The sequence below is a fragment of the Canis aureus genome, chromosome 1 (genome assembly GCF_053574225.1).
Source record: "Canis aureus isolate CA01 chromosome 1, VMU_Caureus_v.1.0, whole genome shotgun sequence".
Classification (NCBI taxonomy): Eukaryota; Metazoa; Chordata; class Mammalia; order Carnivora; family Canidae; genus Canis; species Canis aureus.
In genome coordinates this window covers 13102207-13246385 of record NC_135611.1, presented here as the reverse complement: position 1 = coordinate 13246385, position 144179 = coordinate 13102207, and the positions used below count along the sequence as shown (strand labels likewise).

General features: G+C 37.6%; 1 long non-coding RNA gene across 6 annotated transcripts; it reads right to left on the bottom strand.

Moving 5' to 3' along the window:
* Positions 1–27617: 27617 nt before the first annotated feature.
* LOC144307810 (uncharacterized) lies at positions 27618–99830 on the bottom strand. 6 transcript variants are annotated; one of them, XR_013374555.1, is made up of 7 exons: positions 99571–99819; positions 98329–98473; positions 84598–84643; positions 52017–52533; positions 51755–51935; positions 47290–47404; positions 27618–28901 (listed from the first exon to the last, which is right to left on the bottom strand). It is a non-coding gene; the product is annotated as an uncharacterized LOC144307810 (long non-coding RNA). The 6 variants fall into 6 exon arrangements; XR_013374532.1 differs by having other exon boundaries at positions 51755–52533; XR_013374570.1 differs by lacking the exon at positions 47290–47404 and having other exon boundaries at positions 51755–52533.
* Positions 99831–144179: the final 44349 nt, after the last annotated feature.

The following is a 144179-nucleotide window of genomic DNA, read 5'->3' as shown; positions in this document are numbered from 1 at the left end:
GGAGGGGAGGAGCACGATGGCGGAAGAGTAGGGTCTCCAGATCACCTGTCTCCACCAAATTACCTAGAAAACCTTCCAATCATCCTGGAAATCTATGAATTCGGCCTGAGAATTAAAGAGAGAACACCTGGAATGCAACAGTGAGAAGAGTTCGCGCTTCCATCAAGGTAGGAAGACGGGGAAAAAGAAATAAAGACACAAAGGCCTCCAAGGGGGAGGGGCCCGCGAGGAGCCGGGCTGAGGCCGGGGCGAGTGTCCCCAGGACAGGAGAGCCCCGTCCCGGAGACGCAGGAGCTGCACCGACCTTCCCGGGGGAAAGGGGCTCCAGGGAGGTGGAGCAGGACCCAGGAGGGCGGGGATGCCCTCGGGCTCCCCGGGACAGTAACAGACACCTGCGCCCCGGGAGATGCGCCGAGCTCCCTAAGGGCTGCAGCGCGCACTGCGGGACCCGGCGGGACCCGGAGCAGCTGAAAGGGCTCGGGCGGCGGCTCCGCGGAGGGGGCTGCGGGGCGGGAGCAGCTCGGGGGGGCTCGGGGGCGGCTCCGCGGAGGGGGCTGCGGGGCGGGAGCAGCTCGGAGGGGCTCGGGCAGAGGAAGAGGCTCCGTGCGGAGGGGGCTGCGCGGTTCCAGGAGCAGCTCGGAGGGGCTCGGGCGGCGGCTCCGCGGAGGGGGCTGCGCGGCCCGGGAGCGCGAATCCACCAGCGCAGGCCCCGGAGCACAGGGCGCCGGGACACAGCCCAGGATCCCGCCTCCCCCGGGACAGGCAGAGGCCGGGAGGGCCCAGGACAGCGAGGACGCTCCTGCCCCAGCTGAGCAGATCAGCGGCCCCGCCCCGGAGCCTCCAGGCCCTGCAGACGGAGTTCCTGCCGGAGCTGAATCCGGGTTTCCAGAGCTGCCCCGCCACTGGGGCTGTTCCTCCTGCGGCCTCACGGGGTAAACGACCCCCACTGAGCCCTGCACCAGGCAGGGGCACAGCAGCTCCCCCAACTGCTAACACCTGAAAATCAGCACAACAGGCCCCTCCCCCAGAACACCAGCTAGACGGACAACTTCCAGGAGAAGCCAAGGGACTTAAAGTACACAGAATCAGAAGATACTCCCCGGTGGTTCTTTTTTTTTTTTTTTTTTTTTTTTTCTTTTTGTTTTGTTTTGTTTTGCTTTTTGATTTGTTTCCTTCCCCCACCCCCCCTTTTTTTCTCCTTTCTTTTTCTTTCTCTTTTTCTTCTTTTTTTTTTCCGTTTTTTTCTTCCCTTTTTTTTCTCTTTCTCTATTATTTCCTTCTTTCTCTCCTCTCTTTTTCTCTTTTTCCCAATACAACTTGCTTTTGGCCACTCTGCACTGAGCAAAATGACTAGAAGGAAAACCTCACCTCAAAAGAAAGAACCAGAAACAGTCCTCTCTCCCACAGAGTTACAAAATCTGGATTACAATTCAATGTCAGAAAGCCAATTCAGAAGCACTATTATACAGCTACTGGTGGCTCTAGAAAAAAGTATAAAGGACTCAAGAGACTTCATGACTGCAGAATTTAGAGCTAATCAGGCAGAAATTAAAAATCAATTGAATGAGATGCAATCCAAACTAGAAGTCCTAACGATGAGGGTTAACGAGGTGGAAGAACGAGTGAGTGACATAGAAGACAAGTTGATAGCAAAGAGGGAAACTGAGGAAAAAAGAGACAAACAATTAAAAGACCATGAGGATAGATTAAGGGAAATAAACGACAGCCTGAGAAAGAAAAACCTACGTTTAATTGGGGTTCCCGAGGGCGCCGAAAGGGACAGAGGGCCAGAATATGTATTTGAACAAATTCTAGCTGAAAACTTTCCTAATCTGGGAAGGGAAACAGGCATTCAGATCCAGGAAATAGAGAGATCCCCCCCTAAAATCAATAAAAACCGTTCAACACCTCGACATTTAATAGTGAAGCTTGCAAATTCCAAAGATAAAGAGAAGATCCTTAAAGCAGCAAGAGACAAGAAATCCCTGACTTTTATGGGGAGGAGTATTAGGGTAACAGCAGACCTCTCCACAGAGACCTGGCAGGCCAGAAAGGGCTGGCAGGATATATTCAGGGTCCTAAATGAGAAGAACATGCAACCAAGAACACTTTATCCAGCAAGGCTCTCATTCAAAATGGAAGGAGAGATAAAGAGCTTCCAAGACAGGCAGCAACTAAAAGAATATGTGACCTCCAAACCAGCTCTGCAAGAAATTTTAAGGGGGCCTCTTAAAATTCCCCTTTAAGAAGAAGTTCAGTGGAACAGTCCACAAAAACAAGGACTGAATAGATATCATGATGACACTAAACTCATATCTCTCAATAGTAACTCTGAATGTGAACGGGCTTAATAACCCCATCAAAAGGCGCAGGGTTTCAGACTGGATAAAAAAGCAGGACCCATCTATTTGCTGTCTACAAGAGACTCATTTTAGACAGAAGGACACCTACAGCCTGAAAATAAAAGGTTGGAGAACCATTTACCATTCGAATGGTCCTCAAAAGAAAGCAGGGGTAGCCATCCTTATATCAGATAAACTAAAATTTACCCCAAAGACTGTAGTGAGAGATGAAGAGGGACACTATATCATACTTAAAGGATCTATTCAACAAGAGGACTTAACAATCCTCAATATATATGCCCCGAATGTGGGAGCTGCCAAATATATCAATCAATTATTAACCAAAGTGAAGAAATACTTAGATAATAATACACTTATACTTGGTGACTTCAATCTAGCTCTTTCTATACTCGTTAGGTCTTCTAAGCACAACATCTCCAAAGAAACGAGAGCTTTAAATGATACACTGGACCAGATGGATTTCACAGATATCTACAGAACTTTACATCCAAACTCAACTGAATACACATTCTTTTCAAGCGCACATGGAACTTTCTCCAGAATAGACCACATACTGGGTCACAAATCAGGTCAGAACCGATACCAAAAGATTGGGATTGTCCCCTGCATATTCTCAGACCATAATGCCTTGAAATTAGAACTAAATCACAACAAGAAGTTTGGAAGGACCTCAAACACGTGGAGGTTAAGGACCATCCTGCTAGAAGATGAAAGGGTCAACCAGGAAATTAAGGAAGAATTAAAAAGATTCATGGAAACTAATGAGAATGAAGATACAACTGTTCAAAATCTTTGGGATGCAGCAAAAGCAGTCCTAAGGGGGAAATACATCGCAATACAAGCATCCATTCAAAAACTGGAAAGAACTCAAATACAAAAGCTAACCTTACATATAAAGGAGCTAGAGAAAAAACAGCAAATAGATCCTACACCCAAGAGAAGAAGGGAGTTAAGAAAGATTCGAGCAGAACTCAACGAAATCGAGACCAGAAGAACTGTGGAACAGATCAACAAAACCAGGAGTTGGTTCTTTGAAAGAATTAATAAGATAGATAAACCATTAGCCAGCCTTATTAAAAAGAAGAGAGAGAAGACTCAAATTAATAAAATCATGAATGAGAAAGGAGAGATCACTACCAACACCAAGGAAATACAAACGATTTTAAAAACATATTATGAACAGCTATACGCCAATAAATTAGGCAATCTAGAAGAAATGGACGCATTCCTGGAAAGCCACAAACTACCAAAACTGGAACAGGAAGAAATAGAAAACCTGAACAGGCCAATAACCAGGGAGGAAATTGAAGCAGTCATCAAAAACCTCCCAAGACACAAGAGTCCAGGGCCAGATGGCTTCCCAGGGGAATTTTATCAAACGTTTAAAGAAGAAACCATACCTATTCTCCTAAAGCTGTTTGGAAAGATAGAAAGAGATGGAGTACTTCCAAATTCGTTCTATGAGGCCAGCATCACCTTAATTCCAAAACCAGACAAAGACCCCACCAAAAAGGAGAATTACAGACCAATATCCCTGATGAACATGGATGCAAAAATTCTCAACAAGATACTGGCCAATAGGATCCAACAGTACATTAAAAAAATTATTCACCATGACCAAGTAGGATTTATCCCTGGGACACAAGGCTGGTTCAACACCCGTAAAACAATCAATGTGATTCATCATATCAGCAAGAGAAAAACCAAGAACCATATGATCCTCTCATTGGATGCAGAGAAAGCATTTGACAAAATGCAGCATTCATTCCTGATCAAAACTCTTAAGAGTGTAGGGATAGAGGGAACATTCCTCGACATCTTAAAAACCATCTATGAAAAGCCCACAGCAAATATCATTCTCAATGGGGAAGCACTGGGAGCCTTTCCCCTAAGATCAGAAACAAGACAGGGATGTCCACTCTCACCACTGCTGTTCAACATAGTACTGGAAGTCCTAGCCTCAGCAATCAGACAACAAAAAGACATTAAAGGCATTCAAATTGGCAAAGAAGAAGTCAAACTCTCCCTCTTCGCCGATGACATGATACTCTACATAGAAAACCCAAAAGTCTCCATCCCAAGATTGCTAGAACTCATACAGCAATTTGGTAGCGTGGCAGGATACAAAATCAATGCCCAGAAGTCAGTGGCATTTCTATACACTAACAATGAGACTGAAGAAAGAGAAATTAAGGAGTCCATCCCATTTACAATTGCACCCAAAAGCATAAGATACCTAGGAATAAACCTAACCAAAGATGTAAAGGATCTATACCCTCAAAACTATAGAACACTTCTGAAAGAAATTGAGGAAGACACAAAGAGATGGAAAAATATTCCATGCTCATGGATTGGCAGAATTAATATTGTGAAAATGTCAATGTTACCCAGGGCAATATACACGTTTAATGCAATCCCTATCAAAATACCATGGACTTTCTTCAGAGAGTTAGAACAAATTATTTTAAGATTTGTGTGGAATCAGAAAAGACCCCGAATAGCCAGGGGAATTTTAAAAAAGAAAACCATATCTGGGGGCATCACAATGCCAGATTTCAGGTTGTACTACAAAGCTGTGGTCATCAAGACAGTGTGGTACTGGCACAAAAACAGACACATAGATCAGTGGAACAGAATAGAGAATCCAGAAGTGGACCCTGAACTTTATGGGCAACTAATATTCGATAAAGGAGGAAAGACTATCCATTGGAAGAAAGACAGTCTCTTCAATAAATGGTGCTGGGAAAATTGGACATCCACATGCAGAAGAATGAAACTAGACCACTCTCTTTCACCATACACCAAGATAAACTCAAAATGGATGAAAGATCTAAATGTGAGACAAGATTCCATCAAAATCCTAGAGAAGAACACAGGCAACACCCTTTTTGAACTCGGCCACAGTAACTTCTTGCAAGATACATCCACGAAGGCAAAAGAAACAAAAGCAAAAATGAACTATTGGGACTTCATCAAGATAAGAAGCTTTTGCACAGCAAAGGATACAGTCAACAAAACTCAAAGACAACCTACAGAATGGGAGAAGATATTTGCAAATGACATATCAGATAAAGGGCTAGTTTCCAAGATCTATAAAGAACTTATCAAACTCAACACCAAAGAAACAAACAATCGAATCATGAAATGGGCAAAAGACATGAACAGAAATCTCACAGAGGAAGACATAGACATGGCCAACATGCATATGAGAAAATGCTCTGCATCACTTGCCATCAGGGAAATACAAATCAAAACCACAATGAGATACCACCTCACACCAGTGAGAATGGGGCAAATTAACAAGGCAGGAAACAACAAATGTTGGAGAGGATGCGGAGAAAAGGGAACCCTCATATACTGTTGGTGGGAATGTGAACTGGTGCAGCCACTCTGGAAAACTGTGTGGAGGTTCCTCAGACAGTTAAATATATACCTGCCCTACGACCCAGCAATTGCACTGTTGGGCATTTACCCCAAAGATACAAATGCAATGAAACGCCGGGACACCTGCACCCCGATGTTTATAGCAGCAATGGCCACAATAGCCAAACTGTGGAAGGAGCCTCGGTGTCCAACGAAAGATGAATGGATAAAGAAGATGTGGTTTATGTATACAATGGAATATTACTCAGCTATTAGAAATGACAAATACCCACCATTTGCTTCAACGTGGATGGAACTGGAGGGTATTATGCTGAGTGAAGTAAGCCAGTCGGAGAAGGACAAACATTATATGTTCTCATTCATTTGGGGAATATAAATAATAGTGAAAGGGAATATAAGGGAAGGGGGAAGAAATGTGTGGGAAATATCAGAAAGGGAGACAGAACGTAAAGACTGCTAACTCTGGGAAACGAACTAGGGGTGGTAGAAGGGGAGGAGGGCGGGGGGTGGGAGTGAATGGGTGACGGGCACTGGATGTTATTCTGTATGTTAGTAAATTGAACACCAATAAAAAATAAATTAAAAAAAAAAAAAAGAAAGAATATAAGACCAAAAAAAAAAAAAAAAAAAAAAAAGGACACTATCTTAGGCACTACTTCATGGAAGGAGAGACATTCATTCTTTTGGGAAAGAAACTTTGATTTTCCAAAGTTACTTTCTCCCACCTTCAAACCTAATTGCACCTGTACAAACTTCTGTTTTGTTACTTATCTCAAAGTATTTAAATTATTTGCTTAGATTTCTGCCTCTCCCATTTGACCCAGGGTCTTTCAGAACGTGGATGATATTGTGGTATTGGCAGGATCTTACACAATGCCACGCCCACAGTAGATCCCTAATAGATATCTGATAAATGAATGAATAAATGGTACACTGAAAACAAGCTTTTGAGCCAGTTTTTGTTTACTTTCAGAGAAGGAATGTCATAAATATGTATCACAGAAGGAATATGGAAAACAGAATTCTAATATTTTATTTGTTGTAAATTCACAGTCACCAAGTTCTTTGAAATTAAATGATCTACATCTGTGTTAAGAAGTAGTCTGTTCTTTAGGTGAAGTAATTTGCCCTAGAGTTCACAGGAGCTTTGAGAAGGAAAATGAAATAATATATATATATAAACACCTTGAGGACTTCTGATCCCAGTTTTGACATGTATCAAGCTTGGAAGTCATCACTCTGATTCTTAAAATGAGTAAAATTAAATAAAATGAAAAGCCATGGCTTCTCTTATTCTTTCAGAGCACTGAGTTTCCAGGGCAAGAAACTACCTCACAATCTGGAGAGAAAGATGAATGCAGAAAGTCAAAGTTAAGATCTGCCTACCTGGAGTAGACGCTGCTGCAGCCATAAACTGATGGGAAAACTTAAACAGTAATTTTGACAAATTGCTAGGAGCTGAGTATGGACTCCCTTGAGGTGAGAAACCTCAAGCAGGGAGTTGGAAGTCTTGGGGCACTCACCAGTTTGATGGGTTTGCTTCTAGGAACTCCACTAGGTCCTAAAGGTGAAGATCCCCATAATCCACCCCCCCCCCCCTTGACCTGGTAGAGGAGTGGAAAATCATTGTGAAATATACCCAAAGTGCTCTCAAAACAAAGGCCTACATTCTGGGGAAGAGGACTTTCCAAAGCCCTATCCCAGCAGGGAAGGATATTGCTCCCACACTGGACTCCTCTAGCTTTCCTGCCTCACAAGGGAAAGAGCTCTACCATTAGAGAAACACTTGTGAGAGTTACAAGTCTGAGACAGAGAGAGGCCCACTGAAAACCGAAATTTAATCCTAATGTAACAGAAATCCTCCCTGCTCTCACACATTGCTGTCAAACAAATAGTGCTCAATTCCGGTAAGTGCATACTACAGCAGGAGGCAGACTGTCTCTGAGGAGGAGGAGTGCCGAGGAAAATCCAGAGTTAAGGAGATAAAGAAGATGACACTACAGGAATTTTAAACTTCTGACACACACAGCTACAGCCAACATTCAACACAGCCCGATTCTTAGCAAAAGTGATGTAGATCCTTACCCTAAAGGTCTATTTATCTCAGTTCGTATTACTCAACCTAAACTAACCAGCTTTCAACAAAAAAAAAATTACAAATCATGCTGGAAGGAGAGGAAAAATATATACTCTCAAGAGTTAAAAATAAATCTCAGAACCAGACTCAGATGGGATATAAGTATTGGAATTATCAGAGAATTTAAAATAACTATGATTGGTATGTTAAGGGCTGGACTGGAAAAAGTGTGTAACAAGAGATGTGTAATATAAGCAGAGAAACGGAAACCCTAAGAATCAAAATGAAGTGCTATAAATAAAATGTGTGCAACAAAGAATGCCTTCAGTGGGTACAGCAGTAGACTCAGTTTGACATAGGAAAGAATCAGCAAGCTTAAAAACATATAAATGGAAATGTCCCACTTGAAATCCAAAGAGAAAAATAAGTGAAGGAAAAACGGAATAGGATATTCAAAAACTGTGGGGCACATTTCAAAGGTGTAACATATGTTTAGTTAAAAATGCCAGAAGGATAAGGAAAAAAAATAGAACCGAGAAGAAAAAAAAATTTAAAGGAATGATAGCTGAGATTATTCTGAAATTAATGACAGACATCAAGCAAGAGATTCAGGAAGCTCAGAGAACATCAAGCAAGCTAATAGCTATAACTATACCTAGGAATCGTATTCAAACTGTAGAAAATGAAAGACGAAGAGAATATAGTGAAAGAAGCTAGTAAGGAAACAATAGCAAATGCCAATATGTAATTATATACAGTGTGAGATTATCTGTCCAAAGTCAAAGAGAACTAAAGACTTGTCTGAAAAAACAAAATCTGAGGGAATTCATCACCAGCAGGCCTGTCCTACAAGAAGCATTAAAAGAAAATTTTCAGGGACAAGGAAAATGATAAAGGAAGAAACTCAGATGTATAAAAAGAAAGCATCAAAGAAGAAATAAATAGCATAAATTAAAAGACATTTTATTTTTCATTCTTAATTGATGTAAAGAATAGCCATTTGAACTAACAATAGTATCAATATATTGGGTGATAAAAGCATCTGGGTGAGTGAAATGAATGACAGCAATATTGTAGGGAATAGGAGAGAAAAATCAGGAATACTTTGTTATAGGGTACCTGCACTACTCTACAAGGGGTACAGCATTATTTGAAAGTAGAGATATATTAGTTAATGTATACTGGGAATTCTAAAATGACAACTATAACATTTTTTAAGTGTAGGTGATATGCCAAAAGAACTGTTAAAATAAAAATAGATACACTTAGAAGTAATGATGGTAGTAATGTTTTATCACCCATCTGGGCATCCTTTGGCCTGGTCAAGTTGACACATACAATTAACCATCACAATCCACATCTCCTCTGGGAGCGGAGACCTGGCGAATTCCCAGAACTAAACAAAAAAATGTAAGCAGAAGTCCCTCTTTCCTGGGAGTTGAAATGGTAGTCCTTGATCCGCTGTCCTGGCATCTCTGTGAAGATTATGAATGAACATTGTGTAGAATACGTGAATAGAACACTTCACAGATCAATGTATTTTCCTTTGTGTGTAGAGGTGGCTGAAATTAATTCAGTGCATTCATTCAGAAGTGTTACTGAATTTACATAATCATACATATATTCTCAATGTGAATTAAAACTGTAATGACTAACTCGTTGGAGACCCCAAAAAGTTCAGCCATTCTCAAAACACTAGGTTCAGAGCATAATACATAGAATGAGAAATATACAAATATCACAAAGCCAATAGGTTGTCATTCAGTGAATATACTAACACCAACATGTTTGAGAACAAGTAAAGGGGTATGAGGTGTTCTGGTGTCATACAGTGAGTTTTGAAATTAATTTTTATTGTGCAACCTTTTATCCAATAACAAAATAATTTGAAGTAGTCTGGGCTGAAAACCTTTTCTGGATGCCCACACCTTGGCTTACTAGCCTTATATAATCAAGTGAATCCTTAATCCATTCTATCAGTATCCCCACTCGTTAGATGGAATAACATTACTTTCCTTATATTAATTGCTATCATATTCATATTAGGGGTAGTATAGATATTATGGGTGTCACATGCCTGCAAAATAGGCATTCATATGAATTTTTTGCTAACTTTTTTTTTGGTAAAGATTTATTTGTTTATTCATTATATATATATGTATGTGTGTGTATATATATATATATATATATATATATATATATAGAGAGAGAGAGAGAGAGAGAGAGAGAGAGGCAGAGACACAGGAGGAGGGAGAAGCAGGCTCCATGCTGGGAGCCCGAAGCGGAACTCGATCCCGGGACTCCAGGATCGCACCCTGGACCAAAGGCAGGCACCAAACTGCTGAGCCACCCAAGGATCCCCCTTGCTAACTTGTTTTAACTGATCTACTTCTTATCCTTCAATTACAAACATGTTACAAATATTTTTTAGATGTGTACTATAATAAAATATAAAGCAGGCATGATTTAGCTAAAAAGAAAAAAAAGCAGGCATGGTTTAGTTAAAATTTAGCTAAGCAATTAACATGAAGAGAGAGAAGATAAAGAATGAAGAAGATGGGAATAACCTGAATCGGGGGACACATGATTTGCTACCTCAATTTTCATTCCCCAGGTCTCCAAGGTTCATGCTACTCTATATAGAAAAGGATTTTTTTTTCTTTATGGCGTGGGGGAAGGTGGCAGGAATAAACGATCAGGCTTGCTTACTTGGAATCTAGGGGCTAATAAACTTGAATTATGGCCAGGTGTTTAATAAAAGCTTCTATTCTATTCCCTGGACAATTCTTTACTGAGTACCTACTATGTATCAAGCTCTGGAGACACTGGTAGATGAAATGGGTGAATATTTGCCTACACAGAGCTTACATTTCACTAGGAGAAGAGAGACAATAAACAAGTGAACCAAAAAGTACATAACCAAATGGTGCCATAAAGGAAAATTAAGCTGGGTAATGGAGTAGAAAATAATGGTGCAGGGGGACAGACAATTTTTAAAATAGGATAGTTATTGCTTGGTGTTCTCCACTTGAAAGGAGACCAGAATGAAGTGAGGGAAGCAGCCACCCCCGGGGGATAAGTAATTTAGGTAGCTGCAACAGGGAGTTCAGAGGTCCTGGGTAAACACCAGCTTGCTGGGTCTGAGGATCAGCAAGAAGGCAAGTGAGGCTGAAGAAGAGTGAGCACCAGGGAAGATTTATTTCAAGTGAAATAAATGGAGTTTCTAGGAACGGGAACCTATGAATGCATCTTTTAAATCATAGTAAGTATTTATTCCTATTGAGATGGGAAGCCACCGGGGATGTGAGCAAAAGAGAGTTGTAATCTGGCTTTTAGTTCTGGCTGCTGTGTGGAGTGTAGGCTGTAGGGAGGAGGACTAATGAGAGTGGAAAAATGGAAGCTCATTAGATAGTTGTTGCGATTTGGGTGGGAGATAATGGTTACTCGCGCTACCTTGTTAGTATCAGAGGGAATAGCCAATGGTTTTGTCAGGATGTATTTGGAAGGTGAGGGTAGCTGTGCTTGCTAGTGGGTAAAACCTAGGATATATAAAAGAGAGAGAGAGAGAGAAGTCAAGAATCACTCAGGGATTTTGCATATGTATTGATGTGTATTGGAATATATATCACTTTTTAGAATATCAGTAAATCTGAACATTTAATCTAATACAGCAGTGATAAATACATGGAAGACGGTACATCATGGATAATCGTAGATCACTTATTAGGGAAATGGGAATGCATCTGTAGTGTCCACCATTCCAGCCCCACATCTTAGAACATCTCTCAGGATATAGTGAGCGTTAAGGGAATTGGTTAAGAAATTAATGGAAATCAGTGATAGAAGAAGGAATTCTTAATGTCTGGGTTGAACAGCACATAACTTTCAAATTATAAGGGGTTGATTTGAAGTTTGTAGATATTCTGTGAGATACGATTTACCGATTTACTAATCAGTAGCTCCCTCCCCCCGCCCCCCCTCCCCCCCAGTCTCTGGATAATTACCATGCATTTATTAAGGTAGTGGAACAGTGTAGCTTGCTCACTGTTTTCGACTGCTAGTGACTTTAATAAATGTGATACCAGAACATGCTGTATGTGTGAAATAAGCATGAGTTAATTTTAGTTTACAATTTTGGTTTTGGAGTCTTTGCTTTATTCAGTGGGCTCAAACTAGCATAATTAACATGACATTAACTTTTCATCAGCAGAGACTTCAGTTTTATATTATTTTGATCCCAGCCTTCAAATCCCACTACATGTTCCAACTGCCTTTTTTTTTTTTTATGAACAATGACTTTTGGGGCTGCCTCTCTTTCTTCTCTCTACCCATCTTCTCTCACTCCATTTATTTGGCTTCTCATTTACCTTTTCTATGTGTTTTCCACTCCCCTTAACATAAGTTAACATATAGTCTATAGATCTAGTATTCTTTTATGGTTTCCTTTCTGTTCAAATTTTTATCCAGTCTCCCCAATATGTAATTTTACCTACATTAAGTTGTCAAACCTTTACCTGGTTCAACTGTTAGCACCCACCAATTTTATCCTGCAAGTAATTTAAGATGGAGATATATGGGATATATGTGTAGTTTCTAACTTCTTTTTTCCTCTCTCTCGATGCATGCATTATTGCCTTTATATTGATGTTTCATTTGAAATTGAGTCACTGATTCCAAGAACATAAAGAGAAAGATTCATTCTGCCCCTATAACCCAGGATAGTGGAGGCATGATGACCATGAGGATGAGTTGGCCAGAGTTCTAATGGCAGGGAGTGTGACAGAGAGCTACAGTATTAGTTAAGTTGCATGGTGGCTTTCTTCTACATACCAGGGTCCACAGTGGGACAGATAGTCACAGAGCTGGATTTGATGTCTTCCCCCACCAAGTAAATGAGAGCAGGTGGCAGGATTTAGCCACCAGAAGCTAGGAGGTCACAGTTGCCTGACAAAACAGGAAGGGTAGCCAGGGAATTTGACTTGCATGGAGTTGTGGAGATACTTCACAGATCTTGGTATTCTTAGGGATAAGACAGATAGACAGGGGGTCTTGGAGAGTGCTCCTTAATATTTATAAGACAAACAAATAAAAATCATTAGTGGAACAGCAGTAGGGTGAGCCTGGTTACCCCAATTAAAAAAATTAAAACTCTCCCTTCTTCATTCTCAGATCCAAATCAATATTCAGATCCCAAATCCATTGCCAGAGGAGGTAAGCTGAGACTCTAGGAGGAAGAACTAAGACCATAGCAAGTGAGGATTCTCCCAGTTTTGCTACAAACTCCCTACAACCATTTACTCAGTGGAGAAAGGGTAATAACCAGATATCTGGTGCACTGTATTGACTATTGGTTACAAAATATGTTAACAAGATTTGGGACCTGGAGTCCCAAAGTATCATCATGAATCAATCCCCTTCTATTAAAGTGGGGTCCTATGAATATATGATTAAAGTCCACTAACAGTAGGGCCCAGTATGTCCACCCATCAATGGCTCTTTCTCCAGTCTCTGACAATCTAATTGGAATTTATATACTTGGCATTTGGTAAAGCCACCATATTGGTTCTCTATCCTGTCAGATAAGTATTAGAATGGACAGACCAAGTGGAACATAAATCCTCCTCACCTCCCAACTCCCACCCAGCCACCCAGCCAAGATAGTAAATAAAAAAAAAAAAAAAAAAAAAAAGAACAACTATATTGTATCCATGGAGGATAGCCACCACAAGCACATAAATGATGCAGGGGTATTAGTTCCAATTATATCTTCATTTGGTCTACACTGAAACTGAATGAATCCTGGAGAATAACTGTAAGCCACTGCAGACTTAACCAAGCAGAAGGCCTGATCAAGCTGCTTTGCCAGATGCAGTATCATTACTAGAGAAGATTAAAGAGGTCTGAGATACAGTATGTGGCCATTGATTTGGTGAACATCCAAAGGTACCCAGTCTCATAGAGTGCTAAAATGGCCTTATAATGACTCAGCTGAAACATTAATGCAAAAGCAACACTTTGATAGAATTGGTGTCATCCTTCAGGATGCAGTTTATATATCAAATTCAAGATTTCAACATGTACAATGCTCCCAACAGGATCCAGGGATCATAAGGTGGAGGCAGGAGTAGCCAACTAACCATCACCCCACATTATGCTCTAAGGGACTTTGTGCTTCCAGTTACCACAACTTAGACTTCTGTAGGATTGAGGGTCCTGGCCTCCAAAAGGGGTACATTACTACTGTGTTAGTCTTCTTGTGCTGCCATAACAAAATTCCACGGACTGGGTGGCTTAAACAACAGAAATGTATTTTCTGACAGCTCTGGAGGGTAGGAGGTAGGAGTCTGAGATCAAAGTGTCATCAGGATTGGTTTCTATTGAAAACTCTCCTCTTGGCTTATAGGCAGCTGCCTTCTTGTATCCTCACATGATCTCCTCTTTGTGTATAGGGGGAGACACATCTCTCTGGTGTTTCTTCCTTTTCTTAAAGAGACATCAGTCCTAATACATCAGGGTCCCACCTTAAGGCCTCATTTAACCTTAATTACCTCCTTAATGTCCCCATCTCCAAATAGTCACATTGGAGGTTAAAGCTTCAACCTATGAATTTGGGGTGGGGGGCACAATTCTGTCCATAACATCTGCCATAAGAGACATCAAAGTTCTAACTGAACTACAAATTATGGTTGTTCCCAGTGCACTTTAGACTCATTGTGTCCAAATACCCACAAGCAAGAAGGAGTCACCCATTTCATTTGAGTAATTGATCCCAATCAACAAGAGGAGGAAGGACTTTTAATCAGTGTTAGATTCAGAATATGAGTTAAACCATGGTGCTCCACTTGGCTCCTACAATATGCCCTTGCCCCATGATGACTACAAATAGACTCCAGATGAAAAAGGGGGTGCTTATGAACATGCTTACTCGAGAAGAAAAATATCAGATGTTATGCCTGAGTATAAAACATAGAATCCTCAAATATATAAGAATGTGCATTGCAGTATTATTTTTGGTGGTAAGGAGTTGGAAACAACTTGGAATTACATCCTTGATAAGAGAAGAGAGAGGAAAATGTGTTAGATGTACACCATAGAGCAATATGCAACCCCTAGAAGCAGCAGAGGATTATGTGAACACAAAGTAAATTAGATAGACCTTAAAAATATAGTGTTTATTGAAAAAAGTAAAGAAACTAGTAAGATATTCAATATAATAGTAATGATTTAATAGTAAATAGTAATAGTAAAAGCTGAAGACATTTGTCTACCAAAAGACAATGCACATTTTGGAAGAACACATACAAATACACAAGCACACAGATACATACAAACACACAAGACATTGGTGGCCTATTGTTTATGAGGTTGGGAGGGGAACAGGTGTGTGTTTAGGGATAAAAGGAAGAAAGAAAGAAGTGAGAGAAACTGAAACAACACTCATGCCTACTGATTACATTCCAGCAGTCACATCTTTATGTATCCAACACTCCTGTCTACTCCAATAAATGCTGCTTCTAAAGCATCCTTTATTCCAACATTTGCAACATTTAAGTTCATGGTGGATTGAGCTGCCTGGCCGTGCTAGACATCTCAACACATTTTCCAGATGAATAACTGGATTTAGGCAATGACTCTCTACATCCTGCTTCACCAACTGCTTATCACCCACTTCACACGGCTTTCGTACAGACTGTTGACCTGTCCCTTGGCTTTGGTTTTGTGCTCACAACTCTTTCATTCCCTCAGTCTTTCCTGGTAAATTTTCAATTTTGCCTATTGTATAGAATGTATAATTTGTATGCAAGGCCAAAAGGAACATGCTATTTTTTAAGAGCTTTCTGATAATTGCTTCCAAACACTTGTTACCATCTAGTTTATAACAGGGAGTTAAGGTATAAGTTTTTCTAAAAAAAAAAAAACATTAAAAGAAAGTAATATTGATATTTTGCAAATAATGTAACATAAGCAATGCTGCCAGATTATGAATTTCACCAAAATATGTGTATCTTAGCCCCTATTGTAAATACTTCGAAGGACCCTGGGATTTTGCACTAGGATTCCATCATCAGGATAGGAGAGGTTTTTGTCACCAAGTATGACCTAGGAATACCATTTAAATATTGGTCAGTTAAAAAACAAAATAGGACTTCTGAAAATGCATCCTTAAGGATAAACCATCATGTTCAATTCTCAATTGTTCTCTAATTTACATTGCCCTGAGAGGCTTAACTAGACCACATTCTTCTTTTTTTTTTTTTCAATGAACATAGGAATTTTCATTCTTCTCTGAATCAAAGGTTTTCATTTGATATATTTAATAATAAAGAACACTCAAGGAATCACATAACTTTTGGACCAGGTTAGTAGGAGAAATGGAGAGCCCAAGCAAATAAAGCAAAGGGCTGCATTAGTAGGGAAAATAAAAACAGGAAAAAAGAAAATCCGACAGGAAATACTATCTCAGAATTAAATATGTTAATTAGAAGAGTCAAATAGTTCTTTCCCCTAAGTTCAAGCAACTTTTCAAGAAGGTGAATTTAGCTGTGCTTAGTGTTTTCTTTTTAAAGATTAAATTTAAAGATTTTATTTATTTATTCATGAGAGACACAGAGAGAAGGCAGAGACATAAGGAGAGGGAGAAGCAGACTCCTTGCAGGGAGCCCAGTGTGAGATTCGATCCCAGAACTCTGGGATCACACCCTGAGCCAAAGGCAAATGCTCAACCGCTGAGCCATCCAGGAATCCCTGCTTAGTGTTTTCTCTCAAAAACAAAGTTAATTTGGGCTTAGTGATATAAAAATTGAGGGTTATGGGAAAATCTCAAAGGAGTTGACCCCTTTTTATTCTGATATTATTATTTTTTTAAACTAGATTTTCACTGGATCCCAATCTGCTGAAGTTGCCTATTTTTTACAGGGTCTTTATGATATTCAGTCTATAATGAAGTTAATTCAGTAGTCAGAAAATAATGAAAAGGAGTTTTTCCTCATCTTCATTTGAAATGGCTTCACAGTAGACAGAACAGCATGGGATGATGAACAATGGATTAGCCATCAGGGACTTTTCCCTGTGAATTCAACTTTGCCCGAAATTAACAATATGTGAACTTGGTTGGGCAAGCTCCAGTTCTCTGAGCCTCAGTTCCCACATCTAGGGAATCACGTTGGCCTACCTAAGAGGTTCTTAACCTAAGGTCCAAGGACCCCAAGTTATCTGCCCATGGATCAGGCTTAGTGGTGGGCAAGAGAATGTGGTCTCAGAAAACCATAACTACTGAATTTTAATGAACTTCCAACTGAAATTGAGCATTTTTTAGGTGTTTGATATAAACTCTAAACCAAAAAGGTATTATCAGTACCTGTGATTTGATCAACAATAGAAATCATAGACTTTTTCACATTAAGATAGCATAGATTTTTCAAAACAGCATGTAAGTTCATCCCTATTTCAAAAGTTCAATGGTTATCAGACCTACTGGTATACCTAGTCATTATTCATTAGTAAAGATATATTATAATTTATTTCAGTATATTTTTAAATTCACGTATTTATGTTATGGATTTATGAACATTCTTCTGTAAAGGTGTTCATAAACTTCATACTGCAAAAAGAGGCACATGGTAGAGGAAGTAGGAAATCTCTAGACTACTTGGTGACAACAGTCGTCCCTTTGACCTCTAGCATCTCATGGCTTATTAAGTCTCATAAAAGCATACTTTGTTTCTCCAGAGATCGAGCGAAAAACAACCTAGAAATAATTAGTGTTCTATATTCTACCGATTTCTTACAGGACTTCCACAGGATCAGGTGACTAATTCTTCCCCTAATCCAGTCCTCTCTCCTGCTTTTTTTTACCAACAGAACATATATAAGAATTGGAAGTTAAATGAAAATCAAATTGAAGTCAAATATGTGAGTGGCTCAGTTAAAGACACATCTACATCCAAAACAAATCTCTCCTATACGCCTTTATTCAAAGTGTCTCAACTGGGCCTACTTCTGTTGTCTTCCCACCACACCAACCATGTGATGAATAGAGATACTGGTGGCATCTTTGCACTTACCACACCAGAATCCGGAGACCTCTGCTCTCGACCCCAGAAAGTAAAAGATAAGATCAGGTACATGTTGCACCTTAGCAGAGTCGAAAAGGCTGTTTTTGTCCTTGTGGTTAATTTTGAAACCCAATCACAATGCCCGCTGGTAATATAGCCAAACAGCAATCAGTAAGTGTTCTCATATTGAATACTTGCTATGTGCTTGGAATAGTTCCAAGTACTTTACATCTTTTGACTCAAGAAATCCTCACGACAAACCTATGAGGTGAGTACGGTGCTGAACCTTACTTTGCTGTAAAGAAAACAAAGCTAAAGAGATGTTAGATGAATTATTCAAGTTCACGAGGGAGTGAGCAGCAGAATTGGAGGTTGAACTCAGGTCTTCTGCTCTGGGCCTATGAGTCTAACTCACCTAGCCCATGCCCTCACCAATCAGACTGGCTGCTTCTGCTTCCCTGGAGTGAAGATAAAGTGGCAAGAAGAGTGCAAACACACTTTCTCAAATCTGTCGAAGTTATTCTAAATGCTTCTACCACTGTTTTTGATGGGAACGGCTGACATGTGGGCTGAGGGTTTTTCCACTTCAACATGAATAAAAAGATGGCCCCCATGAATCACAGACCTGAATATAAAACATAAACCTATAAAACTCCTGGAATAAACACAGCATAGAACTTAGATGACCTTGAGTGTGGTGATGTCTTTTTGGATATAACACCAAAGACATGATCCATAAAAGAAAAATCTGATAAGCTAGAGTTCATTAAAATTAATACTTCTACCTTGCAAAAGATGAACGTCAAGAGAATTAGCAGATATGCCAACAGACTGGGAGAAAATAATTGCAAAACACCTCTGATAATGGTGTGTTACCCAAAATATATAAAGAATGCTAAAACTCAACAATAAGAAAGCAAACAGTCCAAATAAAAAATGGACCAAAGACCTTAACAGATATCTCCCCAAGGAAGATATACAGATGGCAAATAAATATATGGAAAGATGTTCCACATTATATGTTATCAGGGAAGTGCAAACTAAAACAACAATTAGATACCTCTACATACTTGTTAGAATGGCCCAAATCCAGAACTTTGGCAGCATCAAATGTTATAGAGGATGTGGAACCCTAAGAATTCTCATTCATGGCTGGTAGGAATGCAAAATGGTACCACCACTCTGGAAGGAAGTTTGGCAGTTTCTTACAAAATTAAATATATTTATACCAAATGACCCAGAGATAATTCTCCTTGGTAGGAATTTACGTAAAGTAGTTGAAAACTTGTGTCCACACAGAAACCTGCACAGAGTTATTACAGCAGCTTTATGCATAATTTCCAAACCTTGGAAGCAACTACGATGTCCTTTAGTAGGCAACTAGATACACTATGGTATTTCCAGACAATGGAGTATCATCCAGTATTAAAAAGAAATAAATCACAAAGAGATAGAGGAAATTTACATGCACGTTAAGTGAATGAAGTCAATATGAAAAGGCTACTTACTGCATGAGTCTAACTCTATGACATTCTAGAAAAGGCAAAACCAAGGAGAGAGTAAAAGGATCAGTGACTGGCAGAAGTATGGATGGGAAGAGATGAATAGGGGGAGCACAGAGGAATTTCAGGACAGAGAAAACACTCTGTATGATTCTATGATGGTGGATGTATGTCATGATACATTTGTCCAAGCCCAGAGAATGTACAACACCAAGAATAAAACTATGGACTTTGGTGATAATGATGTGTCAGTGTAGGTCATTCCTGGTGGCAGGGGCGGGGAAGTGAGGAAGCACTATTCTGGTGGTGATGCTGATAACTGGGGAGGCTATGCATTTGTGAAGGCAAGGGAGTATACAGGAAATCTCTGTACCTTCCTCTCAATTTTGTTGTAAATGGAAAACTGCTTGGAAAAAAAAATAGTCTTAAAAAAATTAAAACAGACAGAAATGATAACCCTCCCTTCTCACCCCACCTAATTAGGAAAGAGTTTTCTGTAGCAGGATACCCAAGGAATTCTATTACTCAGTAGTTTCAGTATAAAGCAGACATCTGGAAAAGTGTGATATTTTAGACAATGGTAATTATTTTGCCAATATTGGCATTATCTGTATTAGTAGTTTAAAAAAATAAGTATAGGCACATATTGGTTGGGGTCAGATGAATAAGGAACAGAAAAACTGAGGACAAATCCCCAGTTACACAGTATCTCTGAGCCTCAGTGCCTTTATTTGTTAAAGGAGTATATTGCTGCCTACTTCGGTGCACTGTTTTTTACAATGATTAAGCCAATTAAAACATATTTAGTGATTAGCAGAGTGTTTGGATGTTAACAAAACTGTGATGTTGGCATTATTATCATTATTAGATTCCATAATAATCTTAGTGAGAGAATTATTTGGGAGTTTTTATTTTTGTTTGTTTCTACTTTTGTCTTTCCTTTTTTGAGGATATGAGAAGCACTCTATTTTAAGTCACGTCTGCTTATTTACACTAGCCAACTAACCAAGAAACAGACTTTGCTGCATCAACCGAAACCATGGAATCCTAATTTAACTCAAGTAATAGTTAGAATGGATACTATAATTTTTAGTGAAATGGTGCTATGTCCTGAGGAGGGTGGAAGACAAAATATCCAATATGTAAGAGGGACAGTTAGAATAGTAACATGCATTTTTGTAATATGACTTGTCTGTAGAGAAGATGGATGGCCAATTGTCAGCTCCTTTCTAACACCTAAGCCTGCTCCTTCTTCAGCCGGAATCCATCATCAGTGAATAGTCTCATCATTTTCAACTAATGGGGTAAGAATGAAAAGGAGCATATTTTCAAGGTTTTCTAACTGTTAAGATACAAACACTGAGATCACAGGGATTAAAATGGCTACATTTGCAAGAATGGTTTATCTGATGGATTAAACGGACTGGGAGATATTGGTCTGGAAAACGAAGCTACCGATTCTTGCAGAGGAGGCTCTTGGCAATCTGCCTTCACTCTGTTTTGCTCTGAGTTACTAATGCTTTCTGCTAACTCTCTGCTCTCTGCTGACTATCTGAGAAAAGCATAGCCTTTCCTCTAAACCCAGAGCAGAGTTCTGACCTTCAAAGTTGAAAACACTTTTTAAAAAGCAGCAAACAGCAACATGTAATAACAACCCACTTTCTCATTTGGACCAGTTAAAGTGGTTTTAAAATTCTATAATCATTTTCACCACAGCCAAAGCAGATTTTAAAAACATATATAAATTAAGCAGCATATTTAGGAGTAATGGGAGCCAGAAACTTCAGTGGTTTGTAAGACCTCTAGAAAACAAAATTTTATGTAAGAAACATGGAATATTGCTGAAGGGTTAGAAAAAAGAAACACATATTCCAAAACAAGATCATTTCACATTCTAGAATCAATGTAGGCATATTGACCTTTCTGCCATAAATGTTATTTTGAATAAATCCATCTGAATATTTCAAAATAGAGATCATTCTGGAAAACAAAACAAAAGGAAAGAAAAAAGTAAAGCATCTGATGAAAAGACCTGTGAGTGGCTTTCATGCCATGCATGCTGTGGGGCCATGTGTGTGCTCAAAAGCATGTGGCTCTATGTTTGCTGCAGACAGATTGCAACAGTCTGACTCTGAGGGCGCTTACATCACGGCCATCATTTCTGATGTAGATTGGTAATTGCCCAGCATGCTGTCTTGAATTCTGTCTCAAGCTGTTTATATTCCTTTTTACTAATTCCATCCAGTGTTTTCATATCTTCAATTGCATTAACAGTGGAAAGGCAGTTAGAATACCAAAGTATATTTTGAGTTATTAAATTAATATCTTCATTATTTCCTAACAATTATTAAGACTCGAGAGAATAAAATCCATAAATTAGGGATTGGAACGTGTTCCTGTGTCCCAAATGGATGGTTCAGAGTTGATCTCATCCTCAGATAAGTTTTGTGAGTTATGGTGTTTCTATTTAGGTTTACTTCACTTATTTATTCAACTATTCAATAAACAAACATTTGTTAGTGTTCTGTGAACCAGGCACTGGAGACTAGAGACACAAAAATGCAATAGCCGTGATCTCTCTTCTCAAGGAATCTTCAATATTCTGGGGAGATGCCCAAGCAAAACATCAAGTAGAATTCATGGTGACAAGTTCTAAAGAGAGATACATCAAAATGACTCTGGAACAAAGCATTTTATCTGATACAGTGTTCATTAGTCACTATCTTGTAATCTTGGGTCAAAATTAAGGGAGCTTGATATGTTATCAATAGTATAACTTGAGTGTTTTATCCCTGCAGCTTTAGAAAGGACACGTGAATTTCTTCTACTTGTGAGGACTTCCTCATCCCATCCCCTCCATCTTTCTGTTTTTTCACTTGGTCACTCCAGATGCCTAATTTTCTGTACAAATGTCCCCTCTTTTGTGATTGTTCTCCTGATTTCACCCTAAAGACTTGATAGCTCTCCTTCGTCATCTGTTTCAATGCACAAATGCCCCTCATAACAATTACTTTAGGGCAGTGTTTCTCCTACTAAAGTGTCCTTAGACCCCTCTAGTGTTGGTATCACATGAGGATTTGCTAGAAATTTAAATCATTGGACTCTCCCTAGATTTACTGAGTTAGAATCTCTGGGCATTGGGTTCAGCAGCCCATGGTTTTATAAACCCTAATGTGATTTGGATACAAATTAGAGTTTGAAAAACACCGAACTTCAGGTTGTATGTGTGTCTTGCTATTAAATTGTAAAGTACTTGAAAACTGAAGTGATGCCTTTCCACTTTGAAAAACGTAGCACTGAACACAATGCCTATCACCTATTAGGTGACAAGTGAATAATTTGGGGAAAATAAATTATTAAAATACCAATAGGGAGGCTTCTTTTTTTAAAGATTAGTATTCTATTTCTCTAGGATCCTCAACTAATATGCATATGTCCCAAAGAGATTTTATTTGAAGGAAAAGAAATATAACCCAAGCATGAATACCTAATGGGTTATGAGACACCATGTTTATTGGATAATTCTTAAGTCAATTAGGAATCAGATCCTGGTTCTATTACTTTACTAAGGGAAAATGAAAGAACCTCCTGAGTCTTTATGTTTCTTATCTGTAAAACATTGAGGATAACAAATAAACCACAGGATATCCATGAACATAAGAAAAATGCATGTATATAAACTCAATAATATATATTAGGTATCACAGAGTTCTGGTTACTCAGGGTAGCCCAGATTCTCTATTGGAGAATAGAAGTGAATCTCTATTTTCCATTTTCAGCTTCTTTGCCCAGGATTTCAGGAGATAAAAACTTACCAGATGCTTTGAATGGGGAACCAGATAGGATAAATTTCTGAGATAAGACAGTATAGTTGGCCCTACATAGAAGGGATTAGAGTGCAGTTCTGGGAAAACAGAATGAGGGAGTGCAACAGATCCCGCACCTTCCAGAATTATAGACAATGTAACTGAATGTATTCAGATAAATGGAAAATACAAAATGGTGTCTGGTGTAAGACCCTGAACAGTGCACACTCAGAAAGATGGATACTTACATTTGTTTAAAGGGAGGGCAAGATGTGTGTGTGTGTGTGTGTGTGTGTGTGTGTGTGTGGTGTATGAAATCTGTGTTTCTACTTCCCTATTTTAAAGCTAGTTAGGAGGAGAATAGTCTTTCTGTCAATTGGAGAATTAATGTAAAATTTTCAATAAAGTAAAAACTTCAATGATGTGTCATGATTTGGCATAATTTGCATATTAGCTACTGTACTAAGTATTATATATATCTCACTTCAGGTCTGCCTATATTTGTGGGGTGCCATGCAAAATGAAAATAAGGGCCACTTCATTTAGAAAGTAAGGAAAAGCCACCATTAAAAGCACTAAAAAAAAAACATCTCTTTCTTTCACAATCTCTTTCCCAACTCATCATGGTGCTTTGGGTTTTCATTTGCTACTTAATGGAAAATTAGTCCTCATTTCTCAAACTAAGTGCTTGCTGTTCCCAAATATGCAAGAATAACTTTGTATACCTTTTCCCTCCAACACTTCTTGATTAGCTTTGTAGAATTGAAGTTTTAAAATAAAAAAATAGTGAAAAGAATAAATAAAATAAAAATAAATAGTAAAGGAAAATTAAACTTTTAAGGGATTAGCGTGAAATTTGCTGCTCATCTTCATATAATACCAGTTCTAGTGCAAATGTAAGAACATTTGACTTGTATGCAAGTCATTTGTTAAGCATTTGTTAAGCCATTTTAAGCATTTACTATATTCTGTACCAGGACTTTATGGGCATTAACTCATTAAATCTTCACAACAATCCTATTAGATGTTAGGCTTATCCCCAACTTATAAATTAATAACCTGAAGTTCAAATAGCATAGATGTATTGTCAAAAGTTATCCAGCTTGTAAGTAGTGGAACTAGATTCAAATCCATGCAGTCAGATCCAAATCCTTTTCTTATCAGCAAGTTAATACTGCTTCTACAAGGTTGTTTACTGCAGGCAGATATGCAGGCATTCAATAAATTATTATTTAATTCAATAAAATAGGCATTCAATAAGATTATTTTTTCCTACTCATTGAATTTGTTTGCAGAAAATAAGCTTGTTAAGTAAAAGAAAGTTGAGACTGAGAAATGGCAGGAAACTTCTTATGTAGAAGATACTTCCAGGCGACAGCTGGATCATTGATGTGGATCTGTCATCAGCTCTCAGCTAGAGGAGTAGAGTAATTCATGGGGCCTGGTAGAAAAAGAGCAAGTGCAAGCTTCCACTACTTACTTATCTTGTACAAAGTAAGTCCTGCTTCTGTACTTACTCGAAGAAGTGGTATATCACACATGGTAGAGCTAGAAGTCTTAGTCTGTTTGCGTTGCTAAAAGAAATTACCATAGGCTTGGTGGCTAAAACAACAGAAATCTATTTCTATGGTTCTGGAGGCTAGGAAGTCCCAAGTCAGGGTGCCAACATAGTCAGGTTCTGGTGAGGACATTCCTTGTGGTTTGCATATGTCTGTTTTCTTGTTTCGTTGCATAGCAACATGGGGGAGCAGGAAGGAGAGAGAGAGAGAGAGAGAGAGAGAGAATGTGCCAGGGAGTGACAGCAATTTCTTTCCTATGAGGGCAGTAATTCCAATATTAAGGCTCCACCCACATGTCCTAACTACCTTTCAAAGGCTCTATGCCCAAATATTATCACACTGGGGATTAGAGTTTCAATATATGAATTTTGGGGGGATATAAACATGTAGTTTATAACAGAGTTCTTTTATAAGAAAAAAACTATGCAACTCTATTTTCCCTAGTATAGCTTGGCAAGTTCCATTATACATTGGGATCTGTTAAAAATCTCTTTGTACACAGACATTCTCAGAAGGGCTACCAGTAAATTATAGTTTTCACTTCCAAACACTAATAAACATGATTGTATCTAATTGCAGACTAACAGAAACATCCAGTAATTTTCTTCAGCAATATTGTGTTAGAGAGCCAACTAGGAAATAATCAATTGCATTATTATAAGTTATATTTATAAGAATTGACATCCACTGCAAGTCTACTAGTGTTATATTTTTCCTTCTGACTTTGCTCATTCAACTACAGAGCTGAAGTCTAAATTTTGTTAACTTAACTTCTGTATATTTAAGATGACAGTAATTTCATTTGGGAGTTTAAATCTTAATATTCCAGGAATCTTAGTATTTTTATGATTTAAATATGTCTCCATAAAATGGTAATTGGGAATGAATATATTGACTCTTATTTTTGCTGATGAATCAGCTCAATTTGCCCTACCTAGATACAAAGATCTTATTTGCTTTACATTACAGATGAGCTGGGTTGCACAATTAAGTTAAAATAAAAGGATATACATTCAGTATTTTGGTAAATGTATAAATAAATCAACTCATTGGCTAATATAAGTATTGTAACTATGTGATGTTTTTACACTATTAATATTTACCTTTAACAAAGGTTCTTTCATAATGCTATAGCTTGAATGTTTGTGTCCTTCCAAATTCATATGTTGAAATCTTAACCCCCAAAGATGATGATATTAGAAGTTGGGGACTTTGGGAGGTGCGTTAGTCATAAATGGGATTAGGGCTTTATAAAAAAAGGGTCCAGTGGTCACCAGCTCCTTCTGCCTTGTGAGGATTCATGAGAAGGTCCTAGGCCTTGGCAATAAACCAGGGAGAGGGCCTTTACTACACTGGCACTTTGACCTGGAATTTCCAGTTTCCAAAACTGGGAGAAATGAATTACTGTTGTTGCCCTGTCTGTGATGTTTGATTATGGTAGCCCAAATGGATTGAGACACATGTAAAATTAGCTGAACTTCTATCCATTAATTTTCAACAGTAAGACAATTAATGTGATTAATGTTCAATGTGTGGCTGAGTTGATTCCTATTTTCTATCTGTTCCTTACCTGCTTTAGAAACAAAGAATCAGACCGCATGAATTGTATGTCAACTTTCCTTTCTACTTTGTAACTACTGACCACAAAGTTAGCTTTATTAGGATATTATTTACATTTACTATTTTAATTTGATAAATATTATTTTAATTTGAACATCTCATGACCTCAAATTTACAATAATGGAAAGAACAAACATTCAAACTATAGCATTATGAAAGAACCTTTGTTAAAGGTAAATATTAATAGTGTAAAAACATCACATAGTTACAATACTTCTATTAGCCAGTGAGTTGATTTATTTATACATTTACCAAAATACTGAATGTATATCCTTTTATTTCAACTTAATTGTGCAACCCAGCTCATCTGTAATGTAAACTATTCCATTCCTAAACTATTTTTTTTTAAATTCTCATCTTTCCAAATTACCCATATCCATAGTTTCTAAGTGCAGCTTCTTATATTTCTAATTGTAGCTACCCTTTGTGGTTTATGTGTATATATGTATTTATATACAGACATAGATAACCTTCCTCTGTTTTTTTTTGTTTGTTTGTTTGTTTTTCTTTGTATACCTAATTTATAATGGGGTGAATTTATGGAGTTTTCTCTGTTCTTTCCTAAACCTCATAAGAGCAAAAAGAGTAGGATAGTGGTATAGAAGACATCAGTGCACAAAAGATTTTGACTTACATCTAAAACAGAGAAAGTGGACACCTGCCAAAGGATAACAAAATATAGAGACTACAACTCAGAATAGAAAGAGCCAGCAGAACTTCTCAGAGGCTTTAAGACCAAAGTCAACTGGTTCCCAAGGGCAGAAGTAGGAACCAGGAATCAAATTGGAACGACGATTAAAATAGTCTTTATAGAACAACTGTGTTGGCTGGCTTTCCACACTTTGTTACCCCTTGATTACCCCCTACCTTGATCCTTATATATATTAAATGGATAGCATTATAAAAGAAACATTGGCTACCTGGGGAGACTGACTTCCAAATACTATTTTGCTCCAAAGAAAACTAGGACTCTTTGGTGATATAATTGATACCAGTGACAGGGAGGTGAATAACAAATTGTGCCAGAAAGAAAATGCTCAAAGAAAAACAAAAAGATGAAGGTATTTCCAAAGACACAGAAACCAGACAACATGAAGAACTTCTAACTTAGTCAGAAGTGGCTTTTCTTTCAAATTCCTCTGTATTATATTTTGTTCAAGTATGTAATTTTTTTAAAAAATATGATTTATTTGTTCATTAAAAATACATTAATAAGCTCACTGCATGTTAACATAAAATATGTTATGACTAATAGCTATGTTTTCCAAAACAAAGGAATTCAGTGAAAAAAAGTGGTATTATACTATATTTTGCAAATGGGTTTTGTTTGTTTGTTTTTTGGTTTTGTTTCAAGTTTTTATTTAAATTCCAGTGAGATAACATATAGTATAATATTAGTTTGTTCAGCAGTATTGAAATATGTGCATGTAATACTTCAATAAAAACAAAATAGCCCCCAAATCCCTATTACTGGCACTGGTGTAAGGTAATGTAAACTTTCATCCACATATTTTGATTTTGAATATTTTGATACAGATGTAAGGATCATTTTCTTTTCTCTGCATTCAGTTCTTAAATGTTGAGAGTTGAATAATTTAATTCCAAGGTAAATAATTCTTGAGAAGAGTTATAATCTCTGATACTCAAATCAATAATTTGAGTGTCTTGATAATTCCTCAAGTTAAATTATGGATATATGAGAGGACATTCAGAAATCTCTGGGGATTTGTGAAAAGTAGGTAATATTTTAGTATCAGAAGAATACGACTGAGGCTTTCCTTATTTTTCTAAATAAACTAAATTACTGTAGCAATAATACAGAATTACATTTCTTTATCCCTGCCTATAAAATGTTCTGTTTTCATGTAGTCAATGAGCAACTGGAATGCTCTTCTATTATACAATAATATAGTGGGTAGAACAAGGATCTCTGCAATCTCCTCAGCCTTCCATCATTGAAAAGGGATTGATAAATTTTAATTCCAAAATAACAAATCAGTTCCATCAGAAAATTAGTCTGTGATGGGGGAAATTCAGTGAAATAGTCAATCTGATGTCATTGGGTCTCATTGCTTCAGAGATCTTACTGCTCAGTCAGTCAGAGAAAATCCTGGGCAGAACTGTGAAGTCAGTATGATTCATTTCTCTACCTTGTCATTATTATTTTCCTTCCCTTTTAAAACATCTTCCCCAAGCAAAGCTTCTCCTTCTCTATTTCTCTCTCCCCCTTAGTTTGTCCAAGTCACCCACTTCTGCTCAACCCTCATATTCTTTTTATGTGCTCAACACAGCAACCATTTATTTGCTTCAATTTTGCTATTTGGGCTCACATCAGTTCGGTGGTACATCTGTTGGTGTTCTCTAGAGTCACTCATGTGACTGTAGGCATCTGGAGCCTTGGTAGCTGGATAGTGGAAGACCGTCTCACTCACATGTCGGTTAGTTCGCTGGGACTCTTGGCTGGAGAGCTTAGTTTTCCTCTGTGTGGCCCCATGAACAGACAGACTGAACTGCTAACATGGTGGTAGGAATACTCTGGAAGGCAAGATAGAATAACAGAGCACTCATCAATCCTCTGCTTATGTCATATTTACTACTTCCCGTTGGCTAAAGAAAGCACATACTTAGCCCAGAGTTAGTACTCAAGGGACTACATGATGTGGAGGGCATGATCATTGATGGACACCAATTTCACAGCCTCCCACGCTATCCCACTACAAATAGAACCACAGCCTCCACTGCACATTTTTGATGCTGGTTCCACATACTTTTCACAGCTCATGTGAGTTCCTGACTATTTTTTTTTAAAGATTTATTTATTTATTTATTTATTTATTTATTTATTTATTTATTTTAGACACAGAGAGTGAGAGAGAGGCAGAGACACAGGCAGAGGGAGAAGCAGGCTCCATGCCGGGAGCCCGACGCGAGACTCGATCCCAGGACTCCAGGATCGCGCGCCGGGCCAAAGGCAGGCGCCAAACCGCTGAGCCACCCAGGGATCCCCAAGTTTCTGACTATTAAAGAATCCCCAATTCCTGGAAAGTTGAATGTTGAGAAGATGTATGCGGCCATGTCTGCCCCTCGCAATACAAATCAAATGCTTCATCAGTTATTCTCAATAGCTTTGAGAAAAACATCTCCCTTCCTGCTTATTCCTACCTCTGCTGTCAAAAGCTTTGATTTACATAACAAATGCTCTATGTGTGAGGCCCTGGAGATAAATCTCTAAACAAGGAAGCGAGAAGATTCAACACCCAAGAACTGGTCCAAATGTGATGCTTCCAATGAACAGGTGAGTATGACAAAGAAAGCCAGGCAGGGGTAGCCATCCTGACCTGCTGGATAAGAGAATGAAAGCTTGGAGTAGGAGTGGAAAGGGGCTAAGCCAGGAAGAGTTAGGGTGGTTGGGGGATCGCATTCTAGGTACAACAGAAGCTTTATAGTGAAGGAAATAAAAGGGCCCAGTGTACTTGTGCAGTACAAGATAAGCATAATTGGGGATGCTGAAGAGAGGAGAGCAGAAGCAAAGCTGTCGAGGGTCTTGCATACCATGTGAAGGGACTGACGCTTGTTCTGACAGAAGAATCCTATACCCTCCTGCCCAGCAAGTGTGCTTTGTCTCAGGTTTCTTCTCTACTCACTTCCAAATGCTTCAAGACTGTGCCTACATCTCATCTTTGTTTCCAATGTAGTTTTGCAGGTTTTTAAAATTTAAATAATATATTCTTCACTAGTATCCACCCCCCACCACCACCCCAGACAGGGGTAAAATACAGAAAAGCAAAGAATAGGAAGCAGTTGCATTTGTTACTCATGGATGCTAAGGGAGAGACAGATGGGATGCCAGAGGACAAGAAGCCCGAAAAAAGTCTCGATTCAAGGTTATGTACTTGTTTAGAGCACAGACCTACAGCCTGGAGGGGTCCTGGTTTGGGGTTATTTTAACTGTATGCACATAAGGTAAGGAACATGAGCTCTATTCTAGATAGCATTAAAGAAAATGATCCAAGATGAACTCTGATTAGAGATAAAAATAATAAGAAAACACTTACCAAATGTGTACAAACTTCCTCACACCGTGTAAAAATGATCATTAACAGGCATACATGGTATGCTGTTATATTCTTAATTTTTTGCACAATAAAAATGTAAGACATGGAAATAGGTTATTTTTTTAGAAGTAAACTAGTAAAATCCACTCCCAAGTGAAGAGTTTACTTGATGATGGAAATAAATAATGATATTGTGAGTATATGACTGGACTATGATATCAACCAAGTGCTATAGGCAATTTGGGTTTCATCCCAAGGATTTATGACTAAAGTTTGTTATAATCAAAAAATATCTCAGACATACATTATATGTCTGACCAAAAGACTACTGAAAGAGGAAGTTGCTCAGGATAGTAAAGGGGCTGAGAGAGAACATGTCAATATACATACATAATAGCTAACTGAAAAAAGAAAAACAAAAAAACACCACCCACAACATCTCTAAACTTGGTAAATGTGAATATTTTGGTCCCCGAAGAGGAGTTGGTTATTATTTAAAGTGGGTGAAATACTGTTTGCTCTCTCTCTCACTCTCTCTCTCCTTCTCTCTCATCTATTGAAAGACTATATGTATTGAAAGTTTGATCTGGTTAAGTTATTATGAGTGTTTATATACTGCTCCTTAATGTTTATTTTCTATTTTGAATTTCAAAAATTAAGAAGACTCATTAGTTCTGAAGTAATCTTCAGATCTTTAAAGTACTCTTGCTGGCAATAATAAAGTAAAATCTATTTTGACATAAAAGCACAGAATAAATAGTTTAGCAATGGTTGCTTGTATGTTGTCATTCTCTCACTTGGAATTAATTTTTAACATAAAAGCATCTTAGAAGTTGGCCTCAACAGTGTCCCTTCCCTGCTATTTTAGGTGGGTTCATAAAACAATGTTTTCCCCAAGTTCTACCACTGAGTGAGTCTATTTGGCTGAAATACAGGAAAATAAAGGATTTTATTTAGATATTGCCTTTGACTTCACATGCATTCTTCTGTCATCTACTGTACGTATGTTTTTTACATGTTTTTGTGTTAAAATCACTAACATGCTGGAGAAAGATTTAATAGTAGAAAAAAGAAAGGGTCACAGTATTTTAAAATTTTTGTACTGAAGTACACTAATAGAAAAGTACATAAATCATAACTGTGTTGATCAATGAATTTTCAAAAACTAACATATCCATGTAACCAGTACGTATATCAAGAAATGGAAGCCCCCACCTGCCGAGTCATTAAATCCTCCCCAAAGCAATGGTTACGCCAAGCTCTAAAATCATAAAATAGTTTTGCCTGTGTTTGAAAGTCACAGAAATGTAGTGATATATATATTGATTGGGTTTATATTTATATTGTAGTGTATGATATATATTTATACTTCTCCCAAGAGTAACTATTATTCCAACTATTAAGACTATAGATTAATTTTGTTTGCTTTTGAACTTTTATCAAAATAGAACCATGTAGTTTATATTTGTGAGTGTCTGGTTTCTTTCATATAGTTTATATTTGTGAGTGTCTGGTTTCTTTCATTAAACGTAAGCTGAGGTTTACTTTTATGAAACAGCATGTTTATGAAACTAGGTTATTCTGTACATTCATCCTCATCAATGTACCCCTTGTATGAATATGGCACAATATGTCTGTCTCATTTTATGGCTAATGGATTATATATATTATATTATATATATACACATACATTTATATTTATAGTTATGTATTTAGTTTTGATATATATTTTTAGTTTTGGTTGTTTGGCTCATTACTTAGGAATGGTTTAGGAAAATGCAAATCAAAAGTACCATGAGATACCACCTTTTACTCACTAGGATGGCTACTATCAAACATAGACACACACACACACCCACACACACCCCAAAGCAGAAAATAACATGGAAAGAATGTGGAGAAATTGAGATCCTTGTGCATTATTAGTGGGAATGTAAAATGGTGCAACAAGGGGCGAAAACAACATAGCAGTTCCTTAAAAAAATAAAAATAGAATTACCCTATGATCCAGCAATTCCACTTCTAGGTATATATCCAAAAGAACTGAAAGCAGGATGTTGAAGAAATATTTGTACATCCATGTTTACAATAGTGTCATTCACAAAAACTAGAACATGGAAGCAACTTAGTGTTTATTGATGGATGAATGGATAAACAAACTGTGGTATAACAGTTTGAAAAAAAAGGAAGAAAATTCTGATACATGGTACAGCATGGGCAAACCTTAAGGACATTATACGAAGTGAAATAAACCAGTCATAAAAAGACAACTACTATATGCTTCCACTTATATGAAGTACTTAAAGTAGTCAAAATCATAGAAACAAAAAATGGAATGGTGGTTGCTAGGGACTGTGGGGAGAAAGAATGGGGAATTACTGTTTAATGGGCTTAGAGTTTCTGTTTTACAAATTACATATGACCTAAAGTAAATAGAAACTACCTCAGTTATCATTTCCTTTTATGTGTGAAGACACAATTTCAATGCTCACAATTCAACTTTTTTTTTTAGCCATGGAGATAAATATCAGGTGATATGCAATATTACCAATGCTGTCTGGTTGGAAACTTCAGAGAAACATTTGTTAATGTTTTCAGAAAAAAATTGAATTAAAGAGAGAAAGAAAGACAGACAAACAGGCAGGCTAAAGTTTTAAGTTATTAAAGTACCATAAATCACTAACTAAAAAACTCAGTTTTTCATATTTTAACATTTCTTCTTCATTAAAATAAATCCTACAAATAGTGGCATCTCAACAATCACTGTTGTTCAGGTGGCATGGTTTACATTGACTAAGATGGGTGAAAAAATTAGCTGTTTGTTCTCTATGATTGTAGGACAAATGAAATTAACACATGATTGTAGAACAAATGATTGTAGCAATTAACAAATGTAACAAATTAACAAATGTGCTAGAAGTTCTCTGGAACTCTTCCTATAAGATCCTTTCAGAAGAGCAAAAAATACTAATGTCAGAATTTGCCAAATGTGTGTCACTGGGTTGTGATAAAATGTGAGAGACAATGGTGGAATATTGTTTTAAAGAATTCTGCATCACCCATGTTTTTGATAGTACAGTATGCTATTTTAGAGTTAAGAACAAACTTTGATGACTCTCAAAAAGAGATTCTGAAAGGTCTGACTTAGAATGAAGAGTATTTTAGAAAAACTGTAATAAATTTATTTTATTTATATTCTCATATACATTTTGGCATGATAAATAATAAACTATGTCTAAAATATGCTTCAAAAGTATAAAATAAAATAGTGATAAGATGGTATCTTGTAATAGTTTAACAAGTAATAATTTTTTTTCTTAATGGTGCACACTATACAGATATGCCTTAAGATTGACGACATCATAGATTCAATGAAATATGATAAAATACACTACTTTTTAAAATAACTTATGAGGAAATAAATATTTCTCCATTAAAATGTACAAATAATGATATATATGTATATGCATAGGCTTATAAGGAAATAATTTCTTGTTTTCAGGAAAAGTATAGAGTCATACTAATTTATCACTAAGTAAATAGTTTGATCATTATTTTAAAAAATGAGAGCCACATGAAAAATCTTGGATTGATTTTATTTTACAAGTTGGTATTCGAATACGCTATATTTAAAAAAATTCTTTATTGTCTTCAAATTGTTTTGCGTACGTATTAGAAGAGAATCCAGTCTGGAGAAAAACATAAATCTTGTAACTATGTCATTTTATGTAAACATGTTAAATATTTTATTCTGTTTTGTATCTTCTGGCAATAGATACAAGTAATATTAACAAAAGAAGAATTAAATATATCTTTTTGTCATTAGGTTAAGCCCCACAAAACTCTGAAAGAAAATATCTCTGTTTTTCATGTTTTTTATGACCCTTGTGGTGCAGTAAGATGCCTGTTTCTAAGCAGCAGTGTTAAACAGAATAAGAGTAATTATTATTGACACATAATGTAATTACCAATAATGTATTGGGTTCAAATGAAGAGAAGCATTTTAATCTTCACATGAAGCGATTGATGTGTTTAGTTCCCATTTGTGTTAATGGCAAGTATTCCCATGAATCTCCGTGTCAGCAGAAGACAAATATACTCTAAAGAATCCTCATCAGAAATTCAAGCTGTTTTATTCAGCAGAAAGAACAGAGCTCCCTGAGAACGATCTATTTTTTAAATGAAAAGAGATTTCTACTCCATAGAGCATAACCAAAGACTCCCTGCCCTTCCAAACATGTCCACTGTACTGTTTTCTCCTAAAGAGGATCCTTTCAGGCTTCCTGTTATATGAGGTGAAACTTCCCTCTGAAAAAATAAATAATTTGAGCAGAATTATTGCCAAATAAGTGCTTTTAGAAAATTCCAGAAAAATGGAATCTTTTGTGTATAAAACTGGAGATATGAAAATTATCTCTATGAGAATTATCTCTAGACAAAGAAAATAGTCTCTTTTTCCCTCTATGTTTTTTTTTTTTTCCTACTAGAAATGAAAGAGCAATTATTTTCCTGATATCAATACAAGGACATGGGAACATAGACATTTAGAATAAAAAAGCATTTTTATATCTTTACAGATATCCTCCTTGGTGTAATTTTTATGAAATCAAAATTTCACTGAAGTTATTTTCTATCTTAAGAGCAATAAAACATCAATAAGTTTCTAAAGCTATATCCAAACTGACTTAATGACTAATTCAAGCAAATATTTAAAATATAAGAGATTGATTCATTTTAAATATTTACCATAATTTGAATGATTTTCAAAATAAAAACACCAAAAAAAAAAAAAAAAAAACCCCAAATCCTAAACAAACAAACAACTGCCCTTTCTACTTTGAGATCCTTCAGGGAACCATTTTACAAATTGATTAAAATTATGTATAATGAGCATGTTGTTTCCCTGTGACTAAAACAATGCTTCTGAAATATGCCCGAAGATTGATAAAATAAGTTGTGGCATATTTAAACAACAAAATACTGAGAACATGTTATAAGAAAATTTAAAAATCTTGGGAAAACACTTATGCTTTTATTAAAGACTAGACGAGTACAAATTAAAATGTAAAATGAGATTTTAAATATGTAGCATCAAATATAATAGTATATATAATTATCTCTAACTTTGGAAAAATTGGGGAGAAATTAGAAATACACTAAACTATTAAAAGAGCCTATGGTGTTGGGAGCTCCCTTCCATCTGCTGGAAGGGATACTGCCCAAGTCATGAATTGCTGAAAAAAGAATAAAGTCAATTATATCTTATAAAAAAAAAAAAAAAAAAGGAGAGAGAGCCTATGGTGGACTGGTGGAATTACAGGTGATTTCTTTTTATGTCTGTGTGCCTTTCCATATTGTACAAACCTTATACATTTAATAGAGGCAGCTACTGTAATCATCAAAAGAATGCCTTAAAATAATCTACTGTAGGTGAAATATGTGTTTCTTTTACATATTTACATATGTAAAAGAGTTTATTAGTATAGTTTTGTTAGACATAGTCCAAAAATGAATTTTATATGTAGTAATCCCCATCTAAATGATCATATTTCAATGAATAATCCTCAATGTTGTATTATTATTATTTTCTAAAGATTTTATTTACTTATTTATGAGAAACACAGAGAGAGAGAGGCAGAGACACAGGCAGAGGGAGAAGCAGGCTCCCCAAGGAGAACCTGATCTGGACTCGATTGCAGGACCCCAGAATCATGCCCTGAGCCAAAGGCAGATGCTCAACCACTGAGCCACCAAGGTACACCTCAATGTTGTTTTTTTTTTAAAGATTTTATTTATTTATTCATGATAGTCACACACACACACACACACACACACACACACACAGAGGGAGAGAGAGAGAGAGAGAGGCAGAGACACAGGCAGAGGGAGAAGCAGGCTCCATGCAGGGAGCCCGACGTGGGATTCGATCCCGGGTCTCCAGGATCGCACCCTAGGCCAAAGGCAGGCGCCAAACCGCTGCGCCACCCAGGGATCCCTCAATGTTATATTTTTATTGCTTCCCTACTGAATTAAAAATTTCCCAGTTTATGTCAGATAACATAATTATCTTATATAACACTAGATACAATAATCCCCAAATATTTTGAGAGAAGTGTACACATAACCCTTCAAGCTATAGGAAATAGGCCATATTGTTCTGTTTTTATTAAGCAGTGCAAATGGAAGGACAGAGAATTAACTGATTTCCTCTAAGATTAGATAGTGGATTTTACTTGCAAGCATATCTTGTTTTCCTTCCATTTGATAGATGTTTCAAGCTGATTAGTGAAACTACAATATCGATATGACAGCCTCTATTGCAAAGCTTGATGAATCCTATTTTTAAACACATAAGCTATGTATCTTTATTAACTTGGCTGGTCTGTTCTGAGAGCATGATACTAGAGCCCACATAAAAATATAGTAATTAGAAAATACTTTCTGACCTTGAGCTGGCCAGAAAATTTCCTTATTTAAAATAGGGAATGTTATACTTTTGCAATAATTTGTTAAGCATTTCTTTGGAAGACACAGGGAAGCAAAACAATAAACTTACACTTGCAGTGTCTACCAGCCAGTGGCAAGTTTCCTCACCGAAGAAAAAAGAAAGGAGGATTGAGAGAGTAAATTATATCTCAATGTAATTACATGGCATCAAAGAAATGTGGAGCATAGAATTTTTAAATGGCTTTAATAATGTTATCTGAACAATAACATGTAAGTGAAATCAGTAATTTTTCTAAAGGAACAGCTGATTCTAGATCATGTGAAGGTGTGATGAGAAGAAAACTTTACACAAAGCCAAGTTCATTAATCATGATGTTAGGACAAGGGCAGAGTTGTGCAGGAAATTTCCTACAACTATGCAACAACTTATCTAAAAGACCTTCAGATTAATTTTAGATGCAATGTGATATTATGGAAAAAAAACACTGGACTAAATTGGAAGATGGACTCTTTCAGCTACTAATTAGCTAGATAGATCTGCAATTTTTGGACCTCATCTTTTTCTTACCTGTGAAATAGGATTTAGAAATCCTATTTTCCACTCAAAAATAATGTCATCATGTGAAATAATTATTGTCCTTCATTTTCCTACATATAACTCGGAAATACTTTTGCCCATACTGATGACTCTATTTAGGATATATTTTAGATTTTTCTTCCCTTGGAGATCCATCGTGACATATAATGTAAAGTAAAACTGATCTTCAGCCTAATATAAAAATGTATGATAAAACTATTTTCCATTCTTAGTGCTGTGGGATAGGGGAAGACCATGCAGTGAACCGATGAATTTCCTACAAGATAGATGTGGTGTCATATCATTTACTGAAAACAATTATTCTTTGGTGCCACAATTTCAAAAGGCCCGGAAATTAACAATTAAAAAGGGAAGAGGGCAGAGTTATAATATTCATGGCAATGGGGGGTAGTATTTTTTCATAAAAGAAAATATCCGTTAATTTTATCAAAACCACCACGAGTTCTGTTCATTTCAGGTCATGTATTGGTTACCTTTTATAGACCACACAACATGCTAGGCTTTGGAAACACAACAGTGATTTACAGTCAAGTAAAGAGGAAGACATCTGGTTATACTAGGTCCATTGACTGTGTATTTATTTATCTTTTCTCTCCATCAAAGCACCTCTAAAATGGACAAAGAAAATGTGATTGAAGTCAATTCTGGATGACAAATTTGAATACATTTTAGGTACAAGCCTGATGGAGGAGGGCTGCCTGGGTAGATCAGTTGGTTGAGCATCTGATTCTTGGTTTCAGCTCAGGTTGTGATCTTAGGGTCATGAGATCTAGCCCCATGTCGGGCTCCATGCTCAGTGGAAAGTCTGCTTGAGACTCTCTCTCTCCCTCTTCCCTTCTTTCTAAAATAGTAAAATTATTATTATTTTTTAAAAATAACTCAGATAGAGGAGATGTAACTGATTGCATACAGAAGACGATCAAAGTTCTAGATTGAGACAAATGCTAAATGACTACGTTGGACACCTGAAGCGAATACAATATTGTATGTCACCTATACCTCAAATTTTTAAAATGGAATTTTGTATGAAATGTAGTGTGTATAAAATGTGGGATTCTTAATACATACTTGTGTTTTCACAAGGGTTCAGTTAAGTGTCCTTGTATAGTTCTAAAATTAATTGCAATGGCCTTTTGCGCTGTCCCCTGGTACTGATCAAAGCAACTGAAACTCCTCTGTATTTAATTTTTAAAAAGCATTCTAAAATGTCCAAGGTCTACCCCAAGCATAGTGGAGGTCAGGGATGATCTCCAAGGATAGAAACAGGAAGATTCTGATAAAATCCATGTATTAGCAAGCCAAACTTCTCTAAGCCCTGAACCTGCTGGAATCCAGGGATTAATACTATGCACACCTACAATTATACCACAGAGAATGAAAGTATTATCCTTTGAGCTCCCCCAAGAAAGGCTTCCTGTACTGGCAACACATGTCTGATCACCTTAAGGTGAAGTCACAGCCTACAAGGTTGATCCCCACACTGAGTTTCAATCACCTTTCCAGGGGCCTTGTTCTTAAAGATGCAAAGACAGCCCCAAGCCATCAGGCTTTTGAAGAAGCTTCTATAATAAAAGAGAGAAGCAAGACCAAACAAAAAAACAAACAAGTTTTGTGGAAAAAAAGATAGCTCAGGAAACAAACCAAAATCTTTAAAAATATTTAATTAGTAACTTCAGAGAAGCAAAGATAGCCTATCCCTGAAACCAGAGTAAAAAGGAATAATTAAAGAACAAAAGGGAAATATTAGACATTTTAGAGGATAAACACTTAAAAAAAGAATTCAAGAGGTTTAACATATAAGAAAGATAGAACTCAGGGAAGTGTATGGGAGCAATATTTAACAGAGACAAATCCTCAACTACAAGAAGAGAAATCCAGGAAATACTATCTGGATTTTGTAAACAGAAAAATGTCAGCATATGCACATCGTTTAGAACAAGAAAAAGAGTTGAATACACTGCTTCTGGGTATCAGACCTCAGGATTAAGAAGAATGGAGAAGGGAACTACTATTAGTATTTTTATATGAAACATTTAGTGCTTTAAAAATATACTTGCATTATTTAACAAAAACGAACTTTCAATAAAATAAGCAAGGTTTTTTTTAATGTATTAATATATTTAGCATAAATTGATGATTCAAGAATTGCAGGAAAGACATTGAAATAAAAAAGAACAGAAGAGCATTCTAAAGATCTGGAAATTTCTGTAGTGGTAGAAGAGAAATTATTGAAAAAAGAGAGTGACGATACAATCTATGTTCTAGGTCTTATATTCCTGTTACAGTGGAAGCAGGTGTTTCTTCCATTTCCACCAATATTTCCCTCTGATGGCATCCTCCATCCAAACTTTAACATTAACCAAATGACATACCTCGTTCAGATTTCTCCTGATTTCTGCAGTTTTCCAGCCAACTGTCTACTGGACATCTTTGCTTGGATGTCACCAAGATACCTGAGAATCATCATGTTTGGAAACTGAACTCCTGATATTCACTCCCCATCACATCTTCCTCAAACATTTTTCTTCCTAATGGATGGCACCTCCACCCACACTGCAGAGCCACCCAGAAACTTGGGATCTCTCTTGGTCAGCTCATTCTCCCCTTCTCTTTGTAACCTGTCACAAAGACCAGTTGATTTTCCCTTTAAATATCTCTTCAACAGATCTATCTTCCCTATGTCTGCTAGCCCTGCCTTATCTCATACAAAACTAAGTATTTTATTTAGTGTAAAAACATTGACTAAAGTGAGGAGGGTGATTAGGAGATGTATTTTATTTAATGTAAAAATATTAACTAGGAGAAGGAGGGTGATTAGTTCATTTGGAAGTTAGAGGAAACTCGGACACACCCTTGAGGAGACTCCACCACATTTTATACTAAGTTGGAAGCAATTATGTGTTTTGGAAGCATTTCTTACATTTTTTTCATCAAACTGTTTTCAGGACCTTCTGCAATGTGTTTCTTCAACTATTGTTTCATGTTATTGAATGTTTATAATGTACTGAAAGTTATTGTTATAAAACAAGAGAATTACATAATCAGATATATAACATATTTTTGATGATGATAGTGATGATGGAAAATAGAACAGAATACCTATTTCTGAAATGCTTATATACATATATATATATATATTAAAGATTTTATTTATTTATTCATGAAAGACATAGAGCAAATGAGAGAGGCAGAGACACAGGAAGAGGGGAGAAGCAGGCTCTATGCAGGGCACCTGATGTGGGACTCGATCCCGGGTCTCCAGGATCATGTCCTGTGCTGAAGGCGGCGCTAAACCGCTGAGCCACCCGGGCTGCCTGAAATGCTTATATTTATTTAGCTCATGACTCCATGTAGAAGGAAATTAGCTTTCAAAAGTAAATCTTGTCATTCCTCAATTTTTCTTTTAAGATGGGAGACTCTTTCTCCATGAGAAATTCAATGCTCCCAGGCTGAACTGCAAAAACATCTCATTTTCATGGAAATTTTTAAGCCCCCAAAGAAAGGTTTCCAATGTAATGCAATCAGTACAATCTCAAGTATTTCTACCTGCCCAAAATTAAAATATGGCAGAACAGAAGAACAAAAGTTCTTGGGAAGCTTGTCACTTTCACTGACTATCTTTTCTTGCATGCAATCTACTCCCCAAGAACTGAAAAGCCGAATTCATAGTAGTGGCAGGATGAAAAGACAGCTCAAAGGAGGGGGAAAAAATCAATGGGAAAAAAATCAATGTGAAAGTTGTAAAAGCTATACCAATTAGCTCTCTAATATATGGCCTTTTGAAGTGCCAAAGAGCATTTTTAAGTGCTACTTTTTATTTTTATTTGAATAGACTCACTGCTAATGGTACGGAAGCAATCATGTGAAACCAAAAAGACTAAACCCTAAAAAGAGCCTTCAGAAGCTAAAGGAGTATTTATAGTCTATAGGATGGGTCCTTTATATTCACACCCAGTTTTTCTTGCTTCCTGTGAATTACCTTTCAATATATGTTGACATATGACTCTCAGAGTGTGTTTTAATCTCTTGAATAAGGCAGAAGAACAAAATAGATACCATAATTTGTAACTTTTCCTGATATGTTGGGATACATGCATATTCTCTTACTCTAACATTATCACTAAGGAGTTTAAATTCCCAAAAAGAGTGCTTTGGTACATAGAAATAATAAGAATGGATACTTCATTATTATTATTACTATTATCTAATCCCATTGGGTTCTCTGATTTCTGATGAAGACTATAATGAAAATATCGAAGGAGATAGTGTTCTTTACTCACTGTAAAACATTTATTTTCCCAATTAAGCCCTTACAAAGATGAGAATAAGATGAAAAAAATGAAAATAATTATCCTTGGGATAATAAATCATGCTCAGTTTTTAAGTAGTAACAGCATTCATTTATACAGTTCTTATCATAACCCAACACCATTCTATATGTTTGTTAGCTCATCAGTTCCCCTAATCCTCAACTACCCTAAGAAACAGGAGTATCATTATGATCCCCATTTATGGAGCAAACAGATCCACAGGAAGAGTAAATAATTTACCCAGAGTCATATGAGTAAGTGATACAGTGGCGATTTCCTCGGGCTGTTTGGTGCTATGATCTTAAACAACTGCTTTTCAGTAAAACATACTTTGGTGGCTAAAAGTTGTAAGACTTTATTTAGTGAGAGGCGGAGATCTGGCATTAAATATTTGTTGCAGAATTAATTAAATAGGGAAGCCCTGCTGGTCTATCATAAATATAATAAAGGATATCTTAGCCCCCTCCAAAATGTCTTCACTGTGTCTGAGACTCAGTAGTAGTATAACTACCTAGAAGGACCATTTATATATATACATATATAATATATATTTTTATATTTATAATTTATATATATTGTATTTTTATATAATTTTTATTTTATATACTACATATTTTTATTATATATGTATATATATATATATATATATATATATTCCTAGAAGGAAATTATATATTTCATAAAGTGGTTAGACCTAGTGAAGACTGTTAGCTAAAAGCCATGATTACAGATGATAGCCTTGTCTTTATTATTTTTTTTTCTTTTAAGGGGATATTCACTGTTTTGTTTTTGTTTTTAATTTTTATTTATTTATGATAGTCACAGAGAGAGAGAGAGAGGCAGAGACATAGGAGAAGCAGGCTCCATGCACCGGAAGCCCGACGTGGGATTCGATCCCGGGTCTCCAGGATCGCGCCCTGGGCCAAAGGCAGGCGCTAAACCACCGCGCCACCCAGGGATCCCGATATTCACTGTTTTAAAGACACTCTTTATTGTGTTAAGAAAGAAGATAACTTTTTCTTATTTATTAAAGAATTTTATTATTAAAAGATGATTCATTTTACCAACTTACCTCTCAGTAGCTATTGAAATAAATCATTTGACTCTAAATGTATTCTTGTTATGATAATACTAATAATTAATAATAATGTATTTCCAAAAGCTAAGTAATCCTTGCATTCTTAATAAACTCTTCTGTGTAAGGCATAGCCTGATGGATTCCATTTGCTAGTATTTTATTTAGGACATCTGCATCTATGGTAATATTTTTCTTCACTCGATAACAATATGAATAGCACCAGAATAATTTTTCTTTGACGATAAAACTTAATCAAGACAACTCTTGATTAGTGTACTTTGGGAGTAGCTGTTTGATCGTCATAGTTGTGGCTCTATTTCATTTTCTTAATGTCCTTGAAAAATAGTGGTAATTCATATTTTCACAGAAAATTTTCTATTTTGTCTGCATTTCAAAATATATTAGTATTTTATAGCTGTGTTCCCTTCATTTAAAAAAGTTTTTCTCCTGTTCCTTAAATATAATTCATTTTCTTTGACTTTACTTTGTATACTTTGAAGTACATTTCCTTTTTTTTTTTTTTAAAGATTTTATTTATTTATTCATGATAGTCACACAGAGAGAGACAGAGAGGCAGAGACACAGGCAGAGGGAGAAGCAGGCTCCATGCACCAGGAGCCCGACGTGGGATTCGATCCCGGGTCTCCAGGATCGTGCCCCGGGCCAAAGGCAGGCGCCAAACCGCTGCGCCACCCAGGGATCCCTGAAGTACATTTCCTGTCACGTACTTCCCTTTTATAGATTTGTTAAGGTTTTAGATTATTCTTTAAAAAGACTTTGTTTATCATCTGAGAGAGAGGGGCAGAGACAGAGAAGGTGAGAATGGGGAGGGGTAGAGGAAGAGGGAGTGAGAGAATTTCAAGCAGACTCTGCATGGAATGTGGAGCCTGAAAGGGGGCTTGATTTCAAACCCCTGAGTGTGAAATTTCTTGACCTGAACTGAAATCAAGAATTGGACACTTAATTGACCACCCACCCAGGCACCCTAGTGATTTTGTTCTTATACTCATTTTCACTCAGCCTTTGTTTCAATAGCTTTTTGAGGGGAGTGTTTTTACATTCATGCCAGGATTTTTTTTTTTTAAAGATTTGATTGATTGATTGATTGAGAGTGTGATATGGGGGAAGGACGGAAGGAGAGACAGAGAGAGAATCTCAAGCAGATTCTGAGCTGAGTACCGAGTCTGATGCAGGCCTCGAGCTCATGACCCTGAGATTATGACCTGAGCCAAAATTAAGAGTTGGACACTTAACTGACTGTGCCACCCAGGTGCTCCTAGGATTTTGGATGTTTTAATGACCATTTGAGAGCACTGGCTCTTGCTTCATTTATCAGCATTATTTCTTTATTTTCCTTTCTAATTTCTGCTCATTATCCATATCTTTTGCTTTCCTTTTTAAAAAAAATTTATTTCTTATGCTAAATGCACTGTTTAGTTTCATAAATAGTTTCATAGTTTCAGTAACAGAAGCTTTTAAAGATTGAAATTTCCCTTTGAGGACAGCTAGATAACGTCACAACTTTTGACATTTTATTATATCACATTTCACATTTTCTTAGTTTATGGTTTATTTTGACATAATAATTTTTATAAAAGAGCATATTAATTTTCTCAAGTGTTTAGATTTTAGAAATCCTTTTGTTTTTAAATTTCTACTATTGTTGAGTTGTGGTTAGAGAATGTGGCCTTCTAAATTTCTGTGTTAGAGAATGAGTTGAAGTTATACTCTGAATGTGTATCTGTATGTATGGATGTATATAGTGTATCATCATAGATTTTTATAGATTATCCACAAACAGTTAATATACTTCATTTTCTACGATACAGAGTTATCATTCTCTTTTCGTACTTCTACTGATTTGGGCTTATATACATGAATACTACATTGGGCATTGCATAAAGTCTGGTATATTGTGCCTTCTCTAGCACTAGCACCTGATGTCAATACACATTACCCTTTCATTCTGTTTAGAATTATCTTACATCCATTTTTTGTATTAGTTTTATGTTGCTCATTTTCTCTAATTTAATGAATTTGAACAGTGTTTTACTGAGTTCGTTGCAAATTTTATGTATAATCATAGTGTGCAAATTTATCTGCTCATTTCCAATATGTAGGTCTGATTTCTGTATTTTTATCTCATTGCATTGAATTATGTTTATGCAATATTAAATAGTGATGATAAAACTAGGTATCTCTTTAATTCTTCTGATTTTAATGGATTTATCTTATTATTTTCTACAAGTTTAATGGTAACTCTGGATTTATCTTATTATTTTCTACAAGTTTAATGGTAACTCTCACTTTGTAATAGGTATTCTTTATTCTGCTAAAATTATTAGTATGCATTTAGAGTACTGAATCAGCCTCTCCTATCAATTTTTCTTTACTTTCCTCTCTTTTTTTTTTAATTCTTAACTCCAATTGAGTGCATTACAATAGTTTGACTTTTTGATTTATAGAAAAAGGAGCTCTTATCTTTTTCCTCCTCTGCCTTCTTTCCTCAAATATCCAACCACCACAGCTACCAACTAGAAACAAAACCAATTCAATGCACTTCCTATCAGCAATTTCTGCCTTCCTCAATTCTACATGAATCATGGTACATCAATATATTACTCAGAAACAACACTGCCATTGACATTATTGATATTACATATGAATGAGGGAGTGATTCAATTGAGAGCATGGGGTTATGTTTGATAACCCAAAACTCTTCCTGATGCAGCACATGAGAAAACAATAGAGTCTCTGGATATTTCCCAAAAATGCTGAATAATTTTCCCTGCCTAGCAAAATAGCCTTTTGTTTACCCTGCTCTTAATAAACTCCTCTGTATGAAAGGCACATGGAGTTGCGGAAACGCACAAAGCAGATAATGAAATCTCCAGGTGTTTGAGTTTGAAGGCTGTTCTTTATGTTACTGCTTGTTTTGAATGTAGTAGTCTTATGTTTTAAATGTTTATGACAAAATTATCACTTAGAAGACTTAATTTTAAGAAAAACTAATTTCTTCAGGCATATAGTGAGGTTGTCTTTATATTGACAATGTGGAATGCGACCAGTGTCACTGTTTAAGAGTATGGCTTACATCCTTTCCCAAGAAAGGAGTAACAGCCAATATGGCATTTGTTGTAAAAGGGTAATTATTAGATGAGAAGGTTTTTGCTGGTAAAGACTTAAGGAGTATAGTTTTTTTTTTTTTATCATAATGCTTTTCATTTTGTAGAAAATCAAATTATAATTATTGACTTCTATCTCCTTTTGCTTGATACTAATGTATTCTAGGGAAAAAAACTATTTTTAGCTTATTTTAACCACTCTTTGACTTATCTTTTGGTGTTCTAGAATTTTTTGGTGTCTCTATACAGGTCAGCAACAAAATAAAAAGGAATATTGCCTTATAAATTGAAATGTTTACAGAGTTAATGTTGAGTTCATTGTTACTTAGTTACTTGAAAGCGTGTGGTATATAACAACATTTTTTAATTTTTTGAATGACTGGTGTATTTGTCTCAGAGAACAAAATATGCTGAGAAGATTCCTGCCCCTCACCCCCATTGATTCCTTCTGAGATGGAAAGCAAAGGTTGCTTAGAGTATACAAGAGAGCAGCTAACCCACTGAGCACTGAGGGTTTTAAAAGCAGGATGCAAACAGGTACTTGAGCAGCATTAACTCTAAAATTTATAAGTTATGGGAAAGAATCAATGAGAATTTAGGGTTTTATTTAAATTTTTTTCCAGCTTAGGTTGTAATGGACTCTTGAACATTCCTGTAATAGCTTGTTCTGCTATCCGAGCATTGATATTATGGGTAAAAGGAATTTTTATAGTGATATCCCAATATGTGAAGACACTCTTTCCAAGTTTATACAAGTAGGTCCAAGTTTTAAGATTTAACATTTGAGGACAGTATTTCCCAATATTGTCCATCAACCTCATAAACTCTGTCCCCTTTTGTATTTTTCAGGTTATTCCCTTGCAATAAATAAAGGAAGGGAAGCAGAAATTGCAGAGATGAAGTTTATTTATTTTTAATAATTTTTTTAAGTAAGCTCCACATCCAACATGGGGCCTGAACTCACAACCCTGATATCAAGAGTCAGATGCTCTACTGACTAAGCCAGCTAGGTGCCCCAAGATGAAGTTTAAATGCAGGCCTATTTGATGCTAAGTCTGTAATCTCTCTAATGCTTCATGCTGTACAGAGAAACTAGAACTGTATTCCATTTATTAATCTGAACTTTTTTTTCCTCCAGGAACTTGCAGTTTTATTAGAGTTTTCTTTTTAAGCTAGAAGTGTTAAAAATATTTTCCCTTCTCCTTTTCTTTCTGCCACTATCTAGACTCTGATGAACACAGGAATTAACATAAAGTTATCCACCAAGTGTCAGAAAAGAGTGTAAATAACACAAAGCTCTGAGTGCCTACCAGTCAACAATCTAGAGGCAGTTCTCCATTTGGCCATATTTCAGGTTATCTCTGGTGATTGTTTCCTCCATCCTCTGGTAGTGGCAGGTGATGAATGATCCAGTTTACCCCATTACTGTGGGCAAGCATTGAAATGATCAAGATGAAAGTGTTCATCAATACTACTTTTTTTGTAAAAACTAATCCTTACAATTATTATTATAACTGTAATGCGCTGAGTGCCTACTGGATGCCAACAGTTTATAAAACTCATAAACATACGATCAGAAGTGAGTTTTTAAATCCCCAGTTTACAGAGGAGGGACCCGACAGCTCAGAGAGGTCAAACCACTATACCATCATACACCACTGGTTCATGTTTCAACATGAGTTCAAATCCTGATCTGCCTGTTGTTACAACATACACACTTCTCGCTTTACCCTGCTGCCTATCAACCAAATAAATAAAATGCAGGCAGCAGGCATCAGGGGAGGAAGCTAAGAATACAGGCAGCCATCTAATCATGCAAATGTCTTCCAATCACACTTCACTGTGTCTCATATGTATAATCTCATTTAATTTATGGAACATACAAAAGTGGAGGCCAAGAATGCAGAAAGACAGAGTGAAAGGAAAGTGCCTGTTTTGTATGGAATCACTAAGGGAAAGAAAGGTCACATTGCCAGCTGGTGCTATGCTGTCTGTCATCAGGTTTTATAATATGGTGTAAACACTGGGGTCTGTGACACTGAACAAGAAGGGAATAGCTTATTACCTCCCAAAATAGCACAAATGCCAAGCAACTTTAACTGGCTTAGCCTCAGGAAATTTCTCCATTCTCCAAGAATGTAAGGTCACATTAAATTATTTAGAGACATAAGGCTTGAGTGTATCAAAAAGCTAAACCTCGGTGCATTATTTTGATGATGGTTGAGTGAGGACTTGCTGTGTTCTTGAGTTCAGACTTCCTAAAGAGGCCTGATATTAAATCAGTTGTTGAATTATGAAAAAATAAACACAACATCTTATTAAAGGAAAACTGAACTATACATGTATTAGTGAAAAACCTACTTGGCATATTCCTCTGAATTTAAAATAAAGAAGCTGTCTCCCAGGCAAAGGTTGTCATTCTGTAGGGAAGACTTGAAATGAAATTATAAATCCCCAAACAGAGATTTTATTAGAGTGGAAAACCTGACAGAATCATAACCACAGAAGCAGAATGTGGCAAAGGCTCTGATGAACACTGGCTCTATGTGATTCTTAAACCATTAGGACAACAGAGAGAAGAAAACATCAATTAATAATTTTATGTTTACTCATACCTATTTCTCACTAAAATGGTTATATTTTCCTTTGGTAAAATTAATTTTGATAATTCTCTTTGAGAGGCTGTTTAAAAAAGAAAGAAAGAAAGAAAAAAAAAAAAACCTCCAAAAAAAGTTTCTAACTTAGGAAAACTTTTCTATCTACAATGATGCCTGTTTTTCAGAAAAGAAAAAAAAAAACTCTCAAACTCAGACTTCAGGAATCTGCGGTATTTTCTTTAAAAAGAGGAGGAAGAGGTTGTTTATGCAATATCCATGTCCTCACTTCTATTATCCATATGCCTCCTCTCTAAGCTGATTGCAGTTTATTTGGCAAGGCAATGCTTTTCAATCTTCAGCAGTGGGATCCTATGTTTGAATAAAGTTGTGTATAGAGACCTGATCTATAAATCAAATGCAGGGTCAGCTAGACTGTTGAAAACTGGAAGTTGTGAGTAGGGAATAAAGCCCACTATAAATGATTTCTCCTCCCCACTCTGTAGTCCCTAAGTCTCCAAGGAAACCATGAGAAGAATGCCCCCAACCATATTCTTAACCAGATTTGACTTGTTCAGATTCCATTCCACTCCATTCTTTGTGGTTAAGTGCCTGTTCATGTTTCTGAACTCCTGCTACATGTTAATCTTCAAGAATAATAATAGATAATCACCATGATAAGCAATAAGTCATTTTTTTTTCTAGGGTTAACTAGCAGTTCTAAAGGTTTTTTGTTAAAAAATGTAATCATAATAGCAGGTGTCAATACTATGTACAAATACTGTAGTAAGAGGCTATATTTCAATACTGTATCAGTGGGGGTTCTCCAGAGAAACAAAAATCAATGGTGTGTGTGTGTGTGTGTGTGTGTGTGTGTGTGTGTGTTTAGAAATTTATTTTAAGGAATCAACTTGTAATTGTTAGGGCTGGCAAGTCTGAAATCTGTAGGGCAGGCCTATAGGCTGGACAGTCTGAGGTCTTAGTCTTGAGGCAGAATTTCTTTTTTTTTTTTCCAGGAAATTTCAATTTTTGCCCTTAAAGCATTCTACTGATTGGATGAGGTCTACCTGTATCATTGAGAGCAACCTTCTTTACTTGAGGTCAAATTATTGTAGATTTTAACAACATCTATAAATACCTTTATAGCAACACGGAGATTAGCGTTGATTAAATAAGGGTACAGTAGCCAACACATAAAACTAACCATCAAAAATAAAATGTAACATAACTTTTACATGATATATACACATAAAATAAATGCTAAATATATTAATCTAGTAATTTCAAGAAAGTACAACACATTTAGAAATTAAACACATTTAATAATTAAAAGCTACTGCACTTGGGACACCAGGGTGGCTCATCGGTTGAGCATCTGCCTTTAGCTCAGGGCATGATTCCGGGGTCCTGGGATTGAGTCCTGCATTGGGCTCCCTGCGAGGAGCTGCTTCTCCCTCTGCCTGTGTCTCTGCCTCTCTCTATGTGTCTCTCATGAATAAATAAATTAAAAATCTTTAAAAAAAGTTACTGCACTTAATTTGAAGTTTTAAAAGCATACAAAAATATTATAATTGCCTTATCTGATAGTTGATCTTTGTTTCATGACAAATTATTACAGAAGAAGAAAATTTTCTTTCATTTTGGATTTTGTTGGTTGAATTGTTAAGGTGAGTCCAAATGTATCTTCCTTTTTTTAAATATTTGCATCATTTTATTTATTTTTTATAATAAATTTATTTTTTATTGATGTTCAATTTGCCAACATACAGAATAACACCCAGTGCTCATCCCGTCAAGTGCCCCCCTCAGTGCCTGTCACACATTCACCCCCACCCCCCGCCCTCCTCCCCTTCCACCACCCCTAGTTCGTTTCCCAGAGTTAGGAGTCTTTATGTTCTGTCTCCCTTTCCCACACAAATGTATCTTCTAATTGTCATTAGGGTACTTTTGGAACCATATAAGCTCACTTCCCTTTTTAAGAATGAAAATACTTGTGTGCTTGTTCTAATTTGGTTTTACTAGTAAAATCAATATTACTTTTGCAAAGTTAGATTTTATATCCGTCTCTGTGTTCAGATCAGAGTATCACACAACATTCGCATCTTCTATTTGAGATTCCTCGTTAAAGTATTTACAAAGAACTCTAGCTTTTAGTGAATAGCCCAGCACTTAAAAACTCCAGAAAACATCACTGGATAATATTCAAATAATATAATATTTGGTTCTTTTAGAAAAGCCAAGGACATATATTGCACTTACCAGTTTAAAGGCTTCTTTTACTTCTAACACGGATCATTTCTTAGAACACATCTCATAGGACTTATATACATATGCAATTGCCCATATTTATTTTATCTGCAGAAATGTCACATTGTTTGCAAAAGGCCACATCACACACTTATATCACAGCAGTGGCCACCGACAATACTAATTGACTAGATCGTGTCCCCTTCTCTGTGTTCCCATTCTGGTTCCCAGATATGTCAGCGTTAACCTTCAGCTTTCCATGTCCATATGTCCTTCTTACTTTTGACATATGTAGATTCTTTTGAAACTAGGAACATATTGATTGTTAAGCTTTCGTTCTCACAAGAAAATTAAAAGATATTTTCTCTTTTACCTGATTTGTCAACTTAAAAAAAACACTATTTTTTCTGTTCATTTATATTTTGATACTTTTTTTCCTCTCAAAGATTTTATTTATTTGAGAGAGAGAGAAAGAGACAGAAACAGAGACAGAGACAGAGAGATACAGAGAACAAGCAGTGGGGAGGGGCAGAGAGAAAAGCAGAGGAAGCCTGATAACTACACGGGGCTGGATCCCAGGACCCTGAGATCATGACCTGAGCTGAAGGCAGATACTTAACCAACTAAGCCACCCCAGCACCCCTTAACATCTCTTTAAAAAAAAAATCTTGAGCCAATTTTAAGATTCCCCACTCCCTTCTCTAGGATAAAAATAAGCATTTGTTTAAATAAATAAGTAAATACATTTCTTACGGTAACAAAATAATCCTGATTCTTCCCTCCTGTCCCTGTGTTATTGTCATTCATTTTTACTTCTGTGTGAGTAGATCTACAAACAGGCACGAATTTTCAGTTATAGAGATACAAGTTCTAAGAATCTAATGTATAGCACAGCGATATAAAAAAATAAGAGAAATAAATGTCTTTATTTTACCTTCACTTATTTCCTCTTTGATGCTCTTCCTTTCATTGTGTAGCCCCCAAGTTTCAGACCTGTATTATTTTTCTTCTCTCTAAAGAACTTCTTTTAACATTTCAGGCAAAGCAGGTCCACTGGCCAGAAATGCTGGTTCACAAACTGGGGGGTTCTTTCGGTAAGATCTGGAACTGGCCTCCTAAATAGAGGGCAGGCAGATGAAGAGAGAGACAGCCATTCCAGAGCCCTAGGCACAGGTTTAATGAGCAAGGGCACTTACTTAGGAGGATTGCCTTGGTGCTCGCAAGATCTATAGATCTCTGCACCTACTCGCCAGAATCCTAAACGTTTCTAAAGAGGCCTGAATGGGGTTCCACCACGTATGCTGCTCAAAAACACTTGCTTGCTCAAGGCTGTACCATTGAAGACAGCTGGCTGTGGAAATGGGAGGCAGCGTGCTTGTTCCAAAGACTGAGAAGGTGCAGGAGCCCAGGGCCAACTGGTGGGTTGACCCGAGGCCACGTCCTCTCAATGACCTTCCCAGACACTCCAACCCTCAAGACTGCCTCTTACAATCTTCTGCAATGTGCCCAGCAGCGTCAGCAAGGGACTTCACTTGGAGGTGGCTCCCTTGGCTGTAGTGGAGGCAGATACCACAACACAGGTTCACCCAAGAGAAAATGCAGATTGAGATAATGATTCCCAAAATATGTAATTTTTTTCCACCAGGAGCTCACTGATTTACTGAGTCCTCCACGCTGGGAGTTGAGTTACACAGAGAGTTTATTTGCGTCCTCCTGCGATTTAATAGAAAAAGGATACATTAGCAGAGTCATCAGGTATGAACACACAATGGTCTGTTTCATTAATGACACAGCTACCTTCTTGCACAATAATAATGGCCAAGGCCATTCTGTTTTGGAGGACAGCTTTTACCAATTAGAGACCTTTCAGTGTTCGGTAAGGACAGGCATTGCCAAGCTATCATTTAAGGCTTGTTAGTGAATTTTGTAGGGCTTCTAAATGTGCTATCACAATCCTCAAACCAATGAGGAGGGCAACAATGGCAGCTGAATGATCATATGAGTAGAAATAGAATATGCCCTCTCTCTTGAGGAGAGGCTGGGAAGATTTGTTACTGAGGGGTGGACTCTCCTCTGTGTCCAGGGAGAAACTGGGGTGCAGCGGCCCAACCACAGAAGTGGAAGCCCAAGGTCAAAGATTGTGCCACATGGCCACTGGGTCCCATTCAGGGCAACCCAAGGAATACCTGAGGATGAGTAGTGAGTCATTGCCAGACCATCTGCTGTCCTTGAATGTGACAGAATGACCGCATGGTTCCAGTGATCTCTATCTCATATTCCTGATACAACTGGGTTGATTCTGTTTAAAGTGATTTTTCTGTTCCCAGCAGATGGGAGCCCTGGTGGTCAGATGGCCATACGCTGGGGTGAGCCACGTGAACTTATCCCAAGTCTGAGTGTGGCCACCCATGGTTCCATTGGTGGTAGTTTTAGGGCCTCCCTGATCAGCAGTTGGATGGGCTGCCTGTGTTGTCTGACAGAAAAAGAATACCCAAGCCTGGTGTTATAGATAATGTGTGTCACCAGGCAGTCTTCTGGATCAGCACTGGTAATAGCAGATGCAATAGGAGTAGGAGTTCTAGGGATCCCTGGGTGGTGCAGCGGTTTAGCGCCTGCCTTTGGCCTAGGGCGTGATCCTGGAGACCCGGGATCGAATCCCACGTCGGGCTCCCGGTGCATGGAGCCTGCTTCTCCCTCTGCCTGTGTCTTTGCCTCTCTCTCTCACTGTGTGCCTATCATAAAAAAAAAAAAAAAAAAAAAAAAAAATGGAGTACTAGTTCTAGCTTGTTTCCAGTCCCCTGCCTGAAGCGGTGATACCCATCATGGCAAAGGGACAAAGCTAGAGAAGCTGCCAACACATTCAACAGTCCACCAGGCCCACAAGGGGGTCCACTATAGAAAGGCATTTTCATCAGGTGCCCACCCAGGACCAGACACCACAGAAGGAGCAAAAGTCCAAAGTTGAAAAGAAAGATATTTAGTAGGAACTTGTATGGGAAGGCCTTCCCCTTCTATAAGAATTGTGTCTGTGGCCTGATCCTTAGATGTGGTTGCTGTGTTAGAAACTTCATCTGGTTGTCCATTCATACACGTTAGTGGCGGGGAGGCAGAGCTCCCCTCATGCAGGAGGAGATATGATGGGGATGGGATACGTCAGATCGGGACCACTGCATTCTCCCCTCTTGCAATGCTGTGTGTTCTATTCCAGGTACAGTGTGTTTCCATAGGTCCAGCTTGCAGCAGGACATTGGGATCCTAGTGGAGACTGGGTAGTTCTCCCTCACCCAGGAGTTCAAAGTAACTCGCCCATCATGGAGGGATATTCCATTGTGAACTCCAGTAGATGACACCTTTCCCAGGCCTGAGGGGCCTGGTGTTCTCTGCAGCATAGCACATTGATTTATAGTAAGAGTCTGGCCAACTTCATCTTCTGTGACTTCCACACCTTTGAGGTGTTGGGGAACTTGGCAGGCGCTCCTAATCTGGCATATGGGGCAGCAGGCTCTCCTGGCTGATCATTCAAATGTATCAAAGCCTGGGACAGTGCTTTAGTCCACTTGGCCAAGAGACGGCTTTAGCTGTTAGTAATTTAATTTACTGCTTTAATACTTCATTTTTCCTTTCTACAGGAAAGGAAACCTTTCTGCTTATGGGTTATAGGGGAGATGGAACATTCAATGGCATGTTCTTTTCCCAGTCTTGTACATCATGGCCTGTGAAATATGACCTCCAAACATGTTCAACATGGGTATCCATTTATGGTATTCAGTTTTCCTAATCCCCTAATGGTGGCAGCCTGGTTTTCACCTTTACAGGGGAAAGCCTGGGTGAGACCTGAAACAATGTCCATATAAACCAAGGCATACTTAGAGCCCTTATTTGAAGGGAAGGAGCCAATATAATCAATCTGCCAATCTGTCACCAGTTGGAAACTCCAGTGGATGGCCCCAGACTCCTTTGACAGTTGCTTTGACTATTGCTGAGACCACAGAGGACATGCTGTTATTGCAGCTACCCAAGCACTGTATTTCAAGGGTAATCTGGAGTCCTAGGCAACATATCATCCTACCTGGGCATGACAGCAGCTGCTTTTCCTATGCACCTAATCCACTGTATCTTCTTTTTTTTTAATTTTTTTTTTTATTTATGATCACACACACACACAGAGATGAGAGAGAGGCAGAGACACAGGCAGAGGGAGAAGCAGGCTCCATGCACCGGGAGCCCGAGCGGGACTCAATTCCGGGTCTCCAGGATCACGCCCTGGGCCAAAGGCAGGCGCCAAACCGCTGCGCCACCCAGGGATCCCCAATCCACTGTATCTTCTGAAGGGTTAGTTGCTAGGGCTCATACCTTAGCCAAAACATTAACTTCTTGGTTGCCAGGGGTTTTGTCTGTTCCACTGTTGATCACCACAATGTCCTCCGCTCCACTCTCCTCACTCCTCCAGGGATTCCAACCTTTGGGATCCCAATCAGGCTTTGTCACAAGCACCTGGACCTTAAGCCTCTCATCGTTACCCTCTTAGCTTTGCTGAAGTACACACTAGGATCTCCAACTGCTTCTCCTGCTCGTTCACCTTGCCTGCCCGTCCTGAAGGCGGTAGAGTAGTAGACGCTGCACCTTGTCCTCTAACCTCGACTCTTCCACCTTCCTAACTCAAGCTTCAGCCTATCCAGTCCTGGGGCAGCAGTTTGCCCTGTGTTCGCCACTCTCTTATGCATTAAGAAGAGTTATTGGGATCCCTGGGTGGCACAGCAGTTTGGCGCCTGCCTTTGGCCCAGGGCACGATCCTGGAGACCCGGGATCGAGTCCCACGTCAGGCTCCCGGTGCATGGAGCCTGCTTCTCCCTCTGCCTGTGTTTCTGCCTCTCTCTCTCTCTCTCTGTGACTATCATAAATAAATAAAAATTAAAAAAAAAAAAAAGAAGAGTTGTTGATTTTTCAGTCTGTTCATGTTTTACTTGTTAGGATGGAGTGACAACTTCCAAGCTTCTCACCTGTGGCTTCTTCTCTTTTTTTATTAGCGTACCAGTTATCTGTTATCATGTTAACAATGTAGCCAAAAAAAAAAAAAATGCCATGTAACGAAGTGCCACATTGCCTAAAACAACAAACACATCAGGAATTTGGGAGTAGTTGAATTGGTTGGTTCTGTCTCAAAGTCTTTCACAGGGGTTGTAGTTACAGTATGAGTAAAGGCTAGAGCCATTGAGTCTTGGCTGGAGAAAAGTCCATTTTCAAGCACGTTCATGTGATTTTTTTTGTCAGTCATGTTATAACAGAGACTTATGGGAAGAAGATACCATGGCAGGTAATGATTCTGGGGAAAGGTGAATGCAAGGCAGACCATGTTGGATAAGTATGATAGGCCTCGCTAAGGAGTTCGGTCATTGTCTTCCAGTGGAGGGTACTTGGAGGCTTTTAAGCAGTGAAAACTGTTCACAGAAATGGAATGTTAGTAGCTTCATTGTTTTATAGTGTGGGATCAAAAGGTGTTAAACAGCAAAGAGACCCCTTGGTCAAGGTTTATGTCAAGAGAGGGAGAAGGCTCAACAGAACTCACCTGCCCATCTGTCTGCAGATCTCAGGAAGCTCTGAGCCTCTGCAAGTTTTGTGACATTTTTTGATCAGAATTAGATTCTGAGCTAGCTCCAGAAACTAGAGAATGTGTCCCTGGGCTGGGCTGTGCTGTAAACCAAGCATCCAAGCATACCAGCCATCGCATCCTTTTGCTTTGGATGTTTTCTGTAGTTCAGGCAATAGGAAAGCTAATATGTATCAAACACTTATCTCCGGCATGCCTGCTTTAAGTGCTTTATGTGAATTAATACCTTTAATCCTCATAAGAGCCCCTTGATAAGTTACTATTATTACTCAAATTTTATAGATATGAAAACTGAGAGATGCAAAGTGGGTAAGTGTTTCATGGTTACAAAGATAATAAAGGGTGGTGCTGAAATTCAAATTCAAATTCTTAACCCTCTCATTGATGCCACTTTCAGGGAAATTGCATAAATACTCAAACTTGGAATTGTGTTTAGATTAATTAAATTTCTGCTGCAGACAGCTCAGGGGAAGTAAGCATAAACAATGTAATCTTTAAGTTAAGATAAACCATGGTCTGTTTTTTACTATTTCTAAAGAACATTTTTCCTTGAATTCCACTTTTCCTTGAATACCAGTAGGACAACAGAAATGGATTGTCAAAGTCCCGTACAAAGGCAGAGCATTATTGGTAAACATTTCAGTGTAATTCTTTTTATTCTTTCCACCAATTGGAATGTGTCCCATTTCCAATTTTCAGTAATATTATTTGCCTCTTTATCCTCAAAGTAAAACCACACTGTAACACATGTGATTAGTCCATTACTTATTGAGATATAATCTGTATGTTCAAGTAAATTATTATACTGCTACCTGGGTATGGCTTAAAAGTGGAATTGACCAATATAACCGACACTGACAATCAGGTGTCTTTCCTGGTACCACATAGATTGTAGACCAATGGGCTGTGAAATATTAATCCAAATGTAGGTCTGAGCTTATTCTTTTCAAAATGTGAAATTACATGATTCACTTTATATACATATCCTCAATTTGTTAGTCTCTAAATGTGTAGCTATTACTTTGGCTATTTCTGACCTACATCTATTTCTACTTCACGACGGCCTCAGGTGTTAATTTTGATAACTCTCAGCTTGTTATATGAAGAACAAACTTTGTCTTTAATTGGACTTGTACAGAGTATGCATCATAAATAAGAAAAACTAAATCTTTTTCTGCTTTTACTAAATTAGGTATAAGAACCCTTTCAAGCGTATTATCTTGTATTTATACTAGTTTTAATAAGTTTGGAAGATTAAGGGCATTACTTCTTGAACAAAGTTGGAAAGAATCAGATCCTTTTTTTAGAATGTGTTACAAACAACGCTCTTTATAGCTGCCAGGTAAGACACAAATTACATTTTCCCACATTGTTTATTTTTTAAAGAAGAGGATTACATACATTGCCAATCTGTTGTAATCTCATTAAATTGCATGTTAACAAAACTCTCCGCAATACAATTAAGAAAGGTCTCTAAAGATTATCTAGCCACACACAATGAGCAGCCGTTTTCCAACTCCTGCATGGACCACCCTGGAAGTATCTAAGTAGATGATGCCTTCTGTGGCACTAGTGGGCCTTACTGTTAATGGCGACTCCTGTACCTGTGACCCAGAGCCCCTGGAAGTAGCTAACATACTATAGGAATTCCTCCTGCCACTGACAGGTGCTCACCCAGTCTTTCTTCCTTACTCAGAGCCTCTGCTCTTGTGTTTCTCTCTGCCTCGAGTAACTGTGACTTTAGACCTTTGCATGCGTAGAGCCTCGACTTTGAGTTTGCTCAAATAGTACTTCCTCAGAAACTTTCCCTGATGAATGAAAGAAAATTCCAGCAGCTCCAGTGACAATGGCATGTTATTCTGTAGGGTAGGCATTCCATCGTTCAAAGCTCTAGGTGTTGAAACATCTGTATTCATTTGGTGGGGTTGCAGTAGCAAAACACCACAGACTGGGTACTTAAACAAAAGACATTTATTTTCTCCTAACTTTAGAGTCTAAAACTCTGAGACCAAAGTGTTGGCAGGTCTGGGTTCTCCTGAGGCATCTCTGCTTGACTTACAGATGGTCACCTTCTCGCTCTGTCCTCACATGGTTTTTCCTTTGTGCACACATATCCCTGGTGTGTCCACATTTCTCCTCCTTACAAGGACACCAGTCAGATTGGATTACAGCTCACCCTAGAGGCCTCATTTTAACTTAATCACCTCTTTCAAGGCCCTATCTCCATATACCATCACCTCCTGTAGTAATGTGGGTTCACCAAATGAATATGGAAGGGACACAAATTCAATCATAACACCATTCTTTGCCCAAAGGATTCTTCCTGCATTCTGGATACCCTCTTCTACATCAATACTTGTCTTTGGAGCATTATCTCATGCCCTTCGTACATGATACTTTACTGAACTTAATTTGAAAATGCCTGCTAATTTACTGTAGCAGATGAGAGAATGTGCCTCTCAGATTTCCTACTGCAGTAACCACGATTGACTAAAGGCCGCACTGGGGTGCTCTGAATCCTTTGCTGCATCTGCACCAAGGTGATACTCCTGTTGGCTGCTCCCAGCCAATGACTCAATGCAGCAAGGATATCAAGGCAGATTCTTTCCTATGAGACACAGTGCTCCTCTGGCTGGAGACTTTGGCTTGAGGATTCTCATCAGTCTCTGGAAAATGTCTTTAAGCTGCTCTGTAATCTAAGACTTTCTTTCTATCTCTCCCCATCACAGGGCTGAGATCTGCACTAGGCTGATGGCTTCCCATCCTCCTCTGGCCCCCTTCTCATTTCCCCTCACAGGCATTTCTCCCAATAATCTCTTGCACATCTAATCATCTTGACATCTTTTTGGAGGACCTGGAAAAATGACTTCCACCTGTGTAAATGATAGAGGTCATCTCTTTTCTGAGAATGTGACTTAAATTGAGACAATGAACTCAAGAGTGGAAATTCTAGCAGGCAAGGGAAAATATATATATTTTAGAGAGCTGAAATACAACTGAAATAATTCAGCGCTTAAAACAGGTACAACATGAATTTAGTTAAAGTGTTTTTCAGACTTCTAAATAAACCATGAGGTATTTTAAATATAAATTTATGTTACAAAATTTTTATTCTAAACGCAAGGATATTTCATTTCTCTTTACATTTGAACAAAATAGATTTTTTTTCATACCGAAATTGTCAACAACAAATCGATAGAAATCTGGAGGGATAAGAGCACGTATTCAGGATAAAACCTTCCCATTTGAGCTTCCAAAACTTTATCCCCAAACCCATTCCCCCATCACACAGCCTCCCTACACCTGCCTACTCTGAAACCAGCCAGAACTAATCTCATTAAGCCCATTACCTGTTTGTATCAATCACCACAGGGAGTCCCAGGCTTCCAGGTTTTCCCTCACTGCACACATTTTAATCACTATATATCTTTGCATATCCTTTATTATGTCTCTTTCTTCCATCTTCCCTAAACCTAAAACCTCTCTAGTGAGCTTTCTGGAATTTATGGTCCATCATAAATAAAACTCCCTGCTCTCTTCTCTAAAAATTACCCTACACCCACTCTCAATGAAACTTAAATCTCCCTTAAGGATGTGGCTTCCTCTGTAGGTACTCAGGTGGAAGATGTTCTGACTCCCTCAGCCCTCATCCCAGCGTGCCTGAATCTGGGTAAGTGTTCTCTTTGTCCCCACTGTCAATTTCAAGATGCAATCCCTCTATGGTCCTAAAAGTCTGTACCATTGATTATGAGGCCATTTGCTTTAGCCACATATCTCCTGTCCCTCACTAAATCTGCTCCAACCACAATGGTCTCCTTAATTTTCCTCAATCTCACTGGAAAATGACATCCTTAGGTCATGGTACTTCTTACTCCCTCCCTTATAACATGCTCTCAAATATTTGCCTAAGTTGTCTGTTTCCTCATCTCATTTAAAAATTTTTTTGTCAGACATCAAAGCAAGATACCCTGTCTACAATATTTAGAATGGCAGCCACCTTCTACAAGAGTTCTTATAACCCATTGCTTATATTTTCTCCATGATGCCTGCTTTTTATTCATATCCTCCATCAAGAACTTAAACTTCAAAAACATAGATTATGTTCTTCACCAATGAATAACCAGAGTCTACTATAGAATATGTACTCAACAGACATTTATTGGATGGATACAATAAATTGAATTCATGGAACTTATAATTTTTCCCCTCCGATGGATAAATTAAATACTCTTTTAAGAAAAATCACATTGCTTTCTGTGTTGTTCAACATCTTCCTATTGTTTTTTTTTTTTTTTTTTCTATTTGGCACCTGATGCTCTGCTAATAATGCAAACATAAATAAAGTCTGACTTCTTACCTTGATGAGTACACTTTCTAGCTATAAGGCAAATACATACAGATTGTCATAATAACAGGGATAAGTATTTACATACATTTAGGTTTTAATTTCCTCTGGCAACTAAATAACTGCAGGATACATTTGAGGGGGACAAAGCCAGAGATTGGAAAAACAAATTAGAAATGCACAATAGCCAAATGATAGACAGTGGTACTCTATGTCAAACATTTATTTGGGGATCCCTGGGTGGCGCAGCGGTTTGGCGCCTGCCTTTGGCCCAGGGCGCGATCCTGGAGACCCGGGATCGAATCCCATGTCGGGCTCCCGGTGCATGGAGCCTGCTTCTCCCTCTGCCTGTGTCTCTGCCTCTCTCTCTCTCTCTCTGTGACTATCATAAATAAATAAAAAATTAAAAAAAAAACATTTATTTGGAATGGGAAGGGGCAGAAATATAGAAAATATTTAAGAGGCAAAATTAGGGAAAATAATTTTGATTATATTTTTAAAAGTGAGAAAATACAAAAGATGGTGTGATAAAGAAATATTAGAGGAAATCAGTAGAAAAAAGATGAGAAATTAACATTCCACCTGATGAATGTTGATGCCTATGTGAGATATCTAGAAGAATATATTCTGGATATTGATCTCAGTATACGGCTTGGTAGAGAAGTACGGGACGGAAAAATACATTTGGGAGTTTTCAATGTCTGAAGTGTTTAATCGTTAGAAATAAATGAGATAAACCAAGATAATATATAAAGTCAAGATAATCAAGGCACAAAGAATAACACTGAGAACAAGAACTTGGAACACTTGTAGATAGGATAGTTCTATAGAGAGAAGAAAGTGTCAGAGACACCACTTCCCCAAAAAGCACAGTGCATACTGTGGTATAAGGTAAACCAGAAGATTAGAAAGTGAAGAATGACAGAGTAAGTAGAGTTCCCAAAAGCAGCAGAGAAGCTCAGTAAACTCAGAAATGACAATTTTCACTGGACTTAAAATTAGGAGACCACTAATGCAGTTTCAGTGCATTGGAGAGAGAAACAGGTGGCATGCAGGGCCCTGGAGCACTGAATGTGCTGTGAAACTGTGGACAGTGTGGCAACAAAGCTTTCATTAATTGCTGATTAAAGTGGGCCGTACATGAAGCAGTAGCTGGCTGGGAGATGCTAGGGGAGGCTTAGGAATATTTAGAAGCTAAAAGGAGAAGCAGAAAGGAGAATGTTGAAGATACAAGAGAGAGAGCGATTGATGGAAGGGGAAACACTCTGGACACAATATTCAAGGGTGGGATAAAGACCTGAATGGGAGGGACCAAGAGAGGCCAGAGGACTGTGATGGTCTCAGATGTGGATGTAGATTGGCTTGTAGGAAGGGGACTAGTCAATGTTAATTGACACAGGTAGTCTCTCTCTCTCTTTTTTTAAATTTAATGAATGAGGTAAGTTTTCTGTTGGTAATTGTAGGCAAGGGGTTTGAGTATTAAGAAAGACATCTGTGGGGGATCCCTGGGTGGCTCAGCGGTTTAGCGCCTGCCTTTGGCCCAGGGCACGATCCTGGAGTCCTGGGATCGAGTCCCGCATAGGGCTTCTGGCATGGAGCCTGATTTTCCCTCTGCTGGTGTCTCTGCCATTTCTCTCTCTCTCTCTCTCTCTGTCTATCATGAATAAATAAACAAATCTTAAAAAAAAAAGAAAGAAAGACATCTGCGAAAGCTTGGAATATTCAAAGAAGGGGATGGAAGAGAATGAGAGTGTTTACAAGTCATCAGAACGAAGACACAAACTTCTTGGGGAAACAACTTGCATGGTTGTGTAATATCCCCCAATAATCCTTGGTCACCACAACTGCAAATGATAAGGCAGGCACTGACATTGATTCCTGAATTAGAGTTTTAGTAGGAAAGTGCAGTAAAACAAGGTAATTGAGAAACCAGAGGGGAAAGAAGTAGGGTTGATGGTTGCTCCTGTTTTCTAGGTGGTACTGGGAGGGAAGAGAGGCCAGTAGGAGTTGGTAGAAAAAGAATAAAGGGATCAAAAATCTTTAAATTCCTTGCAACCGAAGAGTAGAACGGTATGTATGAAATCATGGGAGATTTGGGAGGATGGGAATACAAGATTAGAAAGCGGGTTCTGGAGGACAATCTCTCAGGTAGATTTGTTTCACATGATTTCACATTTAAGAAATTGTCTGATAAGAAAAGGTGTAAATTTTATGAGACTTAAGGATGCCCATGAATTTGAGAATAGGCAGGGTTTGGGGATCAAAAGAAAATACAGAAATATTGTAGTTTTAAGTCCTGACATGGGATCTGAGAGAGAAATAACTTGTTTGAGGGCACATGGCTACTTAGTTGAAGAATCTGGATCAGAGCAAGATCCTTTTGAAGGCTAGAGTAGATTTTTTTAAATGTTTATTTTAATATTGCCTCTTGTTATCTAATACTGGGGACTATGTCAGTATCTTCTGATGCCTGCCTGGAGTTTAGGAATCTAGAGCTTGAGGTAAGTTGTGGGATCTTTGTGAATAATAAGCCTAAGGGAAAGTAAGCAAAGATAAGAAATGAAAATTTGCTTTTCTTTTGCTCATGAATTCATCCTATATTTTTCATTAATAAAATATCTCTCTCTCCCTGTTTGCATATACACCTTATAGAGGAGGAAAGTTGTGAGGTTGGTTAAAATTTCTGTGGAATTTATTATTGTCTTTTATTACTTTCAAATACTAGTCCAAGAGGAAATCTAATAAGTATATTATTAAAAAAGGAAAACAACTTACATTTGCATATTGAGTTGTATTTTTGGAGCACTGCTGCAAATATTTCCCCGTATTTCCTGTGTTGACTCAAAGTTATTCTAATAATTCCAGAGTTGGGGTGCTGATATGCTGATTACTTGTCTCCCATAAAAAGAAAAGTCTATTTTGAAAGTAGCATTAACAAGCGACGCTGTGCACAAATTTGCACACATTATTAGCACTTTGGCAACAGGTGCCTTTTCTCTGTGGAGAACACAGAATAGGTACTACAATTCTCTGAGCTGACTCCCACAATGGATTTTTAGTTAGCTTTCAAAAGATAAATAAAACTGCTTCTCATCTCTTAAAGGTAATGCATAAACACACGCTAAATGACTGTGACTAATTCTATAAAATCACTTGTCACAAGGAGCAGCTCAGCACATTTTGACTCTTTGTAGGGAGGGAGATACTCTTTTATAGTAGTAGTATGAGTAATGTAATCTACTGAGTCAGTAATAAATGTTGGCTGATACAGCTAAACTCTAATCCCATCAGATAACTATTATACTATTCTATATTAATTAGGTAGCTTTAAGCCCTAGTGTTTGAAAATACAATAGATGATAAACTTAAATCATGGAACTAATGATAACACCTGGTATTAAAAAGTGTTAAGGAAATATATTTATTTATTAGGTATTTCAGGCATATGGATTTAGAAAATTATTCAAGGTAGGTGATGCTCAGCTTAATAGAAGACTTAGAATTTGGGAAGTGTATTCCAGGTAGAGGGAGCATGAAGATAGGAGGAAGAGAAGTATGTCTGGGGAATAACAGCTAACTTTTAATTAATGGAACATAGGATGTGTGTGAAGTAGGGACACAGGCAAAGCTAAGGCGATACTAGAGGTAGGCAAGGGCATGGTCCCAAGCAATAGTTGATTAGGCATAGGGCCAGGATAAAAGCCAATCAAGGAGGATAAAAATTAAAAACATCATTATGCACAAAAGTTGAGGTAAAACTTGTAATTCAACAATAGTATCCTCTGTAAATATCATGGAAACTGTAGTAGAAGTGTTGCCTTACATAACATGGTTAAGTTCTTGTCATTTTCCAATGCATGAAAATTCACAGCTTTATCTCAAGAGCCAGGCTTCTTGAAATGCAATTGTGTGGCTCGTTCTCAGTCCTTAACCTATTTGATTATTTTTCAGTATTTTATACTATAAAATACTATCATCATTTAAAATCTTTCCCATTGGCCTACATAAAAATATACTATCTAATTCATTTCTCCAATGCCTTCTTCAAGCCCGTGCTTCTAGCCGAATCTAATATCACTCCTGCCCCTCCAGTAAATAAATCTGTTAACTCTCCAGTAACCTCACTCTGGGCTGCCATATCTGCCCCCTCCACAGCACACACTTACCTTGACAGGGTCAACCACTTCCCTCTGTCTGCACTTGTCAAAACCTATTCAGGTCAAGCTCCGGGAAAATGCTACTTTTTTCTCAAAGTTCTAATCAACTGGGAAGAATGAGTCTTTCCTCTTGCTCTATAACTCTCTGTCCAGGGCTAGTATTGTTACTTTCTTTCTTAAATTATCTCTGTCACCCAGCCCTCTTATTCAAGATGTTAAAATAATTGAGAGGTCAGGCCCTGGCCACTGTCCTGTCCCTGAAGACATCTCTTTTATTCAGTTGCCAGTTTCTACATATCTTCTTCCCACATATCTAGAGGTGGTGAATCTCTGATATGCAATCTAATCTCAGTGCCCAGGACTAGTTCTCAACAACCAACCTTCAGGTATAATGTATTTAAGGCACTGACTCATCCATACTGGTTATTGATACATTGTTTTATGCTGAAACATGAAACTCTCCACCAGTTATTCTGGCTCCTGTACTCAGCTGATCCTTCCTCTATTCCTTTCTCCTTGACTATTCTGTTTATCTCTATGGTAAGGAATATCTTGAAGTCCTTTAGTCTCCACCGAGGTCACTGATTGTTTGAGTCAGTAGACAGTAGGTGTTCAATAAATGTCTGTTGGATGACTAAATAAATACAGCGTGTGCCTGAATTAGTGAATGAATGATAAAGACTTAGTAGACACAAGCAATGACTGCCACTGTCCTGCAAAGGACACTGGAAGTATAGGCCACTCCTCAGGTATAAAATTTTTTCCACTCTGGAGCTTTCATTCTGATCAGAAGGGTGTGTTATTTAAGGAATGATTTGCCAGAGTAAGTCCTGTCTTCTCTGTGTGATAAAGGGGAAGGGAAAATCTTTCTATAAATAAACTAGCCAGTATTCAATAATGTTACTAATTACAAGAATAAGCATGGCAATATAAACCTTTTATAGCAGTAAGGGAACCTCATGACTATTTACAATTTATCCTTTACGCAAAAGAGGCTCCTGAGAATGAAAAAGGTCAAGCCACTGGCCTAAGTTTCAAGGAAAATTGCAAAATTGAGACAAAAGTCATGGTTTCCTTATTATCCAATGTTCCTTTCATTATAAGTACATTTACTTTATGACATTAGGAATGAAGTAATTGAATACCGCTTAATTTTTATATTTCCTGAATAGTGATTAAATTTTTAGTGTGTTATTACTGTGCCATGAAATTATCAAGAATCTTTGTAACGATGTACTGTTTAAACAGTGATTTTTTTTTTTTTTTTGATACATCACTCTTTTCTTGACACTAGGGGGGCTAAATGTGACATTTTTGCAAAAACTTTCTGGTCTACCCAACAGCTTTTTGTTTTGTTTTGATTTTTAAGCAGTAAATGTAGAGTTAAACTTTCAGAGTAAATACTCCCTCAATTCCCAAGGCAACAACTTAAAAAAGGAAAACAACAGAGGCCAGAGGAGGAGCCTCTAAGATGTCTGATTTGTGGCCCTGGTGGAACTTTGCACATTCTGAAATCTCCGGAGGAAGGAAAGCCATTTGTGTTAGTGCTGCTGGGGTGAGACAGTCCCTGAGAGTAGGTTAGGGGACTGCTTTGGATGTTGCTCTTTGCTCTTTCTAGCCCCTACGAGACTTCTTAGCACACTGGAAGCAATAACGGAAGGAATCAATTCAACTTTCGTGCTTGTAGAGCAGATTCAGAGATAATACTCCTGTAAAAACGTTTCAGTTCCACATTGCTAGAATTTATTATTGTACTCAAAGCTGTTGTAACTAGTTAGCCAGGGCTGTCATAAGAAAGTACCCCAGACTGGGTGACTTAAATAATAAAGTTTGCTTCTTCAGAGAGGGGTACATGGACTGGCTCAGCTGGTAGCAAGGATCAGGGGAATGCTGGGCTTCAAAGTACTGAGCCTCATGTCTACACATTGCTATCCACTCCACGGCTCGCAGACCCATCCCTTCCTACCAGTACCCCTGCCTTCTCAGAGAAAGGGAGTCAGAGCAAAGACGATTGAGCAGGCTGCTGGGTATTAAAACACATGAGGGCGGGCTTTGATGGGTTTGTGGTTTTGGCCAAAGACTGTACGGAAAAATGGCTCCTCTTCTTCATCTCTGCTCCCAGCAATCCCAGGACTAGAACTACCTTCTCCTGACCTCAGAAGTCATCCATTTTCTCACTTCAAGATAAATGACAGTTCTTTTTTTTTTGGAAAGAACTTGTTATACTTGGCTATACCCCCACCCAGGAAAATCCATTTCCCTTTAAAAAGTTGACACGATCCTACGAGAATCCTTTTCTGGGAACCAAAGTCAAGTACAGCTGCCAGAGCTACGTGACCTGAGTACTCCTGGACAAAATCATGAAGGAAGGTGACACTTGTAAAACAAAGCCTGTGTGTGGAGCGGTCACCCTCAGGTACCACGAAACTAGGGTGAAAAACTATATATTCAGAAAAATCCATCTTGTTATTAATTTTTGAGAATAAAATAAAATGATATATACAATGTTCATGCAATGGGACAAAATCATTCTGATTTTCAATCAGAGCTACCCAAACTGGAACCTACTTAAAAATAGATGAGTCATCTGCCAGTGACGCTGGGAGCGCAGGGCAATGGCAGGATTTGTGCTTGGATTGTTCTTTCAGTAGATCTGACCAAATGGCATTAATGTGGTTTGAACTCTGAAGTTGCAGCCAGAGCCTAAAACGTCTTTTGCTCTGTTCCCCAGCTACCTGGAAATCACCGAGTTGAAAATGCCTCCAGTTCTAATCCATTAAAGTTAGCAACTTACAGAGCCATTAGAGATAACAACTTCCTCTGTCATAGTTTCTCATAGGAATCCCCATGAAGGATTTATGCAAAGAGCAGATCAAAGGAAAATAAACAAATCCAAGTTTTGTGGCACACTGACAGGAGAGATGATGCAGGGTCCAGACTCGTGTGCATGCGCTGCTCTGTCAGGAGTCTGACCATGTCTTCTTCAGGATGGAGATCTGTGCCTAAGAGTGGCAAAGCAGACTTTAAGATGTGCACCTTTCTTCCCCAGTGTCCACAAACAACTGCAAGATGGATAGAGAGCCCATACTTTGCTGGAAACTCATTCCTTCAGAGGGGTAATGTCCCTTGGACTCCCCTCAGGCCTGTCTCTTGGAGGCAGGGTGTTCCCACTGCTCCTCCTTCAGAGGTTCTTCAGGGTGGGGCTGTCTCTTGCTGGAATTTGCTTGTTCCAAGGCTTAACTTATCATTTTTATTCCTTTCCATTTTTCAATGGTCAGAGAACACAGTGCTCTCTGACCTCAGAGAATATACCCTCCTCTCATCCTACACATCCACTGCTTTCTTATCCTTGACCCAATTTTGTACTTTTCAACAAGAAACTAAAATCCATAGTATTGTGAAAAAGAGGGCCTTTCTTAGGTGCACCTTTAAGCTTGCAAACATTCAGCATGGTTTTCTTTATATTGTTGCAGAAATTTTTAGCAATTCAATAGGAAAATGACATTTTTAGACTAAAGGAGTCTATGTTTTCGCTCTATTTCAGAAACAGTATCAAATATTGGACTACAGAAACAAAATAGTTCGTAGATACTGAAGTCATACCTCCTGAGTTCAAACCCTAGAGAATCTATGACTTAATATCTCTGTGACTTTGGGCAAATTGCTGGTGCGTATGTGCCCTAGTATCCCTGTCTCTAGGATGAGGAGGGGGTTAGTACCTACCTCACAAATAGAAAGTGTGAAGCTCTTAGCCTGACACAAATTAAAAAAAAAAAAAAAGGTGATTTCTATTCTGATGCTCTAATTTTTAGTTAATCCATAGATTCCAAGCTAAATTGTATTCATGTTGGTGAGACTAAAGAAAGAATGCTTGCGTCTCTCAGTTGGCTCATAGAGTGGCTACAGATCTGTTAGCTTCAGAAACAGTCCACCTAGTTATTATACTCACAGACTTTGTGAGATAGTCTTAGAGTCACTTTAGAATGCAGAAACCAGAGTAAAGGGAATAATAATGGCAAAAGGAAGAGAGTTGAACAGTTGAGATTTAGGAGGGTCAGTCAGAAAAAAAGGCTGTGATATTTTTGAGTATCTAGAGAAGAACAGGACCAGAAGTGAACAAGGGAACCAGATCTGGCAGTCTTATTGAATAGAAAACAGAGCAAAAATAGAAAATGAGAAAAGGTGTTTCTCTGATCAAAAAATAAATAATAAATTAGCTTGCCTGCCAACACCACGCCTTCCTAAATTCTAACAGGTGGTTTTTGGTGCTGAGTCCCAGAACAGCACCAATTAGGTCACTTGGAGATGTCACTCCCACCTTTTACCCCCTCGATGAGCACACGGGCTATGCTGTTTTCACACTTCTAAAATATGGGTAACTGCATGAGTAATTTTGCGTGTGTAACACTCATTTTAACACTTAATTTTGAAATAATGGAGGCTTACTAAAGAGTTGCAACTTTTATATATCATTCATTCCCGCTTCTCCTAATCAGCATTTTATGTTACCACAGTGCAATTACTGAAACCAGGAAATCAATACTAATGCAATGCTACTAACTAATCTACATGTAGGGCTCAGTTGAATTTTGTCAATTTTTCCATAATCAGTATAGCAAACTCTGGAAAATCTAGTTTATTTTTCTCTAGAATTTTTGGCGATACAGAGAGGAATCATGAGTCCTCTGACTCTGGTTCCATTTTGTCTTTAGGTTCCTAGCTTTATACTACCCAATCTGAAAAAGGGGGCTACTTCCATCCTGCCTGCTTTTGTCTCCTTCAGAATCAAGTGTTTTGAAGACAGCCTCTTCAAAACATGTGCAATTTTCAATGCCTTCCTTTCCTTTGTTTATATTTGATGTCATTTGGTTTTGTGTTTTCAAATTTGAAGTGGATTTAGCATTTCATTCTTTCTTTAAAAAAAAAAAAAGGGGGGATCCTTGGGTGGCGCAGCGGTTTGGCGCCTGCCTTTGGCCCAGGGCGCGATCTTGGAGACCGGGGATCGAATCCCACGTCGGGCTCCCGGTGCATGGAGCCTGCTTCTCCCTCTGCCTGTGTCTCTGCCTCTCTCTCTCTCTCTCTCTCTCTCTCTCTGTGACTATCATAAATAAATAAAAATTAAAAAAAAAAATGACGTGAGACTTGAACTCAGGACCCTGAGACCAAGACCTGAACCAAGATCAAGAGTCAGATGCATAACTGAGCCAACCAGATTAAGTACTTCTGGCAGTGGTTTTAGACCATCTCTTAACTCAATCAGAATTTTCTCTCTTCTCTCTTCCATTTTTTTTCTCCATTTACCTTTGTGGCATAGCCTGGCACTGAGGTAGGGATGGGATGTGAGGAAGAGGCAGCATACGCTGGGATAGGGTATTCTCTATCTTAAATTATACTGAGGGCCTAATTTTATGTTAATAAAATTCCTTTCTTATTGCTTTTATTATTTTCCAGTTACCCAAAAATTCTGTTTTATTTTGTTTTGTTTTGTTTTGTTTTGTTTTGTTTTGTTTTTGGTTATTGTTTTATGAATGCTAAAGACACTGGTGGTAACTGGAGAGTATCCTGAGTGGTCCGAGGGTCTAGTCTCCTATCATCAGGCATCATGTTTGCCCCCTGCAGGTGCTACATGATATGGACTTAAGGAAAGAAGATTCTGTTAAAAATAAGGCTTACAAAGAATCCTGCCATATTCTCAAAAATCTCATACTGCATGGAATCTTATCACATTGTTTCATCATGTAGGCTCAGCAATTTAAGAGCAATATTAAGAAATGTGGGCAAATAGAATAAACAACATGTCATGGTTGAAAGGTAATTGCTCATGAAACATAAGTATTAACTTTGTTTTTGTTAAATTATAGGGAAAGAAAAAGAATCCTATTCACTGTCAGAACTGCAAAGATGTAATCGTCTTAACAAGTGAAAATTTCTTTTGGATTTTCATTGCTTACTAAACAAATTTTCATGAGTATTCCTTGACATAGAGGATGCTTACTATTACAGGTGGAATGTTTGTGTTCTCCCAAAATGCATATGTTGAAATCTTGACCCATAATGTGATGGTATTAGGGAGTGGGACCTTTTGGAGGTTACCAAGTCCTCAGGGTGGAGCCCTCATATGAATGAGATTAGTGGCCTTATAAAAGAGACCCCAGAGAGTTCTCTTTCCTCTTCCTCCATGAAAGGATACAAGAAGTCAACAACTTGCAGACCAAAGAAAGCCCTCACCAGAATTCTGTCCTCAGATTTCTAGAAGTGAGAGAAATAAATTTCTGTTGTTTACAGGTCACCCAGTATTTTGTTAGTGGCCTGTGGTAAGACACTTAGCTTGTTACAAATAGTAAAATAGAGTTAAAAGTCAAAGTTTCAAGGTCTTTGTTCATATAGACCACATATCTACAATTTTTTTGTCAGATTATTTTTAACATTAGCCGCAGGGACCAAAAAGATTTATGACCTCACTTTTTTTGGCTAATAATTCATGTAGTGTGTTAGGGGGACTCATTGGTAAGTGGAGTGCATACATCCCTTACCTGTGGTTGATTTCAATTGGTGGCATGGCTGATCTGTATTTTAGCACCGTTAATTTTCAAATCATGTCTATTGCACCATAAGGATGATAAAAGCCTTAAGAACTTGAAGTCATACTGCTCATGACTTCAGGGTCGTAAACATGTCATGTTGACAACGCTACAGTCTTTCAAGAATTCTGATGCTAACAAAGATCTTAAATCCTTCATTGCTGACTATTTAACATGACACAGGATGGAAAGGATCCCAAGATCTTATATTAAGCCTGCTATTAAACATCTTGATCTTAAGCGCTTTACATATTTCTTTTTTGTTTCTAGTGTTACCAACGTTGTCTTTTCAAAGAAAAGCTTCTCCCATTTATGTGCTCCATATGACTTTAACTCTCTCCAATAAAGAGGTTCTCAATAAATCACCACTCCTCTTTTAAGTTATATCAATATTTAAAGAAGCACATTTCTTTTAGCTCTCTAGACTGAAAATGGAATTCTATCAATTGTTGGCCTATGAACCATTCCCTTATATACTTAGGAAGTTTCGATGTAAGAAGGAATGAAGTTTCAGAATTTCAAAAGTTCTCCTTATGATTTAGTTTCTATCCTCAAGATCCTTGATTTTCAGTGTTTTATGTAATAACATTTGTGGTGGTTTGTTTTAGTCTACTCATCACTGTGGCTCCCTTCTTAATCTTGGATTCACATTTTCAGTTTTAGTTTTCTGATCTTATGCCCTATTGATTCTTCAGCTTGTTTCTTGTTATTACTTTGCCAGAATCCATATTCTTGCTTTGAAGTGAAGTTTTAACTAAGACTTCCATATGGTAAAGAAAATAGTATTGACTCTTAATTTTTTCATTTATCATGACAACTTTATTAATCAAAGTAGATGTGACATCCACTGTGATAGAAATTGAGGATGCAGTCATAATCTCTGCTCTGAAGAAATTCAATTGTGTGGCGTGGATAAGAGAACTGGAACACACTATGGAAAGTGTTAAGATTGAGGTGTGGGCAAGGTGGTGTGCCAAGGTAGAGAAGGCACAGCAAAAGAAGAAGACCCTACATTAGCTGGAGGTGGAATCAGGAGCAATCACAAAACTTTACGAAGGAGGTGGCTTTTGACCTGAGTCATGAAAAATTATTAAGCTCTTTTTCCCTGTCTACTTTTACTTTCAATAAAAGCTTTGATTTTAAAATATCACTTTTATTCTTTATGTCTTCCTCCTGTTACCATCCTATTTCACTTTTTCTCATCAGGACTCACTTTCTTGAAAAAATAGTTTATCTGCTCTATTTTCTTACAACCAAGCACTCATCCATCACAGCTCTCCAGATTGTACTCCAGCCACTGCACAAAAACCATCTGTCAATTCTCCTAGATGACATCCTAATTGCCAAATTCAACACCAACATTTCTTTCCTATCTTATTTGACCTTTCTGTATCATATGGCACAAGTTATCACTTCCTTCTTAAAACTCTGTCATCTATTCACTTTCTTGCTATCACCTTCTCTAACTTTCTTCATTTCTAGGTAGTCATGTGAAAGTTTTCCTTAGGTAATTTCTCTTCCCCCTTGTACTACTTAAAGAATCCTACAGAATACAGAGCTCTAGGGTTCTCTTCATTAATTACTTTATTTAATAGTGGCTAATTGTATGATCCAGAATTATCTATACCTGAGGGCTGGACTTGCATTTCCCTGGTGTAGATGCCCTGTCTGCAGGTATACCATTATTCTGACATCAGTTGATGTATATGAAGTGTCTGTAGGGGATCTACTTTGAGTAACAGTCTAAGGACAAAGGAGGTGTGTGCATGACTAGTTAAGAAATTATATGTGAATATCCAATGGGGTTCTATTTGCTCTCCTTCTTCTTCTATTAAAATTCTTGGCTATCTTATTTGTTTGGCAGAGATAATTTTGGCTTATATACTTACACTTGCTTTTATTAAATCCATTGGCTTTATGGTTCTTTTCTATTTGCAATATTTCCAGCAGCAATTGACTCAACTCCTATACTAACCTCAGTCATGTATTATTCACTCCTTCTATGTCATTAAGAATAATGCTGAATTGGAAAAGGATGATGATCCATCCTAATAGTACCTCATTAGACACTCCTCTCCAACTGTATGGTGAGCTATTTATTCAGTTCCCATGACCAGCATCCTCTGACCTACATTTCATCAATAACAACTTTAACCAGGCTGTCATTATTTACCAATTTCCCAAATTTCTTTTCTTCATTTTTCTCTTTAAAAAATAGAGCCATATAAAACCCATTATCAATGGCTCATTGATTTTTATGTCCCTCCCTATTTGTTAGCAGACCCTTATTTTCTCTGCCCTTTTTTTTTTTTTTTTCACTTTCAACGTTTAAAAACTCCCCTCACTAACTCAGGCTGTGTGTTGCCCTCCGTCGGTTTCCTCACTGAAAGTTTCTTTCTCAGATTCTGTTCCTCAGTTCTTAACAGAATTTTGTTGGTCCATATATAAATTCCATACTAGACATTAAACTATTGGGTGAAGAAAATATGAGGAGCATGCTTTTAAAGAGCTTTAGAAATTATGTCTTTTTGAAGTGATAATGGGTGATAATCACAAGCATGTTTCATGAAAGTATGCCCTCCTGTTGTTCAGCTTTTGGAAGCTCTCATTTTCAGAAATATTAACGAACTCCTACAACATGGAAGGGGTTTGAGGAGCTGAAAATCTTTAGCTGGAGGAGCCACATTTTAAAGATTTTGCTTTGGCTTTGCATCTTGCTATTACAACAAAGATTGTAGTCATTGATTATCGCATCCCTAAGTGCTGGGGAAAGTGTTCTCCACAAAACCAGCTCCATCTGCTGAGTTTCAAATCTTATATAATTTTCACATGGCGTAATTAAATATTTTAATTACTAGCATCTTTTAGTTTTCATGTGCTTAGAGATATTTAAAGTGAAGTGTACTACTTATGAACATTAAATAGCACAATAATTACAGGGAATTCATGGAAGGATGTTGCAGAAGTTATCTGGATACCCCAACAAATTACTGTGTGCCTTTCATTTGAGAACCGAAAAAAAAATTAATTAAACCTTTCTTACAATACAGCAACATGAAGGGGGGAAATTAATCTTATAGCTCTATAAGGATGATACTTAGAAATTTTGATGTTCAATAAATGACAGTGTTCTTACATTAAATTTGTGGGCTGATGTTTTTAACTGCCTTTTCTTTCCTTTTGACCTTTCTCTTTATGGTTCTCAATATTTCCTGATTCCATTTATTTTGTTATTCTTCCATGGCATATGAAAACTTCCCATTTTACAGACAGCTTCATTAAGAAAGGTTTCCCTAAAAGGGAAATATGAGTATATACAGGAAATTTAGAAAATTAAGTCAAATCCAGTTTTAATAACATTACTTCCACAACCTCATCCCTACCACCTCCAATTTTGACCTTTCTTTCTTTCTTTCTTTCTTTCTTTCTTTCTTTCTTTCTTTCTCTCTCTCTCTCTCTTTCTTTCTTTCTCTTTCTTTCCTTTTTTTTCTTCTTTCTTTTTCTTTTTCCCATTTTGGGTATAGATTTCTTCTGGAAATATCTTTCTACTTTTTTGATTCTTATTATCTACAAAACATAATGAGTAATTGATGCTGAAATTTTTATCTCTCAGTAACAATGAGAAAACGGAATTAGATATTTGAATAATTGTTTTCAAATACTGAATGACAGAACAGGACTGTGACTCTGAATGGAGAGAAACAAAGTGGGTCCTTTGATGGCCCTGGCTTTCACTGTGAATCTGCTCTGGGCTCTAGCACAGGAAGGGGGAAGCTCAAGTAGATCGCAGAAATACTGCTGCCTCGAAGAGGTAAAGATCAGATACTAGGGAGACTGAAGCGGCAGGTAACTGGGGTGCAATGGCATAGAGACTAGAGCAACGCATGTAGAGGACATCAACAAGTATTTATTGGAATCTTCTGGAGTCTTTGCTGAATACTAAGCTGTGCAAACACTGGTTCTAGAAGAATCTATTCAACTTGGCTTTATTCTAGAAGCAAGCTAGTTCTAGGAGAACTGGCATAGAGCAATTATCAGGAAGCTGTAAGAAGAATTGTTCCCAGATGGAAAAAGGGCTTAGAGACATTAAAGTGCCAACAAAGGAATAATGGACAGTTGTTTATTAAACATTGGCATTAAGTCCAGAGACCAGAATGGAGACACACTTTACTGGAAAGGATAAAACATACCTGGAATAAAGACTACTGTGGATAAACTCTGGCAAAGTCTAAAATGAATAAGCCAATTAAGAGATAAACTCAACTGCCTAATAAAAGACAACTCTATTCTACCTTTTTAAATAAGAACACAAAACTCAGACTCTTGATAATATAATTATCATAATGTTCACCATCCTATAAAAATTGCTAAATATGTGAGGAAACAGTTAAATCTTAGCATAAATTGGAGAAAAATCATAAAGAGATTCGGAATTGATAAAGTAGTGGAATCGGCAAAGACAAAGCTTTAAAAACAGTATAAGAGATATTGAACATGAGGATATTGACATAGAAACTATCCACACTGAGAGAGAAAAAGGTTGAAATGTACAAACAGAAGCTCTGAGACATTGTGATAATACAAAGGGAGATAGAATGTAAGTCCCAGAAAGTAGGGGAAATTGAATAAATAAGGGTCATATTTCTCAAAAATTAATGAAAAATTTTAACTTTTAGATCTATGATATTCAAATAAAATTGAATAAATAAGGGTCGTATTTCTAAAAAATTAATGAAAAATTTTAACTTTTAGATCTATGATATTCAACAAATCACATGCATACTGTCAGTATTACATTATAAGAAGAGCATGGCAGATGGAGTATATATTAGTATGGCTATTCTTGGAAAATACCATCTATAATCACAACTCGATATACAAAAATCAACTGTACTTCTTTCTCTATACCAGCAAGGAAAATTCAGAAAATGGATGATTAAAAATTACTACTTATAGTAGCTTAAAAATAACATGAAACGATTAGATATAAGTTAAAACTACATGTGGAAGACTTGTACAATGAAAGCTAAACAGTACTGTTGAGATAAATAAAAGAGGATCTAAGTAAATGGAGAGATATATCTTACCCTTGGATCAAAAGTGTCAATGTTGTTAAGATGACAGTTTTCTATCTTTTTTTTTTAAGATTTATTTTTATTTATTTATGATAGACATAGAGAGAGAGAGAGAGGCAGAGACACAGGCAGAGGGAGAAGCAGGCTCCATGCCGGGAGCCCGACATGGGACTTGATCCTGTGACTCCAGGATCGCGCCCTGGGCCAAAGGCAGGTGCAAAACCACTGAGCCACCCAGGGATCCTCAAGATGATAGTTTTCTCCAAATATATCAACTGACTCAAAGGAATTCCACTCAAAATGCTAGCAGGATGTCAAAATTAAATTTATTTATTTAGGAAGGACGTAGAAAATGACAAGCTGATTCTAAAATTTCTTTAGCATTGCAAAATATCTATAACAGTCAAAAGTAGGTTACAGAAATAAAAGTCATCCACTACAAGAACTAATGGAGGAAAAGGTCAGCATCGGTATACTAAAATATTTAATTTACATTTTCAGAAGCCGGAAGAAAGAATAGTAATAAACTTTTGTACATGCTTACATATTATTCTACATTTTTTTACTATTGGAGAAAGTTTTCTACATTCGTAACTCCCTTTGTGTATTTTCTGAGTATAAGCATCTGTAACAAACGTTTTGTATGCAGATCTACAATACTTAAGTGGGAATATAAACCCTTAATATTCCCAGTTTGCCCATTTTAAGTATTACAGATGGTGCTATATATAAAGCTATTTACTTTATGCCTAACAAATATGAAATTAATATTTTTATTTTAATAACAAATAAACTGCATCTAGGCAAATTATTCCTTTACTTTTTATAGAAACTAAAGTCTCAAGACCAAATATTATTTACGAAGAATCATAAGCTAAGCTACCACCATTTTAAAACTGGATATCAAACGTCTTTTGCTGGCTTACTTTTGATTCATAGGAGAGACTTGCATTTGTAGTGTTAGATACTGGAAGGAGACAGAAACTTAAATATTCACCTAAAATGTAATGAGATAATGAGCAAGAATTTTTATAAAATGTCTCTAGGAAATTATGCATACATGATGAACAATGATACATAGACATCACCTCACAGTCTCAAAACCAACAGACTAGAAAAAAATCCCAACACTACCTGCCCACCTACCCTGACCAAGTAAAATTGTTTTATTTGTATTTGAGTTTATAAAACCATTTTGGGTTTCTGTGAGTCTCTTCTGTATTTGACCTATATGATTTAATGTTTTCCCAGTAGCAGTTTTTCCCTTTGATTGGAAACAAAATGAATTAATCATTTAGGATACCCTGCTGAAAACTCTGTTATTTATTTCTGGTGATTAGGGGTAGAGAAAATATCATGGCTTCAAGTCTATATTTCTTTGAGCCTAATTATTAGATAATAATTAGGTATAGTCTCTGAATTAGTTCAGACAGATTCTTTACTGTGATGATCTACTGTATTGCTTCATAAGCTTACACATATTTTAGAGTATATCAACTTTTAAAACTTATGTGTATCACTTTATTGCATGTTCAAAATTGGCTTTGTTTCTTAAATATTAGCTTTTGAATTTTCTAAATTTGTGAGTTTAACTCCCATCATTCATAATTATACATATTTCCATTGAATTTATTAAATATACATATTTGAAGAGATGAAACATTTGAAAATTGTCTTCTTTTAAGGTAGTGCTTTCAAAAACCATTCCATTAACATTATAAATGACACTAGCAAATAAAGCCTGCATATAGGAACAATAATTTGCTTTCCTTTGTGATGGAGTAGAAACAAAGCTCGACCAAATTTCATTATACAGATCAAATAGTATCTATTAGACACTATTCTACATTTGGTGAAATTACTTTGCTAATAGTGTGAAGTTTACTAGCATCATTTTTAAGAACTAAGAAAAAGCAGAATAGCTGTTTGGGGGTATTAAATTGTATCCCCAAATTTCCCTTCCCCTAATAGTGTTCAATAAAACTTTACCAGATTCAATTTGACCTAATAATTCTAAGGGGAGACAAGCCAGGCAATCCCAAGTAATGGTAACATAAAAATATGGCATATATATACATATAATAAAACATATTTTAAAATTCATTTAATAAATATTTGCTGAACACCTATGTACCAGGAATTTGTGAAATATAATACATATTTTAAAATTATTTATAATATGTATATATTTGAATTACATATAATTTTCAAAAAAATTAAAAGTATAAAATATATTTAGTAACCTTTCTCTTCCTGTTTCTTTTGAAGCCACTCTTCACCTGAAGGAACCAGTTGTAAAAACTTGGTATATATCCTTCTAAACTCTTTCTGTGTTTTTACTACCACATAAATAATATTTTATTCATTCACATTTATTCTAGATTTTATATACATCTACATATATAAATGAAATCATTAGATAGTTTTATTTTGTTTAGTTTTCCTGAGAGTTGCTTTTCTTCCTACTTAAAATATGCCCTTAATACTTAAATACTTAAAAGTATTTCCATGTCAGTACTTAGAGTCTATCAGTATTTTTAACTTTTTTTTTTTTTAAACATCTCTTTTATAACCCTTAGTGTGAGTATATCAAAACGTTCCTGATTTTCCACTATCAGGTATGATATGAAAGGTATGTGCTCATGATTTGGTTACTATAATTCTTCCTCTACTGATTCCTGGGGTTTGACCAATGTGATTAGCAGGACACACAAATTCCTCTGGAAGAAAACTCTCAGAGAACACATTTCCCACAAATAGAGTCTGAGTACCGCAAATTCATGTGAGATCAAGCAAGCTAGTTCTAAAACCATCATTCACCAAAATGCAGCTAACAGTAAGTACTGCTTTCCTTGGTTCTAATTTACCCAGGGAATTTGCCCCAGATAAGCATCTAAAGTTAGTTTCTGCATCACGGTTCCTCTATATTTTTCTGTGGTTTTAACGTTGTACTTACCACAGTATTTCCTCTTCTTATACTAAGATAATTTGTTTCTTCTTTCACCTAAACTATTGCATGGTTTGGGGGGGGGGAGGGCTGTGTCTTATTTATCATAGTTTTCCAAACACTTAGAATAGTGCCTATGGGCAGTGATCTTCCAGAAGGGTTGTTGAATGAGCAAATACTACATATAACATACCAGTTGTTTATTTCTGTGAAAGGGAAGATAGTACAACTTTTAATGTCATGCAAAGTCGTAACAATTTGGTTTATCAACATGTGAGTGATCCTATTATCCATCTAGAAAGTTGGTTTCAACCTGAATCTAATGCATTGCTTTATTTTATTATTATTATTATTATTATTTTTTGCAGGAAAACAAAAGGTTACCTATTTTTTGTGAAACAAATTATCTTAAAAAGAGAAAGAAGGGGAAAAAAAAGAAAGAAGGAGCCATTTTTAATTTTTTGATGTTGGTGGATTTAGATATTTAGAAACTTTTGATCTAGTAAAATTCCTGTCATCCTGCATTCAAACTTCAGCTCTACTCTTTCTAAGCTGCCATCTTAGCTTCTCTGAGGTTCTGTTTTCTCCTCCTTCAAATGAATATAAATATGCTTTCCTAAAATTGGCATTGTATAGATTAAATGAGATACAGCCTGAGTCGTATGTCAAGTGCCATAGCTTCTGACATTAAGAGTGCAATGTTAATACTAGTATTAATGAATAACAGCATGTGGAATAATGAATAATAATAATGATTATAAAAATAAGAATAGGCGTAATAGCACTTATTGAGTATTCACTCTGTGAGGAACTGTTTTCCATTCTCCACATATATTAACTCATTCTGTCTCTATTACAACATTTTAAGATGGGCATTGTCATGGTCCTGTTGTATAGATGAGAGAAGTAGGGCTCAGAGGTAAATCAATGGACTGAGATTATGTAGTTAAATAGAGAAACCAGGCTTCAAATTCAGGAATCAGCTGCTGGTAATACAGGAGATGATAAAGAAATAATGATTGCTATCTCTGTGTGAGTACTTCTGACTATTGTTCTTCAAGTTTAAAGGCTAGTGAGTTAGAATGATTCTAGCTTTAAGAATTATGCTGAATGTAATAGTTCATAATTTTCAGAAGGTATAAAGTTACTGATCCTTTATTTGCTTCTATTAGTTACTAAATTTTCATCATGCTGTCAGATTAAGCTAGGTCATAATGAAACACATAAATTTACTTAAGTAAATTAAATGTATTAATTGAATATAAATGACCATGTCGGTAACCTACATCCCTATAGTAATGCAGTTAGGTCTCCTTCCATCAAATTTCCATTTTTTTCCTTGTCTTGTCCTTTATGTTTGTTATCTGGATACTGATACAAACAAAACATTCAATTTCTACTTAGAGTATCATGTACTTGGTTAATTATTCCTCACACTATTTAACATAGTGACAGATTAGCTCTAAATTTTCAAAAATTAAGGAGAATATAAAAACAGTATTATGTAATTAGTATTTTTCCTTTATGAGTCCTGTTCTGATAAAAAATTCATATTTCATAGATGAACATGGAAGACATGATAAGAAATGCATTCTTGTATTTAAATATCAAGTTTTAATCTTAAAAGGAATAGAACCATTTAATTGTCTCCTTAAAAATATTAGAAGTTAGAATATTAGATTCTAAAAATATTAGAATCATAATATAATATGATTATATTAAAGAAATCAGATAAATCCTCCTCCATCCAGACTCACGGTGCTGCTGAGAGTGTTTGTAGCCTTAGCCATGAACATAAAGTTAATATTAACATGGTTATTTTCATTATTTACTGGGAAATTCAATGTTATTTGTGTAGAATAAGGGATATTCAGTAGGTGGTTTTGTGGAGGGATTATAGTATTCAGTTTTCTATTTATAAATAAGCAAAGGGAAACATGATCATCATCCTTAAGGTATTAAATTCTATTTGGGAAGATAAAGTTTATTCCTATTTTAGAAAAAGTAGGTTTTCTGAGTATGAGAAATACACAAATTAAAGACGTGGTTTGAACTGTACAGAGGGAATAAAGGGTGAATGCTTGTGGAATAGTCTCTTCCGAGCCATTCTTTGAAAGAGCTGGTGTTATAATCATAAGTTTAAAGAAAGATCATTTAAAATCCATTCTCCACATTCTCCACAAATCTATCACTTCTTTTGATGTCAATGTAAGAAAGCTACCTTTACCTGCTCCTTTGCAGGAAAAATAAAATCAAAGTCAATAAAGAAAAAGATTCCTTGAACTTTCTTTCAACATCCCAACAAACTTAAATGCATGCACGATGATTCTCAAATTCCCTTTCAAGGAGGGAATTGATGGTTATGCTTCTGGGTGTGCTATTATCAGACAGTCTGCAGCTGAAAACCCCTTCAGTGTCAGTCTTAGCCACAGAGAGCTTCTCTGCCAATTCCCATCTTTACCAATCCCAGGGACTAATCATAGTAGGACTGTATAGACCTTGATCAATTTGAAGGGCCATTCTAGCTCCAGAGCTCCCTATGTGATGAGACAAGGCTGTCATTAAATCTGCCACATAGTGTTCCTTCTTTTTCTTTCTAATAATGGTCCCTTCCCATCTTTTCCAAAGCTAGATCCTTTAAGTGCCCCTTAATTAGCACCCTGCACACAACATTTAACATGCCTTTTGAAACTGTCTCATTGTCTTTGAAGTCAATATATCCCCCTGATTTTCTTCAGTCTCATTTTCCATCACCTCTTTTTTTCTATATATATACAGAGAGAGAATATATGGAAATACATACATACATACATACATATATATGTGTGTATATATATATATTATTTTTTTTAGAAAGGGAGAGAGAGAGAGGGAGAGAGCTAGTAGGGAGGGGTAGGGGGAGAGAGAGACTCTTAAGCATGCTTCATGTCCAGCATGGAGCCTAATGTGAGGCTTCATCTGAGATTATGATCTGAACTGAAATCAAGAGTCGGATGCTTAACTGACTGCATCACCCAGGTGCTCCTTCTTTCACCCAACTCTTAAATGTTGCTCTATGTTAGGATCTGTACTAGATCCTCACGTACACATGATCTCCCTAGACATGAATGAAAAAATCTGATTCATTTTCATGGTTTCAATTACCAACCATCTGCTTAAGTCAGAAAACTGCACCGTCAAGCCAACATTTTTCTTCTCTAATCAACATCTACAAATGGAACTCCTTACTGGCTTTACAACTGGAATGCCCACATGGATCTACAACTTTCATTTATGTGCCCAACATTCAGTGATTCAGTGAATCACTAAGTCTTATTGCATCTATTTCAAAAATATTTTGTATTCTAACTTTTTTTTTCTTTCTTTCTTCTTTCTCTTTCTCTTTCTTTCTTTCTTTCTTTCTTTCTTTCTTTCTTTTTCTTTCTTTTTTTTCTTTCTTTTTCTTTCCCTTCCTTCCTTCCTTCCTTCATTCCTTCCTTCCTTCCTTCCTTCCTTCTTCCTTCACTCCTTTCTCTTTTTTAGGGGGGAGGGTTGAGGGCATGTTGAGGATCCTCATCTTTATTAACTCTAGTTAAGGCTATCACTCTTACTCTTTACTTTTCTGTATTTTTAAAAAATTTTTATTTATTTATGATAGTCACACACAGAGAGAGAGAGAGGCAGAGACATAGGCAGAGGGAGAAGCAGGCTCCATGCACCAGGAGCCCAACGTGGGACTCGATCCTGGGTCTCCAGGATCGCGCCCTGGGCCAAAGGCAGGTGCTAAACCACTGCGCCACCCAGGGATCTCTACTTTTCTTTATCTCTTCATTTTCATTCATCTCTACACCTTCCCATTTATATAGAGCAGGGGCCAGCTAGCTTTCTTTGTAAAGGACCAGACAGTAACTATTTTAGGTTTTGTGAGTCACACGGTCGGTCACGGTTGCAACTACTTAATTCTGCCACTTTAGCATGAAAGCCCTCACAGGCAAAATAAAGATGAATGGTCATGCATGTATCTCAATAAAGCTTTATTTAAAGAAATAAAACAGGGTAAAGGCCAGATTTCCTTTGTTTGCCAATGCTTGCACTAAATCACTATTTTTTCCAAAACTTTTTCCTAAAGGATACTCTTTCTTTAGATCTCAACTTAGATATTACCTGCCTGTATTTGCATGTGTTTCCAATACTTTATTTTTCCTATTACATTTTATTTGTTATGTATTTGCCTGTTACCCCATTGGCTTATAAACTGCAGTAGAGTAGCAGCAAAATCTATCTTGATAATCTTTGCATCTCTAGGATTTGTACAGTGTTTGGCCCAAGGTAGGCACTAATAAGTATATTTGGATGAATGAAAGCATACTCAAAAGTATGGATTTGGGAATAAGCTAGATGTATTTAGGGGAAACCAGAATTGCTTAAAGGCAAAACAGGCTATGGGTGTGGGTAGTAATTTGATATGAGATATGATTATACCTTCCTAGAAGATGCATAGAATCAGTAAATTATCTTGCAAACATTCTAAGGTTTGAAACAGCCTTAGGAATTTCATATTGCAGCAGTGAGCTGGACTCAAATTTTATTTTGCTTCCATATGATTCAAAGGTATAATGCACTTCCATCAAGATGGCATACCTAATTGATTTTCAGCATAGGGTGGAGGGGTTTTGGTGAGTGTAAAGGAAATTGGTCCCAGAACCTAAATGTCTGTCCAATTTGGACTCAATCTAATTGTCCTTTCTCGTGCATATTTTCTCAAAGCCAAATGCCTCATTTCACTTACTTCACAGGCCTTTTTTCTTTCCCTGCCTCTGAATCTTTTCATCTGCTATTACTTCTGCCTTAAGCAATCCTCTCTCTGTTCTTCATTTGGCTTCTTCTTTCTCAACTTTCAAGTTTCAGAGGGGATTCCTACAGTTAACTAACTACATATATACCGAACATCCTATCCCTGTTGCCCCCTTTCATTGTGTCAGATTCCTCTTTAGAACCAACCACCAGCTACTGGAAATTGTGGTTTTACTGGAAATGCATTGTGCCCCAGATTCTCTGCGAAGAGAAGATAATGATGGTACTTACCATACTGGTTTATGTGAGGATTGAATAAATTAGTCTTGAAATTTTTCTGGAAAATAATATAGGTTGGGTATGTAAAAATAGTGATGATTAATTTAAACAATAATTATAGGATTATTAATGGCAATTGTAATACTACCTACTACATAATAAATATTAATTATTGTTTATTACTTATCACCCTCCTTAGGCCGCTTAATCCATTAGAAGAGGGTCACATGTGATTTTGTTCTAAATTATACGCCCAATGCCCATGACTGTGACTGGCACCGCAGTTACTGTTGAATGAACGAGACAGTTCCTGATAGCCTTCTCTCCACTGCTGGAGGTGAAAATCCTTGAATTAACCAGTGTCTGCAGCTAGACCAGGAAGCAGAGGCCAACAGAGGAGTATATCTTGCTCAGGTCACCTACTCAGCAGTTGTGAGGTAGGAAATTAAGCTGGACAAATTTGTCTTGTCCAGGCCTTCTCATGTCAGGTTTTATTTCACCAATTGCTAAATATTTACAAGGTTTTGAATGCCACACAAGACTTCCCATCTCTTTACCAGTTTTCACTGGCAAAACTGGGCATAGAAAGTTTTCGTTTTGCACAGCGGCTCACTCCAAAGTTCCTGTGTCCAGGTTTGTAAGCACAAGGGGCCAGATATCATGTAAGTCAGTTTTTTGCTTCTATCAGAGGTTGGTGGCTACTAGCTTCCTCAGACATATACATTTGTCTATCTATGAAATTTCACAAATAGAAACTTTGGTACTTAAAAGTGAGGAAGAAATCTGGCAATCAGTGGGGACTGTATGGTTCACATTAAAGGAATAAAAGCATTTCTAGTACTAGGGGATGAATATTCCAAACTACATAGCTTACATTTGAATGATAAATAAATTTAAAATATTTGACTGATGCTAAAACAGGTACTTAATTCCTAAGAAAATTGTTTTGAAACTATTGCATAGATACCAGAGGAAAAGTAGCTTATCTATTTTAGAAAATAAGACTGTTACATTTACTTTCAAGTATTCTGGTAAACAAACATTCAAGGTTACAACTTACAATGTATTTTTATGGTAACAATATTTCCCATTAAGCACAACACAATAAATCTTTTTAAGGCTTTTTTTGGATGTATTTTTCTCTGAGCTGTATTTAGCCTTGAACAAGGCATCGTGATGAAAAAATTTCCTAGAAACCCATGTTGAAAAACAAGAACTTATGAAATCCCATTTTATCTACAAAGAGACAGCAATGAAAAGAAAAAAAAAAACTTATTACAACAAATGAAAAATTGTAACTCCTTTGCTACTAAAAATTCCTTTTATTGTATTAACACACTGTCAGAACACATAAACCTATTTTGTATAGCAATCAATTCTAAAACAATTACAAAGCTTGCAACACAGCTCTGGAAAAGATCTTTGAGTTGTCCTGGCTGAAAAATTCTCTGAACATAATAGAACTATAATTTTGAAGGAAGGGGCCTAGGAATTATTGTTCCTAGGGAAAAAATATTTAAAAAAAATAAATATTCGGGTTTTAAAAATCAAACTAGAACACCCTGATATACATAAAAATAGGAATCATCTTTAATATTTGGTATCTAGGGGTCATTTTTGTGTACATTTGGATATATTACCATTTGTTCTTTTTCTTTTGCATTTTCTTTTCATCTGGAAAGGAATGCTACTAATTCTAATGGGATACTATTTTGAGCAAGTTTGAGAGTTTTCCTTTCCTTTCTCACCACAGAGCTAGGTGAATATTTGTCTTCATAGAGGATAAACCAACTCTTTTGCCAATATGGTACCTAAAAAAGTAGAGTTGCAATAACTGAGGAACAGGTAAAATCCCTTATGTTTCCAGTTCTACACCTAATTTGTAATGTGTAAAAAAGTTACCATGAGTATCACTAGAACAGAACAGAAATGCATGAAGTAAATTTGCCTATCTAGATAAATCAGGGAGTAGGAACAGAAGTGAGTTCTCCAGGACCAGAAGCCCTGTTGGAAGGCATCAGCAGAACTCTAAGCAAAAAACAAGAGCCAAAACAATGAGCTACCTACTAGAATGGAGGACAACACTCAGACCAGATGACCCTCCCTAGAGTGACCCAGACACTTAATCTCTTGTGGGAATTCAGATTAATCCTGGGGAGAGGAGAGGTGAAGAAACTTGACTGAGTATCAAAGAGATTGAGAATGCATCAGAGGGGCTCAGATTCCATGAACCAGAACGCTTAACTTTTTTGGCAACAGTTAATAGAGGGATGGTGAGGTGATTTTAGTGTACTTAAGGATAAAGAGACCTTAGCACATATCCCAGATGTTTATTTTAACTTGTCACATATACATTCATACATGGAATGCTGTTTTTCAAATGCCAATCTAATATTTATTTATGTATTTATTTATTTATTTATTTATTTATATCTCTACCCCCAACATGGGGTTAGAACTCATGAACTCACCGAGATCAAGGGTTGAATCCTCTATCAACTGAGCCAGCCAAGTGCCCCTCAAATGTCAATATATTTCAAACATTTTTCCATAGCAGTAAATATATCTCTACCAGGTAATTTAATGCCCATATAATTTTTCATTGTATGAGTTTATTGTATTACATTTAATAAATTCCTTATTTTTGGATATGCTTTGCTTCTCACTTCTTTGTCTATCTAGGCATAAATTATGTTCATCTTTTATTTTTTTTAAAGATTTATTTATTTATTTGTTTATTTAGTTATTCCTGAGAGACACGGGGTGGGGGGGGAGAGAGAGAGAGAGAGAGAGAGGCAGAGACACAGGCAGAGGGAGAAGCAGGCTCCACACAGGGAGCCCGATGTGGGACTCCATCCCAGGTCTCTGGGATCAGGCCCTGGGCCAAAGGTGGCACTAAACCGCTGAGCCACCCAGGCTGCCCCTATCTTTTTAAATTAAAAGTCTAACTCAATAATTTCTAGATCACATGATAGGTATCTTTTGAGGTTTTATATGGAATATCGAATTCCTCTAGTATTCTTGTACCAATACACATGGCTGAATAGTATCCATAATGGATCTTTTCACTGTATCTGGGGAACAATGAATAGGAAACTATTTGGAAATATGATAAACACTTAATATTATCTCAAATTTTTAAAGTCACTTTTATTACAAGTGGATTTAAGTGTCTTTAGGTAATTGGCTATTTTTCATTTACTTATTTTTCAAATGGTACTTTAAAAAATTGGATAATTTTTATATAAAATGTTAATATTTATTCTGCCTATAATATGTTAAAATATTTCCAGTTGATCTACTACTTTATTTTTAATTAATTTTTTGGAATAACTTTAGTTTTTCATAATATTAGGTAACATAATAAACGGCGTTCTTGTATACCCTTTACCTAATTTCCCCTGATGTTAACATCTTACATAACCATGGTGCACTTGAGAAAACTAAGAATTTCACTCTGGTACAATATATTCATTTAGTGAATATATAGACTTCATTTAGACTTCACCAGTTTTCCCACTAATGTCCTTTTTCTATTCCAGAATCTAATCCTGGATATGTCATTTCATTTGTTATCTTAACTTTTTAGTCTACTTCATCCTGTGAGAATTTTTCTGTCTTCTTGTTTTTCATGACTGAAACTCTTAAAGACTACCAGTCAAGTATTTTGTAGAATGGTCTTCAAGTTGTGTTTGCCTGACATGATTACATTTGTTAAGTTTTTTTAGTAACTAGACGGAAATGAGACCACCAAGGCAAGCGAGGGTCCAAGAGCAGATTTTATTGCAGGCACCCTCGGGCGAGGTTCCATGACTCACAGGGGAAAGAGAGTGAGTCGAGGAAGTCGCGCCAAGACAAGGTGGTAGGGGGTTTACATAACGTTGTAAGGCAGAACGGTTTCCTATTGGTTGGCTCATATGCAAAGGAAGGATTGCAATCCAACCAGTCAGAGTGACCCTCACTATGCAAAGGAAGGATTGCAATTCGACCAGTCAAAGGTGACTTCCTCCTCTGGGGTTTGAAGGGCATTGGGTTCGGTTGAGGAAGTCCAAAGGAGAGGTGTAAGGGTCTGCTCAAGCTGTCATCCCAAGTGGAGGTGGTGACAGGAACTTCAGCCATTTTGGCGTATCCGCCATCTTGAGGAGTTTCCCTTCCCGCCTGGCCCCAACATTCCGACCTTTTGTTTTATATAATGGTGTCGGGGCATCGACTCTGCTCTGGCTACTTCCTGCTGACGGTGGGGCGTCGTTGTAGGGGTAGTCGGATGTGGGCAGGCGAGAGTATGGGTGAAGTAAAAGTTGGTTGACAGATACCCGGGTGAGTTCTTGCAGGCGTTCCAGTCTTGGGGTACCGGCTGCAAGGGGATCGGCTGGTTTGAGAAAGTTCAGACATCCAAAAGGTTCCTTCGGCATGTCTTGAAGTACAGGTGATGGGTGTCTTCCCTGAGTAACAAGTTCTGGGCATGTGGGTATAAGATGAAAAGTAGCGCGAGGTACCGCTGCCTTTCATGCAATCACATTCTACCGCTTGGATCGGGGGGCTCAGGAGAAGTATGAGAAGGATCCCTAGCCAGGCGGAGTTTGGTGGGTCCCACCATCTGGGAGGTTCATTCGATCCCTGTGGGTGCCCGTTTAAGGTTGTTGATGTGCACCCATGCGGTATGTCCCAGCAATTTTGCCGCGGTTGGGGTGGTGAGGATGACCATGTGAGGTCCGGTCCATCGGGTCTGCAGGGAGCCTGGCTGCAGATTTCTGAGAAGGACCTGGTCCCCTGGGGATAAGTCTCGTGGAGAGGCTTCCTTGGAGGCACTGTCGGTCGGGGCCGGAATGACAGCATCGGCATGGGCTCTCAAGAGGGCCCGGAGGAGGGTAAGGTAAGGCAGATAGGATAAAAGAGGTGGAGGAATGGCCGGGAGGTTGTGGTTGATAAGGAAGGGCCGACCATACAGTAACTCAAAGGGACTCAAACCTGATGGTCCTCGGGGGGACGCCTGGAGTCTGGTGAGAGCTATAGGTAACAGTGTGGGCCATGACAGGCGAGTCTCCAGGGTAAGTTTAGTGAGTTGAGTCTTAAGTAGCCCGTTGGCCCTTTCCACCTTACCCGAAGACTGAGGGTGGTAGGGGATGTGCAGCTTCCAGGTAATGTTGAGGCTCTCGGCCACCTGTTGGGTCACACTGGAGATAAATGCTGGCCCGTTGTCTGACTGTAGGGTCCGGGGTAACCCAAACCTTGGGATGATGTGCTCGATGAGGATTGTGGCCACCACATCTGCAGTCTCTCTGGCTGTGGGGTATGCCTCAATCCATCCTGTAAAAGTATCAACCAAAGTCAGTAGATAACGAAAGGCTTTATGGAGGGGCATGTGAGTGAAGTCCAGCTGCCAGTCTTCACCGGGCTGATGGCCTCGGAGCTGATGGTTAGGCCCCGGCCTGCGGATTCCTCCCTGTGCATTTACGGCCGAGCAGGTTTTACAAGCCCTATGGACAGCCTCAATCACCTTAGGTAGGGATGGATAGTAAAACAGGGGCTGGAGAAACTGGTTCAGTGCCCTTGGGCCAATATGGAGAGATTGGTGGATATCAGTAATTAGGGTATGGGCCAGGTTTTCTGGGAGGGCAATCTTCCCTCGGATGTAAATCCATCCTTTACTTTCTGCCTTTCCTCCCAGGGCCTGGAGGGCTTGAGTTTCCTTTATAGAGTAGAAAGGTCGATGAGGGGTATTAAGGAAGAGGATGGGAGATATTGGGTTACTTAAGGCCGTTTCCCTGGCCACTGAGTTGGCCTTATTATTTCCTATGGACACCATGTCTTTAGAAGTCTGATGGCCCCTACAGTGAACAATTGCAACCTCAGTGGGCAGACTAAGGGCCTCAAGCAATTTGGCAATGAGAGGTCCATTTACTATAGGCGTCCCCTTGGTGGTTAAAAATCCCCGCTCCTGCCAGAGGACGGAATGAGTATGAACGATGAGATAGGCATATTTTGAGTCGGTGTAGATGGTGACTCGTTGTCCCTTAGATAGATGTAGAGCCCTGGTGAGAGCTATAAGTTCAGCCCTTTGGGAAGTAGTCCCAATTGGGAGGGGGACTGTCTCCACTACCGTCTCTGGGGTGACTACAGCATAGGCGGCGTGTCTCCGACCATCCGCAGCCAGGAAGGAGCTGCCATCTACAAAGAGTATACGGTCAGGGTTGGATAATGGCTGATCAGAGAGTCCAGGGTGGGGAGGGGTGAGATCCTCTATGAGCTGCGGGCAGGAGTGAGTGGTTTCAGAGGTAGGCGTAGGTGTAGGCAACAGAGTTGCAGGATTTAAGCGGGGAGAGGTAGAGAGGGAGATTTGAGGGTTTTCGATGAATAGCAGATGGAAGAGTTGGAGACGAGAGGGGGTTAGGTGGGCCAGGGATCGGTGGCTAAGAAGATCCCCAAGTCGATGGGGGGAGTAAACCACGAGGGGTTGTCCCGAAGTCAATTTGAGAGCCTCCTTAGTTAAGGAGGCAGCAGCTGCGAGCGCCCTAAGGCAGGGCTGCCATCCGCGGGCGGTGCTGTCTAGCTGCTTAGATAGATAGGCTATAATCCGGTAAGTAGGTCCAACCGGTTGGGCCAAAAGGCCAGTAGCTGAACCCGACCGCTCATCAGTGTAAAGGTGGAATGGTTTTGAAGGGTCAGGCAAAGTTAGTATTGGCCCAGCGGTGAGACAGTCTCTTAACTTGGAAAACAGGTGGCGGACCGAAGAGGGATCAGTGAGAGGACCCTGGGGAGTGTCCTTTGCCGCTTGGTATAAGGGGCGGGCCAAAATAGAAAAGTTTGGAATCCAGTGTCTAAAGAAGCCAGCCAACCCGAGGAAGGAAAGTATTTCATCTGCCGTCTGAGGGGGTTGGAGCTCTCGTAGGAGGCGGATATGGTCTCCGGTAAGAGATTTAGAGGTGGGGGTCAGGTGGATTCCCAGATAAGTGACCGAAGGGGTGCAGAGTTGTGCCTTAGAGGGTGTGACCCGATACCCTTTGCTCCCTAGGAAGTTAAGTAGGGAGGTGGTGTCATCCTGGGAGATGGTGAGGGCAGGGCTGCAGAGGAGGAGGTCGTCTACATATTGTAGTAAGGTACTAGCCTTAAGGAGGCATTGTTGTAAATCCGCAGCCAAGGCCTGACCAAAAATATGGGGGCTGTCCCAGAACCCCTGGGGTAGGACAGTCCAGGTTAATTGTCCAGAGGTATGTGTGTCTGGGTCTTCCCAGGTGAAGGCGAAAAGAAAGTAGGAATTGGGGTGTAGGGGAATAGTAAAAAAGGCATCCTTCAGGTCCAACACCGTAAAGTGAGTGGTGCTTGGAGGGATATGGGATAGCAGGGTATAAGGGTTAGGAACCACTGGATGGAGAGGGACTATTGCCTCATTAATGAGTCGGAGGTCCTGAACCAATCGATAAGCTCCGGAGGGTTTACGGACCGGCAGGATGGGGGAGTTACAGGGAGAGCTTATGGGAATCAGAAGTCCCTGACGCTTTAGTCGTTCTATGATCGGTTTGAGGCCGAGGCGATGGAGGAGGGAGATAGGGAACTGGGGTCTAGAGGGGAACTTGGAACCGTCCTTGAGTTTTATTTTGACGGGAGGGTGGTGGGAGGCCACTACAGGTTCCGAGGTATCCCATACTTGGGGGTTCACGAAGGGTAATTGATCCGGGGTAGGAGTAGATGGAGAGGAGAGATATAGGATGAGACGAGCTGAGGGTGAGGAGGGAGGAGAGGGGGACAAATGAATAGTTGCCCCTAGCTTTTGGAGGATATCCCTACCCAGCAGGGGCACTGGGCATGAGGGAATCACCAGGAATGAGTGAGAGAAGGGGAACCCATCCAGGCTACAAGTAAGGGGAGGTGTGGCCCTAGGAGTGGAGGAGTTCCCGTCGATCCCCATAACAGCGACTGGTGAGGGTGGAGTAGGTCCCGCGTAGGAAGGCAGAACAGAATAGGTAGCCCCGTATCCAGCAGAAAGGAGCTGGACTTACCCGCTACCTGGAGCATGACCCTGGGCTCGGCCTGGGTGAGAGGGGCGGCCGAGCCTGGGCTCCGTCAGTCGTCCTCCAGCCCGAGCAGTTGGAAGGCTGGACTCACCGTCTCGGGTCTTCCCCCGCGTTGAGGCGCCGAGGATTCCCTGAGGCCAGGGCAGTCGGATTTCCAGTGGCCCATCAAATGGCAGAGAGGGCATGGTCGAGTTGGTGCCCTCGGGTTGGGGCACTGCCGGGCCCAATGGCCTTCAGCCCCGCCTTTGAAGCAGGCCCCGGAGGGGTGCGGGTGGGTCCCCCTCTCTGCTGGCTCCTGGAGCCGCGGCCGCAGGGCTGCTGCCAAGGCCTGGGTTTGTAGCTGGACCTTCTGCTGGAGTCTGGCCTGTCGCTTCAGCTCTGCGGCTTCCTCACGGGAGTTAAAGACCTTAAATGCCATTCTCACTAGGTCAGAGATGGGGGTCTGAGGGCCTTCCTCGACTTTCTTTAATTTTTTGCGGATATCTGGGGCTGACTGAGAGAGAAAATGTGTGGCTAGAACCGTGGCCCCCGCGGGACAGGCCGGGTCCAAGCGAGTGTACTGAATTAATGCCTCGGTCAGCCGGTTAAGGAATATAGCCGGGTTTTCGTCAGGGGCCTGTATGATTTCTCTGATCTTGTCATAATTTACGGCCTTATGAGAGGCCGCCCGCATGCCGGCGATGAGACATCGGACCACGTGGTCGCGGCGCCGGCGGCCATCTTGGCCGTCTTGGTAATCCCAGCCTGGCTCTACGGCGGGGACCGCCTGAGCACCGACCGCCATTGTGGCGTCGGTCAGGTGGACCTGATCAGCGTGTCCCCGGGCAGCAGCCTGGATACGTTCCCTCTCCTCAGTGGTGAGGGTGGTGGTCTGGATGACATGTAAGTCATGCCAGGTTAGGTCATAGGCCTGCGCCAAGTATTGGAATTCCTTGATGTAGTTGTCGGGATTGGCCGAAAAGGAACCTAAGCGTTTTTCTATTTGGGATAGGTCTTGTAGAGAAAAGGGCGCATGGACTCGGACAACCCCTTCAGCCCCTGCAACCTCCCTCAAGGGGCAGACCAGGTCCGGGGAAGAGTTTTTGGATCTGGTACGGGCAGAGATAGGAGGAGAAGGGAGGGGGCTGGAAGGTATGAGGTTCTGGGGCTGGGAGGAGAGGAACGGTTGGAGAGGGTATGCTCGAGGCTGGGCCTGGGCCTGGAGTTTCGGAGATTGAGGAAGGAGTCGGGGACACAGGTTGTTGGGGAGCGGGTTGGTAGGGAGGAGGAGACAGGTGTGGGGCCCTTACAGGGGGCCTGGAGAGATCTTCAGGAGGCTCCACGAGGGGGGATGGAGGGGCCAAGTTGGAGTCTCTAGAGGTGGAGTGGGGAAGAGTCGGCGGGGGAGAGTGGGCTAGGAGTACCTGAAAGGTTGAGCAGCTAGAGCAGAGTTCTGGTCTGGAGCGCAGGGTCCAGAAAGCCTGGACATAGGGCACCTCAGACCATTTGCCTTAGCGTCTACAGAGATTATCAAGGTCCGTAAGTATCTGATAATCAAAAGTGCCTTCAGGTGGCCATTGCGCTTGGTTATTCAGCCGATATTGAGGCCAAGCGACGGTACAGTAATGGATAAGGCGTCGCCTTCGTAAGTCCTGGTCTAACTCCAGAGTTCGGAGATTAGCCAGTAGGCATCCTAAAGGCGTTTTGGAATCGAATTTGGACTGGGAGGTTCCCATGGCTCCTTCCCGTATCAGCTCAAGACTGGGAGGAGGGCGTCCCCTCGACTGTGAATTGAGCTGCTGCTTACAGAAGTGGTCCCCGTGGAGTAAGGACGTCTCCTTTACTCCCCGGAACCGCGGAGCCACCAGGTGGCGGAGGAGGGTTTGCCCTGACGCGGCCGCGATTAGGACAGGGCGCCCCGGGAGAGGGTCGGAAACCAGGGAACACTCACCGCAAGGAGTCCGGTGACCCCAGCAGAGAAAGAGAGCGGAGTTCCAGTCCGACGGAAGAGGAGAGAGCCTCCGTGCTGTTGCAGGGGCTCGATCTCCTCCCGGGTTTCGGCACCAAATGTTAAGTTTTTTAGTAACTAGACGGAAATGAGACCGCCAAGGCAAGCGAGGGTCCAAAAACAGATTTTATTGCAGGCACCCTCGGGCGAGGTTCCACGACTCACGGGGGAAAGAGAGTGAGTCGAGGAAGTCGCGCCAAGACAAGGTGGTAGGGGGTTTACATAACGTTGTAAGGCAGAACGGTTTCCTATTGGTTGGCTCATATGCAAAGGAAGGATTGCAATCCAACCAGTCAGAGTGACCCTCACTATGCAAAGGAAGGATTGCAATTCGACCAGTCAAAGGTGACTTCCTCCTCTGGGGTTTGAAGGGCATTGGGTTCGGTTGAGGAAGTTCAAAGGAGAGGTGTAAGGGTCTGCTCAAGCTGTCATCCCAAGTGGAGGTGGTGACAGGAACTTCAGCCATTTTGGCGTATCTGCCATCTTGAGGAGTTTCCCTTCCCGCCTGGCCCCAACAACATTGAGATTATTACAGGTGTGGGGGAAAGAATACCACAAAGGTGAGGTGCACTTCTACCACGGTTAGTCTCACATGTCAACTTGGCTAGGCTATATTTCCCAGTTTTTTAATCAAACACTAATGTAGGTGTTGTGAAGGCATTTTGTGTATATGATTAACATCAACAATCAAATGACATTAAGGATATTATTCTAAAAAATTTGGGTAGATGTCATCCAATCACTTGAAAGCGTTAAGAGCAAAAAAAGATTTCCTGGAAAAGGAGGAATTTTGTGTTAAGAGTGCAGAATTAAATTCTGTCTGAGTTTCCACTGCCCTACAAGTTTTAGATTACCAGTCCCCTAAATCACCTGAGCCAAATCCTTTAGATAAATCTATATTGCTATATCACCCTATCTATCTATTGTCTACTGTCCATGTATCTACATTCCAACTCACCTATCTATCTGATGCTGTTACTATTTTCTGGAGAATACTGACTGATACATCTTCTCATTGCATGGTAACAGGAGATAAATAGTAAGAACATGACTCATGATGGGAGAGTTGTTAACCTTGACCACTTGATGAAGTTGATATCTGCCAGGTTCCTCTTCTGTAAAGTTTCTCTTTTTCCTGTATAATCCTCTACATTTTACAAATGAATTGTTAATTCCAATGTATAGCCAAGCAGATTGGAATTAAGTTCGACTCCCTTGGAAGGGCGACTGTCTACATGTATTATTTGGAATTTTTCACTAAGGAAGACTTTTTCCTTCTTCCATATTTATTTATTCATTTAACCTTTTATTTATATCAATATCAATGAATATATACTTACTTTGTTCTTTGAGTTGTAGTACAATTTCACTTTTTAAAAAAGATTTTATTTATTTATTCATGAGAAACAGAGAGAGAGGCAAAGACACAGGCAGAGGGAGAAACCTGATGCAAGACTCAATCCTAGGTGTTGTGCCCAAGATTGCGAATCTGAGAAACCACCAAGGAGCTGACACTGATGCAAGTGCGCGAGGGATTATTAGCAAGCTTGAGCTTGGGTCCAAGTATACCCTACACAGCGGAGCAGGGACTTGGACCCCGAAGTGGGTTACAGCTGGGTTTTTTATAGGCTGGTCTAGGGGATTTTCAGAAGGGATGGAAGAATTTCTCAAGTTCTGTTTACATTTTGATATGGGGCTTTCAAGGGCATTGAGCTCTGTTCTCATTCTAAGATGGGAATTTCTACCACGGGCGTGGGCTCTGTTGTCTTTCTGATATGGGATTACCTGCTGAGGACATTGAGGACATTCTGCAGTTTTTCCTGTAAAGTTCAGCTCTTATTCACAGGGACCTAAGATGGTTGTACTTGTGCTAATGCTAAACTTTAGGTGGGATGGCCTTAATTTTTCTCGGCCTCCACACTGGGACTCTGGGATCACGACTTGAGCCAAAGGCAGACGCTCAACCACTGAGCCATCCAGGTGCCTGAGTTGTAATACATTATTATCATTTATTTTATTGCTCAAATTTTTCCAGGTATAGCCACTGGGAATTTTCTTAATTGGCTTCTGTGTCCTTTTTATTCACCCCCCAGCTTCACTTTGCTTTCTTTGAACTAACTTCCTTTTGGGCACTTCAAGATCTCCCAAATCATCTTGCTATATTTCCTAAGACCCAAGAATCAGTTGTTTTTCCACAGGACCTTGGTTAAACTTACTGGCGAATTGTATTTGGAAACCAAGAGCTAAGCTCTCAGTGTGAGCTACTGATATGTTATTGTTTATAGGCCCTGTCAGTAGACAGAGCTGAGAAATACATTTATCTACCCAACACTATGCCTATGCACACATCTGAAGTGTCTCTAGTGCTAATCTAACCACGGGATATTCTAGACCTCCTCTCTTGCTTAATTTTAACTGTTTTATTTGACAATGAGGAAACTGGTTACCATTAACTATGATTTATTTACTTTTTTGTTTAACCATAGAATACATATAAAGTAGTCTCAGAACTGGTAATCCATACTCTTGTGGGAAATCAATTTAATAACTACAGTACAATTTTTATATATGGTTCTTTTTTTATCTGTAGCCTTAACAATATATAATAGAAACATTGTTTACAAAGCTACTCAGGTCATTTCATTTTTTAAAAGAGATTTATTTATTTATTTATTATTTATTTATTTATGATAGACAGAGAGAGAGAGAGAGGGGCAGAGACACAGGAGGAAGGAGAAGCAGGTTCCATGCTGGGACCCCATTGTGGGACTGGATCCCAGGACTCCAGGATCGCTCCCTGGGCCAAAGGCAGGTACTCAACCGCTGAGCCACCCAGGGATTCCCCAGTCATTTCATTTTTACCTTCACTTTTTACCTTCACTTTCTTCAATGAAGTCATACTGCACTATATACTGTAATACGTTTAGTTTTATATGTCACTTTCTGTACTCTTGGTTAGGATCCCTTGACATTATGGTTGATATTTTAAATCTTGCATACCGTGATGTTCACTCTCTATGGGTTTTCACAAATGCCAACACTGTACCCAACACTACGGTTTCATACAGAATAGTTACATAACCTGAAAAGTTCTCCTGGGTAGCCCCTTTTTCATTAACCAATTTCCTCTGTACCACCCTCTCTGATAGCTTAGAAAAATTTGTTAATTTGCAGTTTCTTTTACTAAAGGATGGGACAATGCTCTTTATAATTCAGCACACCATTAAATTGATTCTAGAAGTCTGGAATTGTTGATAAAGGCTTCAAGGAATTCAATGAGGAAATTATTTTTAACAAATTGAACTGGATATCATATAGTTCTTAAAATTGACCATTAATTCATACCATACTTAAATATTAACTTAAAATGGATTCTAGACCTAAATGTTTAATTAAGAATCATAAAATTCTTATAATAAAATGATTAAAAATTGGGGGTAAAAAAAAATTGGGGGTAGGCAATGTTCTTTCAGATAGAACACAGATAACAGAAAACATAGCTTTAGAACTGGGTACATCATCACATATCTATAAGTCTGACTTCATGAAAATGAAATCTTTTTTTTTTTTTTTTTTTCCTGAAAGACACTATTGTGAAAATAAAAAGGCAAGAATTAGATTGGGAGAAAAGTACTTAGACATTTATCACACAAAGAAACTGTACGTAGAATGTAAAAGTATCTCTTACAATTCAATGTTAAGACCACAAACCATGAGTTTAAAACATTGATAAACCCTGGGCACCTGGGTGGCTTAGTTGGTGGTTTAGGCTCAGGTCATGATCTGGTGGGCCTCGAGATCCAGCCACCTCTCACTCTCTGCCCTCAGCAGGGAGGCTGCTTGGGTTCCTGCCCCTCCCCCACACATGTGCGCTGATGATGCTCTTTCTCTAAAACAAACAAACAAATCAATCTTTAAAAAAATTTGATAAAACCTCAGACACTTCACAAAATATGCAAATGTCCAATAAACCCATGAAAAAATGCACAGTATTACTTAGGAAAGAAACTGCCAAATTAAAATCTCAATGACATAGCACCACAAACCAATCATAGTTACTAATACTCACTTGAAAGACTCTTACCATGATTTTTGTTCTCAAGGGTGTGGACCAACTTGAACTCTCAAGGTAGAAATGTGGAAAAGGTCTAAGCATGTTGGAAAATACTCGGTACTCTTTCACAAAGAGAAGCATACATTTACTGTGACTCTTTGGCACTTACCCAAGAGAAATTAAAAACAAAACCAAAAACGTGTGCAAGGACGTTTACATCAAAGCTGTACCATCTTCATATCCAATAGTCCAAACCTGGAAACCAAGTGTTTATCATGAGACGAAATCAACACATTTTAAGTGTTGATGAATTATTTAAGTGTGATGGATTGTAAGTATGGTACACTTAAAAATAAATACAAAAAGGCGAGGGTGTGGGTGTGCGTGGCAAACTATTGGTAAATAAACAAGCATCTCAAAATGGTTATTCTCTTTGAAAGAAGCCAGGAAAAAAAAAAATAAGAAGAGAAAAGGTTATAGTCCATGATTCCATTTGCAGATAATTCCTGGAAATGCAAACTAATCTGTAGTGAGAGAAAGCCTATCAGTGATTGCCTGGGGATGTATTGGTGGAAGTGATACAAAGGAATACCAAGAAATTTTTGAAGGTGACAGAAATGTCTGCTGTCTTGAACGTGGTGATGGTTTTATATAGTACACATTTACATTCTGACAGTACTTTATTCAAACTCTTAAACAACGTACCAAGTAGGGTAGGAGAGTCGAGAATGGGGAGACGACTCGAGATCCCAGCATTCCGTTCGCGCTGCCACCAAGATGGCGGCGCCCATGGCCCCCTGCTTCGCCTTGGCAGGGTGGCGGGTTGACACCCCAGGCTCATCAGAAGTCTGGCCCACGGGGCTGCGTGATGCCGCTCGGGGGCTCACGGTTGCTGGCGGCGCAGAATATTCAAAAGCTCAAGGGGTTCTTACCTGAGAAGGGAAGGAAGAGCTCTTGCCCCATGAACAGGGCAGTTTTTCCCAGACCATCTGCAGCGGCGTCCACACCACGGCCACCTCAGGTAGGGCACGGGCCGCGCTCTCTGCCTGTTTCACTTCCAGCGAGCCTGCCACCGAGCGACGGCCCTGCTGGGAGCGCCACCGCCACGTGCTCCTGGGGCCTGAGCCGCGCCTGGCGTCAGCCATGGCCGACGCCGCGCTCCTCACAGGGGGGCGGTGCTGGACAGCGGGGGGGGGGGGAACGGGAGCGGAGGGGGGGGGGGGGCTCCCGGCGGGCTCCGCTCCACGCTGGCTGCGAGCCCGAGGGCACGGCTGGGTCCGCGTCACACCCCGGGCCCGGGCCTCTTCTACCGCCCGACCTGGAGGTCAGGCCCGGCAGCGCGGAGCTGATTGGCTAGGCGACGTCATATCCGGTTCCCAGTTGGGCCGCAGGTGGAGGGAAAGGCGCGCTTGGAGTCTACGCTCCGGTAATGACAACTGGAACAAATCCCGTGAAGTACGGCTGGCGGCGCTGTTTGGCTACGTGGACCGAAGACATTTTTCCACCCGAATTCTGTCCCTTCTTTGTTGGGTGGCAAGATGATTCGGTAGGAAGGTACCCGAAGCTCTTCACTTAATGCCGCTGCGGGTCAGAGAGAGGCGAGAGCGGGGTTCTCAGAAACGCAGCAGGAAGTTCACGGACCAAGAGGACCGGCTTCTGCTAAGACGTGTGCGGAAGCGCATCGCCTTCCTCGGTAGCATAGATGCACCGGAGGCCGTGTCTGATCAAGAGCTGCCATGGCCGTTGGAAGATTTATTTTCTGAATTGGTTCTTGACCCTGGAACGAGCATCCTGGATACGGGTGCACAGCAAATGCCGCTCTAGGGTGTTGGGTGATAACCCCGGCGGAGTCAGTATCCATCACAGACCAGTCCCAAGCCCTGAGAGCCTTTTATTTGTTGCACATGTTCTTAAGGATGAGTTTCATTAATTAAAATAGGAAAAAGGAATTGCTATACTATAAAATGGCCTCAGCCGTGATGAAAAATCTTTCTGATATTTCAAGAAAACTTATCCTTCACTTATTCTTAAGGTATGTGGAAGTTTGGCCCTAGAACTTAACCCCGTGGCCTGCTGGCATCAGAACAAGGAATGGGGCACACTCCACGCCTCCAGTGTGAGTAATGTAATCGGTTTTTGTTTTAAGATTTTTAAAAATTTATTTATTCATGAGAGACACACAGAGAGAGAGAGAGAGAGAGAGAGAGAGAGGCAGAGACACAGGCAGAGGGAGAAGCAGGCTCCATGCAGGGACCCCGACGTGGGACTCGATCCCGAGTCTCCAGGATCAGGCCCTGGGCCGAAGGTGGCGCTAAACCACTGAGCCACCCAGGGATCCCAGTAATGTAATTGTTTATGTAGATTGGTTAATAAGTAAGATGTTTGGGTAATGAGAGGATATTCTATTTTCTGATCTGTGAACGTTAAGGACTACCATTGGACACCACGATTCCTGGGTTAATCTCTTTTAAAAATAGTATTTCATGGAGAAACTAAATATTGTCTTTCTAGCCTACCTTTCTTGCTCTCATTTTTGGAGATGAAGAAGAACAATTAAAAAGAGGTAGTGTAAGGAATTACAGATACTTTTCTGTCTGGTATGGCACAGAGCTCACTGACCTTACTAGTGTGTTGTACTGTTCTAAGACCAGCCACACATCTAAGGTCCACACGTTAGAAGTGATGAAATCCGGAAACTTATAAATCTCTTAAATTTTGTGTCGTTTAGGAAGCAAAGATAGTTTTCCTTTAAAAAAGAGGAAAAGTATTAAGTAAAACCAAGTTGACATTAGAAATTGCAGTAGACTTGTTTCTGTTCAAAGAAAATAACAAAAAAGTCAATACTTTTCAGAAAGTTTCTAATTCAGTTTTCCAGTCCCTTGCCTATGTTCTGGTCTAATTAAATTTATTACAGTCTTAAAGTATCAAATGGACATTACTGAACTACAAAATCCATCTGGTGAGATTCAACAGCAGCATGGATATAACAGGTTACAGAATCCAAGTCTTGAAGGCAAATATGGATAATCTAATTCAAATCAAAGCATATAAAGTGAACCAAAAAAAAAAAAAAAAAGACAATAGTTTCAGCTGTGGGACAGGATGAAGCTTCCTAATGTGTATGTAATTGGGCTAATATTAGAGCTAATATGTTGCCTGCCCAGAGTGCTTTACTACTACATCTAATTTCTTGCTCAACCTGCAGCTCCAGTGTTTACCCCCAATGATTTTCTGACCTCCACTCCTCCCGTAGATATCAATGCCTAGCCATTCCTTTGCATTTCTTAATTTTATAGTATGATTCTTTTATTTTTGTACCTTTAACAATTCATTGAATGCTTTATTTACATTGTCTCTGCCATTGTAAAACTAATTGAGACAGGGACGGTGTCTTACTTATATATGTATTTACCTAGTATCTAGTACTGTGACTATACATAGTTATTCTTTAGTGATTATGCATCCAGTGAGAGAAAGAATACTGAAAAAAGAAATTTGAAAAGATAAAACACAAAGAAGAAAAATTCCTAAAACTCATTACTATAAAGCCAAAATGGAAATGAAAAACTATTCTGTGAAAGAGAAGCGGGCAAGTTATTACGCTTGATAAATAATGGATAAATAAATAAATAAATAAATAATATAATTCCTATTCCCTTAAAATTGATTGAGGGTAGCATGGGAAACAGACTACATTTTGAGCTGATAGAGAGCATGGCTTGTGAATCGAAACAAATGAGTTGCTTAGTGTTTGTGTAAAACATGTCTTTGATTGACGTTCATCTCCTTTTTCCTGTCTGATAAGAAGTTAAATTGGTTGGCATAGGTCTTTCATTTATTCTATTAACTTCAATCTATTTTGGGGTTAAAGTGTTTCTTCTCATTTTAAAATAATTTAAAAGCAATTGTTTCTAGCACGCAGTGAGATAGCTGTCTCATACAGGTTCCGTGCTGACCTGCCGAGGATGTAGTAGTTCTCTTCTCAGAGGGGTCTTTGCTGGGACGTGGAAGTCTCATGAATGTGAAATGATCTTCTGAGAGTTTCCTTTTTTGGCAAGGGACAAGGTTTAAATGACTTTTCTCAACTTCGGGAATTTCCCATATTCCATGCTTATAGAAAGTTTCATTATAAATGTGAGACCAGAATATTTTTGTAAGCTCCCATCTCTTTATTTTGAGCATTGCTTCCTAAGTCAAGTAAATCCCTACCTTAAGCTTTGATCATGCATGAGTATCTGCCATGCCCTATACAATTAAAAACAGGGGGTACATAAAATGGCCCATTGGTAGGATGCTAAGTATCAAGTGGTGTGGACTACATGCCATTTTATGTCTTTCCATTTCCAGGACTGTATGATGCTCAGGAATCAGCAGGATCTCAGTGAAACAACAGGCAATGTCATCAAATAATAATGCTGATGGAACAATCAAATATTTAGAGAGTACTACTATCTAGAATATAGTTGCTGGAATCTTTAAAAAAATTTAAATTTTAGCAATTTAGCAAACTGTATGCTTATAACACTTTTTTTCTCAGCATGATAGTGGCATACGTGCTTACTCTTCACAGTTTCCATGGAGACTTGGCACTACAGTTTGTTTTTGCTTTGTTCCTCTACTTACATTTCTCCTTTTAGTAATTTTAGTTTTCTCAGTGAAGAAATTTGTTAATGGTCTTCAAAAGTGTAATCCTTGGATTTGGAGAGATTGTCTCCTTTCTTGCCATTATCTGTTTGTCCAGATACTTTGAATACATCAGTCACCTTATTTATGACATGGATATTACATGAAAGGATATAATTTATTAAATATTAAAGAGTTGTGGGTATTTAGTAACATTAGAATTGTGAAGTCTAAAAGCCGGGATGATTTATCTAATCCTCTGATATTATGTGTTAGGGAACTGAGAGGTAGAGAATTGAAATGACATGTGTTTGATCAATACCAGTTCGCAGAAGTCCCAGGAGTAGCTGATTCCCTTGTCGGGTCTCTCCTGCCATGTCAGATATATTTAGTTTGTCCCTGTAGCCTTTTGGATTGGAGAAGTCACTGTCTATGTTTCCCCATTCACAGAATTGTTCAAATGAAATAGAAAGCTTCTTGGCCGTGGGTGAACTCAGGCATCTCTGTTACTGGGAAATTTGCTTTCACAAACTGTGAATCACTAGGCAGCAGCTGCTTGCAGGGAGAACACCTGGCTCCGTTGTCTGTGCTTTGGCACCCTCTTGCCACCCCGGGTTGTAGTTCTAGTTAGAGCAACAGTGTTTGATTTTTAGAGGACACCAAGGTTCTATACAGTAACTTATTTTTCTCTTGGAGAGAAGTCCCTTTCTGGTATCTCTGTGTTTTAACAACATGTAAGGACCCATTTTTATGTTCTCTTTTGTCAAGTTGTTACTGGACTGTAAAACATTACTTAATCTTTCCTGTGGTAAGCCCATCACGGTGGGGAAGACATATGTGATGCATTTTTATCTCACGTTGGAAGTCAATACTAGCCAACAGGCAACTCTTAGAATCTCCCAACTGCGGGTTTCCTAACAAGCTCACCATGATGTGTATGCTATTTTGCTGTTGGAGACTGTGTGCTATCATCATAACCATTGGTGCTGTAAAAGACAAACCCATTAAGTATAATATAGACCAAATAGAGTACAAGGTTTCTGCCTTCTGGGAACTTGAATTTTAATGAATGCTATTATTTAACTGAAAACATATTATGCCAGAAGGTACTCCAACTTACTGTGAAATAGGTTGATGAAAATATTATTTTTCATAACAAATCAAGGAAAATTGAACAAGCAGAGGGACTGAGCAAATTTCATTAGAAGGTATAGTGTATCTCATTCAGAGTTTAGTTTATGAGTTCCTTTCGTGTATCCTTAAAGCAGAGATTCATAAAATGTTACCATTTCTCTAAATGATAAATGATGATAAATGTAAAAATTTTCCTTTATTCATCATTTTTTACTCTAAACGTATCCACATTCATCATTATTTTCAATAACACTGTGGTAGATACTCAATAAAACAACTCATGTATATGTTTAGGGGATTGTGAAGCCAGGTTGGGGTTTGATTATGTTATATTTGATGGTGCTTATTTAAAGAATGAATGAGTTCCTCTAGTCCTGTCCTGCCAATCACTTCTCTTCTAATGAAATCCTCAGGGGAACTGTGTAAAAGGGGCAAGAGTAAATGAGAATCAGGGTGTCATTTTATTGCCAGTTGGGTAGATAACCAAGTTCTAGTGAGCAGCTAGAGGCACAAGTTTTATGTTGGAGGCCTTCAGGAGCCATTCTTGCCCTTAAGGTTTAAATCTCAATTTTGAGAAAGTACAATCCTCTGGTTGCCTGCGTAATCTTGGAATGTGAAGGAATTGCCAGCATACTTAAGTCTTCAAATGGGGAAAAATGTAGCCAAAGATGTCTATCTTAGGATGGTAAGCTTGGGCCAATTTATCTCTTCATTTCCTATGGGAGAGGACAGGGAAAGAGGACATGGCTTTTTATGTTAAGGCCTCTTGGGTCTTCTCATCATATAAAGGTAGACAGTAGGTGGTCATATCTTGGAAGGAGGCCAGGAAATTCAGTTAGTTCCTACACATGGGTGTATATGCCCTCAAATATGATTCTACATCCTGAAACAATAGATTAATGCTTTATTCATCTTGAGAGAATGGAGGAAGGGAGAGGGAAGTAGTAGAGGCAGGAGAGACCTCTTTGTGGAGCAGAGAGCCTCCCTTTTCCTCCTACAGAAACAAACGCTGACCACCAGATTAGACAGGTGTTCGAATGAGATACTTTCTTATTCTTTCTGTATGATCATAGGAATATGGTCAAGACTTGGCATTTTGTATGTTGGCATTTGTATAGTGCACTTCACTCGTTAATGGTAGATAGCTTCTGGAGATTTTTAAATTGCACAAATACTTGAGTGTTTATATTCTTAATGAATTTTCTGAGAACAGTTTTCTATTCTCTCTTTTGCGGTTTACTTTCATTTTTCCAATTCTCTGTTACTTCCCTACATCAGTAACAAACTCTAATATCTGTAAGAAGCCAAAATAGAAGACTTCAAGTCAATAATACAAACTCTCATGAAAAATGGAACTCACTTCTACTATACCAATAGATGAGCCTCTCAGATCTCTGCACACATCGTCTTATCGCAGTTTGCAAAGAGTCTAACAATCAAGATTATATAAGATCTCAGACTGTAGGCAATTAGAAAGAACAAATTAGGAAGGGAAGACTTATGTGCTGCTCATTGAGAAAAGCAATGAATAGCTTAATAGCCAGAAGATAAACTTATAAAAAGGAAATATAAGAATCTTTATAAAGCGTCAGATCCAAGTCAGTTCCTATAGGAATAAACCAAATTACAGGTCAATTGACCCCACTTTATTAGGAAGAGTTTGATACATTCAGTATTGTCTATTTATGTTGTGGATTTCTTATATATAAAATATATAAAATCTATTTTATAGGTTTTGTATAAAAATATGTATGTATATGTGAAGTACAAATAATTATTGCATTTTATCCCTGTCTTATTAACACAAAAAATATCACCTGTATGTGGAACCATATGCAATATTTAACAAATAAAAATTATTAATATATTACATGTTTATTTCATGATGTAAAGTTTAGTTGTTTGGAGCAAGTGTGCAGAATTCATTCTATCATTCTAGATATATGAGAAGTTGCATATAAGAATGCAAAAGGGGGGCTTCAGAAGAAGAAGAATTACAATAAGGGCCCGAAATTTGGTGAGCCTGTGTTCAAATTTTCGCTGTGATATTTGACTCTCATGCATTCTAGTTTCTTCCCCTAATATCATCATTGTAGGGATTTAATGGTTATTCCCATAATTTTTATCATTAAATGATAATTAGTACAGGCTTTCTGGCTGTCTATTGAGTAATTGAAAATAGAGGAATAATAGATAATGGGTATAGTTTATTCAATTTATCTCTAACTCTGTAACATAGGCTTTGAGAATTAAGCCCTTAAAACCAGTCTTTTAAAAATAAACTTACTTATTTTAGTGAATAATTGTGAATAAGTGTAGGACATAGAGAAACATGTTCTCTAGTCCCTTTAACTCTTGAACCCTTAGCAGGCATCATAATATCATGGCCCCAGCACTGTCCTTCAAGATAGAGGTGGCTGGGGATAGATGTCAGTTGCATGACTCCTCATGGAAAAATGGCTTTAGAAATACTTATTTCCCAAAGTTAGTCACTTATCTCGAGAAGGAGTTGGGTTGAACCACAAAGTATCATCCAAGTAGAGAGCATGTGTGCCAGGGCAGCTGCATATCATGACCAAATCCTCTTCTCTTAGTGCTTTTCCACTAAGTGACAGGCAGAAATGGGGCTACCTTCACCCAAGGTTGTGATATTACACGTTATGTCCTTAAGACTGGGTCACTGAAACCAAATTTGCTTAATGCAACAGCACTAGCAATATCAGGAATTACATTATTGTTGTCAGTTCTTTCTCACCAGTGTTGTCAATGTTCATTTTGTTTTTTTTTTGACTCCGAATTCTTGCCTTCCATAAACACTCTGGCACTTGTTCTATTTTTCATATGTATTGAAGTGTAAAAATGGCAGAATTTTCCAAATTTACCAAAGTTCAGATATAAATATTAGACACTTTCTGTTTGAATATTAATTGCATACTATTATGCTGGATTTTTTTTAAGATGATTTATTTTAGAGAGAAAGAGAGTGCATACAAGCAGGGGGGGAGGGGAGAGAGAGGAGGAAGTGGGGAGAGCCTTAAGTAGACTGCGCTGAGTGTAGAGCCCTACAGAACTTGTTCTCATGACCCCAAGATCATGACCTATGCTGAGGTGCTTAACCGACTAAGCCACTCAGATGCCCCCAAACCCAGTGTTTTAAAAATGGAATCATTTCAGAGAATTTCATCACTTATTTATGTCTTGTCTTAAAATCCTGGATATGTTTACAGAACAGTTAATACCCTCAAATAACTGTCAGTGTGTGTGTTTAACTTTTCATCAAACTCAGTTGTCAACGTGACAGCTTTTTTTTTTTTTTTTTATCTGGAGTTAAGATGTTCCATTGTCAAACACCTTTACCTCAATAGTGGGGCAAGGAGAGCTGCTAAATTCAATAATGCTGTGTCCTGGTTGCAGAATAGCAAAGTAAAAGAGCTAATTGAGTCACCTAAGGATACATGTGTGAAAGCAAGAGAAAACAGGCTCTAGGATAAACATGTTGCAAATTTCAGAAAAATTCTGGCTTCACAGGAGTGCCAAAGTGCACATTAAGATGAGTGCAGTTGGAGTATTAAACATAAGTTTCCATGGGCACTACATGTGGCATTGAAACCTTGTACCTCTTAAATCTATGGGGACACAGGACACAATGATGAAAGAAGGACTCTCTTCAAGAACAAGATAGTCTCAGGATTACTCCTTTCTCTAAAGACTTGTCGTTATACATCTGAAATCCAGAGATATTACTTGTTAATATTTTGGCAAATATAGTTCTATTTCAGTACTTTTTTGTAAATGTCATTTATATTTGAAAATTTGCTATTTTTAGGGGTAGGTAAATATATTATAATTATTACTATATATTGTTTTTAAAAAATTGTTAAATATTTTCAAAATTCTTAAAAACTATAATTCTACTATGTTTGGATATTTAATTTGTTTCAACTGGTTTGCTATTATTAAACATGGACATCTCTGTGCACACATTCATGTCCACAATATTTCTAGAATTAGAATTAATGGATCACAGGATATAAATATTTCTAGTTTTTTTCTTTACGCACATATTGAACTTTTTCTTTGGATAGTTTATTTATGTTTCTGCAGGACAAATGATTTACCACAAACTTACCTTCCCTGGGTATTATTAACATTTTTCTTAGATTTTTAGAAAAATCTTGGGATTTGCTTTCTAAATTAAGCAAGATATGCCAAACATAATTCTAGTATAAAATAATGTGGGTCCACCTAGAAGCTAGCCTTCTGGTTCTTGTATGGATTACTATTCTACCACCAGCAAAGAATGGTGGGAAATCATGGTCCTTCTAGACTCATGCCAACACAGAGGACTGACTCTAAGTTAGTATCTACCTAAGAATAAAAGAAGAGTCACAAGAAACCCCTTCTTCCATACACATAAATGAGAAAGACTTTTCATGGAAATACTTTGTTACATCATTAAGTAGCTATTGGTATTTCCAGATGATTTATGACTTTGTTGTGGTCATTCAAATCATACTGTTACATCATTAAAAAGAGTCAACCTTTGATCTAAAGTAATCAGTACTTGTCCTGAAGAAAGGTTTCCACTTTCAGAATATTATTTTAAGACTTCTGGAAGAATCAAATGTTAAAGAGGTAATTTAAAGCACTATACTTTTTAAATTTTGCTTTATGTGTTTTGTGTGTGTTTGTGTGTGTGTGTGTTTGTGTGTGTGTGTGTGTTTTAATGAAGGAAACCTGATATTTCACCTGGCACTTTAATCTTACTCTATGTAACCATCTGAGTCAACCTATATTTGCTATTATTTCAGACAGGACCAATCCTGTCCAAAAGCAACTCTAAAACATGAATGTGTAAGTCTAGTATGCTGAGGATAAGTTAAATATATCTAATAATGCCATTCTAAATGATGAGAATTGATTATGACATGTTACCTTAAAAAGAGTCTGCAGTTGCTCTACGAGTGTCTTAGATCAAAATCAAGATATATTAAGAACAAAAGAATAAAATCAAAGAAAGAATCGTAGTAAACCCAAGGAAAACTGTTCATGAATTAGCCTCAAGGTTTAGGACAGCTATGAGCAAGAGTCCGGATTATACCATTCACATCTATATTTAGACCTTAGTGCCATATAGCCTCAAGGAATGTTATTGTAGCTATGAGCGATAAAAATAATGTCCATAAACGTATGTTATAGACCAAGGGTAGGCTTTGGGATGTAAGGGGTGGTGCATGGCTCCTGGGAGGCAGTCAAACTTGAGTACTAGATATAACCTTTTCCATTTATTGTCCTGGGCCTAGAGATAAACCAAGTTCAACTGAGTGGCCTTATTTTATTTTGGGAACAAAAATGAGGAATTAATTAGCTCCATGGGGGGATACTGTTCAATCATTCTCCTTGTAAACTTGTTCTACTCTCTAGACTCTTGCCTTATTCATCTTTGTTTGTTTGCTTTTCAGTATTTGTTGCCTTGAAATATTATATACTTAAGGTGCACAAAATAAAAATGTAAAGGTAAATGGTTTGCAGCAAAACAAACACTAGGGTAACCATCATCAAAGTAAAAAACAGAGTTGAAATAGTCTTCATACTCTTAAAACTCTACTAGTGCTCCATTCCAGTTATTCATTTTCCACAGAATGTACCCTCTATCCTGATTTTATTTTTTTTAATTTCCATGATTTTTAAAAAATAGTCTTTATTTTTTACAGTAGTTTTAAGTTCACAGGAAAATTGAACCAAGTCACAGGGATTTCCCTAGTATCCCCGGATTCCACTCCTGCATAGCCACTCCCATTATCAACAACCCCTTCCCCCAAAGTGATAACATTGTTATAATTGATGAACCTACATTGATATATCATTATTACCTGAAGTCCATAGCTTATATTAAGGTTTGCTCTTGATATTTTATATATGGGTTTGGGAAATATATGATGACATGTATTCACCATTATAGTTTTATGCAGAATAGTTTCATTGCCCTAAAAATCTGTGCTCTACCTATACTTCCTTCTCACCCTCCTGAACTCCAGCAACCACTGATCTTTTTACTATATGTATACTTTAACATTTTCCAGAAAGTCATATACTTGGAACCATATAATTATTATGTAGTCTTTTCAGTTTGGCTTCTTTCACTTAGTGATATGCATTGAAGTTGCTTTCTGTTCTTTCTTGGCTTAATAGCTCATTTTTGTACATAATATTCCATTGTCTGGATGTACTCTAGTTTATTTGTCCATTCATCTATTGAAGTACATCTTGGTTTCTTCTAGATTATGGAAATTACGAATAAAGTTGCTATAAACATTAGTATGCAGGTTTTTATGTAGATACAAGTTTTCAGCTCCTGTTACCAAGGAGCATGATTGCTGGATCATACAGTCAGTGTATAATATGCTGCTAAATGATCTTCCAAAGTGTCGGTACTATCTTGCATTACCACCGACAATAAATGAGAATTCCTATTGCTCTACATCCTTCCTAGCGTTTGGTGTCATCTGTTGCTAGTGTTCTGGATTTTGGCCATTCTAATAGATGTATAGTGAACTTTAGTTGTTGTGTTAATTTGCAATTCACTAATGATATGATGTGGACCATTTCTTTCAATGCTTATTTTCTATTTGCATATCTTCTTTGGTGAAGTGTCTATTAAAGTTTTTGACTCATTTTCTTAATGTAGTTGTTGATTTTCTCAATTTTGAGTTTTAAGAGTTCTTATACGTTAAAAGTTCTTACATGGAACGCCGGGGTGGCCCAGTGGTTGAGTATCTACCTTTGACCCAGGGCATGATCCTGGAGTTCCGGAATCGAGTCCCACATCAGGCTCCCTGCATGGAGCCTGCTTCTCTCTCTGCTTGTGTCTCTGCCTCTCTCTCTCTGTGTGTCTCATTAATAAATAAATAAAATCTTTAAAAAAGTTCTTACATATTAGGAGTTCTTATATATTTAAGAATTCTGATAACAGTCGTTTATGAGATATTTTTTGCAAGTATTTTTTTCATTTCCTTGAGAGTATCTTTTATAAAACAGAAATGCTTAATTTTAATAAAGTAATTTAATTGACAAAATCAATTAATTTGGTAAAGTCAAACTTATCAATTGTTTGTTTCATGGATTGTGCCTTTGGTGTTTTTCTAGAAAGCCGTTATACCCAAGAATATTTGGATTTCCTCTTATCTTCTTGGAGTTCTGTAGTTTTGCATTTTACATTTAGGTTTGTTATCCATTTCGAATTAGTTTTTGTGAAGGGTATGAGGTCTATGTCTAGATTCATTTTTTTTTTTTGCATATTCCACATAGCACCAGTTTTAAAATTCTTTAAAATTTTTTATTTATTTTTATTTTAGCAGAGAATATACTTTGTTGAGGAGTAGACATAAAACAGCATATTGTACCACATGTGGGGAAGGGTTAGCTTTGAAAAGACCTTTACCCATTAAGAAAACGTCCAGTGAAGTTGCTTTTGTATTAACTTTAACAGTGACAGTGAAACCGGTGGGGAGCTGCCGTTGAACATGCTTAAAATTAGCTCTCCCTAAACTACAGTGAGTATAAGTAGTGTACAGAGTGACAAGAGAAAGGCACAAATGATTAGAGTCAGGATTGTGGGGAGGGCTCCCCATGAAGACAGCAGTATTGGGAAGGGTGGCATGTCATATATCAGAAGTTTTTGATGTAGCATTTGTTTAAAGGACAATTTTTGCTCCAGTGTATTGCCTTTGCTCCTTTTTCAAAGATCAGAGGAATGTTATTGATATGGGTCTATTTCTGGGTTCTGTAGTCTCTTCCACTGATCTATTTGTCTATTCTTTCATCAATATTAAATCTTATAGATTATTGTAGCTTTATAGTAAGTTCTTGATTGAGGTAGTGCCAGTCCTGTAACTGTTTTCTTCTTCAATATTGTGTTCCCTATTCTGAGTCTTTTGCTTCTTCATGTAAACTTTAACATCCGTTTGTTAATATCCATAAAATCACATGTTGGGGTTTTGATTGGGATTGCATTGAATCAATAGGTCAAGTTAGGAAGAAATAACATCTTGACAGTATTGAGACTCTTATCCAAGAATATGGGATATTTTTCCATTTATTTCACTCTTTGATTTTGTTCATCGGAGTTTTGTGGTTTTCCTCTTATGGATGTTGTACATGTTTTGTTAGATTTACACCTAAGGATTCTATTTTGGGGTGAGAATATATTAGGTATTGTGTTTTTAATTTCAAATTCCATTTGTTCATTGCTGGTAAATAGGCATTAGATTGATTTTGATACTTTAGCCTTGTATCCTATAATCTTGCTATAATTGCTTATTAGTGCCTAGAGTTATTTATGTTGATTCTTCTGAATTTTCTGCATAAATATGATCTGCAAAGATTGCTGTACTTCTTCCTTTCCAGTTAGTCTATTTTTTATTTCCCTTTGTTATTGTAATAGCTTGGTCTTCTAGTACAGTTTTAGGAAGGAGTGGTTTGAGGGGACATTCTTGCTTTGTTCTGGATCTTAGTGAGAAAACTTCTAGCTTCTGGCCATTAAGTATGATGTTAGCCATAAGTTTTGTAGATGTGCTTTATCAGTTTGAGGAAGTTCCCTGTTATTGCTCATTTATTGAGTGTTTTTATTATAAACGGGTGTTGGATTTTTGTCAGATGCCTTTTCTGTATCTATCGAAATGACTGATTTTTCTTTTCTTTTGATATGATATGTTGTGATACATTATGTTAATTTGTTTTCAAATGTTGGCCAATCTTGCACAACTGGATAAATCCCAATTGGTGTGTATAATTCATACATTTCACTACTGCATTCAATTTTATAATATTCTGTTGAGAATTTTTGCATCTATGTTCATGGAAAATATTAATCTGTTAGCTTTCTTTTATTATAATGTCTTTGTCTGATTTTGTATTAGAGTAGTGCTGTCCTAATAGAATGAATTAAGAAGCATTCCCACTGCTTCTGTCTTCCGAAAGAGATTAGAGGGAATAAAAAAAAATTCCTTAAATGCTTGATAGAATTCACCAGTGAACTCATCTGGACTTGGTGTTTTCTGTTTTGGAAGATTATTAATTATTTTATCAATTTCTTTAGTAGGTAGAGGGGTATTCATATTATCTCTTTCTTATGTGAGTTTTAGCAGATCTTGTCTTTCAATGAATTAGCCCATTTCATCTAGATTATCAAATTTGTGGCCACAGACTTGTTCGTAGTTTTCCCTTATTATCCTTTTAATGTCCTTAGGATTGGTATTTATGTCTCCTTCATGTCTGATATTTCATAGTTTGTTTCTTCTCTCTTTTTTTCTTAGCCTAATGTTAGGCTTGTCAGTATTAGCCATGTTTTCAAAGAAATAATATCAATTTTACTGATTTCTCTAGTCTTCCTGTTTTCAATTTCATTGATTTCTACTACAATTCTTATTTTTCTTTCTCTGCTTATTTTGAAATTAATTTTATTTTTCTCTGTTTTTCATTTTGGGTTTCCTAAGGTAGAAGCTTAGATTATTGATTTTAGATCTTTCTTTTTTGTAATATATGGATGGATTCAATGATATAAATTTATGTCTAAGCACTATCAGTATTTCCCACAAATTTGTCAAGTTGAGTTTTCATTTTCATTTAGTTCAAAATAGAATTTAATTTCTCTTGAGATTTCTCCTTGCCCCATGTGCTATTTTTATAAGTATATTGTTTAGTCTCCCAAGTGTTTTTGAATTTAAGCTGTTATTGATTTCTAGTTTAATTCCAACTGAAAATAGGCATTTTATGATTTTTGCCTTTTTGAACTTGTTAAGATGTGTTTTATGGTCCAGTAAGGTGGTCCATTTTGGTGAATGTTCCAAAATATGTATACTCATTGCATTCCCACCAGGACTGTATAAGAGTGTTGATCTATATCCTTACCAACTGTGGGTTTTAATTTAAATTTATTCTGGTGTGTGTTTAAAGGAATGTTACTGTGGCCTCAACTTGTATGTCTATCTTAGTTTGAGTTTATTCTTGGAAACAGAGCCCAAGAAAAGAACTTACATTCAGGATGCAATCCATGGAACCAGGAAAGAATGACCTTGGTGACCGACTGAAAAAATGAAAACCGAACATAAGTAAATGTTAGAGACCACTGAAAGCAACGACGGCTGATTCCTTTCTTGGACCTCAGGAAAAGTGTACAGAATACCATTCAGAATCCTCTGCTCAAGGATCTACTAGAAGGATAATTATTTATTGACTGTAGTCCTCTTCCAGTAGTAGATTACCCAAGCTTCCTTGCACTTCCACACTTGCACAGTAGGTTCTGCTGGTGTTCTCAATATTGGAGAAGCCCTGAAGCAGGCAGAAATATGTGACACACTCTTAAGGCAAGACACTGTCTGAGCCAGATTGAAAGGCATGACTAAACTTCGAGGTAAAACAGAGGGGATTTAGAGAGTTGCACAGTTCTGATACAAGTTCAAGAGAACTAATGGAGCAAAGTGTGTTTTGTGTTTATTGACCATTTGGACTCGTCTTTTATAAAGTGATACTTGAAGTTTCATTGTTTTATATGATATCAGCTTTGTGTGTTTTACTTTTAATTTGTAGAAATGTTTTATATGATGGAATTACAATTACTTTATCACTCACATGTGCTGTAAATATCATCTCATTTCACCTTGCCATTTTTCTTTCTTACCCATGGGTTTGCTGAACAGAAGATCCGATTTTAATGTTGTCTAATTTTTCAAGCTTTGTATTTGTAATTATTTTTGTGCCTCAGTAAAGGAATCTTTTCCTATAAAAAGTTTGTGGAGGGAAGCCTGGGTAGCTCAGCGGTTTAGCGCCGCCTTCAGCCCAGGGTATGATCCTGGAGACCTGGGATGGAGTCCCACGTCGGGCTCCCTATGTGGAGCCTGCTTCTCCCTCTGCCTGTGTCTCTGCCTCTCTCTGTGCTTCTCATGAATAAATAAATAAAATCTTAAAAAAAATTGTGGAGATATTTTATATTAAGGCTTTTGCCTGGGGCAGCTGGGTGGCTCAGTCGATTAAGCTTCCAACTCTTGATTTCTGCTCAGGTCCTCATCTCAGAGTCCTGGGAATGAGCTGCCTAGCCTGGGGCTCTGCACTCAGCACAGAGTCTACTTATCTCCCTCTTCCCCCCATCCCCATCTCTCTCTCTCACTCAAATAAATAAATAAATAAATAAATAAATAAATAACATATTTTTTAAAAAACAGAAGGATTTTGCTTATTTTTCATGGTGAGCTCTATAATCCATGTGTATTGATTTTATATATGATGCATTATATCATATTTAATGTATATGATACATATATTACATCTGTAATACATACATGTTTTGCGCCCAATGTCCTCCTTTCTCTTTCTACAAGGATCTCTTGTACATCTCACCCCCATATAAATGGTAACCTTGACATCAGTGATTTTCCTTGAAGACCCAGGTTTCTTTGCTAAAATTGTTTGAATCAGTTATAGAGACTTGTTCTGAATTACCCATTCTTTCTCTGGCAGTGGTTGCTCCAAAGTGAAAAGATTGGGATCTACCTTTATGTCTAAGAAACAATGTGGAAGATGCAAGACTGAGAGAGAAAGAGTTAAGGTGGGGAGAGAAAGCACTGAAAACATTCTAGCCCTTAGTTTCTCATATTTTCAGGGTAACCTTCCAGCCTTTCTTCAGATTTAATTCACAGTTTATGAATCAGTGAGTCTCCCTTTTTGCCCGGGCTGGAGTTAGAGGTCTCTCACAAGTGCAAAAATCTCTGTCTTTCTGTTTCTATAGACTGGATTACTAGAAGTACTGGAAGTACACACATTGCTCATAATACATTCATAGTTTATACTTCTATTTTATTGCCAGTTGCCTTCCAGAATGGGTTTAAATAATCGCATTTTAATCAATTATGTATGAGTAACTTTTTCCTTACACAATTTTCTACCACACACATTATTATAGTTTTTCTCTTTTTCCAAATATATTAGTCCCCCTAATCTCCATGATTGTTGCAACATTAGCCATTGGTTCAATAAAGGGAGGAGGGAGGAGATGAGTCTTGTAGAAAAAGAGAAATAAGTACCTTAAATTCAAGAACTACAAGGTTAGGGGAAGTTTTTTTTTGTCCCAGAATTGTTTTAATTTTCTTCTGTAACTTCAACACTGGGGTTTGACAATCTTAGGCCTAAAAATAAATGGAAAATAATGATTAGACATGGTTGGAGATTAACCATTACAAATGTGTTGGTATTCTGTACCCCTTTCAGCATAACTGGACAAAAATAAGAGCATTTATATTTCCTTATGTTACCAAGACACAAGTACTTTTTGGATGTAATACTTAAGAAATTTTGAAATGAATGATTTTTCTTATGTCAAATAGATATTTTATTTTTTTCTCCCATAGATATTTTAAAATAAATAGTTCTTGTCTCCCATCTGGTATATCTGGTCTGTTCAAAACTATAATTTGGGGAGGACCTGAAATATGATTTACATGTCTAATTTTAATAAATGAACAGAATGTAGAGGAATGAGCTGGCCTCATGATAGCCTTTAATAATAAAAACATCTTCAACAATAACAAGCATTAACTAAGTGCCTGCATGTTTAAGTGGGACTCACATTTTCATTTGATAATTATATTATCCTCCACAATAGCACTAGAAAGTATTACTAATTTATTCTTCTTTTACAAATACCTTTTTTTTAAAAAAAATAATTTTATACTCCTTGGAAATAGGTATTAACTTTTTCTGCTATTCCACTGGCAGCTTCAATGAGTCAACTTGACATTATTATAGGGAATCAGAGGAAATTGTACTCTTGTTTGCAGATGGAAGAATGGAGATAAGCTTCTGTATGAGGTTTGAGGGTGACAACTCTGTTATGACCCTGGAAATGTCATAGAAAGTATGAAGCCTAAAAGTAAAATATTTTAGCGTAGAGAAAGGGTCTGGGCAAGCGTCTTAGTCAATGTAGAAGAGAGACATCTGATAAATAAGGTAAGAAAGAAAAATTATTTTTCACTGTGATATGCAGGAGGTAGTATAATTCTAAATTGAGGACCAAAGGTTTTCTAATTAGTTGTGTTTTTGCACAAATTGGATTTCTCTGTTTCTACATGGATTCATCTTTAAAATCAGGATGGCAATATATTGATTTAACTTAATGGGGAAATGCCTAAAAATATATACATGTAATTTAGTCATTGATAAATACAAGGGAAAGTAGAACTAATAAAATAATGTTCAATAGGTAATTAGAAGATGTTTCCTGATTTGGTATGCTGGAGCTATGGATAATTAAGAATTTCTGACAGGCAGATCATCTGAACAAAGAATTCAGTGGCTGTTAATTGAATTATATCTGTTTGTTACCTCCCTTTGTTTGCTTGCATCAGTTTAAGTTCACAATAATAGATACAGTAAATGCTTACCACCTTATGTCTGCTGGTTAACTGATTAATTAAGTCAGGTTGAATGGAATTCAATTAATGCTTTTTATCTGGCTGCTGTTTGTTTGCTTCTAGATATTTGCTAGTGACTGTAATGAAATCGGATACCAGCCACAGCTTTTAGGTATGGTGGTAACAATCAGAAAGCCTGGGCCCGGTGAGTTTATTTCTGTCAAATAATATCTTCCTGAGGCATTCACTTACAAGTATGGAAAAAGAAGTGAATGATACAAAAACCAAACCAAAAAACCCCCCAAACCAAAAAATATCCAAAAACCAAAATGATGCAGCTGTCAGCTTCCAACAAATAGTACAGGTCTCACCTGACTTACACTGGGGTTATGTCCTGCTAAATCCATCATAAGTTGAAAATAACACAAGTCATAAATGCGTTTCATAGAGCTAACCCATTGAACACCATAGCTTGGCCTAGCCTACCTTGGTCATGCTCAGAACTCTTGCATTAGCCTGCAGTTGGACAAAATCAACACAAAGTTGGTTGTATCATAAAGTGTTGAATATCTCATATAATCTATTGAATACTGCACTGAAAGTGAAAAACAGAACCGTGCACGGGCACAGATTGTTGTCAGTGTATTGGTTGTTGATCGTCTTGATCATTGGCTACTGGGCGCTGAGGCTTACTTGTGAGAGAAGATTGTACCACATATCCCTGGCCTGGGAAAAGATCAAAATGAAAAATCTGAAGGGTTTCTACTGAATGAGTACCACTTTCACACCATTGTAAAGTCAAAGAATCATTAAGTCAGGGACCCTCTGTATTCCATATGTACGTAGCTTGCTTTTGTTTTGGAAGTATGAGAGAGGGCACAAAAGAGTTGAGAGTTTTCTTTGACGCTTAAGTTTTCAGGATGGTTTGTTATGGAATGGGAGGAGTTCTGCACAGTGTCTCTAGACTCTGCGAAATTCTGGAATCAGGTGTATGTGTGTGTGTATGGGGGAAATTGCACAGCTTTTTATCATTTATCAGGAATGAAACAATTACTGTATACATTTTCATCCCACTTGAAATATTGAGTCAGTATCAGTGGAGGAAAGAAAACCCAGTAATGGCTTGGTCTTTTTATTTCTTTAGAATGAATCTTTGGGTAGGCACAATAAATTGTTTCACAGCATAATTCATTGGGGGCTCTTGAGCTTCAGTTTGTATTATATATTCATAGCTTTTTGTGGCAGCCATAGGCCATGAGTCTTAAGCCTGACATGATGAGTCTACAGGGAGAAGGCTGTAGTTTGTGTTACAGATGCCCTTAAGAGAGTTCCCAGCTGTGTACTCTGCTTTTAAAATGGATGCAAAATTAAACTTACCATAATGACTTGTGTTGAAGTCAGTGAGAATTAGTCTTCAACTATACAGGTGCTACAAGATAAAATGACTTATTTAAGCACTCATAGGAGATTTCTGCAACTGAGAATTGAGAAAATGAACACACGAGTTTATGTCTACTGCATCTTTTTAAATCCTTAAAATGAATATATAAACTTCTGAAAAAGAAAAATAAACTCCTATCTGAAGCCAGGCTAAATGAAAGGAATGAATGCTTTTCCAAAATTCTCAAATTCTAAAAGAAAGTCTTCCAGAGAGGTCAGATGAGAAAGATTTAGAGAAACCTAACTTAGGGAGAATCTTTACAAAAGGTCTGTTGTTACGTTTAGAGAAAGAGAACTCCATTTTTCTACCCTAGGGTTGGATTGATAGATATTTCTGCATGGAATGTATCTACAGATATGGCTTCAAAGCGCTCTTTCAGATGAAAGATATTCATCTGTATTTATGACATTACGAAGCCACCATGGCACCCTATCTTCTAGCCATATAAGTAACAGTTTATCTATTTGTAAGCTCACACACCTTTTCCCTGGGATGCAGGTGCATTGAGCTTCATTACTAATACCAAAATCTAGCATGAACAGATATCTGGGGCTAGGGCTTAGAGTAACCTTCCTAAATGCTGATTTTATAAGAGTCTGAAGAACATGGAAGAAACCTAGAAAACTAGAGCAGTACTAAAATTCAAATAAATAGTTGGGTTCCTGATCTCATCTTAGAGAGGGTTCTGGTCAGGAATTCCTAACTTGAGCCTAAACTATGTAGCTGTGTCATTTCCTGGGCAGATACATCTGAAACATAGAAGAAGAACTGATGGTGTTTGAGGCTCAGCAGAGACTGTTTTTGTGAGAAGTTCATCAGAGTGAACTTGCCCCAGTTTGGATTTATTTGCCCTTGCAGATAGATGTCCTTCACTCTAGATGCCAATTTATTCTTGGTTGCTTGCCCTGCTTCCTGGATGAAAGGATCAAAAATGCCTTGGGTCATCATTGCAGGGTCATGAAGTTTCATCCCACCATTGTTAGCTCATCTCCTATCATGATCTGTGACTCAGACTTCCTGGTGGCAATGACAAGATTTTGGAAACCATAGCAGTTCTTGATTCCAAACCCCAATGTAATGGGACACACAGAACCTCTGAATATCTCAAGTAAGTCCTGGAGAGTTGGAGACACTGGAGTTCTCTCTCTTGAGTAAATTTGGACTGATGTAAAAGAAGTGATATAAAGGAACTGGAAGAGAAGGTTTTTTACTTTTCTACTTATGGCCTATTCTAACAGCAATTTTACATAGTGTTCCTAAAGGTATCCTGAAAAACAAAAATTAGTTCTAATTTCCTGAGATATTGTGTGGCCAGTTTGACTATATATAACATTATCTTTATGCATACTTTCTTTTTATCCCCTACTTTCCTTTCTCCCTCATTCTTGTTTCTTTCAATTGAACCCTCCTCTCAATGAGGCATTACCATGTGAGCTTGGTCTCAAGTTCTGTTTTCTAGGAAATTAGATCTAAAATAGAACTTAACCAAAGAAAGAGATAATCAGATGGACAAGATTAACCTAGTCATTAGAGCTTAGTTTAAAGGAAAAAAAAAATATATATATATAAGTATAGGATGGCATCATTTAATTCCCAATTTAGGCTCTCCTGTACCCAAATTTGCCCTATACCATATTTGCCTTATATAAGAAAAGTAATAGAATAGTGGGACAAGGGTCTGGAGTACCTATGAACCAAGAAAACCTTATTCTTTTAAAAACTGTGGAATTGGAGCACAAACAACACTATTTTTGATGCCCTGTGAACACTGTAACTTGTAACTATAGACTTACACTGAAATAATTAGATTTGTATTTTAGAACCTTTTCATGTAGCAAACTCCAGGCCCAGTTGGCTTCAGTGGGGAATGCTACCAAAGAAATAATATTTCTATACAAACTCTTCTGGGAAAAAAATGGAAAAGGGGGAATTTTCTGATTCTGGACAATATCCATATAATACTTGAGATGTTCATGAAAGAAAAGAAGTAGGCCTTCTTACCCCTACATCAACCAAGCAGTGAATGGGGGCTACACCTGGAGGAGAATTACAGCCTCAAGCAAAGGCCCTTCCTTTGGCTAAGGGCAACATCTGCAGAAACTGGGCTTTGGGCTCATACCACCCAATCTTCCCAGCACCTCAGTGAATGAGTGTTCTGCCCTGAGTGTCTGTGTGGTACACTTCAGTGCCCACCACAGATATATTAGCACTTGACTGATTATGATTTATATGGAAGATCCTAGAGGGAAAAAAGAAATTGCTTCAGCAGTTCTAGGTCTCCAACACATCACAGACATGGTAGTGGTCAGTAAGATTTGGAAGTACCTGTGAGCAGGAGGTAAAGACCCTTTAGGAACTAGTGTTATCTAGCAAAATTACGTGGGATAGTTTGTCTCATTGGAAGTAGCATACCTTGTAGAGAGTGGATGTCTGCCAATAGATGGTGGACAACAGGAATGGATTTCCCTGGAGGGGAAAGAATACATGGCAAATGGTAATCAGTAATTAATATCCTTTATTTATAAGAAGTCATGTTGCAGCCTTAAAACACCTCTAGGTTTGTTGTTGGAGTTAATGTTGTTTTTGTTGTTGGTGGTGGTGGTAGTGTGTGTGTGTGCATGTGTGTTTATTTGAAACCTTAACTGAGACTTCTACTTTCTGGGCTTCCGTTTTTGTTTCACATCAGCCACTGTGTGCCTGCATTCCAGAGTCCTGTTCCCATTTTTCCTTTTTGTGTCTGACCTTTGAAATGATGCACAGTGACTTGACCCTCACCCACATACTGCTTCTAAGCTGTTTTCCACTGTTAAGAGGCCTTAAATAGGTCATATTTCCTTTTAATGGGTACCCAAACCCAAAACATAGAGCATCACTTTTTGTAAATCTGTGTTTAAGGACAGTAAGTGCATTATTTTTGTTATTTAAACAGATCATTCTTGCTTGTTTCAATAATAAATTTAATTATATTCTAGATAGTATACTTATAAATATTTTCTAATGAAGGTACTCTGAATTGCTGTAAGAGAGTATATGCTTTCCTGAAAAAATAATCTCATTCTATCATAAACAAGTCCCATGAGAAGTTTAAGGTTGAGCCAGACCACTCAAAATCTATGCCACTTTATATTCAGAATATTATCGAAAGCAATTATTGGTTTGTCAACAGGTAATTTGAAGAGTAGCCAGATACCTCAGTGTGGCTGAATGCTGCTTCAGGAGTTTTTTTATTTATTTTTTTTATTTATATATTTATATTTAAGGCTTTCTTGTGTCCTTTTTTTTCTTGTGTCTTTTTTTTTTTTTTATTGGTGTTCAATTTACTAACATACAGAATAACACCCAGTGCCCGTCACCCATTCACTCCCACCCCCCGCCCTCCTCCCCTTCTACCACCCCTAGTTCGTTTCCCAGAGTTAGCAGTCTTTACGTTCTGTCTCCCTTTCTGATATTTCCCACACATTTCTTCTCCCTTCTCTTATTTTCCCTTTCACTATTATTTATATTCCCCAAATGAATGAGAACATATAATGTTTGTCCTTCTCCGACTGACTTACTTCACTCAGCATAATACCCTCCAGTTCCATCCACGTTGAAGCAAATGGTGGGTATTTGTCATTTCTAATAGCTGAGTAATATTCCATTGTATACATAAACCACATCTTCTTTATCCATTCATCTTTCGTTGGACACCGAGGCTCCTTCCACAGTTTGGCTATCATGGCCATTGCTGCTAGAAACATCGGGGTGCAGGTGTCCCGGCATTTCATTGCATTTGTATCTTTGGGGTAAATCCCCAACAGTGCAATTGCTGGGTCGTAGGGCAGGTATATTTTTAACTGTTTGAGGAACCTCCACACAGTTTTCCAGAGTGGCTGCACCAGTTCACATTCCCACCAACAGTGTAAGAGGGTTCCCTTTTCTCCGCATCCTCTCCAACATTTGTTGTTTCCTGCCTTGTTAATTTTCCCCATTCTCACTGGTGTGAGGTGGTATCTCATTGTAGTTTTGATTTGTATTTCCCTGATGGCAAGTGATGCAGAGCATTTTCTCATATGCATGTTGGCCATGTCTATGTCTTCCTCTGTGAGATTTCTGTTCATGTCTTTTGCCCATTTCATGATTGGATCGTTTGTTTCTTTGGTGTTGAGTTTAATAAGTTCTTTATAGATCTTGGAAACTAGCCCTTTATCTGATATGTCATTTGCAAATATATTCTGTTCCACTGATCTATGTGTCTGTTTTTGTGGTACTGGCACAAAAACAGACACATAGATCAGTGGAACAGAATAGAGAATCCAGAAGTGGACCCTGAACTTTATGGGCAACTAATATTCGATAAAGGAGGAAAGACTATCCATTGGAAGAAAGACAGTCTCTTCAATAAATGGTGCTGGGAAAATTGGACATCCACATGCAGAAGAATGAAACTAGACCACTCTCTTTCACCATACACAAAGATAAACTCAAAATGGATGAAAGATCTAAATGTGAGACAAGATTCCATCAAAATCCTAGAGAAGAACACAGGCAACACCCTTTTTGAACTCGGCCATAGTAACTTCTTGCAAGATACATCCACGAAGGCAAAAGAAACAAAAGCAAAAATGAACTATTGGGACTTCATCAAGATAAGAAGCTTTTGCACAGCAAAGGATGCTTCAGGAGTTTTAAAATGCATTTAAAAATAGTGTCAAGATGATAGCTTCTGAGCTCTGAGCAAATACAGATGGACATAGAGCTCAGAGCACAGGAGAAAGTGCCAGCTACCAGAGGTGACAGCAAGGTGTGCTTCTGTATAGATGAAGGCTCTGTGCAGCTTAAAGTGCCCCTGTTTGTGGAGCAGCCACATTGAGGGTCTTTCTTTTTCCCACAGAAGATTAAAATTCTGTACAAACTATCCTAGCTTCAAATTGCATATGGACCAACAATGCTCAGCTTACACTGGCAAAATTATCCTATTTAACAATCACAGTAAGTGCTAATTCATGTAAGAGAAATGTGTTTTATCAAAATAGATTATAGCTTCAAATATAGCACGCTCAATTTATGTTGCTTATGGGCTTAGTATTAAGTATGGGCCTGATTGACCTTGGCCATGAGCTTATGAACTTTGTAAGGCAGATTCTGCAGGTGCCACATTCACTTACATGCATAATAGTGAACACCATGGTTTGAACATAAGTAGATGTTCAAATTTTGATAGAAATTTTTTTTTATAGTTCAGACAGAAACTAGTATCTAATGTATGTGTGTGTACTAATGTTTTCATTTACATTAGTCCATGAATTAGGGTAATGACAAACACTAGCATTAAACATGAAAGTGGGTAGTGAAAACTCCCACATGATCTGCTTCTACTCCATATTGCCTTTCATGAAGTAAATTCCAAGTTATTTGAGGCTTCTGTGCAGTTAAATAAAAAGGGATGAGATACTACCAGGGAAATGAATTACAGATGATACACTATACTTGAAATATTAAAAGTAGATAAAGTGACTGAAGGACACGGAACTGATATGAAGCTAAAAAAATAAATAAATAAATGTGGGAAAATCACTAGATTTAACATCTTCTTTATATAACCTGAATTGTTCTTTAGATACCTGGTGCCCCAAATGATTATCAGTTATCGTATTTTACTACTTATTTTAAATGTTTGAGAAAGACTAGAAACTTCTGAATTTATAAAAGCATTTATATACAATGAAAACACCATCCTCAAATACTCATATACACATAGACACCAACACCATATATAACAGTAAAACACTGTAGTGTGTACCACATAATAAGAGTCTCAAATTGTTTAAAATGCAGGATGGTATTATTGAGACTTTAAATGATTTAGAGATGGCTGCATTAGTAGCTTGCCTGCATATCGCAGGATTTGGGAGCCAATTGTCAATTACTTAATGTGTCTAAACTCATACTATTCATTATTATGAGTGTTATTACGGGATTTATATAATTTGACTCAACACAATTTGTAGTAATGAATGTAATTTAAATACCCATCTTTTAAATTAAATAATGTAAATTTAGATAAATAATTAGAGTTGAATAGCTATCTTTCCAATATATAGGAAATATTTTTAGTTCTTGTTATATTTTGTAAGCAATGTACAAATATATTTATAAAAGATGCACTTACACTCTTATAAAATATCAAAGAGAAGGGCCAATGTTATCCTGATACTAAGCCAGAAGAGATACCAAAACACCAGCCTTGTCTTGATACCCAAACCAAAACTCTAAAAAAGAAAACTACTGGCCAATATCTCTAATGGGAATAGATGCAAAATATTTCAGTGAAATACTAGCAAATCAAATCCAGCAGCACATTAAAAGAATCATACACCATGATCAAGTGGAATTTATCCCTGGAATGTAAGGGTGGTTCAATACATGCAAGTCAATCAATGTAATAAGTCACATTAATAGGATGAAGGAGAAGAATTATATCATCAGATATAGAAAAAGCATTTGACAAAATTTGACATTTATTCACGATAATGATAAAAATCTTAACAAATTAGGGATAGAAGGAACATATCTCAACATTATAAAGGCCATATATGACAAGCCCAAGGCTGATGTCATACTCAGTGGTGAAATGTTGAAAGCTTTTCTCTAAGATTATGAACAAGATAAGATGATCCTTTCACTATTCTTATTCAACAGGACTAGAAGTCCTAGCCAGATCATTCAGGTAAGAAAAACAAATAAAAGATATTAGAATTGGAAAGGAAAAAGTAAAATCGTCTCTTTTGGAAGATGACATGAATTTATATTTAGAAAATTTTAAAGACTCAACCAAAAAACTGTTAGATCTAATCAGCAAATTCAGTAAAGTAGGACACAAAGCGAACATACAAAAATTAGTAGTGTTTCTACTAATTTTGGAGAAAAGACAGTCTTTTCAATAAATGGTGCTGTGAAACTGATATTCACATGTAAAAGAATGAAACTGGGCCTATGTCATATACCACTCACAAAAATTAACTCAAAATGGATTAAAGACTAAATGTAGGACCTGAAATTATGAAAGTCCTAGAAGAAAACATAGGAATAAAGCTATTTGACATAGTTCTTGGCAATTATTTTTTGGATATGATACCTAAAGCACAAACTACAAACTTAAAAATAAATAGGACTACATCAAATTTAAAAGCTTCTGCACAGGAAAAGAAACTATCAACAAAGTGAAAAGATAGCCTATGGAATGAGAAAAGATATTTGCAAACAATATATAATAAGAGGTTAATATTCAAATTATAAATAACTCATACATTAGTATGTTGTACACCTGAAACTAATGTAACATTACATATCATCTATATAAAAACAAAAAACTTCATACAACTCAATAGCAAAAATAAATTTAAAAATTTACAAATAAAAATAAATAAATCCAATTAAAAATGGGAAATGGACCCAAACATTTTTAGAGGAAGATATATGAAAGGCCAACAAGTACATAAAAAGATGCTCAACATCACTAGTTATTTATTAGTGATATGCTTCAATGTAATACCACATCATGCCTGTTACATGCCTATCAAAAGATAAGAGATAACAAATGGTGTGGATATGGAGAAAAGGGAACACTTGTATACTATTGGTGGAATTGTAAATTGGTGTAGACACTATGGATAACAGTATGGGGTTCCTCAAAAAATTAAAAACAGAACTACCACATGATCCAGCAATTCCACTTCTGGGAATATATCTAAAGATAATGAAAACAGTAATTCAAAAAGATAACTTCTATCCCTATATTCATAACAAAACTATTTATAGTAACCAAGGCATAGAAACAATCTAAGTGTCTAGTGATGGATGAATGAATAAAGAAGGCATATATATATATATATATATATATATATATATATATAGAGAGAGAGAGAGAGAGAGAGAGAGAGAAGTTATATATATGTGTGTGTATGTACTAATTTTATATATATATGTGTGTATATATATATATATATATATAATACCTTCTTTATTTATTCACATTGAAGGCATCGTGCTAAGTCACATAAGTCAGAGAAAGACAGGTACTGTAAGATCTCACATATATGTGGAATCTAAAAACAACATAGAAAACAAGATCAGACTTGTGATTACCAGAGGCAGATGGGACAGGGAGGGCAATTGGGGAATATGGTCAAAAGGTACAAACTTTTGGTTCTAAGGTAAATACTAGGGTTATAATGTACAATATACTGGCATGCAAACACTATAATATAGAAGAAAGTGGTTAAGAGAGAATATCCTATGAGTTCTTATCACAGGGAAGAAATGTTTTTCTTTTTTCTTTACCTTTCCTTTTTGTTGTCTCTATATGAGAAGATAGATGTTAACTGAACTTGTTGTAATCATTTCACAATATATATAAATCAAACTATCAAGTTATATGCCTTAAGCTTATAGAGTGATATATGTCAATTATTTCTCAATAAAACTGGAAAAAGAGATTTAATTGCACATTCAAGTGGAAATCATTCATATACAGGAGAACATTCATAGCTGACAACATAGTTGTAATTGATATGTTGTGTTAAATATTAAAGACTTAGGTTAGCATAAAATACTTGGGTAAGAGTAAATTTGTCAAATATGAAACATTTTGTGTGACAAAATTAAATAAAATGTCTTTTTAAAAATCAAATATAAGAAGTATAATCAAAACATTAATGATAGGTATTTTCCTTTACTATGCAAATAAATTTAAAACTTCTATGGTTTCTGAAATATAACTATTATGAAAGTACACACTTATAATTTATAACTATCCCTATTCCCAATATATATGAAGTAGATTTTTGTAGATGGATTGAAGATAATAATATCAATTTTATTGTTAATTGTATTTATAAAATTTTCAGAAAAAATTGTATTCTATTTGTTTCATTTATTCTGTTAATACTGTTTCATTTTAGACCACTTATGTTGATGTATCCAAGTAGCATTAATATCACTTCATGCCTATGTTGTTTGTTACTGATTATGTTTGCAAATATTTATGTTTGGAAGGATAAATAATGAAAACAATTCTCAGTGCAAACTAAAAGTGAAGTGGATTAGGCTCTCAAAATTATTGAAATCATAACTTTCTTGTTTCACCAAATCAATATAATTAGAAAACAAATTTTAGGAGGGTTTACTTATTTTATGAAATAATCAACTTCATAAAAAGTGCTATCTTTAATACCAAAGGTACAATTTCAAATTCATGAAACCGAAACATTTACATAAGAATTGGAATTCTTAAGCTTTTAAAAATTCTAACTTGTCTGGAAATGGAGAGAGAAATGGTGAAATGATTAAAGGGAGAAAATTCAATTTTGAGAACTTTGAAAAATGTGAATGTATCATCATAATAATATTTTAAGTAATTATTTTTAGGTGAAAACATTACATTTTCAGGATTATTCCAGTTTTTAGCAGTCCAGGATGACTTAAATATTGGGATGGAAAATTTTCATATGCACATTTCATAAATATGAAGGGATTCTAAATTTAGCTTCTGTACTTACACTTTGTTGTGGTGTCAATATATTGACATCTCAGATACCAGTGTCATTTAACTCTGAGATAATACAGAAACTGTTGAGAAGTCCAGAGTTATTGGGAAATATGAAGAAATACTTAGCTAAATCATTTGTTTTTATAGGTGTTTTGTTGTTCAAATATTCAATTTAGTATAATGTATGAAATTTAAAATTTTGTGATTTTACTCTTTAATAAACTTAATAATGAATAATTCTGTTCAAATACAGCCAAGACAGAATATATAGAGTTAGAAGCATAGAAACATAATACTAAATTTTGGACACTAATAGCCATACTTAATCACTCCAAAACAGTCAGGAAAATGACATTAAAAATTCTTCTTTTTTTTTTTACATAAATGGCTTTATTTTTTTTTTTTAATTTTTTTTTTTTTATTTATTTATGATAGTCACAGAGAGAGAGAGAGAGGCAGAGACACAGGCAGAGGGAGAAGCAGGCTCCATGCACCGGGAGCCCGACGTGGGATTCGATCCCGGGTCTCCAGGATCGTGCCCCGGGCCAAAGGCAGGCGCCAAACCGCTGCGCCACCCAGGGATCCCCGACATTAAAAATTCTTGCTTTCTGTATCAATGTTTCAGTTTTGAACATTTGCTTCTAAATAAAAAATACATCTATACTTAAATATTAACATGAACATCCATAACTGCACAAATCCATGATAATGGACATTTCATGGCAATTAATTATGTCACTTAGTTTATTGATAAATGCAAAATTGAATAGATTAGGTGTACTGTTCATTTTTCATTAAAATTTCTTAAGAAATAATGAAAGATTGATTACTTATACCCATAATCCTACCAAAGGAAAACAATAACCCTGGATTCTTTCATGGTGAAGGATTTGTAAGCTATTGATATATAGTGATTGAAGGAGACACTAAACAGAAGATGTGAGGTAAAATTTTTAGTACTTGAAGTGAAATATTGACACTAGATCTATAAAGTTACAGACATCAGCCTCTGTCCAAATCCAGATATGGTACTGGCTGGCCAATTGCTGTCTCAAAGCAATAGATGAGTGAGAGAATGTAGAGTTGGTTGGATAAGTTTTAGTGTGGGACTTTTTTTAAGTGAGTATATGATGACTGGCCCTACCTTACAAGTTTAAAAACTGTTGCAATATAGAAAGAGATATGTACTCGTGTTTGTGGCAGAGATCAAGCCAAGGCTTCATTTTAGCTATATCCCATTTTACCTGACAGATAACATCAATACCTTCCGTGCTGTTGAAATGGTGTGATTTCAGTGATTTATGAATTTTTAAGGGACACAAATGTTCAGTCCATAATGGCTTCCATCAGATGTTCATTTTTAGTTGCTGAACTAATTTCACAGTGCTTATTCTAGAGTAATCACATTTTGGTAGTATTTAGAAATGTCTGTTTTTGAGGCATTAGACAAGTCTGGCCATTTGGGCATAACCATATTCTTCTGGAGAGTCTTAGACATAAATGAAATGAGAAGGGGTTGGCACAACCTATTTGAGATTGGAAAATCATGTTTGTCTTGTATTTGGGGGACTATATTGGGGAATATATCTTTTTGTTGGATTAATCTTTCATTATCCCTTTAAATACCAAATACTGATAAGAGGTAAATAAGAAAAATGTTGAAGACATCTAAGTAAACTAACTTATTTTATATAAAATTATGTTAGTACATGAGAAGTAGGAGGAAAGTGTTCTTTTCTGGATGGATTTTTAAGAACATGAAGGTATGATTTTGGGGAAACTTTTGAGGGTGTAAGAATACATATCTACGCACACAGAAGTGGAAGTGAAAAGAGAGGAAAAACAGAGAAGACAAGATGAAAAAAGTTCCATCTGCTGGATTATTACGGAATTCCATTACCCACTGCCATTCTTTAAAAGACTTCAGGAGAGAATTAAGTATCTCTATAGAAGTTGTCACACTAGTTATTATAACTCTATACATGGATTAGACCTCAAAATACTTCCGGTTTGTTTAGGTTACTTTTATTTTGTGTGTTCTTTCCTCCAAATTTGGACCTGTAGTCAAATGTTCATCTGCACCTGAAATTTACAGATTAATTCTGAACCTAGATGCACATTGTTGCCATTATCATAACTGTCATGCCAATAAATTGAGGCTGTTCAGACAGGGCTCGTGAGTGTTTTTAGACGAATACAACAAAAATAGAGGAAAATAGAAGTCCTGAGATAAAAATTATAATTTTTCAACTATTCTATGTTTTTACCAGGAAATACTATATAGAGAATTAAAATATGTCCTATGTGAGTTTATGGAAATGGAGGAACCTTAAGAAACAAGATCTACTTTTTACCTAAGTTTTCAAAAGCACTGATTTCTTAATGCATTTGAACCCTTTTTGGTTAGATGGGGAAAGTGAATGTAAATAGCTTTTCAAGGAACTTTTACCAAAAAAAGGACACAGTAAAATATTAGAATGGCTGGAGAGGGAAGAGCCAAAAGGGATGTTTTTGTGAGTGGGGGAGATTATAAATTTTATATATGCTTATGAGAATGACACAGCAGAGAACATAAATGTCAGGGTGTGGGATAGAATAGACTCTGTTACTAGGTAGTTATTGTTAGCAAGTGGTAAACATCTGGTGCCTACATAGAGATTTTATCTTAGATGAGAGAAATGGGCACTTATCGCTAGTAATAGGGATGAAAAAGCATATGAGTACAGTGGCAAGTGAACAGTGTAGTAGGAGTCCATGGAAGTCCTTATCTGATTATTCAATTTTATAGAAAAGTAGCAAGTATGCCATTATAGAAATATGAGATTGTGGAGGTAGGTTGGATATTTGAGGAGTAAAAAGAAAGGGAAACATGAATTATTTCTATAGGAGAGGGAGAGAATAAATGGACTAGGAGACATGGCATAACTTTTGGCCATTAAGATTCAACCTCCCAGATTAAAAGACACCAATCAAAATAGATTTGTGTTTTTCTCTAGCCATGTTTAGCTACAAAAGTGCACTTGTGTAGTAACAGCAAAGGTAAAAGTACTAGGGTTATGGATTTGCCAAAGAATGGTCTTTTACTGAAGTTCAATAAGGCCAGTGAAGAGCAAGGGAGACAGGACTATATACAAGGGATAGATTTTAATGTTTGTCCATAGAATTTATTCTGCATGAGGTGGGAAAATAAACATCAGATATGTAAAGTACAAAGGCAAAAGCAAGCTGACTCTATAAATTGTAGCCCAAGTGAAGTTGAAGAATTATTAGAGCTGGAATATGTGATGAAATGAGCTAGAAAGTTAGCAGGAGATGGTCTGAATTTAGGATTTCTTAAATTTGTGTTACAGAGTTTACACTTACTGGTAATGAATGAAAAGTTCTAGTGCAGGGTCTCTCAACCTCAGAACTATTGATATTTCAGACTAAAGAAGTGTGTGTGTGTGTGTGTGTGTGTGCATGTGTGTATATGTGTGTAGGTTACCCTGTGCCATGTAGGATATTTAGCAGGATGCTCACTAAATTACTCATTAAATAGTAGGAGCCACCCTCCCTTCCTCAGTTGTGAGTACCAACAATGCATCTAGCCAAATATTCCCTGGAGAAGCAAATTGTTTCCGGATTGAGAACCACTGGTCTAGAATATGACCATTTAAATGAGTGGCAGGGGAGAAGTAAAGGGCAAGATCACCAAGGATGTAGAAGCAGGAGAGTTAGGACAATTATCTACGTGTGTATTGAAATAATCCAGAATTAAGAGAAAAGTAGTGTTGAGGAAAGCTACAATGATAGTAGCTACAGTTATACACAAGTGATGGGGGAGTGATGATCTGTGAGACTGCTGACAAAGGGTACAATGGAGAGGTTTCAGGAGTTATGACACACAAAGGAGGGAGTGGAATATGAGCCATGTTTGTGTGAGGAGTCTAAATCTTTTTGTGGAGAATTGTATACGTGAAAAGATGAAGGAGAACCTTTTGAGGTGGTTGCAAGATTGTGAATTTTACGAGTATAGAGGGATGGGTCAAGTAGAAAAGGTTTAGGACGTGTTGTAGATTCTGAAAATGAACATGGGAGGAGTCTTATTTGCAGCTATTGAGTCCTCTTGACTCATCTCTGAAAAGTGTAAGCCTGTAAAAATGTCTTACGTCAGGAGAACTGAGATCACTCTTGACTTTAGCAAGAAGGTCTATTTCTTCTTGACTTCTCTCCATAGACAGTAGAAAAGATAGGCTAGTTCATACTCAGAATGCTGTATGTTTTTATTTCCACACCAGAGGTTAAGAGGGACTAGGAAAACTGCGTCCTATCCCAAAGTTTCCCACTCATTAAGTAGCGTGATCTTGAGTTGCCCCTCTTAATGCAGGAATCAGAAGGAAGACCAACTCCTGTGAGGTAGAAAAGATATAGAAAAATGGGATTTGATTGGATTGTGAATCACTAAAGGGGTGGAATCTATACAAATGTTGGAGAGAAAAAAAAATGTTGGAGAGAGTCAGAAATACTTAAGAAGTAGTACCTACTAGACAGAAAGAAGGAAATTAAATTATTTCTTCATCTTTACAATTCTCACCCTCCAAATGAGAAAGAATTGCTGCTAATGAGTAAATTAGGAAAACAGTTAAAGAAGCATGGTAGTTTAAATTGATCTACCTAATGAAAAGAGAAAGGGTACTGAGAAGGTTAGGTGAACATTTTTTGCCTAAGGCAGCTGCTGAATACACGAGATTTGTGTGTGTGTGCGCAAGCATATATGCGCTACTGTGTCTATGTCTGCATATATACCTGAATACATTTGTAGAGAGAGTTCAATAAATAGAACATAAATATATCAGATACATATTCAGTGTGGATATCATAAACACATACATATATCCATATATTACATGTTTAGAAAGAGAAAGAATAGAGAATACAAATTTCAAGAAGTTTGAATTACTTTATAAAGGGATCAACTTTATACATTTTTGTGTAAGCTTTATTAAAAATAGAATTATTTAATTACTTTTTAAATATTTTCAGTATTGAATTGTCCTTTCCAGTATTTTTTTGCATGTCTGGGACTCCATACCAGGACCTATACCATGAGGTTATAATGGCTTACATATTTAGGGATATTTAAAACTCAATAAAACTTTAAAATCAAAAGAATGCTAGGTCAAGAGACTACCTTACTATGATTTAATGTTTTATTTGTTTAGATCCCACACTTTTGGGGACATGAATTCAGCAATGTATCTAAGGAGTCATTCTCAAGTTAATTCACATCACAACCCATGTAAACCGAAGTGAACTCTTCTGGCACTTTTTCATAACTGATATCTTTATTATCACTTGACTCTTTTTGAGAACAACTTATGGAAATTTGGATTAAAAAGCATGTTGTGGAATTTAGGTAAATGCATACTGAGGTTACATCATGTTTGAAAAGATACCATGATATTTAATGACACTACATAGACTGATACTCTCTAGGATTTTAATCTGAAACCTGTATATTTTTACCTAATACATGACAATGGATGGCTTTGTCTGGGTTTTAGCCTCATGTTCTGAAAATTTGTTTTCTCACAGACATGTTAACTGTGTCAAAGATCAACGTATTTATTAATAATGTTTTCACTATCAAGAACTAAACATGATCAAAACAAGCAAAAAAAAAAAAAAAAAAAGAAAATTCCTATCAGCATATCATAATTAAAACCAGGTTATATTCTGGAGCATATAGATATCTACATCCAAGTAATTATATTCCTCACATCTTCATCACATTTACTTTTTCTTTTCAATATATGGTATATTCCAGTATTCTAGGGAATATAGTTCCATATACTTATAGATGCATTTCCAGCGAATTTGCTTTTTACTTATGCCAGGGTGAATCCTAGTTTCTCTATCTGTCTCTATTTGGTTTTTGAATTATTAAACTTTTTTCCAATTATGAAGTTTACTGGATTGCTGCTTCTGAATTTTTTAACATGTGTTTTTTGAATGACAAGATTGGGGCCCAAATAGATTGACACTGTTTCTTCAGTGAAATCAAGAGGAAGAACACACCTGCATGTATTTATTATATGCAGTGAGATGCAGGTACCACCATCTCCCAACTAGCATAGGGCTTTTCTTCTACATGACTGCCCCTTTCATTCTTCATTTGAAGCCTGGAACTCTTAGGAGTGTTTTGCTGAATGGCTGTTCCCAAACTACATGAGACTATTAGATCCTAAACTGTTTTTTAAAGTTCTAAGATTTAGAAAAATCCTACTTTTATTAGAAGAAAGCTTTTATTAAAAGAAAGCTTTTAACTTTCAAGTTAAACTTTTAACTTTTTTTTTTAACAGAAAATCTTTTAAATGGAATTATTTTGCAATTTCTTTAAAGATGCAAAGATCAGGGGATCCCTGGGTGGCTCAGTGGTTTAGCGCCTGCCTTTGGCCCAGGGCGTGATCCTGGAGTCCTGGGATCGAGTCCCACCTCAGGCTCTCTGCATGGAGCCTGCTTCTTCCTCTGCTTGTGACTCTGCCTTTCTCTCTCTCTTTCTCTCTCTCTCTCTCTCTCTGTGTCTCTCATGAATAAATAAATAAAATCTTAAAAAAAAAGAAAAAAAGACGCAAAGATCTCCAGAAAACAGTTTGTCTAGCACCCCCCTGGTGAGATCCCTGTTATTCACTCTAGGGTTAAGGTAATACAGCTGCCTATGGAAATGAAAGATTAATTAGAGGAGGTATTTATGAATTCATTAAAAGCTTACCTCAAATTTTTTGTCTATTAATTGTTTTATCCATGGCCTTCCTAGAATGAAATTTGGTATGAGAATGGGTAAAACTGACAAAGGCCTTGGTAACAGAACACTCACTGCCTGCAAAGATCACTCCTCAAAGTGACCTGAGTAAGGTCAGCATTGCTGAGGTGGAGAAATTCTGGGTAAAAGAGAAACATTTACTGAAGAAAGAAAGAGGGATAATTGGAAGGGAATGGAGCAAGGTTGAAGTTAAAACACCTAACAGATTTAGATTCTCAGTAATAAAGAATACACATGACGTGAACTTGTGTGAGTGGTGCCTTTGACTGACATGTTTGCGGAGTCAAGGGGCCCTGGGGGTCTGGAGATACTTGGTCATCGATGTGGCAAACAGATGTTTCCCTTCCCACTTACGTAGCGCATGCCAGAGCTCAGGGCCACTCTGCCGTGTACCCTTGGGGAGAACAACACACGAAGATTATTCATTTTTCCTGCTCCTTCTCCAAAGAAAATAAGATGAATAGAGGAATAGATCAGTAAATGAATAGATGCTTAACTTGAGGTACTGCTGGTTTCACTCGTCATGGATTCTTTCTGTGTGTTATTTTCCTGTCCTCTACTCCCAAAACAATGTCATACCTCAAGCAGTTAGATTTCATTCAGCATGATGAGTTAGTTGTCTTGCACAACTCTTTCGAGTATCAGTGCAGAGCATGTAACCAGGCACAGAGCCGGCAGTCTTGCACCATTTATGGGAGCTTGTTTGTCAAAGTTCACAGCTTAGCAACATTTACTGCTCCTCTAACTTTCTCTGCAGTGTTATGGTTGTAATTATTTGGTGTTATTCTGGGAGTTAATTGCCAGGAAACAAAATTAAGGGAGCATGTCTGATCCTTTCCCTCCTCTGAGACTACTGAAAAAAGAATTGAAAAGAGGTGAGCCTTAATATCAATCCAGCATGGACCATTTCTCTTGTCATTGGTCTCATTGAAGGAGCTCACTTCAGGAGAGTCACAAAGAGGTCAGAAGATTTTAAACTGCCAACTTAGATCTGCATTACAACTTCCAAAGACTTTTCAACAATTTGGTATGGATATGCCGAAAGCCTAGCTCATTTCTCTATCATGAGATTGCAAAATGAAATCCTGGTTTTCATTGTGCTAATAGAACAGCTCTTGGAGAAAGATTTCAATGAGGCATTTTAGTAGTGATCATCTTTAAAACTATTATATATTAAATTATTAGAAAAAGGATTTAAATCATTTGAGATAATTGAATGACATCATTGATAAAATTTAATCAGGTGGTGACTTAGGCTGAAGAATGTGCAAAATATATTTTTGGATCGTTAAGCCTAAAAGAGGATCACCTCAAACAAGACATTAAATTCGGAAGGGTTTATGTCATCACTAGTATATCCATCATTGTGGGGTTACTCAGAGTTTACTGAGAAACAGGAAAAGTGCTGCATCAGCTCATTTTCCTCTTAAGACAGAGAATTGTTTTGTTCTTGTAGCAATCTCTTAGTAATGCCTGGATGTTTTTCCTTGACCTCACTGTCAACTTGACCTCACTGTCAACAACAGAAGGTGCCTCTCAGCTACTCAGTAGTGGTAGGATCCTCTTGCCCATAGCTTCATATCTTCCTCCCTCAGCTTCATATCTGTCATGGCCTGAGCTTCTCTTAATAACAGAATGTTCATTTCACGTTCAAACAATTAGAGAGGAAACTATTTGTCTTAATTGCTGAGCCTCCAACAGATGTTTTGTTAATAGTGGTAAGACACCCTCATCTAAACTATTGCTTTAAGATGGGAAAACACTGCCTGGTGGTAACATTTGAATTGTTATAACTTTGAAAACGTTCACATTCTACCTTGAAGGGCAAATGCACTTAAAATTAAGGCATCATTATATTTATATTTATATTTAATAATATCCCATGAATGCACAATTGATTTGTACATTCCTAGAATTTGTGCACATGTCAAATCATACTATAGGAATAATTCTGTTAAGATATGATGTAAAAGTATTGACTTTTTGGAGGAATGGATTTTTTTTTAAACTTCATATTATATGTGAACATACAATTTTATATTTGTATAAATACTGGTTACTGTAGAATTTACTTTGGATAAAAATATACTGACATGAGATTGAAGAGTATCCAGGAGAGACAGTAGCAGCTATAAGGTAAGTTTAAGGAAGATGAAATCAAATAATAGTCAAAATCTACTTTAGAACAAATTACTAGGACATAGACATATAATTATCATAAAAGAATCCACCAGGAAGATGTAATAATTCTAAATATGTAAGCACCAACAACACAGACTAGAAATGTAGGAAGAGAAAAATTGTAGATAACCCAGAAGTAGACCAACACAAATATACCTAACTGATTTTTGACAAAGGTGCAAAAGCAATTCATTATAAGAAAGATAGTCTTTTCAATAAGTGGTGCTCAAGTAGTTGGGCATCTAACATTATAAATTTTAGGTTAAAAAATAGGAGAAAATCTCCAGAATCTAAGACTATGTAAAGAGCTCTTCGATTTAATGTCAAAAGCATGACTCAAAAAAGGAGAAAAAAAAATGAATTAAACTTCAAAAAATTTACAAAAAATGCTCTCAAGAAAGACCCAGTGAAGAGGTTGAAAATACAAGGTGCAGTGGGAGAAAATATTTGAATACCATACATATGAGATCTTTATCAGATCTCAAAACTCAGGAGGAAAAACCCGAGTACTTCATTTAGAAAAAGGGCAAAAATCATGAACAAACATATCACTTAAGAGGATATACAGATAACAAGGACATGGAAAGTTGTTTAACATCATAAGCCATTTAGGACATGCAAACTAAAACCAAAATGGTATATATCCTTACGCAATACTAGAATCGCTAAAGTGAAAATAGCAACAATGCCAAATGCTTAGATAAATGCAGAGATAACTGTGGATATTTGGGAGAATGGAAAGTCCATTGCTGCATGGATTTTGTAATAAAATGTGCATCATTATCACATTGTAAATATTTTGATATGCCAAACATGTGACACAGATTAGTTTCATGAATCACATTTGTGTGACTTGAGTTGGTTGATTGGGCCAACCAGGATACCATAAACTGTAAAAGTGTCTGCTGTGGTAAGACGTTGCTGATAATACTGAGACAAAGCCTAAAGTATGATTTGGTAAATCTGCTGAGATCAGATAAAAGCAGAACCTCATGCAGGGCAGCCTCCCTCAGTGTGAGACAAAGGGGTCAACCATTTCCAGAAGTCAAGAGTCTGGTGTAGAGCAGTATCTCTGCATCAAAAATAGTCTATGGTAGAGGATGTGTTGCTGTGCTCAGGGAGAAATGGTAGTATTTTGTTTGATGCAGGCTGAAGCAGCAGCTTGAGTTCAGTTGGTTTCATCAGATAAAGGGCATTTAACTTGGGCATTTGCATGAAGAATCCAGATGGTTTGATCAGGAGCTGTGATTAGTTTCTGCAGTTCATGGCCCCAATGAGTAGAGTGTTAATTTGCCAGTCTGTAGTTTTCCAAGTGGCAGACCAAACACTAGAGTACTGACAAGTACCCAAGCTTCAATGAAATTATATCAAGTTTCATCAAGGTGAGTAAAGGCCAGAGTTACAAAAATGTTTTGAGTTGTGTCCATTGGACACAGTGACCGTACCATTTTCTGTTCTTTACTACTAGCATTGAGGTTGAACAAATGCAGAAGCCCAGTAGATGCCTTTAGTTTTTGGCTTAGTTAAACCATCTATGGACCAGGCCCAGACATTGAGGGCATCCTGTAGGAATCAAGAGCCCCATGAACAAAAACGGCTTTCTGTAAGACAGTGGTGTGGGGAATTAAATTGCTCCCAAAGTGCTTGTTGCCACTTGTCAAGTAAAGTAGAGATATGGGGGGCAATGCCAGGCCAGTTGCACTGTTGAATATAACATTTCTATTTAAAAAGTGAGGCTTGGGATCCCTGGGTGGCGCAGCAGTTTGGCGCCTGCCTTTGGCCCAGGGCGCGATCCTGGAGACCCGGGATCGAATCCCACATCGGGCTCCTGGTGCATGGAGCCTGCTTCTCCCTCTGCCTATGTCTCTGCCTCTCTCTCTCTCTCTCTCTCTCTGTGACTATCATAAATAAATAAAATTTAAAAAAAATAAAATAAAAAAAAAAGTGAGGCTTATTGGGTCCTTCCTACCTCATTAGTTGTTAAGTCCAAGTTAACCTAAGTTAGACAGCAGTTTCAACAAGAACCCAAGGGCAGTGCAATAATTGCTTTCTTTTTTTTTTTTTTTTTAAGATTTTATTTATTTATTCATGAGACAGAGAGAGAGAAAAAGAGAGGGAAGAGAGAGAGGCAGAGACACAGGCAGAGGGAAAAGCAGGCTCCATGCAGGGAGCTGGACATGGGACTTGATCCCAGGTCTCCAGGATCAGGCCCTGGGCTGAAGGTGGCACTAAACCACTGAGCCATCTGGGCTGCCCCCAATAATCACTTTCAAAGGGAGTAATCCTGACCATCCTGTCATAGATGGGATGAGGCTGATACCCAGGGGCTGCCTCTACATTGAGGCTTCTCTCTTTGACAAATGCCCAGTTGACAGAGTCATCAGTCAAAGAAGTCATTAGTGCTCTGTGGAGGCATAAAGACAGAGACTGTACCATACATAGTTTCCTGGATCACTTCCAACGCAGACTGTTGCTTTGTGTTCACACAAAGGATGCATTGTCCAATATGAAAATCAAGAAGAATGTTTTTGTTTTTGTTTTTTAGAGAGAGAGAGAGAGAGAGAGAGAGAGAGAGCATGCACACACACATATGGGGGGGGGGCAGAGGTACCAAGTGTTTTGAATCCATTCACTTAGTCTGAAGACATTTAATTTGTCAGGCTGGTCTGAAATTTTCAGGGTTTATTAATGCCCTTGCACATGGGATTGTGATACCGTCACAGTCAGGGATGTTGCGACTGATGATTCTGATTTGCTAACCAGCAAGATGTCATGTATATAGTGAAAGCTTTGGACATAAGCTTTGAACATCAGAGTTAGAGGCATTCATACTAGATGCTGACCAACCATCAATTGCAAATGATGCAAAGGAGGATTTAGGGAAATGATTTATATGTTGTGTTTTCCCAGGCTCTTCTTGATCTGAAGACTCTCCCTTAACATTTACGTGCTGGGGAAGAATATGCATATACATCAATTCTTACCCTACTTTTAAGTGGAGAAATAACATTACATTTAATTGGCCCAAACCATCCCACCACAAGGTCACGTTAGCTTCTCTTCCCCATCTCACTCAAACCCTATTAGTTAAATATGGGTGTCTTTTTCTTCCATGGTCTGGAGAAGATTGTGATTTGGGCACACATATCTATCAAAGCCATAAGAGTTTGATTCTCTTCCCCCTCAAATCGCCCAGCATAGTTAGAAGGAGATATATGGCTTTTGATCTCTCTTAGAGTAATGGAGATATTAGCCCCTCCTTTAGACAGCTTTATTCCACTTAAAATAGCTTAGATAATGGTGAATGGTGTGGGAGGCATTAGGGACACATAGAAAGTGGCACCACTTCATTAAACAAGCCTTCCCATTTTGTTTTGAGCCTCATGGTGGCAACTCATGGTCAACCAAACAAACTTCCAGTAGGCTTGCCTAGTGCTTTATATTGGGCAGTAAGAGCTGCCTAGCTGATCCTATCTCTTTTGGACTTAGAAACCTCTTAAAAGTCCTTTGTGCCTTCTGGCTAAGTTGGTCTTGGATCACATAGGGTGACTTTTTTTGAGGAGTCCTCCTTAATCCAAAGCGTCTCTTGCCCCATTATGAAGATAGCATTGCTTAAATTCTCTCTGCAAGTGAGAGAAATTTTCCAGGATGTGAAAGATAATTTCAATAATTCATCTAAATTTTTTGTGTGTCTATTTCTATTTTATAATGGGTTGCCTTTATCAGTACTGAAAACTCAATCTGGAGTAGTAAGAGTTTTTGAATATTAATTAGTGCCTCGGCAACGTTTCCCACAAAAGTTTGTCTGTCTCAGGAAGTCTTCTAGATAGGGGACAAAACTCCCTTACAGCAAGACCTGCTGCCAAAAGCTTTGAGACTGTTTACTGTCTTCTCTGAATATATCTAAGATTGCTATGATAGACATCATAGATACAGGAGCTATAAGACAACCCAGCTATTTCTATTCCATTCCATTCCATTCCAATGTTTCCAGATGTTATGTGCATCTCCTACTGATTTCACTAGTGACCCATACAGACTTCTGATGATTTACTTGGTTTATGCTCATAATTGTGAAAATTTTTTTCCATTTTATGCTTGGTGTGGAAGCATATCTTTGTAACTATTGTCCAAAAGGAAGAAGAACCTTCTGCCAATCTAGGACATCTCTTAAGATTAGTTATTACAACTGCTGATGAGATAACACTTTTTCCCTGGCTGCCAGAGGGCTTAAGTACTTCGCATCAATTCACATATTCTCAGGAAATTTAAACCAGATAGCAGGTCTCTGAATTTTGCATGGGTTTATTAGCCAACGGTGCAGATTAGCTAGGAAGTTCTCCACCCAGAGGGGTGTTAACCATACTTTGGGCAGCCCTCTTGTACTCTGTAACCACCTCCCTAGTTAGTACCCCTCATTTAATTGGCAATAAAGTAAAAAAAAAAAAAAAAAAACATTTACTTACCACTAGACTACACAATTTTGTCAAAATGTTTAGTACTGATTCCCAGGGACTTCCCTTAGATCTTATTAATTGGCCCACAAGACCCTCATATTTCCTTTTTTAAAAAGCCTTGTCTCTTAATATCCCATTTTCATCATTAAATCTGTCCAGAAAATTGAACAGTGTATGATTTTATTCCTTTGAGCACACAGTATTCTCTACTTTCATGGATGCTGATAGGAGACACAAAACCCAGGTCAGAGAAGAATGACTCACAGCCGTAACAGTAGCGAGTATCAGCATGTTTGTGCCAATTCCTTGAGCCCAAGTTCACATGGCAAATAAGACAAGGACCAGAGGATGCTTGCACAAAAATACATTACAGGAGAAGAACTCAGGTTCAGGATTTCACATCTTTTATAAATAGCATAAGCATGACTGCCCTTAGCTCTGGAGGGAGAGATTATCTTTTATGATACTAGAGTGTAAGAATATCTACCTTTTGCTATAGAAGGGCATAGTCAGTCTGTTTCCAAAGACTGTTTGCTGTCCAAACAACCTTGTAAAAATAGTCTGGAACAAAGAGCAGTCAGTGCATTGCAAGACTTGCAGCAATGTAGAAGACCCATGAAGAACTGCCTTCCAACATTCAATAATTCAATTAAGAACCAATTCAAGTGAATTTGGTAAGACTAAATTATGTTTCTGATGGAAGTAATCAGCAGATTTTAAGTCCTCCTTTTAACAAAATGCATGTTTGATCACCTTACATTGTCTCCTACCAGCTTCTAGGCTTCCACAGTAACTCAAATCCTTTTTTGGTTCCATAGACACATTTTGTCTCCAGATTCACCAGCCTCCACTTGGGGTCCACAACTCTTGCAGAAGGGTGTTTGAGAGCCTGGAGTTTTTAAAATTTGAGTTTGAATGGCCCCAGTATTGGGGGAACTTTTAATGGTAAAATATCAAATTTTAGAAATCTACATAGCAAAGGCAGGCTGTATGTGCTCACTAATAACACTTCAAAAGTCAAGGAAATGGAATACTTGGTTTATATGCAAATGATAGTGGAAAAAGAACATTTTATAAAAAACACTGTCTAGTTCATACTGTCGCATATACATAAAGTAACTCTTCTAATTGGTTAATCAGATTGTATTCTCTGTGAAAATCTGTTCCACTAAAATGATGATATATGACAGGAAATGTCTCTTTAAGATGCTTATGCTTAATATGACTCAAAGCCTTAAATCCTCAATTTGAGAGAGAACAGTATAGTTAGGCCTCATGCCCCATTTCCTCTTTCATTAATTTTTGCTAAAGGGGGTTTCTGACATGAAGGAGAGAAGTCCTAGGGCTGTGTACAATGCTTTGCCCATATTGTAATACAAAGCTGCCAGATGCTTCTCCTCCAAAGCAGGGGATGAAGGTCAATGGTAAGAGTGCTTGTTGTGAAGCATTTTTACTGACTGCATTATACCTGCCATGTCAGCAGTACCCAGACTCACCTCTGAGGTTCAGCAGAGGGAGGATAAAAAAGAAGAATTTCAGGTGGTAATTTAGTGCAAAAGAACAGCACTCAGGGAATAATGGTGGTGCTGAGAACTTTTTGTGCCCTTATAAAAGGTCATTGCATGAGGAGTATCTGTTTCTTTCTCTATCTCTTTCTTTCTCTCTCTTTTTCGATATTCCTCTAGAAGGAATAAAAGGTGTGTTTTAGATGCAAGATACATTTTTCTCCTTTTATTATTATTTTTGACACCTCTGAATATCCTATATTCTCTTTAGCTAATTCAGGAAACTTGATTCCTTGATGTTAAAGAAATATAGAGAATGTGTGTGTGTGTATTTGTGTGTGTGTGTGTGTGTTGTGTGTGAGTCTATGTATGAATACATGTGTGTTTTTATGGATAAATCTGCATGTGTAGTTGTGATTGAAATTTTAGAAGCCCTTGGGACTTTGATTTATCAGCATTTTTTGTT